The sequence below is a fragment of the Sipha flava genome, unplaced genomic scaffold (assembly GCF_003268045.1).
Source record: "Sipha flava isolate LNK unplaced genomic scaffold, YSA_version1 197_pilon_pilon, whole genome shotgun sequence".
Lineage (NCBI taxonomy): Eukaryota > Metazoa > Arthropoda > Insecta > Hemiptera > Aphididae > Sipha > Sipha flava.
The window spans coordinates 985413-1086515 of NW_020272774.1; the positions used below are offsets into that span (position 1 = coordinate 985413).

At 33.5% G+C, this 101103-nt stretch overlaps 3 protein-coding genes and 1 long non-coding RNA gene across 6 annotated transcripts; 1 reads left to right on the plus strand and 3 right to left on the minus strand.

The window, feature by feature from the left end:
- Positions 1 to 293: 293 nt before the first annotated feature.
- Positions 294 to 30931, minus strand: LOC112681795 (endoglucanase E-4-like). The gene is made up of 9 exons (XM_025552113.1): positions 30692 to 30931; positions 16868 to 17078; positions 11111 to 11206; positions 8649 to 8831; positions 7709 to 7886; positions 7388 to 7550; positions 6837 to 7001; positions 6257 to 6396; positions 294 to 1834 (listed from the first exon to the last, which is right to left on the minus strand). The coding sequence occupies exons 1-9, from the start codon at positions 30704 to 30706 to the stop codon at positions 1534 to 1536; spliced, it is 1452 nt and encodes a 483-aa protein (XP_025407898.1). The 5' UTR covers positions 30707 to 30931; the 3' UTR covers positions 294 to 1533.
- Positions 30932 to 35060: 4129 nt separating this feature from the next.
- On the plus strand, positions 35061 to 39285 carry LOC112681834. The gene is made up of 3 exons (XR_003148432.1): positions 35061 to 35240; positions 38023 to 38121; positions 38482 to 39285. It is a non-coding gene; the product is annotated as an uncharacterized LOC112681834 (long non-coding RNA).
- A 3030-nt stretch (positions 39286 to 42315) lies between these two features.
- Positions 42316 to 51347, minus strand: LOC112681817 (alpha-tocopherol transfer protein-like). Its single transcript, XM_025552132.1, has 7 exons — positions 51218 to 51347; positions 48379 to 48525; positions 46532 to 46691; positions 45104 to 45371; positions 43328 to 43438; positions 43084 to 43186; positions 42316 to 42992 (listed from the first exon to the last, which is right to left on the minus strand). The coding sequence occupies exons 2-7, from the start codon at positions 48515 to 48517 to the stop codon at positions 42841 to 42843; spliced, it is 933 nt and encodes a 310-aa protein (XP_025407917.1). The 5' UTR covers positions 48518 to 48525; positions 51218 to 51347; the 3' UTR covers positions 42316 to 42840.
- Positions 51348 to 72137: 20790 nt separating this feature from the next.
- LOC112681776 (alpha-tocopherol transfer protein-like) lies at positions 72138 to 96228 on the minus strand. Of its 3 annotated transcripts, XM_025552089.1 has the most exons (8): positions 95831 to 96228; positions 92125 to 92295; positions 82078 to 82264; positions 81561 to 81720; positions 79147 to 79402; positions 78389 to 78499; positions 74316 to 74418; positions 72138 to 72855 (listed from the first exon to the last, which is right to left on the minus strand). In XM_025552089.1, exons 3-8 carry the CDS (start codon positions 82208 to 82210, stop codon positions 72701 to 72703), a joined length of 918 nt encoding a protein of 305 aa, XP_025407874.1. In that variant the 5' UTR covers positions 82211 to 82264; positions 92125 to 92295; positions 95831 to 96228; the 3' UTR covers positions 72138 to 72700. The 3 variants fall into 3 exon arrangements, with proteins under 3 accessions (XP_025407874.1, XP_025407876.1, XP_025407873.1); XM_025552091.1 differs by lacking the exons at positions 92125 to 92295; positions 95831 to 96228 and adding an exon at positions 87402 to 87424; XM_025552088.1 differs by lacking the exons at positions 92125 to 92295; positions 95831 to 96228 and adding an exon at positions 88386 to 88474 and having other exon boundaries at positions 72142 to 72855.
- Between the last annotated feature and the right edge of the window lie 4875 nt (positions 96229 to 101103).

Here is a 101103-nt window from a genome sequence, read left to right on the forward strand (position 1 = left end):
TGGGGCAACGTACGTCTAGAGATTGGATAAGGATTTTACTGGATACAGAACAGGGGTTAAAGTCAGTTGAAAATTATGAAAGAAGTTTTGAAAATAGAAAAATAAATAAATGATCGAACCACTTTAAAATAAGTTAGTAAAATACTTACAATACGACAAAAATATGAGAACATTTTGTGGCAGGTTCAAGTCTTTGTTATGCTATTGAATGCAACGAAATCATATTGTCAATATGGATATACATATATAGCCACACGGTAATACTTAAGTGCGAAAAAAACGTAAACCTTGAGTAAATTAAATAAATTACATATATTTTAAAAAATCTAGTTTTACTACATTACGTTGTACACGCAAATAAACATTATTAAATAAAATTATACATAGTAGGTCCGACACGCTGTTTTAAATCACTGAAGACTTGAATGGTTGAAAAATAAACTTTTTTCTCGTAACATTTGTCGTGCACCGTACGCGACGTAACAACGAGTACGGTCCGGAGTCTGAGTACGTAACGCTATTGTCGGTGCTCTTATTTTTTAAACATTTATTTTTAATCCAAAAACTACTAGGACTCGTTTGAATTTTTGTTACGAGACGTCGCTATGCGCCTATTCACATAACGTGCCGACAACATGTACGTAGTGCTGCAACAAGTTATCCCAAAACATTATAAATCAATATCACAATTCGAAATTCCAGAAACTTTAACACTTTATTTCCTCCACGCAGTCTGACAATACAACCCTCCCCTTAACTATCATAGATGAACCTGTAGGTAGGCAGTGCATTGAACGTATCTTCACCCACGTGTGTACTATTATAATTTATAGTATTCGGGAACATTTCCCGCTTTTAGATAACTACCGTAATACACCCTGAAAAACTGATGTCAGTGTTTGGAAAAAAAAATCAAGATAAAGTGAGCAGCTTAAAAATTCTTTAGAGCTTTCATTTTTTTTTATTTTTTCTAAACAGAGTACTGTTCAGGAAGCAGATTCGAGGTTCGCTGTTTGCGTAAAAATAACATAATCGGAAAACGTGACTTGGAACACGATCCATTTTATTCGAACTGTTTATTATTCGGTTACGTTCAATTTCAAAGTACAATCTCCAAGTATACGATGTCGAGTTGAAAGTATTTGAAGACGAAGAAATGATGTTCCGTCGATCGCAAAACCCGAAGGTGCAAGACCACTGGAACGAAAAAAAATTATAAAAAGAAATTATTCCGCACCACTAACGTCACTGATCAATTATAATATAAAGTGATGGAGAGGGGAGGGGAAGGATTCCGAGTCAATCAATCAACGTGGGTCGTGGTTGAGCCGAAGTCACCTTTGATGCGAAAAAATACACATGGGTGGGAGGGGGCAGGGTGATAAATAAAGGAATCGCGTGCCAGCAAGAAGAAAACAATAAGAGGGAGAGGGCGGAAGGGGTGTATAAGTTTTGGAATGTGTTTTTTTTAATATTATATTTTTTTAAGTTTTTTCTTTTTTTCTCTCTTAACGGTGTCCGCCTTGACCGGTGTTAGGCGTTGGTCACGTTCGGCGCGAAAATGTTTGACCAGTTCCAGTTGAACAGGTCCTCCGACCGGTACGATTTCTTCCCGCCGGCCGCGAGTTCCAGCTGCCTGAGCCCCGCCACGGCTGACTGGAAGCCCGCGTTGTAGTCCAACGTCACCTCGTTGTACACGCTCTCCTCCCGCAGGTCCATGTAGTTGTCGTTCTCGTCTGGTCCGCTGACCAGCGCGCCATACAGGATCTGAGGGTTCGGCTTCGGGCTCCGGTACGCCTCCCAGCTGCACGGCGCCGGTCGGTTTGGACAAGAGCTGAAAACCAGAAACGGCGTACGCACGTTTTACAATTGTATTTGTCCGTTCGCGATCGTACAGGGGGATGGACTGGTCGGGTGATCGAACAGAATTCATCGTGCCGCCGATCCAAATCAACAAACCGAACTGTACGCTCGTCAAAAATCATTGATCTAAGTATGATCAACTATCTATTATCAATTATCTGATCGCATTATCTAATCGCTGTTCGTAGCATAACATAAAGTGCACTATGTGTATGTTTAAATGATGCGTTTACCATTAAGTAATGAAAAAAAAAAAATGCCGACCAATATTTTAGCGGGTCCCCGAGATGTATGTATGTAGTAGCTTTTCTTAATCTGGCCCCGAAACATGTTTTTAAACGGAAACACGTAATTTTAGCACCAACGGTTGTCCTGCTATATACTGTTCGTAACGTCCACGTCAACATCCCCACTCCGTAGGTATTTAAGAATTTTTTTTTACGTTTTCTATGCAACCCTTTCACTCGCAGTGTATTTTTTTTTTTTTTGCTGCATCAATATCACACATATTATGCAATCTGTTTAACTAATTACGAGTTAAATCGTGGCATAAAAAAAAATTTCTCGAATACTTTGGGTTGTGAGGAGATACGGCTGGAGATATGAACGATCGAATACAATATTGTAGTGACCAGACAACGACCGAAGCATGGTCGTAATTATAACGGTAGTTTTCACGGGATCTGCGGAGTGTGCAGTTGTAATCCCCACTAGTGCAATCGTACTTAAATGCTATAAAATTAATAAGTATTGAAGCACGTGCCATGGTATATAACTGCGCGTCTGTATGAAGATAACGTGATAAAAGGTATAAGATGAAATTTTATTAAACTTTATAACATTTGTCTAAATATTAAAAGACTGCAAAAAAAAAATTTAAGTTTTTTCTGTTTTTCAAGAACATTAAATATTATTCCCGTGTTACACGTTAACATCTGAAAGATAAATATCATTATTATTCTGTTATCGAAATCGAATCAAAAACGAAATCGTAATCCTATGTTAGTAGCTCTACGATAACAATATACACACGAGTCCGTAGAAATTAATGTAATGTCTATGAATTTTTAAGGTGAAGCAGTTATTATTTAATATATTGTTTATATGTCTGCGAAAATTCGATACTGTGCGAACAAAGTTTGCTGAATAACTTACATATTTAAAGGAAAAATATAATAAAATGTATACATATATTTCGTTTATTTGTGTTCGTAACAAAGTGATAGGCCATTCTAATTTTCAAAAACTAAAATCCTGGTTTACGCCACACAGTGGGACAAATCAAACTTTTAGGCGGTCAAAAATAGTAAATTTCAGTGTCGTAATCAGTGACTATAAACTACTAAAGTTGTTGCCACTTATCTCTCGATACCAAGTATATCGCAACATTCGATAATCATTAACTAATGAGCTGATAAATGTAGCTGTAGTTCATAAAAATTTGTGAATTTCATGCATTCACACCGTGAGCGTGTGTATTATAGATTTTAGTTTTTCGTTAATAAATATTATACAAGTTGTTTTGGAGTTTTGTATATCTAAAATGGATCAACATATAGCACCGAGTAAGTGTATTGATTAGTATTTATACCATAAATTAAAATTTACAAATATGAATATTTATCGTCCAATTAAAGAAATTGTACTTTTTTTATAAAATAATTGAGTAGAAAAATTATTTAGGGGCTCTTAGAGGTAGCAATTGTTATTTGTTTCGTACATAATCATATTTTCTTTATAATACTACATTGAAAAGTTGCTCAAAGTTGCCCCTTTTTGAATTACGATTTAAATTACAATTATTTTTAATTATTTCTTATAGATAAATCTGAAATTGTAAAAAAAGTTAAAAACCGTTGTTTAATTGAAGAATTAAGAAAATCTGGATTTGCTTTACATACAAGTTCTTGTGAGGTCCGAAATACCTTGACCATGTATTTGCATAATAAGCTTGGTGATGAGTGGAATTCTTATGAGGACTTTGAAAAATGCATTAAAGGGAAAATTGAAGGATTTTGTAGTACAGTTAATAAAAAATGGAAAGAATCTAATAGGTGTATGTCAAAATTTTTAATTAAAAATGAAAATTGGCTACAATTAGATTTTAACATTCCATTTATAGCAATAAATGAAATAGACTACCAACCATCAACAAGTCGAGGTAGGCCACGTAAATCTTTTTTTGATTTAAGTGACCGTTCAAAACGTAGGCAAACTGAATATTTAAGGAAGACGACAACAAGTGAGGTATTGATTTGTGCTACGAAAAATACTTTGTACTCTGAAGGGAAACGAGCAGCTGCTGATATGTTAAGCCAAATAACTGAATACTCTCCTCGTAGAGCAATCAAAATTAAAAATATGTATAAAAATAGTTCTAAAACTGTTATGTCATATACCGAAGATGAAGCTCTAGCTTTTATAGTTGACACACGCATGACGAAAAACGCTTATCATATAACTAGACTCGGGGCCAAACAACGTGGAGCTAATATTTATCCTTCATATCATCGTATTCGTTTGGCAAAAGAAAGATGTTACCCCGAAGGTATAGAAATTCGCGAGGAAAAAGCTTCTGTTCCACTTCAATGTTTGTTAGATCATACACTAACTAGATTATTTAAAACTTTTGAATTTGATAGTAATATGAATCTTGATGAAGTGTATACAGACCTTAATTTGTTATGTAAGTGGGGTTGTGATGGAAGTTCTGGTCATAGTGAGTACCATCAAACATTCAACGATCAAAATATAACAGATGCAAGTGTTTTTTTATTTTCTTTGGTCCCATTGCGACTTACGGGAATTACAAAAATTTCAAAAAACAATACAATTTTATGGAAAAATCCAACACCTTCATCTACGCGTTATTGCAGACCAATAAAATTAATGTATAATAAAGAGACTGTAGAAACCACAAAAAATGAGGTGCAAAAAGTGGAGAAAGAAATTGCAGAACTAAAGCCCTTAAAATTAAATATAAATAATAATGTAGTGTCTATTCGTTATACAATGATTATGACGATGATTGATGGCAAAGTAATTAACACTTTAACAGGATCTTCAAGCCAAGTTTGTTTTATTTGTAAATGCAACCCTACAAATATGAACAATTTAGACCATATGCAAAAATTTCAAATCAATGAAGATAATCTTAAGTACGGTTTATCCACATTGCATGCCTGGATCAAATTTTTAGAGTGTATTTTACATATTGCATATAAATTAGAATCAGCCTCTACAACAAAAAGAAAAACTGTTGAACAAAAAATTTTAATTTCAGAAAAAAAGAAAGATATTCAATCTCGTCTTTGGGAAGAATTGGGCTTAAAAGTTGATAGAGTGGTTCAGGGTAAGGGTACATCAAATACGGGGAATGTTGCTCGAAGATTTTTTAAGAACCCAGAAAAAGTGTCAGAGATTACAGGAGTTGATATTTGCCTAATCCATAGATTTTCAATAATATTATCAGTAATTTCTAGTGGTCATGAAATTAATTATGAAAAATTTGATGAATATTCCAAAGAAACAGCTAAACTTTATGTTAAGTTATATAATTGGTACCATATGCCTCCAAGCGTCCATAAAATTTTGATGCATGGCTCTTTAGCGATAAAATATGCCCTTGTTCCCATTGGAGAGTTATCTGATGAAGCGCAAGAGTCACGGAACAAAGACTATATACGATTCCGAGAACACCATTCAAGAAAATCGTCACGTATTAACACAAACACTGATTTATTTAACTTTCTTTTGATAACATCTGACCCGATAATAACAGGATTAAGACCTCCGAGGAAAGTGTCATCAACTAAACTGCCTCCAGACGCAATTCATTTATTGAATATTGAAAACTCCGAAGAAAAAGAGTCGAATGAAGAAGAAGCTGAAAGTAGTAGTGATTAGACTTAATATTTTTAATTTGTTAGTTTATTATGCTATTAAATTGTTTTTTTTAGATTTGTTTTGTATTTTTAAATTAATTCTAATTATATTAAATAGTAAATAAGTAAAAACAAAACAAAATATAATTTTATATTTTTGACCGCCTAAAAGTTTAATTTGTCCCACTGTGCGCCAGTCAAATCGAACAGCTGTTTGTCTAAAGTGGATAACTCAAACGATTAAGGCGATATATAAAAAACAATATATAACTAACTTTTTCTCTCGCTACTAGTAATTTATTTTCTTAAAAATTTTAAATATTATTGACTCGAATCATAAAATATTTTTTTCAAAAAATACTATGAATTGCTTTACAAAACCCCTTGTAAAATCGGACTACTGATCGCAGACACTCCGTTAAACCTCGTTTCGAGAATCGCTTACAGTTTTGAATAGGTATAATTTAATACATAACAATAAACGATAAATGATGTTGAGAAAGATTTACCTTGCTGCATGATGAGGTTGTCGGGGATAGTTTTTTCCGAATCCTATTACGTAGCTCCGCCCTCCGTTTCCCAATGAGTAATGAATCTGTTCCTTAGCGAATTCCCTGTACTGCGTTGACATTATACCGATATCGGCGGCCTGTGAGTAAAATACGAAATGACATTATGTACTGAAACGAATGCTGAAATAAATCGGAATCGGTCGTTTTTACACGCTAAAGAACTTTCGGCTTCATGATCAAGATATCTGCAGTTACCGTTCGATCGGAATCATTTCGATCGTACGATCAATAAATCGATCGGCCCTCGTTCGGACGTATTTACATGGAAATGATGATTTTTTTTTTCAACTATCATTACATCAATTACGTCGACATGGTTGTTTCCACTACTGATTGGTAAATCAGCGTGTAATATTCGTATGGTACCTATTAAGCTGCTCGAACGCTGAACCAGGGGAGTTAGTTCAAAACAAACGACCGTTTCCGATCCTGACAAAATTATTTCAACAACGTTTTTTCGTTGCGGGCGAACGAGAAACACAATATTAAAACCGTGTAACGGACCGGCACAACTTACCCGCAAACACAAGAACGCGATGTTCGCTGCGTGACAAAGCGTACCGGATTTTTCGATGTACAACAGTCCTTTGGGCGTTTTTTTCTGGACGTATAAATTGTAATCGCAAAAGTTTCGAATCGCTTCTGTATACTTCGCCTCGTTGGTCAGTTCGGCCATAAGCATCTATCACAAAACATATCATATGATTGTGGTACGCCAACCAGTTATCGCGTGGACAGGTGCGGGTGAAATAATGGACACGATGGTGCATGGTTCGGCGGTTCAAAAATGTTAAAAATAAAATATGAATTTGGTTTTTGTGTCGATTTTTAAGTATGACAAATATTTTGAATTTTGATTCCTATTAATTTTATCGAGACATTAACGGCGACGCGCGTCTGGTACACGGCATCAGCTACGCGCGAAAGCGACGTTTTATAATCGATTCGACCATTAGACCGTTTTCTCGGTCAACCCTAGGGGCGGACAAAATCACATGGAATCGTCGTCGAATTGTCGCAGACGAGAGAGGACTTTTATAATGTGTATTACCTATTCGAATCACGTACCTGCACACCTGCGGCTTTTTTATTGTAGTAAAACTCATTCGGGCGTTCATTGAGTCCGTACTTTGCGTACATGTGTTCGGCTTCTTCCAAGTACTGAACTTCCTTCGTGGCCTTGTATAGCCACGCGGCAGCCCACGTCAGCTCGTCGCCGTAGTCGGTCGACCTGTAAAACGATGATAAAACATTTCTCATCAAAGGTGCAAGACACCGACGCGCGAATAATGTCATAATCATAATTTTCATTTATCGCGGTTTTGTATGTTGCGATAAACGACAAAAATGATTGAAATGATACGATGTTATTCTCGTCCGTTTCATTACTCGTAATACTGCGACGTTCCTTCGATGGCGTCGTGGTACAGTCCCCTGTACTGGGTACCAAACTTGTACAGCTGCTTGGCGTGACTCAAACAGTCGGCCGAGAAATTTGCGTCCAGGTCGGCGAACACGATGTGCACGGCGGCAAGAGCGGCGGATGTTTCCCCGGCCAAGTCGGAAGCTACACGCAAGCAATAAAACACACACAATACAGGGTTAGCAGTGGTACATTGAAATAAGTACAATGCGCGAAGTCTTGGTGATTCTACACGTGTCATCCGATTTGGGACCGCTGTGCTAACGCGGATTATCGATTGAAAAATTAACCGATCGCGTTCAAACAGCGATCGGACAAGAGTTGAAATCAATCGTCATTTCCATCACATGTATCACATTGGAATAGTTCGCGTTGATTGAGTAATATCCATCAATATTATCGGGTGGCATTGAACTGAACCGTTGCGTTTTACTGAAACACGGGAACGCGGAAATAAAAGTAGTAAGACTGGACGTGGCGAAAAAAAGCCGATTAGCTGCAGACAGTGTTGGTTGCAAGACTTCGCTGTGTGTATAAGTATTTTAAGCTATAATCTATACTACGTGTGTTCGAACAACATTACGCGGTGTTAACGAGCAATAAGTGATTGTTCTACGTCGAAACACGTCACGTGTTCGCCACCCATACGCTCGTACGATCGTTCCTAAGTCTAGTTTTGATTTTCGAATCACAATGAATATCCTACATTGAATCGGATTATCGTGATTTATCCTAGACTTTGGCAGGAATATGCCTCGAAAGTTAATCAAAGTCAAGGTTGGCGAACACTGTAATGCAGTTACAGATGCACGAGCGTGTATGAATGGTCAACAATCACGCGTCTATCGACTATGCAAACAACTAACTGTATCAACGGATTCGTATACCGCTAGCGAATATTTTTACCTGGTCGTTCCTTATCGATTTTGTACGCCGGCCTAGACATATTCATGTCTTCGGGTCGGCCCCAGAAACTTTGGTCCAAGCTGAAGTCACCGACCTGTCCGTAGAACTCGTAGTCACTGACGTGACACTTGATGAAGTATTCGGCCGCCCAGCGGATCGAGCTCAGTGCGTTTTGCCATTCGTCTGCGTGCGGTGAACAAACGTACACGAATTATTATCACAATATTACTGTTATTATATAGTTCTTAAAAGTTCAAAAAAACAATACGTCAATACTATTCACCCATTCTTGTATCCCACCCGACCTAAGGATCTTGCAATTTCTTTTAAATTAAGATCGTAGACCATTAATTATATTTACTTAAAATATATAAGACCGCACGTGCGGTCAATCCCGTAAAACCTCATTATAACGAAATCTTCCAACGGAATCTTTACGGCGGGAAAATTTATTTTGAGTTTCCGCAGTAGGGAGATATAATACATATTTTTTCCAACGGGGCCTCGACTAACCATTATTCACGGCAAGCATTTGAGTGAAATGAACCCCACGATTGTTAAGCGATTTTTAGCCAACGAAAAAACTTACGTCCGATTTCGTTTTGTTTGATTTAATATGTTCGTTCGAAGGTACCGGCCTCGAAAACAATTCAAGGGCGTATTTGAGTGGGAGCGAAGAATGTATTCACCCCCCCCCTACAGCTCGTATTTTTTTTTTTTGAATATAATACATTGATTTATTTAAAAAATGTAATGTATAAATAATTAAGAATATAAATTACTAGTCTATCATTATAATATGTTATTATCAGAGCTCGAGAGTTTTAGCATTTGCTTATTTTTATGGATTGACTCAAAATGTATTAGAGTGCTATAGAAGCATATTTCAAGTTAAAACACGTACAATTATGAAATTTGAAAGTGCCTTTTTTTTGCTTTTTTTCGGCGATTTTTTAAAAAAAATGTTTATTTCAAGTTTTCTGATTATTTTTGCTTATTTGACCAGTTTTTTTTTACGCTTTTATAGCTTTATCCTGCAAAGTCGTTTTTGATAAAATTAAAATTAAAAATAATTCTTATTTTATCTACATTGTTACGTAGTTTATCATTGTCCAAGGTATCGTTGTAGGGTTAACAAAGATATTCCAACGCTGAAAATAGAACTGATTGTTAAACGTCAGAATAATCAGGAACAAAGAAAACAGTTTATATTTTATTTTTCAAAAAAATCCATTAAAATTTTTGAAAGTGAAGATTTATTTTTATTTTGTTTGATTTTTTAGTTAGAATTTATAGTTTTTTTTTTTTTAATATATATTTTTGCTAGATTTTCAATTTTTTAAATGCTTATTTTAGTGCTTATAATGATGTTTTTAAGTGCTTATTTTAATGATTTTAAGTACTATAGGTTCCGAGCCCTGGTTATCATTAATGGCATCTGAACGGTGGGCGTCGTTTCCCTTCAAACGAGGTAACCGTTGAACGGCGGCATACACGTTAACTGCGAGATAATGAAAAAGTTTTGAAAATTGTTAAATATTTTCATTTTTCAATCATAATGGGTTAATATTTTAATTATAAACAATATACATATAATTTTGCAAGTGTTACAACCTAAATTGATGTTTTAAGTATATTTTATCTAAGCTCTATACAGCTGTACTCTATATTTGCAATACTAAAATAGAATTTCTATTAGAATAATATTGATACAACAAATATATTGCTTATTTTACATATCAGACTATCGTGGTTGTAAATAATAGTTATTATTATTATCAATAATTTTAAGTTGTCATCACGGCTGCAGAACTATAGCTGTGGTTGTCATATTATTTTCGAAATAGTCTAATGATAATGGTCGATTAAAATTTACTGCAAATCTTTTCTATTATTAAATAGAATCAATAATACTATTAATATTTGAACAATTTATTATGATTTATAATTAATAACCTAGTATTTACGAATTGTAATAGATGCATACAAATCTGAAAGTTTTAATATCTTACTATAATATAACACACACACAGTAATATTATGAAATGATGTAAATATGTAATATAAATATAGTTCATAAATCATATAATATAATATAGCCTGTGATAGTATAGTACTATAATATAATACACAATTTAAAATCAAAATAATAGAAGATTGTGCACCATAATAATCTGTCGTCGATGGTTACCTCGCTTGAGTAGTTACAAAAAAAACCACTAGATCACGTACCAAATCTAAGCAGATGCTAATAACAGGAACATGAGCTGTAGGTAATGAATTCTAAATTATTTTTAAGTTTATATTGAAGAAAAATTAGTTTCTCCCCCCTATGACCTCGGCTCAAATACGTCCTTGAAACAATTCCGAGGTATCCATAACCATGATTGTATTTGTTGTGTTCTACGTTGTGTTTCGTACGCGTGAAGTTTTTTCGTTTTGCACAAAAACACGATACTTACTAGCTTCCACATACACGTCCTTATAGTTCAAATAACCCCACGCCAAAATGGTCGTAGTGCTCGCCATCGTGAAACCAAATTTCACAAAGTCACCGGCTAGAAAAAAAAAGAAAAAAAAAACATTAAGAATACGCATTAGGCAATGGCGTAGCCAAGAGCTAAGGGACTATAGCCCTACCTCACCGGTCATGTTTATGTGTATGCACCATACTAGTATACTGCTACTTGGTATTTAAGTAATTGAAAACTTTGGCACTAACCAAATGTTAACGAATAACGGGTGTTTGTCTTTATCACTACGATATAGACTCTCGTCTAACATTATAATTTTATGATCAATATAGTTTTTATACTATGTTATTTTGAGGGCGATGCTACAGCCACTGACCATCGTTATTATTATAAATTATATTTTAATAAATATTATTAAAAATATTTTAAAATTCTAAAAATACATTTATAAAATTGGTGAGAAGGGAGGTGACGAGTGAACTCTCAAATCCACTCTTACCTGACCTGTTCAAAAAAGTGTTTAGCCCCTCACATTTAAAAAATACTGGTTATGCCACTAGCATTTGGTACGATACGTACGACACTGTTACCAGAGTTGATTGTACCGTTGGCCGCGTGTAGATTAATCGAATACAAACATCAGAGACAAACACCGGATATACATTTATATTTACATAATGGCAAATAGAGTATGTTAATGTGGTAAAACAGATGAAGTCTAAATAGTTATCCACGTATCCGATATACCTACTTACACGAACCGTTTGTGGCGACACATAGATATGTTTTAACGGGATAATATTGATTTTCGTCGGGAGGGTGTAATAATTATAGGTAGTATTGAGCGTTTATCGGGAAAAAAACCGTTTCGTTTACCGTAGTATCGTAACGTGTAACAATATCACATGTATTCGTTCTACATCGCATTAGCATATACTCGTAATTACCAGTCAAAATACGATATTTTCAAAGCTTTTCGTTTTGAAAAAATTGCATTTTCGGATAACAGTTTTCGTACACACATGACTTTCGAGCACACACGGCCTTCGAAAATCCTAATTAGAATATCATAAAGAAATGTGAGAAATACGTATAGGTACAGAATGGACCATTATGACTAATATATCGAATACCGATCGAAGTGCGCTATCTAATTGCGTCATATTCGTGAACAGGTTTTCTCGTATTCGATGACTTCATAACACGCATAATGCACAAATACAACCGTACGTGTTTATCGCTCGGTCCACGTAAATCTACTAATAGTTTTTCGAGAAAAACAAGAAAAATCGAAGTTGTACGTATTTTTCACCGGATTCTTCGTTCGTGTGTCATATAACCGTAAACTCGTCAGATTTAACACGTTCGTGAAGTTAATTTTTAGAATTTGTTAATCCAAACTTTCACCGTGAAACAAGAAATTTAAAAGTTGGTTCAACTTAACGTAGCCCACCTGTTTCGACCTAGAACTATGAAATTAGTACCAAACGAAAGCTATTGATTAGCAAAAATTTGCAAGTCCGTTTTAAGAATTTGCAAATCATTCAGTTGGCTACTAACTTTTGAAGTTGTGCAGTTGGCGTGATGTTTCGAACTAAAACTCCGAAGTGGATATCAACTAAAACTAATGATTAGCTAACGATTAGTAAGGCAAATGGTTAAAAAAAAACTACAAGAATTTTTGAAAATTTAAAATATTAAAAAGAATGCGGCGGCGGTAGTGCAACGATAACGCGAGAACAATAACGTTGGTGTATGACGTACTACAACATTCATTTGTTCACATCGAATGCTTGACACGTCGAAATCGATGCGCTAACGCAGTGACAGGAATGCGATGTTTTGAACACTATGAACGGGCAACAGAAGATGCCTGACAAGGTGATTGTACAACATAGGGTTGTACGAAGAGTGAAATTATTTTACAAGAACGCGAAACACATTAGAATGTTGTGAAGACTATGGATAATATTTGTGTTCAAAATGTTTTCATGGCTAGAAAATTCGAATTCGTTCGACCGTATTTTGTAACCTAAACATTGTGCGAAACATGACGTGAAAAAGTTACTGGAAATATTCGGGGAAAAAAAAGTATTTGGCCGAACGTAAAATGTAGTAGGATGCCATTAGTCAACGAACTTTAACGTCTTAAAAATAACTGAGAGTGCCGGATCGCGTCCAATAAAAGTAAAACTATTGATCCGTTCTGGGACGTGGCAAGGGTTAAGGCAATGACTCCCGAGTCAACGGGACAACAGATTTGAATGTCACAGTAAAATTAAATTCAAAAACAGTAAACTATATGTAAATATACTAATAAATATCGCTTGATACCACGATTATGACTATGAATCATACTGCCTGCATGACGATTAAATTGTTTTTTTTGCTCGGGTAATACACGCCCGTCACGGTTATTGGTCTCTACACGTATGCCTACGAATCCGCTATCGTGCCTATGGAAGTTTCACATGAAAAACAATGTCAAAGAGCGGACAGAATATTATTATACCTTTTTATACGTACAAACAAGAATGAGGAAAAAATTAGAAAAAAATGCGCGTTAATTGCTAAATGAATTACACGTGCGAAATAAAAATGATAAACGTCTGTCTGGGAACTATGAAACGAATTCGTTACTACAGATTAGAATTGCGAAATGTAAGGAAAAAAAATACCTAAATCAACAACATTTTATCTTTATTCAAAAATAAATCATAAGTATTACGAATGCAAAACACATGTTACAATTTAATACGTTTGTGTATGTTTTTCGAGAAAACGTGATTTACTATTTCATCCACGTTAACTAGCACATTCCGACGGATCGACGTTGAAATGTGCAATACGAGAATATTTCCACGTTGAACTGTTAAACGTATTTTTCATTTCCGATCAAAATCGGTAGTTTATTGACCACGCGTCGAAAACACGCACAACATATTTTGGTCGTATATTTTAGAAACTAAATCCGACGTACGTATAAATAACATATCCGATATGGATGTCGAATTTTCTATTCGCCGTTTGAAATCCTAAACAATTGTTTAACAATCGGCGTTGGAATGGTTCTGGCTCGAGTTGTACACAAAATTGATTAGTACGGTTATAAAATTATCCGATCTAATGTCGATGGGAATTAAAACTCAAGAAATCCGGTACATGACGAATACTATGCGCAGTTAGGGTCCGGAATAAATATACATTTTGATGACAATCAGCCCTTACAAACTCCCTGGATACTTTTTTTAAAATCAGCGTATTTTTATATATTAATGATCATTTATTTTTATATCTTACATAATTATTTAATGTTAAAAAAAGTAATATAATATAAATCTAGAACATACTACATCTGTAAATCTGATTAAGTGATGAAATATAGGGTTTATTATTAGTACTTTAAAAAACACGAAACTCTTAAAAATATATAACAAAATTTAAAAAATAATAATACTACCTAATAGAAAGAAAAGAAAACAATAACTTATTACATTATCAAATGAAAATAATAAATAAATAAAATTTCTCACTTAACACACATATACATGAAACATTTAAATGTGGAATTATATTGTGGACTGAGTATTTCCAAGAAAAACCAATCATAAAATATTTTTTCTTTTTAGACACCACACCGGTAATATTTTTCTGATATATGGTTAAAATTTGATTACAATAAATCTACGAATGACTATCTAAGATATTTGTCGGTAAAACTGACAGTTATATCATAGGCTCTTACCAATCATACATAAATAAATGCAATTTGATTGGTCTCTATTTTAATACATTTATTTAATTATGGTGATTATAATTATAATTTTTTGCACAAAAGCCCGGTCGATTGAATGCTCTAACATTTTCGATTATCTTTTGTTCAACCTTCCAGTGTTTTTTTTTTTTTTTTTTTTATTTAAATTGATTCTTAAAACAATATTTTAATTTATTTCCAGTACTTAAAATACATTATTTTTTGGCAGAACATATTTTAAGTAATTTTCACTAGGTGGCACTTCGATAAAATTGTCTACCATCGCAGTTCATAAACGTGGTGTTCTTCTGCAGAGGAACATACAGAGAAAATCAACTTCTGTCACTACGGTCGTTATGAGAATGTGTTGGTTATTGGCACGATCAGCGACCATTGGGTAGCATTCAATTACCACTGGGGCGCACTAGTGCCACATATTTTGTATGTTAAAATATGCTCTGTTTTTTGGTCCACCTCATTCCATGAAGCCATATTGAAAAATTGACCGAGATATATTTCGAACAGTTTGTAGTGGTTAGGTTTGACGAATATGAAACGTGGCAATATTGGATCATAAAAACGTATTATGTCTTTGAACCAACAGCAATACTACAAGAAACCTTTTTAACGTTCGTATTTCCGTATTCCCTTTAGACAATAATCTGTTGCGATCCAAGTGATACCGCAATACACTAATTTGAGGCTGTGTATAAGTCAAACTAACGATCCTACATTAGGACGCTGCAGGAAACCCGTACCTTCAATCAACTGCAATCAAAGTATTATTAATTTCGGTTATACGGGCTGCAAAAGAAACGATCAAGTGTAAAGAACGAAATCGATCGCTTATTGTTCGATCTCCATTAATAATTATTATAGAAAAAAAAAACTGATTTATTTTCATTATATTTACATGTTTTTCAACTTTTATCATTTGGCTCCATTACAGACTGGGCCTGTGTGTTTGACGCATGTAAAACATCTGGCTATTGCGGCACTGATCGTCCAGAAGGCGTACGCGAGGGTGATTTTAGAGGTTCCCCCCCCCAGATCGTATAAGCATGAAAATGCAAAACCTAAGCCCCCTGCCCACCACCTGAAAATATTTTCTTCGTGCACGCGGGCCGACCGGTTCCGACTGGAAACCGTATACGTCGGTGATCCACGATTGCGCAATTTTTCCTTTTTTTAATCAAACTAATTACACCACGATTGCGCAAAAAAATTGCAACACGATTGCGCCTCGATCCCTTTTTACCTGATAAAATCACAACACCATTGCGCACCAAATTATACGTGTATATACTATGTATAATAATGTATATAGTACATACTTTCTATAATTTGCATATACATGAGCTCAAACTATTAATTCACAAAACGCACTTTTTCAAAATCAAAATGAAAAGTTTATTGAGCTAATGATAGTTATAATAATAATGACTATATCAGACTATATCATCTAATGACTATCAGTATAGAAAAAAAAAATTTTTAGTAAAAAAAATGTCGACTATTGACCATGTCAGTATATACATTTAACATACATGTAATTTAGAAAAAAATGATTTTTAACCAAGCCAACGATGATAATTTGTTGACAGTCCTAAGCCTGTAATAATTGCGAAGGAATATTGTGAATTAATAAGTAATAAGTTTGAGTGCATGTATATGAAAATAATATATGTAGAAAGTATGTACGAATATTGTATACATTGTTTTATGTTGTACATAAATTATTATACATAGTACATATACCTACACAATATTATTTGTTACGCAATGATGCGATTTTATTAGGTAAAAAGGGATCGAGACGCAATTTTTTTAAATTTTTTTTCACAATTGTAATTAGTCGGGTCGAAAAAGAAATGATTGCGCAATCGTGTTGCAGCCCGTATACGTATACCACCGCCGCCGTCGCAAATAACATAACTCAGGACACGTATTCCATTGCGGACACGATTAATCCTTAACTATGTAATCATTACCGTCGTAATATCCTCCGGACAGATCCTCGCCATTTTGGCCTCGGTCCGCGGTCGCGGAGTCGGCACGCCACGGGATGCGGTTGTCGGCGGTTAGGTGGCCCGATCTCTGCGACTCGTAGAACATCAGCGACAATCGTAGTACCTTGTCGTAATCGTAACACCTGGCCGCGACGACCACGAGCAACGTGCCCAGCACTACGCGTTCCACCATCTGCAACACAAAAACGGTACTACAGTCTCAGCACGGGTCCATATATGGACGTTCTACGCAGGCCCGGCTCAAGTGGTATGCGACATAGGCCCACGTCTAGGGCCGCATTTAACATTTTCAAACTATAGGTAATTAAAAAAAAAAAATATTACATTTACTAGTTCCTACTTATATCAAAAAACTGTTTTGTTTCATTTAAATTAGTAGTGGTTTACTTGTCTACAAATGTTTTAATCTAATTAATTGTTAACTTAACATAAATAAATATAACCAACTCGGAGTTAAGTCGGAGTTATTTTTGTATTGTTTATGTAAAAATAATATTTGATGTAATATTTACATGTAAGGGGCCGCAAAACTTAAGTTTGCCTAGGTGTAAGAAAACATTTGGACCGGGTCTGGTTCTACGTTGAAGAACGTCGACATGCACCGATCGTAAGTCGTATGGGTGTTTATTATTTGATAGCCGTTCGTGCGCGTATATCGTATCCATATTCGTATATTATAGGAGAGTTCAATAAGTCTATGGTTTTCTCATTGCACAGTCGGTCGTAAACGACGAGCGCGAAAAAAAACGTTTTTAAAACCATTTTTGTCAACGCTGGATTTCGAGTGTAAGATCTTTGCCGTATTAGTTGTGTTTACAGTCGTATTATTAACAAAAAAAGAAAAGAAAAAAAAACCGATTCCAAGTAATGTCGTTGTATTGACCACACGGCACAATACATAAGCATCAACATTCACCGTAGACATTTAGTTCTGTCGTATTTCGAACTTCGGTACCTTACTGAAAAAAATAATGATGAGGAGGGGGTAAAACCATTCTGAACATAACTTTTGTGGCCCATACACAAAAAAAGTTCTGGACCCGCCACTGCACAGATCCTAGAACGAACGTTGCGAATTACAATAACGATAATAATGTAAACCTATATTATAATAATACAATAGAATACAATGCGTAATAATACATTACAATTACTATGCGCAGGGCCGGATTCAAGTCTTGGAAGGTCAGCGTGCAACTGGTCTAATGGGCGGCACCTTCGGGGACAAACAATTGACAAAACTCTTGCAACACGTATTAAAACAAAATAATAATAGTACGGATGGGTTAAGAGCACGTCCGGCGAACGATTTTTTTAATTCTGTTTTACGTTCGTATCAGCTGTGTTCCCTGGCGCATCGCACCCCTTGCATCACTATTAAATCCGGCACTGCCCATACGAGTCCTATTGGATAATTAACGATTTCGTTCGAATGAATTATTCGGATTCGTATGCACACGAACCGACGATCAACGTTTTACTTGATCGATTGACGGATGATTGATGCACGCGGTGGGTTGGTTGCGCGGCCGAAGAAAACTAAAACGTTTCCAAGCGCGCGACATGATTAATTATCGTGTAATATTCTAATATGTTTATGGTCTCTGACCGTTTCTCGTTCGAAAAAATCGCACCGACGAAAACCGTACGCGTTTAACATGACGTATTGTTATGACGGTCGTATGTTTCGTTTTCCTAGAACTCCGTTTATTGTATTATACACGTGCGCATCGCGATGAAAGGAAATCAAATGTTTTCTCGCACCGTCAGAGTAGGTACTACATTTATTTTTATTATTATTATTTCAGTCTATGTGAAACGGTTTTTTTCTTTATACCGTACACTTTATTGGTCGACGTGCACCGTCACGATACTGTACGGCAGGGGTCGGCAACCCGTGGCCCGCGGGCCGCATGTGGCCCGCGAAGCAATATTTTATGGCCCGTTCAAAGGTAGTTAATTTTTATGTTTTATTTTTGTTCAATAAATTTTTCATACAACTTTCAATACTACTCAATTCTTTTTTCTTTATAAATAAAATTGTTATTGTTATCTAATCGGACTCGAAGATAATGATGGCTGCACTACTCGGTCATAGAATAAATTAAATATATATATATTTAAAAATTAAAATTTTAAATATATTTAATCTATGTAATCTATGGTCATAGTTACTTTGCGTTTGTAGCGAATAGTATTACACCGTGATTACGCCGGTACGTGTGAATACTTGTGTTTGTAATAGTTTCATTTTACAAGTAAATCCAAATATTATGGCGACTAAAAAAAGAAAAATTTGTGATGAACATCGTTTTTTTAATAATTCTTGGGTTGATTTATACTTTTTTGTCGAAAACAAAGGTAAGCCATTATGTTTAATTTGTCAAAAAATTAAATTTTTTCTTAAAAGCAATTATTTCCAGTAACATTCGTATTTTTTACACTTATATTTCTTTGTAAAATAATCAAATATAATAGCAATACAATTATTAGTATCATTATTAGTATCATATGTTAAAATTTTTTTTTAATGTAGCCCTTGATAAACATTTGAAAAAAAAATATGGCCCGCGTGGTTCAAAAGGTGGCCGACCCTTGCTGTAGGGAAACGAGCCACTTTGTATCAACGGTTTTGAATGGATGACGGTCGATTTTTGCGAGTTTAGGTTGAGGGTGCAACTATTTTAACGTTCAGTTCATGTTACTACGGATAATTGATTATTTTTCCAACTTTATTAAGCAAACTGCAAAATAGTTAGAACGAACGGATTAATTTTCGATTTGAACAATGACCATGTTCAACCAAGAACAACTAATGGAGCTGAAGCTTTCCATAGGCATTATAATAACCAATTATATAGCCCTCACCCATATGTATACCAAGTTATTGATGTAATTAAAAACATACAATCAGAAACTGAACTTAAATTAAATTCAATAAAAATAAATGTTAATAACTATCGCCGGAAAGAAGTGCTACAGGCAATCGAATACTCGAAAAATGTATGGACCAAGTATTCAAATAACGAAATAGACCAATTAAATTACTTGGAACAAATGGGTAACCGCTTCCAAGGCAAACCATTGAAGTAATAAATTTTAAAAAATACACAAAAAACACATTAAATAAAAATGACAAAATCGAAAAATTCGAATTATTTGTAACATATACCACACAATATAATACACAGAAAACACATTTTTAACCACACCAGTGAAGTTAAAATATTCACTGACAGTTGTAATTTAAGTAAATGTGCGCAAACTAGGTGCACCCATATAGGCATATACGTATATTAATTTTTCGTATATCGTGTGTCAGTTATCAGTTAACACCACTATTGATAATAGTTCTTATGATTATACATAGACACGAGTGTACGAAATCTGAGCATTTTCACTATATTTTTCGTAACGTGTATTGCGTACTGTACGTATCTTTTAAGTTTTTACCGGAAATATAATAAAAAACACAATAATATTAAAATTAACTTCTAATAAAAATTATTAGATATTTAAAATAAAATGTTTACTTTGGACTTAACCTACTACCTTTTTTCCCGGGACCCAACTTACCTACTGCTTTTATTTTCTTGCGATCTAGAACAAATCGCGGTCGCCGTTTCGCCGTCGCCACTTTGCCGTCACTGTTTCGCCGTAAAACCATTTCGACGTGAGGCCGTTAAAAAAATGTTAATAGTAATAAAATAATTTAAAGATATATTTTGAGCATTATACTTATTATTTACTATACACATTTTCCAACACACAATAATAATAAAAAATATTTATTTTTCATCAATAATATTTCATAATAATAATCTTTTATCGACATCTAAATAGTTTATCATGTTCTGATATCCACAGGTTTAGAAGTGCATAATTTGTGTGTATGAAGTTTATCATAGCTTATACTCGCTTTTAGTGATAAACGAAAAGAGGAACTATTAAGTAATAATAAAATAACAGCCAATAGGTAGTTCTTAGTGAGCTGTATATAATGGAATTTATATTTGCTCGTCACTCGTCAGTACCAAAATAGCAGTCGTAGAAACTATTCGTCGGCGTAATGTTTTTGTAGATAATGGTTTTATGTTTATATTCGATGCGTTTAGTGCAGACGGGAAAAAACGTTTTTGGCGATGTAGAAAAAGAAACGTAAACCTCGAATTCACAAAAATGTAGACGATTTGACCGTGTTAAAACGAATCAATGAGCACTCTCATGACTCAGATGCCGCGGCAGTTGAAGCAGAAGTTGATGTGACTAAAATTAAAATTCGATCTCAAAAAACACTAGAATCTACATCAATAGTATTGAACGAATGTACGACTGGACTTTCACAAGCAGCTAAAGTAAGTGATATAATATTTTTGTGCCAATAAAAAAAAAAAATTTAATATTACTATAATGTTTTTTAGGGTACGCTAACGTCCACCTGTGCATTAAAGGAAAAAATTTGGCGTATACGTCAACAAATTGTAAAAGCTCCCTCTGCACCTAAAGATTTAATTTTTCTAATAATTCCAAAAGCTTATACAATTTATTCACCATATGAAGGTGTGAATGAGAAATTTTTACTCGATGACAGGGGCGTAATTACGGGGGGGGGGATATGGGGGATAGATCCCCTCCATGAGCTGTATTTATACAGTCAACTCGTGGTATAACGAAGTTCGATATAACGAAAACCTCGATATAACGAATAAAACTGTCGGACCCTTGAAAATCTCGTGATATAACGAAAAATTAAATATATTTTGGTCCCCTCGATATAACGAAGATTTTTTGGTCAAAGTTCACGCAATGTAACGAATTTTTACAATTTTGGAGATTGATATTCCACGTCTTACTAGTTTGTTTCGGCTATTATTATGTGATAAGATGTTCATGTATCGTTTATATGATACACGTCTGTTAAATGTAAATTGTATTAAATATAAACATAAATTTGTTGTTATTGACAAAGATTTAGCTACCTGTGGAGTTCTAAATAATGATGAGATTTTGAATATAACTGGTGACGAAGAGCCCCCGTAAGCTCGAATGTAACATAATTAGGTCGCCGCGCCGTCTTAAATTGTTTACAAAGACATGATATTGACGACAGTGTATTTTGTAATATTCTAAATTTGGACAACACTATTAATTGTGTAAGCGCAAATAGATATATAAACACAAAAAAAAACTGATTTTTTTTTTAAAAAAAAAAGAAGTATGTATGTAATAAACAAAAATGTATGAATGTATCTTATAAAATATTTAATAATAATCTAATATTATATGTCGGTATGTTATTATAAAAATCTAATAAAATCTAAATTTTCTTTTAAATATCGTTTAAACAAATTTTGTTGATTTATGCTTTTGATATAATGAATTTCGATATAACGTACTTTTTGCTAGGTCCCTTGAAATTCGTTATATCGCGAGTTGACTGTATATTGTCTTAAACCTACAAATAGCTCAAATATAAACTTATAAATTATTATGAAACTAAAAATAAAACCCGGTTATAAATATTTATCCGTAAATGTCTATGTTTTCTTTATTACATCAAATTGTCAAAATGTTCTTTTAACCAATATTGAAAATAGTAATAATGTTCCTAAGGTTAAAATTTTAAAAAGATTGTGTGCTACACGATGGGTGCAGCATTATGATGCGATAACAGATTTCATTGAACTATTTGCATTCGTAGTTGAACCATAGGTACAGAAAATATTCCTAATTGGAATGATTACACTGCAACGTAAGCTAATATACTATTAAAAAACTATTGATTCAGAATTTCTTGTATCTTTACAAGTTATACAATTAAATATACAAGTAATTAATAAATATAATTAATTTTATTTTATAATAAAATATTTTTCCAATTGATTTTTTCTTTTGGATTACCATTGTGTAAGTTGCTAAAAAAAGAAAAAATTATTTAAGAGAAGCAGTAAGCCTTGCTGAAAATATTATATTTTTATATTTATTTATTTTTTTTATATTTTTTTATTAAAAAATATCAGACTAAATTGTGATACTGAATTTCACAAACATTGCCCCCACAAGTTTGTCATACAAATTAATTTTAATCCCCTCCCATGAAACATTCTCAATTACGCCACTGCTCGATGATAGTAGGTCAAGCCTAGATAGAATTTTAATTTTCGGTAGATTAAAAAGTTTAGATATTTTAGAACGATCAAAAATATGGTTTTGTGACGGAACATTTAAGACTGCACCTCCTCTTTTTGCGCAAGTTTACGTTATATTGGTTAAAGATATTGGAGGTGTACATCCTCTTATCTATGCACTTTTACCAAATAAATAAGCCAAAATATACCAATAACTTTTTCACAGATTAAAATAATTAAAACCCGATTTATATCCTGATTTTATATCATGTGATTTTGAATATACTGCTATAATATCTATGAAAGATGCTTTTCAAAACGCTAAAATGAATGGATGTTTGTATCACCTGATGAAAAATTTCAGATTAAAATTATGTAGTTTAGGTTTGATTTCAAATTACAATAATAATGCAGATTTTGCTCTCTCTGTTAAAATAATAACTGCATAAGCTTTTGTGAAAATTGAAGACATCGATAAAACCGTAGATGAGCTAGCAGAGTATTTACCAAACGAGTTACAAGATCTTTTGGATTGGTTTGAGGATAACTACATAGGCCGCAAAAATAGAACAAAAAATGGACGTAGACCAGCAATTTCCCCCCCACCCATCATTATGGAATGTACACGATCGAGTAATCATTGATCAAGATCGTACAAATAATTATGCCGAAGCTGCCAATCGGAGGTAATTAAAAATAATTAACAATTAGTTACAATCACAAAAAAATATTTTCAATCATAATATTCTTTAGATTAAATACTGAAATGGGTGTTAGCCATCCAACATTGTGGTCGTTTATTTCAAGTCTGCGTAAAATCCAATCTGGCCGTGATACATACTACGTACAGTTGGAAGCAGGGAGAAGTCCACCCAAAAAAATTAAAAAAATATTTAGACGTCGATAAAATATTAATTAAAATTGTGAGTAACTACGAAAACCTTAGTTTAACATCGTATTTGCGAGGAATTTCTCAGAATATATCTTTGAAATAAAATAATGATTATATAGTAAATAATAATAAGTATAATGTTCTTTAAAATTATTTTATTACTATTAAAATTTTTTAACGGCCAAATGGCCTCGCGTCAAAATGGCGACGGCAATTTGTCCGTGTTTGATTTTCCTGGGACCCAATTTACCAACTCCCCTCACAAAAGGGATCTCTCCGTCATAGAGATGTTTTTCTGCACTACACCAGAAAACCAATGGCATCTTTTGGAAGGTGGCAATTGGGACATTTGTCTCATTCTAGTATTTACTTCAATTTATAGCCGGTACATTTAAAAAATATAAGAATTCTTCAACAGACAAGTTTCGTCAAAAAATATAAACTGTAAATGAAAATACTTCCTGAACCCACCTCACCCATAGAATCACCCCTTCGTGAAGCGTTCCAGAAGTTCGGAAGCTTTTCGAACCAGCGAAAATTTAACCATCGAGAAAAATTTCTCTTCGGATAAGGACAATACGTATAAGACAGTGACGATTTCACGAAACGAATTACGTAACATTAATATGCACACTGCGCGCACGAAATGGGACACGTGTTGTTGAAACGATCGTAACGATGGCACGACGATGAATCGATCATTGTTAAGACGCACTAACCGCATTGTACGTGTTCTTCTCATTTTGTTCTGTTTTGTTTCGTGTTGGCCGCGGTCATCTTCGCTGCTCCTTCCTTATGGTCAACCGCAAAATCTAATTTAGCGCACGGAAACAAAAACCGCTTACGATTTGTCCACACCACACTTGTTTTTAAATATCGCGGTAGGTATACGTAGGTATCTACCGTGCAAACTTACAGAAGAAAACAGAATATCGAATCCAATACGCGTGACGGACGGATCGTCGACCCAAGACGACGATCAAAAAAAGGCAATTGATATTGCAAAGGTTTTTCCGTCCGAGCGGCACGTCGATCATCGCAGCCGCATTCCACGGTGCAATGGAAACGTTACTCGCACTTACGTTCGAAAATAAGCATTACGTCGATAGTCACACGGTTGTTCGGTGTTGGGTGGGTCGCAACGATACCGACTAACCGTTATGGATTATTGTTGTTTAATTTTAGAAGTTAATCAATTACGTCCATGAACAATTACCGGAATTCATTATCTCTGTCGAGTAATATTAATGGCACTGGTACTAATAATTGCACTAGGTTTCCAATTAACGCCCACGAGCTGTTCGCATGTTACGTCGTTCTTTGGAACTTTGAAGTTTCCAAGTCAATGCGGAGGACACGTACAGCGGTAATTGTATCAAGCCGGTGACATGAACTATCCGATTAGTGTTACGTAAGGCCAACATGTTAGCGTTCAGATCGCCCGCTTTATGTTTAATAAATGGGATCAATACCGTAATTGAACAATCCGAAGCGTGTTGTTCCGTACTCAGTTTTTGAAATGTCGTCAATATTTGATTTCCACAAAGTAAACAGACCATCGTGTTCTAGTACTGTACTTATTTTTGTATTCAAAAGAGAATTACGATTATTTTTTATTTGCATTCATAAATCTGATAAACCAGCTGTTTCTCAGATCAAAATTGACGAAGTCATTTAAAAATCAAAACTAACGATGAATGACACTATAATACGATCGGATATACTGAAACAATTGATTATCTTATCAATAATACACTGTTTTCTCCGAGTTCGTTTGTCGTTTAATCACAGTAAAGTACGTTCAGTGAAACAACACATTGAATATCAAAAAAACCATTACTGCATTAAAATTTCAGTATTTCTATTTTAATTTTACGCATATACATTGGTTATGTTTACTCGAAATGTTTTATCGTGATTATGTAAAACATGAACCGTCGACAATGAACGGTTGCACTATGCACGTCACTGAAACACAACGGTTAGACGTGTGTTAAAGCGTTGCACATAGTATGTTTATTACAAATTAAATATTTTCCCGCTGTTTTGTTTTTTTCTAGTAAAAAGAATAACAAAACGATTCGAGCAATATTATTGAACATTACATACAATGTCACTTCCAACTCTTCTGTGCGCATAATTATTCGATCGCATAAGCACGTGGTTAACAATTGGAACGCTACATAGATAAACGCATGTTCATAAATTCACATAAATAGCACAAAAAAAACTGTATTTTTAACAAAGTCACGAGTCAACGGTAATAAAAAATATAGTGTGTACGCATAATACAACACTTTTATCATAAAAATCATTAACCTCGAGTCAGCAAACGTAATGTTTTTCGCGCACGCGTTTTTACGTTTATTTGGGGAAAAAAATTACCATTCATAACGATCGAATACCACCGGAGATTTTAGTCTTCATATCCTTATTTTTTGGCTCTCGTTATTGCGTAAAACTTTTAAAAAACAATTTAACGCAAGTGCGTACACCGATAATGTATGCAACAAGACACGTACTTTATAATACGGTTTAAACAAATGTTCAATACATTTCAGACTGTATTTCCATGAAAGCAGCATGAGACGGAATGGACTAGCTATATTCAACCAGCGGCCCTCCAATGATTTGTATGTGGCCCAAACAGAATTCATTGAATTGATAATAAAATATAAATTTCATAACTTATATTATAAATATAAAATAGGTATAAAAAAACAATTAATGTATGTCGCAAATTCAAAAATAAAATATGCAAAGAACGTTTACAGAAATTGGCTTACCGATTCACATCTTAATGACTTTTTAAGAGTAGTATGCAGCACTTACAAACCAGATATACCAAAATATAAGTATTCAAAATAGTGAAAATCGATCTCAATATAAACTTTCACACTAATTTAAAATAAATATATAATTATTTTTTTTATAAAAAATTTTCAAATGTTATACAATATACACAGTGTATAAATTAATTCTTAGTTTTTTTTTTTTTTTAATTTCCGTTCCGTTCATTTCGACTTGCGGTCCGTAAAATATTTTAAAATATTTTATGTGGCCCAAATATAAAAAATGATTGAATATGGCTGGAATAGACGAAGACCTCTAATTGATAACATATTTTATACAATATAATACCAACTGAATTAGTCGACCTCATTTAAAAATATTTCATGCTTTCGGTGTAAAAAAAAAAACACACGTTGATCGTATGTTTTATGATTTTATGATATTAATTCATATATATATATATATATATATATATATTTTAATAAAAATACGTTTATTTTTAGTTAGTGAGTGAAACAAATAATGTATTGGTTTTATTGTGATGTTTATTTTTAATTGTGTGTATATCTGTGCACACGATTTCGACCAAGAGGATGGCTCCAACTACCATTATAAAAAGATTTCTAAACATTTAGTATAAGTTTCCTATATACATATTTTACTAAATACTAAAAAAATAAAGCTTGATTTTCAAAAAAAAAAAAATAATATAACGATAAAAATCTTTAAAATTAATTACAGTTTTTCAACTTAAGGCTTTAAAATTTAAACCCAAATCTTTTGTACATTTTTTTTTATAGCCACAAGAAAAAAATTATCGAAAAGTCGCAAAAATGTTTTGTACGTGTTAAAAAATGAAAAGTTGACCAAATTGAATTTTTCAACAAACTTTCATTAAATGATATTATTTATTTAATTACGGACATTTTATAGTTTTTAACTTTTTTGCTGTTTGTAGTTAATAAAAAAAAATTTTGTTATGTTTCAAAGATTAAACACTTTTTTTTATTTTTGCTCAAGTAAGAATATTTAAAGTTTAACCTACTTTATTAAAAAATTTGGTTTTGTTACTATATCAATCATCATTAGAAATATAAACTGAGCAGGAAGATCTCTTCTTTTACTTAAAAACATTTTTTTCGAAAACAATAGTACATTGAATTTTAGTTTAAAATACCAATACAGCAATACTATTGACCCACCTCTGTATCTCACCCGACCGTAAAGTCTCCCATGATTCGGAGTTTCGTCCTTTATCGCATTTACACTAAATTTTTAGTTGGTAATTTTTAAATTAAACATTTTAAACAAAATAAAATATTTTCTAGGTATCTACCCGAAAAATATATTCGTCCAGTACAGAAAACAAAACTGTTTGGACCTTTAAAAATGCGATTTTCGAAAAACCCTTTCTTATTATACGTGTACACAGTTACGTACATTAAATATATCGTTATATTATATTAATATGATCTAGGACAATAAAATAATAATTACAATGTTTCCCCAAAACTTATAATGAATCCGTGTGGAACTAGTTTACACGGATCAGTAAGTGAATGGTATTTGAATTATGTATACAGATTAAAAATGTGTAAAACAAATGCACGTACGATAGTTTGCGTTATAGTCGTCGTTCATTTTATGACTACATATGTATTATTTCAAACGGATTTTCGATAAATCATTTTTATAGCACTTGTCAACTTAAGTGAATATATGTACGTATGATGCGGTAAAATACATTTAGCAGCTATAGACAATATTATAATTTTATATCGAACGAAACATGATTTATGCCGTCATTCAATCAATCAAATTAGTTTTCGAACGTTACCAATGCGATTTTTTCTCGGAAGAGACATGCGTTATACCAATATATACCTGTACCGGTCTCGATTGTCGATTGTCTGTACATAGAGTTAAGACACAGGTACTGCTTGAAAAACAAAATAGAACGATGTAATTATGATTGGTTCTCTTTGACCTGAGCATACCTTAATTACCTGTTAATGTTTTGATTTATTTATTTTTATAATTATACATAAATTGTTTTTCTTTAAATTCGTTATGATTTTACTCGTTAGTTACCCAATAAGTTAATCGAATAAAATTATTTGACGAACGAATCACCACCGTAACAATGTATCGTTGTGAGAACTATCTATTTGAAAAGCATTCATCGTTATTGTAATTTCGTCATCTTTCACTGTACGATTGATCGAAGTCTAAAGTTTTTCATTGCAACAAGTCTACGATTATAAGTAACAAAACGGATCCTTCCTCCACAACCAATTGTAACTCGATGGGGCGGGCACTTGGTTGAATGCCGCTAATTATTATTGTCAAAACTTCCAAGAAATCAAAAATGCTGTTGCTGAACTCTATGCGACTACTTCAATGTATATTGGAAAAGCTGAAATTCTTTTAGAAAATAATGATTAAAAATGAATTAATATAGATTTCTGTTAATTATTATTTTTTGGTTGATGTCATTACGAAATTAGAAACTCGATACTCAAATTTAGTGGAAAGTTTAAATGTATTTGAGGAAGCGGAAAAAAGACTAAAAAATGTTCAAAGACCAATTGGTGATATTGTAAACGCTAAAGTGAAAAATGTATTAGAAAAAAATTCCGGTCTAGCAGAAATGAAAGCTACTAAAATTATTGTAACTGGAATTTCGTCTGAAGCTTCGTTCAATGTAGAACTTTCTCCTTCAGACATAGTCATCATGAAATATTGTCCAATAACCTCAGTTAAAGTTGAGAGATCTTTTAGTCGATATAAAGCAATTTTAGGGGCAGAATCGGCGATTTTTTGAATTCGAAAATTTAAAAATGCATGTTATTATTAATTTTAATAAAGATAATTAGATAGTTAGATAACATTTATATATTTTTTTATTATATTTCATTTTATTATTAATTATTATTTTTATTTTTTGATAATACAAATTATGAATAAAATTTTAAAATTTAATTTAAAAAAAATTAATAAATAAATCATAATAGTAAAATACATATTTTGAGTTAACATATATCTATGTACATATTTTCGTAGCATAAGTACATATTTTGGTTTTATAAATACATATAAAGCCGAGCCCTAATTATGAGCAATAAAAATTACATTTATTAATTATTTTTTTTTTTTTTACTTTATTTATTTAATGTTACTTAGTGTGGTGACATATTCTTAGATTTCATAACAACTTAATAACCGTATAATTGAATTTGATTATAACATGTTATTAGTACATATATTAACCAAATTCTTTCTTGAAATAAGTACTTTATATGACCATATAATATTTTAAATGGTAAATATTTTGTTTTTAAATCTTTGAAGACACTGTGGTTCGTAAACCATATTAATGGAATTATATCAACATATAAATATGTGCATAAGTATTGGAGTATTATATTTGTTTAAAATAAAATTCTTAGTTATAGCTGAGGTCCTTTGTATTTCAATCCCTCTGTGAGGCATTCCACATCCAGTTCGATCATAAATCTGCGGAGCGGTTGAAAAATGTAATTGTTTTTTTTTTTGTTTCGTAAAGAAATAGCCTAATGCGTGTCGGATGGATATTTGCATAAAATAATAATTATACATTGTGTACGTGTGAATTCCGCAGACAGTGTAATCTATTGAAAGCGAACCCTCCGCGTAGGATATATTTTATGAGCTTTTTCTTATACGCGTACACCACTGGTATGATTTCGATCGCGTCGGAACTTACGCGTAACGTAACCACTTTCGAAGTCGGTAATATTTCGTAAACTTACCGAGCCTCCCTCGTTATTACGGTACCAATTTCGCGTCTGATGACGGTTGACTTTTCTCTCGAACCGGCGACCAACCCTAACCCTTCCTCCACGCTCCAACCCCATCAGCCACCTCGGCGCGACGAAACGTCGTTTCGCGCTGACGATTAAATTATTTAAAATCAACGTGGGCTTGTCTTACCTTTGCCGCGATCATGGTACCCGCGTTTCTGGCTGTTCACACGACGGACAGGAGCCGGCGGCGTGTGCGGAAACGCGGTTTCGAAAACTGAAGAGTCGCACGCAACACACGGTTTTTCGGGACGCGATCGCGGCCGACTGTCGCGCACACGACGAGCGACCGGTGTTTGGGTTTGACGGGGCAGCGGAGCCGATGAGAGACGCGCGCGCGATAGTCGAACGATGTGTAACAAATATCATACGCGCGTTAACACGGGCGGCGGTGGCGCAGGAGGCAAAAAATAACAGATTCGGTGGTGGTGAACGGCGGCGGCGGCGGCGGCGAAACCGTCAAACGAAGCCGACCGCCCCCACCTGCCAGCTACCGACGATCGGATGCAAAACAGCTTCGGCCACGCGCGCACGCGCAATAACCGTCCGGGACCTACGGTCGAACGGTGTGTTGGCACCTGACACGCCGAGATCGAAAAAACCCGACCGTCAACACTCGGTCGGTAAACTACTGCACGGTCGACGTTCGTACCCTGATCTGATGGTCGTTGGATTTCGCAATCACCGATCTCTTTCGGATCGGGATCGAGGTGGAAAAAGTTTTATTTTCGTTTTTTTTTTCTCCTGACAACGCTGTGAATGTATAAAAAATTATTTTCTCGAACGTTTTCATCGCCGACCTTTAGATTTTCATTCACTTGCTGCGGCAACGGATTTCATGTCGATCGGTCAACCCCCTCGATCGGTTTTTCCCGTCCGGTAGGTTTATTCTTGAGTTCAGCAACGTTGTTATGATTACAATAATGTGCTTTTATTTATAAGACGTCATAGCAGGATTTCGAATGAAGGAGTTGGTAACGCATCAATTGGGTATTCGTAAGATTGTTGCGAATGTCCGTCGATATAGTTATCTGGCGAAATCCCTATGAGCTGGACCATCTCTACACTAGGTACTATAGATTTTCCTGTGTATCATAAGTCTTTTACGGAACCCCGAGAGCTCGCCAATACTGTAAAACGTATGGTTTATTTCAGTCAAATGTTAACACCCGATCGTTGGACCGCAACGTTCAACAATGATGGTGCGAATGATATGTGGACACGATATACAAGGACATACTTGATGTTACCAAGAGGTACTCGCGCTTAGATGATGATAAGTCAGCTAATGTTACACTAGTCATGATTGACCTTTAGTATCGTCTTCCCTTGTCGCAAAATATTGCATTCGACATTCGGACCGATTTGTCTGAAACGGAGGAATTTTAGGTTCGCATAAACTAACCGTAATCAGACGGTCGAGAGCATAGTAGTACAGGATAGAGATCTACTAAATTTTCTTAATCTGCCGACCATTCGAAACCATCAACACGTTCCATCGAATCACTATGCATCTGTATTGTAAAACGTCGGTACTAATGTGCACTGTACCCGGTGTAGGATATACTTACGATTTAATAATCGTACGATACGAGAGCATAAATAAAACTGGCGTGCAAAATTTAACTGTAAATTATGCACTGTATAATCTGTAAGGACTACGGATAAACTATTATTCGCTCATAAGCTACGTTTTAAGTAAAAATACTAACGTGACCACAAAATTTCAGGTCGCAGGGGAAATACAGTTCGGGTGCACGAACCATTATATAAAAAAAAAAAAAAAAACACTAGTGTTTGTTGGTTGTGAACGATCGTCCCTCCTTCGATATATGTTACCGCTGGCTGTAATGAAAGCTCTTCACGTATATTTCATACATTTCACACTGTTATTTCGTAGGGAATAACGAGAGAAGACCGATTGGAGAGTAGAGACTACTGTCGAACGAAGCACGTCGGATATAAGAAACGAAAACGATATTTGAGTATTTGCCCTCGGATCCCTTCTATATCCACGATTGAATACGTGTTAGTTCAACGGGTATACCAATGGTAATATTCAGGACTATGACGCTCGGTACGGTAGTTTAAATAACTTGATTTTCCCGTAAATTTGTATTCCACATCTAATTTTATTGAGAAATCGTCAATCCGACGTCATTGTACTTTTTGACATCTCTAGCGTATTTTAAAAATAAATAAATTTCAAAAATCATACAGACCTAAATGTGCAATAGAATACGAAAAGGTACGAAAATATTAATGGTTTCATATATCGTGTACGAAGAAAAAATAACATTGAAAAATGTAAATTTCGCGTAAGAAACAACTAAATAATATTTAGTTGTTACTTACGCGTATATATTATAATCGTTTTTGCAATGGGCTTACCCGGTAATTGAATATTGAAGGAATGTTCATTATTTCAAGCCGATGAGTGAACCGTTCGAGTACTTAGGCCCACCTCTGGCGTTCAGTGGTATAATGTACATACTATGTCATCGAACACAATAATAATGATGTTAGATGGCGTAGATGTAAGTACACACGTGTCGCGTGTTTTGGCATTATGTATAATATTATTACGTATAATTAAAAAAAAAACAGAGACTTAACAACCGTTCAAAAGTCAAAACTAATTTATAAAACACTGATTTAATTGATTTGATCAAAATTTAAAATCTGTCATCTCCTGTACCCCCGGAATAAACGGAATACACATACATCTCACGTATTATCGTTATACCTAAATCTGTTTTCGTGAAATATAACAAGAAATTTGAACCGTATCAGTGTCGGCGTTTTTGCTCATTCGTCGTGATGCACGTGCATATTATGTGCCGTTGTACATATATACTCGTATATATATGTATATTATATACCATCCAACGCGATATCATCACTATAATACAACGTTAGCTACTGGTCAGGCCCGTCGTCGCGGACCGGTTTCCGAAAGCGAGGTGTGAGCTGCCGCCGGTCGAACGGAACTCGTCGTCATCATCCCTCGGGACGATCCGGGTCGAGGAACCGATCGATTTTTTTTATTTTCGACACGAGAAGTCGAGTGAAAAACAATTAAATCGAAACCACTCGACGATAATAATGTTAATTAATCGAAAAAATCCGAGGTAAACGCATTGTGTTGTCGGTGACGGGCGCACGAGAATTCGGATTTGGAATCCGTGCGGTCGCGTCGACAGCGGTGCGCAGAGGACAGAGAGAGTACGGGAGCGAGCGAGAGAGAGTGGTGGTGACGACGACGGACACGACCTGCTACCGCGTGACGATGTCAAAATAATGTTTATCGTTACAAAATGTACTCGCTGTATCGCGCGATTCCCGGGAACACGCGCGAGGAAATCGGTGACCGGCAGCAGCGTAACTTTCACAAACCGAACCGATACGATTGTGTAACACCGCGTATCGACGGTGGCAGTAACATGTCCGCGTGCACCTACCCGTGTGCGAACACGATCGATTTTTACCGTCGGTAACGTCTGGACGTGTTGGTGACCGTACACCGGAGGGCTGCAACGTCCTAACCCTTGTCGAGCGCATTTTGTCACCATACCGATTTCGAAGATCCAAGCCATCGCTGCTCAAGCGTTTTACTAGTGTTCGTGATTTCCGAAACAGTCGAAGAAGAGCCATCACCTCACTACCCGTCCGCGTAACAAATACACTATTATCGCGGTTCTATCAATAACAACTTTGACGTTTTGTGTCACTTCGAGGGTGAATAATACATATTACGCGTATTACGTGTATTGTTTCGAAAACGATGCATTTCCAAGTATGAAAAATATTAACAAAATTTATTTTTCATATAAAATCGTGTAAGCGGTTTACCGACCGTTGCGACTCCCAGGTTGAGAAATTATTATAATATCATAAAACTATACGTATCGAGCGTATTTGTACGATTAAAAAAAAAAAAAAAAAAAAAGGCAACTCGTGTGCTTGCCATTACAACACGTCTGAGAAAATGTTTTCCTTACAATTCGCGAACGTCGTGAAAATATATAGTTTTATTTTATTTACAAACGACTAACGGCAATTTTAGGTTCGGAATTAATAATGTTTAATAAGTTAAATAAGAAAAAAAAATGATCGATTAAATATAAATATTAAAGTTTTTCAGTTTATGATAAGTTAAAGTTATAAATATGTATGTTATACGTCATGGTGAAAGTGAAACAAACGAGAAAAGACAACTCGATAGAAATGGTATTGTACATACCTAATAATAAAAATAATTTATCTTTATTTTATTATTAAAATCAAAATTATTATTTGATTACGAAGTGACCATGTCAATAAGAGTGGATAGACACTTGTAAACGAGAGAGGGGATGATTTCTGGAGAAATGAAAATGGATACGAAGGATTATAATGTTGTAAATGATATAATATGATGCGAGTTCTTCATCAACATATTATTTTTGTATTTACTCGCGAGTTCTTTGCGTGCAGCGAACGTTCTCCTACGCGAACAACAGAACGTGAGTCGCACCGCGTCGTATGTTTTACAAACGTCATCGGTTTCCAATGACGTTATTCAGATTAATTCTACGGTCGAACTACGTCACATGTCTGCCGTGCTTCTTCGAAGATTTACAAACTCATAACAGTATATGTGTCGTGTACATAATATAACTATGCGAAGTGATTTTGTTGTAAGTATACTATGCGGACGAGTGTCTGCATATGGTCATTTTTTTGATTTAGATGGTGATTGAAAGGGTTATGAATATTAACGAAAAACTGAAACGCTCACATTTATATTTTTTACAGAATTTGAAATTAAAATTATTTAAATTAATTGATACCATCTTAGTATACCGTCAATAATTACTTAGTATAATAATAGTAATAGTAATACAATAATTGTCTGATAAAATAATGCCTAAATTAGATCCTGTAAAACGAATCACATTTAATATTTCTCTGTGACGTGAGAGTGTAACTTAGTAGTATATCCTTCAATTTTCAAAATAATGTTTATAGTATACGGCGTATAGGTAGTATACCCTATGGCAGAGATTCTTAAACTGTTATAAACACTGTACCTCTTTTTACCAATAAACTTTTTATGTACCCCTTCTTAGTTAGTAAACTAAAATATATATAAAAAATTTAGAAACACACATAATGCAAAATAAAAAATAAAAAGATTATTACAATGGTTATTTTTACTGATTATATGTATAAATAGTACGGATTATGGTGGAGGGGGTATGGCCCATTCCCCTATAGCTACGACATTGCATAGTTTAGTAAAAAATGCTACAACCGACAGTATATACTTTTATAATGATAACTAACAAACACATCTATTACATTTTATTAAATTGGATTATTAATTATGACATTTGGATGTTTACCACCTTAATTAAATAATAAATTTATAAAATTAAAAGAATAATAATAATGAAATATAAATAGGTGTTTTTGTAAAACGAGAATAGTCATATAAAAAGCTTATAGCATCGTTGAACGTAGGACAAATCAAACAAATGTTGGACAGTCTTGTCCAATGTAGTACGATTGATTTAGCGCTTTTAAAAAACATTTCAACTCCATTTCGTTGTTATAAATTGTCCGCAGTCACGTTATGTAGACTTTGGACAAAATTTACTGTTTAAAGCTGCAGTTACGCATTTTTTATTTTTCCTTTTGCATCGCACACGCGACCAAATTATAATAATACCTTTCTAAGATGAAACCGCTTGGGTTTTTTCCGGTTTAACGGGGTTTTTGTTTTGACGAGGTTAAAAAAAAATAAAGATGATTTATTTTTTTTGCTTCAATATGTATTATGTATGTATATGTTATTATGTAATATATAATATATATATGTTATTATGTATGTATATTTTTGTAAATATGTAAGTATAACTTGCATAAAGTAGAATTAGATAATTAGAAAAAATGGATGTACAATTTATATTTTTTGGAAAAAATTAGTGATTGATTTTGTTTTTTTTATTTTATAAAACGTCGCATTCTACACACTCTTAGGCTCTTATTATCAAATCCAAATGCTGTTAGCCACTGTTTGATACTGTAAAGGAGAATTTTTGTAGTTCCTCGAGGTAGGAAATAGCAATTTTATAGTATTTGATGAGATTTTTTGGTTCTTCATAGTGCAATAATAAATATAATAAATAAATCAGGTAAAAAACCTTACATTATCGAATCAATAGCATAGTTATTGAAATATTAAAAGCCAAAAACCTAATTAGTAAGTTTTTTTTAATAATTAATTTTGAATGAATCATAAATTTAGCTAATAGGTTTTAAGAATATTTGGAAATAAAAAAACCTTGGCATGAATTAATAATTGATTGGAAAACGTTCTTCGCGTAGCTGAAAAGTATTTCATAATCAACAAAAGAACAGAAACGACGAGCAAATGTAGCAAACATGCGAAACGCTGTTTACCGCGACTTATGGAATTAAAAATTAATTTCATCGTCATGTAGGAAAAAGCGGTGGTGATTGAAATTATTTTGTCGACGATTTCGTTATCGAATGGCAAGACGTAACTAGTAAATGTTGGCCGGATAAAAATTCCGAGGACGGTCGTCACGGCGATAACTTTGTTTACGTTACCTCGGCCACGAAAAACGCTTTGCAAACAAACGCGCGAACACGGTGTCACTATCGCACGGTCGGCAAGAGGAGCAGAAGACGTACACTCGAAGACTGAATACGTACGCGCGGAAACGTCCAAATGAACGCTTATCACGTGCGAAAAATGATGCGAGCGGTGCAAAACGGGTTGCTGGACAAGGGCAACCCGACGACCAAGGTGTTCGAATGGGCGGAGAAACGGTGCGGCGTGCGGCGGACGAAGATTTTCGTGTGGCTGGTGATGGCCGTCGTGATGTACCTGTCCACGTCGGGCCCGGGCACCGTGCTGCTCGGCAACCTGGTCGGTTTCCTGTACCCCGCGTGCATGACCGTCATCGCTCTGGTCCGTTCGTCGGGCGGCGGCCCGGAGCCCGAGCCATCCTACTCCGCCGAGCAACAACTACAGCGCGACCGGCTGCGGCACCGCCGGGCGGTCCGGTTGTTCGTGTACTGGTTGGTGTTCGCGGCCGCGTTGGTAGCGCACCAGCTGTTCGGCGGCCTGCTGCGCCTGGTGCCGTTGTACGAGCTGATCCGGGCCACCGTTTTCGTCTGGTGTTACGCGCCGGCATCGATCAACGGCTCCGATTTCGTGTACAAGCTAGTCGTGCGCCGCTACCTAGTCGCCCATCGCCACGTCGTCGGTTCCAGGCCGAAATCGACGAAACGATTGACCGCGAATCGATAATAATACCGGATTCTAAAATAAGCGATCGTGTCGTAATAGCGAAACTGCAGTTTTTCATAATTTTTATTTCGAGTGCTATACGTTTTAATTGATAATTAGTACTTAATAGTATTCTCAATAGTATAAAAATTTAACAGGAAGCCACACCGCCGTATGAAAATGTATCGATTTAATAAAGGAAATTCGAAATTTAGAAGAATTAAAACGAGAACAGTATAATGCTATAGAACAACCAGGTTAGTACAAAGTATGAAAAGTAGTAAAAAATACAAAAACTGTGCTAAAAGATTTCATTCGTTAATTACAAATTATTATACTAATGATAGTAAGAACATTTGTAAATGATATAGCGTATAATTTTACACTAAATACCTAATTGTTTTTTCAAAATTATTATCACTAAATCGTATATTTTCACTCTTCTTTAAAATTCGCCGTTTTTACACTCGCAATTTTGACATTCGCTCTTATTTTTTTCGCTATTTTGGCCGGATACCAATAAAAAAACCTTTGCCATCGAGGTGAATAAGAAAGAAATTACTTTGACCATTGATAGACTTAAACCAGCCTATATAATACTTGACGACTTTCCTAAGGAAACCGTGAAGAATGCTCCAGGATCTGCTCTCGACCCCATTCCAGAAGAAAATCAAAGGACATGTTCCGGCAGAAGAGTTCATTTTCCAGACCCTTTTCAAGCAGGCCCAGTTGGACTCCGTCATTGGTAGGAAAGTAATGTAGCGAAGACGATAACATGCGATAAGCATTCTCGAATTTTTTCGTATGATTAAACACTCATCGAGAACATTCGAGAATCAATACCAAATTAATACCTAAATTTTACCGTTCAAAATTATCAAGAATGATTGAAAACACTCGTGAATGTTATCGTCTCCCTATATACAACGGTAGACTAGCAGTCGTGACCCAGTTAATCTTATCTACTACACCACGCGTGATAGTTGCCGTATGATTGTTTTGTTCTTATAATCTAGTGTGTGTACGATATTCATATTTTCATCACACGTATTTTATTTGTATTTGATGTCTGCATATAAAATAAGTAAGAATAACAACATGTAATGGAAATTTGAATACCGTACACATACTAGATTACAAGAACAAAACAATCATTTTAATTTCAATTTCAATTTTTTATACGGAAACTATCACGCGCAGCGAAGGTAAAATTGACTGGGTCACAATAACGTCTATCGGTATATATATATTTAGGGAGATGATAACTTTCACGAGTGTTTTCAATCATTCTTGATAAATTTGAACGATAAAATGTAAATAATTATTTTGGTATTGATTCTCGAATGTTCTCGTTAAGTTTGATCGTACGAGAAGATTCGACAAAACCTGTCGCATGTTATCGTCGTCGCTACATTATAATTCGTAACCAAAATTATAAGAGAATAATAATTTACATAATTTAACTTATATGGTAGTTGTTTAACTATTAAATTATCTAAAAACTTAAAATTGTAATTATACTACCATGACATAATTTGACCATATTTTAATCATAGATTTTTGTTCGTACTTTTTAAATCCGACTATCACAGGCTTGTAATCAGTTACCCAACTTGTCATGAAGTGAAAAGTGTAAAGAAAAATCGAAAATCTTAATTTTTTTTTAATTAGTTTTATTTCAGAATCTGTAAATATATTATTTTTAAAATAAGTACAAGTGCTGTATAGGTAGAAATAGAATAAAAATAAAATAAAATAAAAAGGGACTGATGACTTGAGCGAAGAATCCATCCAGCAATGGAACTTCTTGACATTGTAAACGGGTTTTATTCAATCAAGAGATCCCGACACTATTTGCATCTTAAACGTCTTCTGGGGTCACCTGGGATCGCAGGTGATATAAGTTTGAGATTAGAGGATTGCGATGGTTGGAGAGATTTAAGTGGAATCGTTTATATAGAGTTTTGGCTACGTGTTGTACTGTTCAAATGGAGAGGTCATTATGGAGTGTATCGTTTGAGATATTAAAGGGGGCTTTGGTAATTTTTCGAAGGCATTTAGATTGGAATGTTTGAATTTGCTTTATATTTGATGGTTTGGCGGAATCTCAAAGTTGTATACCATATGCCCATATGGGTTTCAGTAATGTTTTATATAGAAGTATTTTGTTGCTCAGATTGATGTGTTTAGAAGATAGGAAGAGACGTAGTTGACGGAATCGTTTATTCAGTGCCATACGTTTGGTATGGATGTGGTGGGCTCAGGTCAGTCGACGGTTCAGGTGGAGGCCGAGATATCGGACATTTTATGTGGGTGGGATAAATAGGTTATTGAGGGTTTTGCTAGGGCAGTTTCTTGGTCTTAAGATGAAAATGCAGTGGACGGATTTTGACACGTTTATATTGATTCCCCAATCTTTATACCAGGTTTGGAGTAGATTTAAGTAGAATTGAATGAGGTTGGAGGCTATTTCAGATTCTGAGTTAAGCGCCATAATGGCTTTATCATCGGCAAAATTACCTGTAATCGTATGGTTAGTTTTGGGTTGGTCGGAGGTGTATAGATTGAATAAAAATGGAGCTGCTACAGCACCTTGGAGAACTTCAGCATATATGGGATTTATTTCAGATAAGGCTGAACCAGAACGTACAACAAAGTGTCTGTCTGAAAGATGGATTTCAGTTTGAAAAGGAGGCCTTAGTGTCATACTTTATCAAAGGCCTGTGCCATGTCTAAAAATGCAGTAGTGCATATTAGTTTTTTTCTAGAGAGTATGAGATCTTGTCTACTGGACGGTGGACTTGGTGTATGGTGCTGTGATTTTTATGGAAGCCAAATTGATTGTTTGAAGTATTTGATTCAATAACTGGGATAATACGTTGTAGAATAAGTTTTTTAAACATTTTTGAGAAGAGTAGGAGTAGGCTAATAGGTCTGTAGGAACTAGGAATATCGGGAGGTTTATTTGGTTTATGTATCATCACTATTATAGAGAATTTCCATAGGGTAGGGAAACAAATTAATCTTATCGTGGAGTTGCAGATATGAGTTAATAAAAGTATGGCTTTTTAGGTAATTGAGAGATTACTTCAGCGGTTATTTGGTCAAAGCCTGGGTTTATTTTTTCGAGCAGATTTTTTCTATAGTATATTTGACTTATCTTGACCGTATGTGTTTGGGGGGGAGGGAGGAGATTCATTGGTATGAACAGAGTAAAAAGTGATTTACTTTGTTGATTTGACTGGTGGAGAGAATGTCGGTGTGTGGTTTGAATGTCAAGTGCAGGTGACGGAATATATTGGACTTTTCTAAGTTGTTTATTACCCATGTTCCATTTGCTTTTCTCAAAGGTGGAACTGCAGGTTGACTACGGATTATTTTCCTGGTAGTTTGTCAGAGTGGAAGAGAGAGCTACTAGATATTTTGCGAAGTTTTCATATCTAATTTGGGCCAGGTGTCTGTTGAGTTTATTAGTGAGATTGTTAAAAATACGTCAATCTGATAGGCATCTTGTTCTCTGCCAAGTGACTCGAGCTTTTCGTTTTTCCGCAATTAGCAATCTAGTATAGTGGGAGAGGTTTTTGGTAGTGTTTTTGGGGGTGAAGGGGATGAACAAGATTATGCCTTTTCTTGTATGGATCTGTGAGGAAATTAACTGCTTCGTCAATATCAATGGGAGATTTTAGATTTATGTTGAGGATTATTTTGTTTTCGAGGGATTATATGAAGGTTGTCCAACATTATTATAGAATACCACGAAATAACGTTTCTAATTATATTACGCTAGATCGGTTCATTATCTTGACGCGGCGTGATAGCGGTACGGAATGTTCTCGCACGCACTTGTACGCACATTTCAAAACGTTTTATTGAGATTGCGAAAAAATGTTTATTTTTCACTCTAATATACGATTCTAATTCAAACAATATGTCGCAACGATTATCTCGATTTATATTCTGAAAAAAAACATTCTTTTTTCCACAACATGTACGAGGGATCGATCGAGGTATATTTTAAAAATTGTATTTAGTTAATTAAATATTTAAGTTTGAAATTCTGTATTGTTTTGAATTTTCAACAATATTTATTGCAATTAAAATTACAAAAATTAAAAATGTGGCTCAATCGTTCCCTTGAACATATTACGGAAAATTCATATGTTTTTTCAGAATGAAAATCGTGATGATTGTCGACACGTAGCGTTGGAATTAGAAACGGTAGTTTTTGTTAAAAAAGACGTGATGGTGAGGCCCCTTAAAAAAAAAAGTAACAACAATTAAAAATTGTGTGATCGCGTAATTGCATTACGGTCATTCCGTAGCGTGATATAAGATGATTCATACGAGTATACGTATGTGACATGCATAATAATAATATAAAAATTGTCGATTTACTTTTGCTCATTATTGCATAAGTTGTTACGTGTATAAAAAAATTAAAAAATCACAACTGATGTAAAAAATATTGTTATAAAACTATAGATAACATATTATTTCCTTATATCAAATCGAGTACACAATGATGATAATTAGTTTAAAAATAAGAAATTATAAAAAATAATAACAAAAATGAAATCATGACGTCCATGCTTAACAACAAGAGATAATTGCATTATTTTGTATATCGCCGTACAATAGGTATCAGTTTTTAATATTATGTACATACACCGTAGTATATTAATCATAAAGCGAGAATAAGAAAAACAAACATATTTTTATAGAAGCGCACACGTATATGGATGTAAAATTATACGTCGCACAAATAAAAACAAATGCCAATTCACGTATGAGAATCCACGAAACAGCGCGATAAATGTGCAGTCCAAACTGGCGATATGTGAATGTATACGGAAAAAAATTTAATTAAAAAATACGTGTCTAGGCTACCACCCGGTTTGTGTGAAGTTTTCGCGCGTTTTATTGAACAAATTTAAAATGTGTGTAAGTATATTATCATGCTCGTGCGTGCGATGTGTTCAATCGATAGACAGCTGTTTGAAGGATCCTTCCATTCCGAACAGATCGTCTTGCGTCTTGGGCTTTCCAGGACGCCTGGACTCGTCAGCTTTGATCTTTTCCTGTTCCTGGAACCAATCCTTGTAAGTGACCATTTTCTCGTACCACTGGCCTGCACGTGAAAAAACATACGGTATTATAATAACAATATGATGTATTCGATTGCGGTAGCACTACAGCGTACAACCATCCCCCCCACTTACGGTTAATTTCGGCTATAGGTCCAGCTTTGCCTCCGTACTCTTCCGGAAGCATATCTTTAGGAACAAATTCGTTTAACGAATCCATCGATGAATGCACGTGGATCTACGCAAAAGAAAAATACATTTAATACACGGTCGATCGAACGCGAATGGTGTGAGTACAGTTACATGCTAAGTAATAAATCTAATCCAATAACGGTTAAATTATTGTCTGTAAACGTCGTATTGTATCGAACACACTTACCCTGTTACGAATTTTCTCTTTAAGGAAAGGTTTCACGAAGTTGATTATGGTGTCGACGAGTGGCGACACGTTAATGACGTGAACTTCCTTCAATTTTACCGGGTACGCTTCCTAAAATAAAATAACAACTCGATTATGTGTCGTATGGTCTAGAGTAGTAAGAAAAAAAATCATACGATCAAAATTGTAAAAACTAACTGAACAATTTAATATTAGATTCAATACGTAGGTAATCCATATCAATAATATATAATCAAATGTGTTCGTTTTTTCGGGTTGTTAAATTGTTTTGCCAGAAGTCAACGTTAATCAATAATTACTATTCGATTGTTTCGACGTAGTCACGACTCGCATACAAAATATATTATAAATTAACACACGGATATTTATTAAATAAACACATATGAAGAAAAATTGTTCATAAAAAATTTAACAATACCGGCTTGTATTGTAAAACCATACTAATTTGAGTGTTTTTGTCGTTAATTAAATCCGTTAAATTAACCGTTAGTTAATACGTCGAAAAAAGTAAACTAAAATATTGTTGTAAGCAAATAAACGAGAACGTGAAAAGTTTAGAGATGCTATTATTAATTATTACTATTGGTATTCGAGAAATAAGATACGGTCTTATTAATTATAGAGGCTATTTCAAAGCCGTAATTAGTATATATTATGATACCACGAAAATACAAAACCAAACTACAAGTATGACACGAATTCTTAATGTGTTGTTATCGATGAAATGCGTTCAATCGGAACTAAAAATTATATTCATTAATTGTACGTTAATTGTAACTGAAAAATTATTTAAAAATTTCATTTTGAAATATTAAAACTTTTCACAAAGTCACGCTGTCTAATACTCTAATTAATAACAATAAAAAAATGGAATTAACAATCTCCCTTTATTTCCAGAAACTGCGATGATAATTTCACAGTTTAAACCGTTACTAAATTTTAGTTTTGGAACATTTTGAACCCTTTCTTTTGAATAATTTCAAATTAAAAAACCACACACACATACACATATTTTGTTATCTGTAAACTTTTTAATACTTCGATAATTTGTTATTTCTCGAAATAATTTTCGTCGTTTTAATATCACTAACTTTACTGGCTCGATCGGTGTAACTGTTCAAAAAATATTGAGGCGGGACGTGCAATCAAAATACATTAAAAATCTATATCGCATTGCTCAATGTGTACGGCTGTTGAAGTTTCTAATGAAAACATGACATGTATTTTAACAATATAAAGACGATGTTAAGATGTGACTTTAACTACCTCTCCTCCCTGAAAAAATTTAATAACAATCGTTGTAGACCGCATGATACCGAAGTGTAGAAGATACACGTGGACAAATTCTTGGTCTGCAGTGTCGAAGAATAGAAAAAAATGACTACTATTAAAAACTGACCACCTTTATACTTCCGGTATCACAGCGAGGCGTTTAGTTTATTTTTAAATTTTTTCACTCTCGAAATTTCATTCTTTTATAATCGGACGTTCATTTTGAACACTTGAAACGAAGTATGGGTTAGGAATTAAATTTAGAAAAATAAAAAGACACTTCTCCAGGGTCGAATTCGATTCGTAAAAGTTATCACCTCATGTTACCAACATAAATGTATAACTTCAATAGAACCACCGACGAAAATATCGTTCGAAGGTCGAGCCAATTCGCTAGCCAATGCGAAATGTAAATTTTCGGGAACGAAAAATCGATAAGTATTTTTGAGTTACGCGCTCGGCTTAATGATGTGCACAACGCACCTGTACGCAAATGAGGAACTTTTTGATCAAGGACGGCGTGAACTTGGCAAAGTGATTGGCGAAGTTTTGAGGAGTTGCCACGCTGGCGTCCAAAATATACACGTCTCCGGCCACGCCGACGTTCTCCTCCTTCAACCTTATGTCACCGATCATTAGCACTACTTTCATGCCGTCTGCCACGGTCGCGGCGATGTGCTCCAAATCCACACCGCGCATCATGACCACACGGCGGCCGCTCGGTGTCAGACCTGGAAGTGGCGGCACGTTCCTGTGAAATATAATATTGATAATATTAATAATGTACGCCTGCCGCGACATGTTTAGAATTTTCAGGAATGAGAAGAATATGTGCTTACTAGACGCTCAATTAAATGGAGAGTAGTTGTTAAATAAGAGTCTATCTACATGGTTTTAATTACAACTCGAGTTCAATCAAGGATTAAGTGGAATAAGGATTTAGTATTTTTACTTCCATCATACTCTTTTAAGAGTCTTAAACTTTCATAAAATACAAGATTATGGTTGAAAAATATGTGAAGAACAAAAAGGAACAACAAGGGAATCTAAACCCTCCTAATTCACCCATCCCCTCCGTAAATCACTGCCGTACGCGCAACCGATACGATAACAGTTTCCGGTCGATCTGGAAAGATCGGGAATAATGCACAGAGTTCGTACGCCGAAAAATGAACGTTGGTTTAGAGGGGAAAGGGGGAACGATGATAGTATTATTATAATGTTCATAGTTAAAGTGAGTTACACAACCGAGCGCAGTATTATGTTTATTATTATTATTATTATTATTATTATTATTATATGTATATTAAGAATGGAAATCCAAAACGACGGTGGACAGGTAGGTTGTTGTTTAGAAACAAAATAGATAATCGAACTTCGGTCTAATAGAGGCGTTATGTAAATAACTATTATCGTACATTATGATGTAATGTAATCAGATGGTTGACACGGTTGACGATTTTAAACACAGAAAGTGTTTAATACATGAATAGGAGTTGAAAACAATTTCCACGAACGAGACTAACGCTTATCACGAATATTGAAACGACATGTGAAAATTTACTATGTTACTAAAATCCAACGGACCAAAGCATAGTAAAAAAAAAAATTCATTTAAAATATGAATTTTAATTATCATTTATATACACCAAAATAATAAATTCAACACACACGACAGCACGATACGAATGATATGAAGAAACTGATACAGTTAAATAGTTCGGAACAAACAGCTATGTTTGAAAGCTATACGTAAACATGCATATGACATTTAGACGTTTAAAGTTGTATGATGTAATTTGAAAATATAGTACGGGTTCGATAAAAAAGGCTCGCGGGGGGGCCAGTTGTCCACCCCCAAGCTATAAGAATGTCCGCAACTGGACTGAATATTATGTAAAATATACGTACGCGACTCTCATCACTTCTTTGATTTCCGGCAGCGTTGGGTCCCGGTTGCTGAAAAACTCCGGTACAGCTGCTCTCATCGTGAAGTACATGTCCAACTTCCTCTTAGTCTTTTCCAAAGAGAATTTACATCCCCGCAGGAACGTCATGATGCGAGCGTCATCTGGGAAAACAAATCCAACGATTATATCACATTGTCATCAAATAGTTAGTTATAGTAGGTTTTTTCACCAAAAATTATGGTGTAGATTGACGCGGATAAAAATTCTTTGACATACTGTAAACCCCTGTTGCGTCGGAGCAAACACGGAGTTTTTTTTATAAAATATCCAATTTTAAACCTAAAATCCTCTTTGGATCAATAGCATTTTTTCAGCGTTTTCTGAGAGGAAGGGAAGTGAAAGAACCTTTTAATTTCTAATACGTGTCTTTAACTTCATGGAATCCGATATAAATAAAGTTATTGCAAGTTAAAAAAAAAAAAACATTTTATTTTTACTGAATTAAATTTGGAATCCTGTCTATTACGAGTCACATCATATTAACACTTGTTATATTTTTAATTCGTGTATGAGAAATTCGAGAAACACGTAAGCATTACGTTACTGGAGAAATGAATATTAAGTATAATAATTGCAACAATAATTATTATTACCTATTTTATATTTCACAACTCTCAGACTACATAAACCTGTACGATGTGTGTTGATTAATATTAAAATCATATTATTGTTTTTGCTGTTAATCGTGTTGTTGTTCTCATTAATTATGTAATTGTTGTTATTTTAAACAATTTTAGTTCAATTAAAACCTCTATCATACATAATATATTAGAACAATAGCATTATTATTTGGCTATGCACCTGCTACTTAATGCTATAAAGATCTCAATATTGGAAAGTCTGGAAATCCTAAGTGGTTTTCTATTTGCTTTCGGTTTATATAACTTTTAGCCATCGTAAATGTAGCCTTGACCTAAACTCAAAAAAAAAAACTAAACAAACAATTCTATATAACAAAATATGGCGTTTGATAATAATACTTCAGTGACAGACTAGTATTGTTTAAAAAACTGCAGTTTACCAAAATTAAATACATAATAACTACCTACATACTTTGATGATAACACTTACTAATATTTTAGTCTTCTAACGAACAATTTTATCCACGAGGTACTCATTACATAATTTACCATAAATAACAATTAATAATTCAATGATTTCGTTTCAACCCACTTGAATTGAAAATAAAAATGTAGAACTAAATTACGTGCTTCATACCAAGTTCGAAATTCTACTTAATCCGTTACATATTTGGTGTCACGTAAGTATGAAAGAAATATCTACAAAATGTATTCTAATCAAAATAGTTTTATGTTGTTGTAAAATTTCCGTTGTTCAAGTCGTATTAATCCCGATACATTTTATTTTAGTCATTATTATGACGTAACTAATGTTTTACTGAAACGCATGATCATTACGATCCATTGCATTTATATTTATATAAATCAAAAATATGATTATTGCTAAGTTATTTTATAATAAATAGTCTACTTTCAACGAATGTTCAGGGAGCGATATAATATTATCATTGTTTTCATTCTTATATACGTCCGTGTGAATATATATGGATAAGTACTGCTTCATAAGAAGTGAACACATTACAATATTTAAACCGTGTTAGAATAACGATTAAACATAGACGTTTTTACTATACAATTTGATAAAGGTCATATAAGATAATCATTATATTATGCAAAGGTGTACTAACGGAAAATTGAAAATCGTAATACTAATCGTAACTTTTGGAGTTAACGATTTCGTTATAGTAATATTTTCGTTAGGACTTACCGTGAAACTGAGGTAAGTGCGGTTGCATACGTAACCATTCTTTGATGTGTTCCAGATCCTTGTCCCGAGTGGATACGTCTTCATTCAATTCGGTGCGGATGTGCTGTTGCATCTCCACGGTAGGCTGTACGAGAGTCATCTTGTCGGCTGCAGAAAACCAACGATATTATAATATTGCTTTTCGAGTTTTAATATAATATTGTTAGCATTTAAAACGGTGTACAGCCGCTGTGCAACGTTGTTTGGGTGCGCGTATATATATTCGTAGCGCGCAACGGGATATGAGTGGCTGAAGAGAATGAAAAGAAAATATGTTCGTATAAGAACGGCTTTAAGCAGTGGCTTGATATAACCGCCTATCGAATCGTTTATACGACTTCTAGTGTGTAGTCGAAGAAAGTGAAAGTACACTACGCAGACACATAAGAGTGCGTGAACGCGTGTACTGTGTAGTTGTGTGTTTGTGTGTGTGTGTTTGTGTGTGTGTGGTTATGTGCGCACGACAAAATAATATAATCGTTGCATAACAATATCGAATACGACCGCCGAATGGAAAAGGATTCCTATCCGGACGGTCGCGTTGAGCAACAGTCGCCACTGCTGTTCGGGTGACCTTCGAACGTACCAAATCCGGATGTACAGTTCTCTGTCGGGTAACCTTTTCGTCTGGTCTTCAGTGTTTGTGCGGTTACAAAAAAGTGACAAAGTCAATGTTTGAATGTCGTACAACGATGATATTAACCGACTGACGATGACTCGACGTTGTCCTTCGCACATTGTGGCAGTAATCAACTGATATTTATTTTCTCGCGTAAAAATAGCTTTTATTGAACGCGATTGATTCGAACCTATGTGCTGATTCACGTGTTTACGGGCCACGGCCGGGTCGAAGGACCATCGAGAAATCGAAGAGAGTTTAAGGACGGGTGCATTTGTGCGTGAGTTCAATCGCGTGGTATTCGGTTTGGATCGTTTTGATGGCGGAAATCGTGTCCGTATACTACTTGTGAGTGTTTGATGTGAACGATAAAAAAAATAACGCGAAATAAGAGCCGTGGGAATAATCGTTTCGGTGCGAGGAAAACCAAATCTCTAAAGATTTGCCTATACCAATAAGTATGCGTCGCTTTCTAAGTGCGTTCAAACTTTTGGTCCGCATGTACAGAATGCAGGCGGAAGAGAGATGAGACCCAGTATTATTTTTATCATCACTTATGTACGACGTAATAATCGTAAACCGGAATCAAACGAGCAAAAAACATTGAGTCACATAATACTAACGTACGAGTGTACAGCAATTATTATTGTACACCAAACGGACTAATCCGATCGGTTTTTTTGGAATAAAAATCAACTCGTGTCGTGGGTCTTGGAATTCGTCGTAAAAAAAGACGCGATGTCGATCGAAACAATTACGAGCGTAGTGTACAAACATTCGACAACTGCAGGTGATATACTTCCGCAATAATTAACGTTTAACTTCTTCGATAACTGTTCACCTATAGGACGCGTCTGAATATATCGAAAAATAGAGGGAGTGAGCGAGAGAGAGTAGACGACATTCAGAAAATGATAGTATCAAAATATTATTTTTCCCTCTGTAAAACATTGTTATATTGAGTAACGAAGACGTTATTACATCACACTTGATAATATGATGAAACAATAATACACGTACACGCATTACACTACGTTATTATCTACGTCGAAAGGATCGCGGGTGCGCGTGTATTTTCCAACAAATTAATTTCACGGTACATGATCCCAAAAAACATATAATATTTTTGTAATTTCTTTGTCGACGATATGTTTTGTTTCGATAAAACGTAACGAAACTCGTAACGTTCGATCGTCTGCGCAGACATAATTTTTGTAGAAAACTATGAAAACCATAGTTAACCCGCGTCGGGAGAATGGTCGGAAAAAATAATAATCAACTAACGTGAATACGGTTTTCCAAAGCGAAGCGGTGATATATGCCTATGGAATAACTAAAGAAATGTGGTTCGGTTCAAATTTCGTTTCGAAAAGACTTACGCGCAAATAAAGTTCAAAAATATTAATTGAAAATTAATTAAGTGTTGATGAAATAAAATCAATGTACTAACACAAGAAAAATATTCCCAAACCAAATGACGAAAACTGTGATGATATCACGTACAGGTATAGTCATAGAAACAGTGAATATCGAGATAAGATCAGCAATTAGATTGTCGTCCTCGTCTGATAACAATACAAGTATTATGGTTGCAGAACTCACTTCGTAAGATATGAGGAAATAGTATTTACATATAGTCGACGAGTATGAAAACGTGAAAAAACTATTATGATCACTCTATGAGTCTGATGGTTGAAAAATGAACTCGTGTAGAACCAAAGAATTATGATATTCTTAAAAAATCATAGTCACCCGTAGTGTAATCACGATTGATAATGCGCGGTAGTGGGTGCGGATAAAATAAAACGTTTAGAAAAAAATCCTAAAATTGCATACGCCGCGATCACAAGCAGTACACTCATTATAGGAGGGAGCGAGAAATAGTGAAACAACTGTGTTCTAGCGAATTTTTGTCATAATCGTTATTTAAAACTATGTAAATCGATCGCGTTATCAGATTGGAACGATTAATGCGTGCGCGATTCAGTCGGATTGATTAAGTCCACCGAAATCGATGGAAACGACTTGCTGCCGCGAGACCGGGTCGGGAAACGTGAAGATTGGTTGGCGACGTTGAAACTGACCAGGAGGATACTGCTATAGGGTTTTCGGTGACCGACGGTCAGGTAAAGCGGTGGTTGAGTGGGTACGTTGAAGAACTCCGCGTGGCGAAACACTTACCCGGTTAACGTTTTTCGTCCTTTTTGGCTCCTTGTTTATTTGATTCCGCTGGTCGTTCTACTCGTTCTTCTCCGGCGTTCGTGTCGGGTTCCGGTGCTGGACTGTTGACGGTATGCCGACGCACTCACCACGTGAACGACGCGTCGGCTCGGCGCAATTAACTGCGGTGGACGAGTGGGAAGGGAGCAGGAGACGTGTGGTGGGGTACGAGACGTTGATGTGTGTAATTACTTCACTTTCACTCGCCCCGGAGGCACCGTCGGCGGCGGCGAGCACGTAACGGAATACCGCGGATTCTCCACGTACCCGCTGTGAGCGGATGATGTTCATCGACGGGAATCCGAAAAAACACCGAATCGTCTGTTGGTTTTTTGTGTTGTGCCGGCGGTCGTCCGTTGGCTTCACGAATCGGTCAGGACATTGCGATCCGACCTGGAACGGTTTTCGGTTAGGCCGATAAACGCGTGGCGTTTCGATGCTATCTTACACCCGCAACGAACACTGTCACCGTTTTCCAATTCGGTTGTCGTCGGGGGGATCTAGAGGAGGTTAAGAAGGTCAGCTGACTCGCAGTTAACACTTGTTGACCAAATCGGCCTCTTGAAGAGTTCTTCGATGTTTTTCAGTGTCAACTTTAGGTTGAGAAACTTAACTAAACGAGACTGGGACAAATGCCCTGATTGCCGATTTGTAATCCAGTTTCAGATTCTTGAGATAACCCACGGTTTTCGAACTGCGAATCTCGGTCCAAGGGTGGGGTTTTTTGTTTCCGATTTCGCGCACCTTCGTACTGCCTAGCGATAATATATTATTGTCATCCGTTTGCGTCCCCGTCGCTGTGAGGAACATAAAATGAACGATAACTACGGAGCGAAAGAATCTACCGGAAACATAAAACAACCGTCGTAAACACTGTGATCGCCGAATCGATTACATCAGTTAAGCAATACCGTGTTGCAACGGTTTCGACAACGTTATCGTTAGAAGAGTACATCAGATCGTGTGCAGTTATGTACACATTGTTTTCGTCTGAAAACCAAGATTACGGTGAATAATCATCAAAAATATGTCATGATAACCAACAGACAAAGACGGTTTACAATGTTGCGACGTATAAGGTGCATACGAGTAACTTATATGTGCAACGACTTTTGTGGACTGTATTTAGTCTAAAATAAACACTTTTGTGTGCAGAATCCTTAGCGATAATTTTGCTATCGTCAAATGTCATTGTATTATTTTATTTTTTTGTAAAAAACGCATTTTCCAATTCAAACTGTTACGTTTTATAAAAAACAAAGGTTTAAAAATTATTATTTTTAATTCCTCTAACAGTATTTTATTCGTTTTCATAGTTCACGAGAAAAAACTAATTTTTTCCTCGGAAACGTGCAAATATTTTATACGATTTTCACCTTAACATACCTATAGATAAGTCGTAATAAATAATGTACGACCGAAATTGGCCACTCACGATAAAAATTAATGTACGTGTAATGAATTCGATTAAAAATGTATTGTAACCAAGGCTCAAGATAAAATATAAGAGATTATACAAAATACAAGTGCACGCGCTACTCGACGTATGTTGTATTAACATTCCAAGGTAAATTGGTGAAGCTTCAGCAGTTGTCACTTGGTCATGTGCTAAAAGGAATTTGTGTTTATTTTAAATTAACAAATAAAATATTACGCATGTACGACAGTTAACACGAACCAGGAGAAGTGTATATTTTATTAATTTATTATGTTGAATTGTTCACCGACTGAATGAAAAGTGCCTTATTCGACGCCTATTCCGTTGTCCACGAGTTGTTACGAGTGAAAATAATAATTTAGTAAAATATTAACATCTTTCAATCTTTTAATCCAGGGTCATAATGAAAAATCAAGGTGCTTCCAGTATATTTATATGTATATAGGTATACGTTTTGAACACATAATTTATAGTCGTTTTATTTTTTACTCCATCAGGATTCCCATCGATTTTTTTTTTTTTTTTTTGTACAACGATATCACAATTTCTAATAGATTAATCGTTAAAATTTTAACGTAAATGTTAGGCTTCAACAGCTGTGACCATTATTTTTTTGCATTTCAATACACAGAAACTTTCACGGGCAACTTAATAATTATTAATGTTATATTAATATTTATTTATACCAGTTTACATCTTTTAAATAAGATATATATATATATATATATTAATAACCATTTTATATTGTTGTAGTTTTGAGAAATAAATTATTGAGTAAACCTAATTCCGTGATATTATTCTGCATTCGATTATTTCGTCCAATAAATACTTATTTTATTCATTTACTTATTTTTTATATTTATTTGTTTTTTTAATACGTGTAATCGACTTAATCGATTTCAAACATCTGCAATGTTAATGTTCAAAAAATAACAACTGTAAATAATTAATCAACTGATTTGACCGATCTCTTGCTTAGTTAACCGTTCGAGTGCTATTACATCTTTATAATACGAGAACTGTTTAAAACGTTAGCCGACGTGGTCATAAGTGCACAAAGTGTTCCCGCGGCTTCTTAGGGTTATAGGCAAATTATAATATGACCCCACAGTAACATGTGAATTATGATACACTCAGTTTTACCGAATAAACATGTTAATATTTCGGAAGAAAAGTAAGATTTCTCAAATCGTATGCCAGTCGAAATTTAAAATTTAAACAGGTTCCAGCGTGGCAAATTGGCCGACAATATGCAGATCGGTTAAGCTACTTCTCTGATTTCTTCTACTGATAGTAGGATGGGGTGACCATCCGAGTGCTATCAGCGGTTCGGTGCACTTTTTTTGTTATGGATGCAGGAGCATCCATAACCGTAATTGAACCGAATAGTTGCAAAAATATAACCAGTTAGGATGCGCGGCAATCTCTTGCCAGATACTAGTCGGTTCGACCATTGGTCGCGTTCATATTAAAATTAGGTTAAGTGTTAAATATGCACACTTAAAATCACGCTTTTTAAAACGGCCGCAGTGCAATTAAGATCAAGGGGAGATAGCTAGTGTCGTACGCACTTGATTACGAACATTATCCACATTAAGTAAGCAGTTTAACGGAGGGGAAGGCTTTATAATAATAATTGCAATATTTAATTGTAAATTATATACGTAATTCGTTGCCCACTCCCCCTGCCACTACAAATCTAATTCTTGGATTATGTGTCTAATGATGACCAAAATGATTTATGTTTAACGGCCGGTCGATTTATAATATCAACTTAATCGGATTGATATTCCTAAAATTAATAAAAAAAAAAAAAAAACTATCCGAAAGCCGATACTGAGTGATTGAACGTTTAATATATGCCCCTTAAAACAAATTATGAATCCAGTTCTCAAGTTGAGTTAATGCCGTGGCTCTTATTAAATCAAGTTTACACAAAAAACGTTAATCCGTACAGCGAAAACAAAGATAATTATATTAGTGTATTGTAATTAGTCTACGGTAGTTGATGTTGTGTATGATATGAAAGTAGCTATCGTCTAAAATATTTTTTACTGCCACATAATGGATTCCGATACTACTTAATTATATTATTATTACCCGCGCGCGTGGGCAAATCGACGAGAGGAATGAGTGGGTTCGGTGCGATGTACGTACAAAAGTGTAACGCGTAATATGATTTTACGTTTCGCTTACGCGTCAGTTGTCGTAATAACATAAACTCTTTGTGCGAGTGAAACATATACGTCCACACAATTACCGCATAATTAGGTGCGCGCATTTCCCAAACAGCTAAAACCCACTCGACGCAGGCGAATACGCTAAACGTCGAACGATTCGACTGCAACGCTTTTTTAATTTCCCGTCTCTAAAACGTATTTTAAACGGAAAACTTCTATAATTAAATGTGCAATTACCAAAAGAAATTCTCGACTTGAGCGTAACATTATTTATTATGCTTGTGCGTTGAAACTTAAAAACACATTAACACATCTTAGTATTTAAATTTTCTATTTTGGCTCCGATTTATCAACACTGGCAAATGCGAATATACTACATTAAAAACTCATAATTTGATATTTTCCGATAATCGCTGGTGTAAATTTACTTCCAATAGAGAACGGTAATAAAAGTTAATAACTTTCAAATTACATAAAAAATAATCGTAACTATACGAGTACCAGTAAAATGACAGACGAACCGGACAATATAGCGGGAATACGAGGTGATGCTTTAAAGATGTGTTTTTTGTTATTTTTTATTTGCTGAGTAAATTTAATGAATTATAAACTCAAAACAAATATGGACAAATTGGACACGAGTACAAGAGCAGGGAGTCCTTTCAGTGACTGTTAATAATATAAGCGTGCGCAGATATTAACGGAAGGATAGTCGTACATTAGTACTCTGCATGGTCTGTTATTTTAAGGACTAGACTGGACTTCAAATTTTACCAGGGGACCGAAGTCGGAACGGACCACACTTAAACGTTAATCAAAGACCAAAATTGGACCGTACCGACGGCTTCATATTATTTTTAGACCGGACCGGACCAGTAATTAAATAACATTTAATAAAGTAGACCGTGGACCGGACTATCGGTTCGATCTTAAAACATTTTGAATCGTTTATGGACCGGTCCGTAAGGTTCAGTCTGTATTAGCCTAGACCATATCATATGATGCGTTTAGTATTACACTGGACCGGACTACCCAACTTTATAAATAAATATATACCTAAATTTGGAGGTTTTTTTTTTGTTTTATTTGTTTATATAACAATATCTGTATTTAGATTTTAAGTTCCACGATTGGGACTGGACTAAGACCGACCGGGCTGACTTTCATTTTTTTTTTTTTTTGATACCGGACCGGACTGAAAATAATGCATTTGATCTGAGAACTGGACTAAACTATTCATAAAAAATATTGAACCAAACCAAACCGACGATTCAATAGTTTTTATATGTTAGGACAAGACTGATTAAGACTGGATCATGCAGAGCACTATCATACACAATACATCAACATTTAATAACAAAAACTAATTTGGATGGGGTAACCTCGTTTAACTTAATAATTACATTTTTCCCATGTTCTTACATTTTACCGTTCAAGAACATGTCGGAGTGGTAAAAAATTAATGGTTATTTAATGTCACGATGATATTGAATATATTAACGGTGGGGGGAGGGAAGGTCCACAGAGTAGTCAAATGCCTACCCCGAGTATCCCGTGCGCACGCTTATGGTTAATAGTCAGGGTTTAAGCGATCTCGATACCAGTGCCTTTTTTGTCGATGAAACCTTCGAAACATCGAACGATTCGACTGCGACGCAATTAAAACAATCCCACACCTATTCAATATATAATACGATTGTAACGGACTATAATGCGTGTGAACACGTCGCGACAGTGTCATTAAAACACACTTACAGTTGAGGACGAACAATCATTATGTTTTCGAAACGATTTATTATTGCAATGTTCAAGATTCGGTAAAAGTCACGCGGGTAATATGAGATTGGACAATCATCGCGATGCCTTTTACGTGTCATGACGCACGTAGAAAACGTCGATCGATTACTACGATCATTTTCTCTTTGCCTTTGGACGTTGTGTGCTGCACGGAGACGGTGATTATTAGTGACCACAGTACAATAGTTGTTATACGTACATGTGTTTCGAAATCTCATCCGATGATGAATAATCTTCTGGCGGAAGGGAAGAAAAAGTTATGTATCTCCTTCGAATAACAGTGTATATCAGAAGCACCTACGCGGGTTTTAGAAACAAAAACAGAGTTGGATCGACCCATGCGTCACGACCGTGATTGACGGTCGTTTCCTAAATCGTTTGGACGAAAATGACCGGTGGAAAAACGCGTCTAATTACCACAGCGCAGTCATCGGTTCTCTGTTGCAGACAGACCAGCAACAAACGATTTACGAATACATTATTACGGGCACTTCACAAGTGACGTGAGCCTCTCAAGGTTAACACCAGATTCTGGTAAACAATATTTTTCTTCTGCGATCGCGAGAGTACGTCGCTAAAAATCGTGTCCGAGCAAACACAGCGTTCGTTTGGAATAAAACAAACATGTACTACAATCATGGAAACGATTGTGCAAACATTTTTCGATTACTCATTGTGTTTACTTCCTGGTTGCGAGTTCGAATTTTAACTTACTCATGTATACTACACCTCCGACGACGTAGGGTCCTGAAGTGTTTTCTCTTATTTATAATATTTATTATTGAAACTTCTTTTTTTTTTTTTTTTTTTTTTTGTAATTTTCAACAGCAAAAAGTGTAATGAATCCTGATTTCCAAATTTGCAAATTTTACATTTAATGTACAACGAGAATAATGTTCCAGTTCCAGTATATAACATATTTTTGAAATCCAGTATACCGGTTTTCGAGTTTTTGCGGATTAAAAAATTTCTTGGTCATTAAATTACCTTTTTTACAGAAAATTTATTTTAATAGCAACATAAAAGTAAATATAAATTTATGTATACCGTACACCAATTTTAATTATTTATTTGCCTCGAAATTTAACTGGACTATGTGAAAATGAGTAGAACGAATGAGTTCCAAATGCAGCGCACGTATTAATTACAAATCGAAATAATTAGACCAACAAGAGTAAATAAATAAATTCTACGTAAAAAAAAAAATAGGTACTCAATAATGATTTCGGTAAGAAATGTATTGCTATTCTTGTGTACTAAAACCGAAATCCCAATGCATGCACGATAGAGCGTACATTCAGGTTTTCGAATAGATTCTATTGGTACGTTCGTTTCGTAAATGACGACATCTGTTCTAACCGTTTTGTCACAATTCTTTATCCAAAACACATATTTAGAAGTGAATTTCCCAATAGGAAGAGTAGGTAGTTGCATAGAACGGTAAAATCTAGTGTGTTCTAGTAGTTCTAGTAGTATCTGTGAAAATACACAATTCGTATAAAAAAATTAAAAAATAGAAAAATTCCTTATTTTATATTTACGGAAAAGTATGTATGATATTTACTTAATCGTCCGAACGACGGTTTTAATAATCGTGGTACGTTTCATTAAAATTTGGTGGACGTCCGTTAAAATTTTTCCAAAAGTAGGTGGATAGCTAATAACGAGAATGAAAATCGTCTAAAAATTAAAATGGTTTAATGGTACTACTATTATGTTTAATGGTAGCGGTAAATTTCCAGTGCCCCCGAGGTCGTAAAAAAGTTCGATTCGCCCCCGCGCGCACGTCGCGTTCCGGACCGTACGAGTTTCACAACGAAACATCGACAACCGTCTTGAAACGGGTGTGGGTGATTTGCGGCCCGGCGTGTCGTTTCCGGTGTTGGAGCCGGTGAATTCCGGCCCGATAATATTTTAGCCGTAGGTTAGTTGCAGCCCGACAATATTTTAGCAATAAGTGAGTTGCGGCCCGAATAATTATCATTACCTATGTACTAGTGCTCTGCACGGTCCGGTTTGTATCAGTTCGGTCCGGACCGGACCAAACCATTGTCCGGTCTGGTTCGGTCATATCGTATGAAAATAGGTGAAGGATCTTTTCGGTCCGAATCAATATTTTTTTGAATGATTTTGGTCCGGTCCTGGTTTAAACTATAATAATTTCAGTTCGGTCCGATTTCTAAAATATAATCAGATCGGTCCGGTCCGATCCGGACCGATCGGTCCCGATTTGTTTAAAATATACGGCTCATATTAAGGATTGTTTCAAATCTAATATCTATTGAAAAATGATTTAAAATTATAAAGACATTATTTAAAGAATTAATAACACGAATATTATCATTATAGCCCATGGAAATCAATATTTTACCCCAGCACCGTTGTTTTATATAAATTGTATGTACTATTATGTATATTGTATAAATCTCAAAGCTGTTCATGGTATCTATTGGCTATTAATAATTTATTATCGCACATATTTTCAAGAAAAATTATTATTATTCTCGTTATGGTACGGGTAACATGGAATATTGTGGAAGTGTCACGCCGCGCCGCTCCATCCAAATATATAATTGTAAACAACTGCCAATGAAATACTCGCGCATTATGATCTTGATTTATATTAATTATAGTTTATCTATACATTATTTTGGGGAAATGGTGATTGGAAATGAAATGTGCACTTCTGAAAACGGTAATACTTGGAAAATAGTCTATTAGTCATGCCAGATAGCAAATAGTTCGATATTTCCACGTAAAAATAATTAATACTTAATAATGAGATAAACACGAGTATGTATAGTATAGTATAGTATAGTATATATATATATATATATATATATATATATATACCTAATATACCTATACTAAAATATAAATTTACTATAGTCTATTTTCATGGTGCAATATTTTTTTAGTTAGGATCGTTTGTCCGCTCTATCATATTATGTTATACTTGGGGTCTTGTATGTTAGAAAAAAAAATAGATCCGCGGTCCCGTCAATAAGCTTTTACAGTCCGAAATTTATTAATTCGGACCGGTGGTCCGGTCTCGGTCCACTCTAATAAATTATTTTAAATTTTCAGTCTGGTCCGGTCCCTAAAATTACAGACCGTGCAGAGCACTACTATGTACCTATTGGATAGTAACTATATGTACTATGCGGAGTTGCCTATACATTTAATGATAAACGAATAACAATAAACGAATTGTTCGATACGTATGGCAAGTTATATCTTTATATAATATAATAAAGATAATATAGATCGTTTTATTGTATTATCTGTTGTAATAATATAATATGTATGTATAATAATTTATAATTATTATATATTATTATCATTATTTATTATATTCTAGAAACGCAAAATATTATTATATTTATTAGCTTATTTTTCACACATTTTCTTTTTATTATTATTATTTTAACCAAAACAATAGCTAAAAAATGAAATTACTATACGGTATTATTAATTTACGAATATTTTTTTTTATTTATATTCTTGAAATGACAAATATTAATAATATACGACAATATTAGAAAATATGTAGTATTAATAAATTTATATTGTGATGTTTATACTCGTATACATGTACTATGTATAGAATATATTATATATGTAGTATATAGATTATTGTATGGGTCGCAACTCGTACGCACCTCTCATAAATCCAAGCCGCAACTCATATGTACCTCGGGTCGCAACTCGTACGTTATTTAGAGTTTGGGCCGCAACTCACCAACACCGCTTAAAACGGACTCCGGCGTTGACGGGTTAGCAAACCGCGTTGTTCACTCAGCACACCGTGAAATCCGCTTTGTTCGTATACAGTTAATTATGTCGTCCAATCAGACCGGTACGGACGTCTCATCGCCTTATCAGATCCAAGACGCACAAGAGCAGTGCCGGCAGAAGAGCAGGACAGAAGGGGCAGCTGCCCAGGGCCCAGCGCCTTTCATAGAATTAAACAATTTATAAGCCCACCATATAATACCGTTTTTAAAATTAAATAACAAGTTCCTCCTGCCACGTGAAAATGTACATGGTATTTTAATCTCTTTTTTTTTTTTTTTCATTGAACTTTTAATCTTTGTTAACACAATCTGTTGCAAATGGAACAATAAGTGCAATTAAAGTACATATTTTTTGTCGTGAGTAACAGAGTAAAGAAGCCTCCCGGTGAAAGCTCTTAGGCAGTTTTTTAACAATAGTTTATGTTAGCTAATTAAATAATAATAATAATAATAATAGTGATAAAGAAACAAGCGAAAGGAATAATTATTACAATTGTGGTATTTACAGTTTTTTTTTTTTTATTAAGTTAGTAGGTCCCGACACCACTGCCTTTTTAATCTTTTTTTTTTTTTGAGTTTCCAGGTATATTTTTTGAGGCCAGATCTTTGATTAATGAATTTGTATGGTTTTTTTAAATTTAAGTTGAATCATTTATAGAAGATTTTATTAATATCTTGGACGGGAAGGATGGCAAGATCATTATGTAGGGAATGGTTTGATACGTAATAGGGGGCTTTGGTAATAGCTCGGAGGGTTTTTGATTGGAAACGCTGTATTTTGTTGATGTTAGAGAACTTTGCTGAACCCCAAAGTTGGATTCCATACACCCATATTGGTTTGAGAAAAAGTTTATAGATTAGTAGTTTGGTTGGTAGTTTTACGTGATTAGAAGTTAGAAGAGGACGGAGAAGACGAAAACGATCGTTTAGAGTTAGGATTTTGTTGCGTAGATGTAAGCCCAAGTGTTCTATAATTATCAGGAGTGTTTGCTTGTATTTTATGTGTGTATAAGTGGATTTGCAGATAAAGCCATCAGGTCCAATTGCGTTGGAAATTTCATTTCTGAGGTTGGGGTAATTTATTACTCCTTTCACAAATATTGGCGGAGGTAGTTCATTTTTATTAATTTGAGTAGTTGTGGATTCTATTTCATTATGAAATATATTTATTATGAAATTCTATTTCATTTTATTAGTGGCATCGTGTTCCGATTTATCCGTTTCATTTTCTGATAGTATTGAAAAGCGATTTGGTGAGAAAAATAGTTTTGGTTTCTTATCTTGTTGGCTGGATGGAGTGGTCGGTGTTGTGAGAAGACTGCGTTTTGATTGTTTGTGTTTTTGTGATTGCCATTCGGTGTCTCGTGAAGTAGTTTCATTGGAAGTATCCGCATCGGCTCCCGTTTGTCCGTTTTGGCTGCCTCCTTCCATTTGAAGGTGGCTGTGTCGGCTCCGATCCGATGTCAGTGGTATGGACGTATTGGCTTCCAATCATCTACATTTTATTTCCCATTTATAGGCTGAGGATTGGCTACGGTGAGAAGAAATTCTCTGTAGGCATGGTTAAAAATGTTGTTGGCGTTTAAAATAAAAAAATTGTATGTTAGGTTAAAATTGTGTTCTTTTAAAAAAGAATTTAATAGACTTAAAAAAATTGTGTTGAATTAAATTTTTTTTTTTGAGTTTTAAAAGTAATGTTAATTTAAGTAAGGTAAAAAATTAAAAAACTTGTAGTTTAAACTTGAAGGAAACTTTTTTTTTACGTATTCCGCTCTGATAATTTCTTCTTCTTTAAATTGATCAATACATATCTGAATAATACAACAAATTTTTTGCTGGTTGTTAGTTTTTTTTCTAATATTCGTGCTGTGGAGGTTTATATACGTGTCAGCCTGTATCTGCTTCAAAATGTCCATGAAATTGAAAATGTTAAAATGAGTAGACGAGAACCCAGCATTACATTTTGCGTGGAAAGATTCGCAGCAGTTTGTGGTGCGATCGCCTGTACTTAATATATCAGCCCACATTTCCAGGGGAATAATGATTTTTATTTCATATAACTGTATATATATGCGATTAACTAGCTATCAAAAAATTCGTTATCGAAACCGGACGCAATTCGGCCATTCAACGCCGGCAAGGAATAACGACCCGGAGTCGATATGGACTCATTAACGTCCAGCGGGAGCCGATACGGTATCATCCGTTTCATTATTTATTATACGATTGTTAGATATCTTAGTTGGTGTTACCGTTTTAGTTTATTTGTGGGCTGGTTTGCTGGCATAGTGTGGCTATCTTATTTGAGGTCCAAAGGTCACCGTATTGCCGGTGCTTGAGGATGACAGATAGATAGTGTCAATGTTAATAATAATTTAGCAATTAATTATATTACTTTTTTCCAAGTTGTAGCTAATTTTGGTGATTGATCAATTTGAAGTAATGATATTTAGTTGTATGGAATTTGTTAAAAGAATTTAGTATAAAGTTGAAAAAAAATCCGTTAAGATTCAAAACATAACTCGGAGAATGACGAAATGAACAACGAAATGCGCGTGTCCACTTAATGAGTGTTCGGCGCGAACTATTTTAATCTCTAATTTCAATATTATGTTTAATAGGTAGATGTCATTATTTTAGTATAAATCAGGTTACCAAAACGTTTTTATAACGTTATGAGTATAACTCATATAACGTTATAGTTAAACTATTCAAAAAACGATTGAAATCGATAACGGATAACATATCGGTAAACGATAAACGATTAAAACATAATGGAAATTGTCATGGAAAAATATTTATAACTATCAGTAAAATAAATTTGGAATATGGTTATTTTTGTAAAACTGTTTTTAATTACTAGGTAATCTAAATAAAATAAATGTAAAAAGGATGTTTAAAACAGCAATAAATCTATCAACTAATAATACATAAATAAGCATTACCAATTATAATTTATAAATATGTTTTCTGAAAATACGTCAGATATTTATGGAACCCGTATGGCCTGCCTCATCAAAAATAATTTCAGTGAACACCAATGAAACATTAGTAATAGACCATAAATAAGTTATAAATTGACAATAAATACATATTTAGCGTTGTATGTGCATTTTATTGTTGTTGTACAACAAATATGATTGCTTCATTTATAAGTTATGATTTATAAGAATTACAAAGAGAGAATATCCTTAAAGGTAATATATATAACATAATATTTAAAATATGTATTGTTATTTTACTTAGTATTGATCGCTAAATACTACATCTGAAAACGTTTAAAATTTTACACTAATTTAAATAATGCAAAACGCTAAACGTAAAACGCTAAATTGTTCATAACGTTTTAATTGTCAATAACGGTAAATGGAAAATTTTATAAACGTTTAAATTTGTATAACGTTTAAACGCTTAAATTTAATACCGTTTAAATTATTTATAACGTTAAAAGCTCAATTGCTTATAAAGTTTAAATGTCCCATAACGATAAACAATATATATTATTTTGATTTAAGCCTTGGAAAAAATAGTATAATAATAATAAATTAATAAATAATATATTGTTGACGCTTTGATTATAAAATATAAAATCCATAAAATATTTTTACATAATTTATGTATATTAGAAAAATATGGCATAGGTACGAGTGCTATAGCATTCAATAAAATATATTTGGTTTCACGAAAAAAATGTCTTGGGCCCCGTAATAAAATCTGCCCTGGGCCCTGTAAAACCACCCACCACCGCTGCACAAGACCCCTCCCATCGCTCGTCAGGCTGAGTGTACGAACCGTTAAGTCTTTTTCAGGATTCATCGAGAGCATGTAACTTTAATACCGTTGGATTACGTAAACGAAATATTGCGTGAACGGCGGATTAGTCAACAGTGACATCCCGCGGGTGTACGTGTTACAACGATCAGACGATACGGTCACGATAACGATGTTGTACAATATAAAAAATGATAACGATAACACTATCTCGTTGCGCCGCATTTTTGATGCCGGATAGACGGATTAATAATAATAAAAACTAATCCGTCTTATTGTTGCACGGTATTGTTGTAATAATCGTAATTATACGTCGAAAAGCGAATCCCGTCGGAACGAGCGCGGCAACGTTACGCGGACTGCGCACGCACTACTCTCCGTTGTTTGCTAACCGCGTCTCCCGTTAGGAATTTTCGGAAGCTCTGCAAACGCGTTCAGTGCGTGATTTGTGCAAATTTCCGCAACAGTTTTTGGGAATTCGTGTGACCGCGGATTTCTTGTCAGCCCGAAAAAAACATTGATGGAACTGTTCTGATGCGATTTCAGCCTCGTGGTCAATAATTATATTTTCGTTGTTTTTTTCATGTACCAAAGTTTAGCATACATTTTGTATGCATTTTTACGAGACCATTTCAAAAAAGATTACCCTTTCCGTTCGGCGACTGTTACGATTTCTAAACAATGAAAAACCACCCCAACCCCAGATCGAAATATACGTGCGAACTCGATTTCGTCCCGACTGTGTTCGTAGCTCACACGGCGCGTAAGAGAGCTATGAAGACGGATATTTAGTTTCATGGAGACCGTGGCCCCTGAGCTCATTTTTAATTGTGGCTAATATCGTATCTCTGTGTAATATACTGGTAAGAGTGGATTGAATGTTATATTATATAAAAATTTACCGTGAAACAGACTTGGGTAGTGTTCCGAATACAATATTTGGAATACTGTACTCAGAATACTTTTTAAGTATTTCGAATATTTTTTAAATACTTTTTTTTGAAAGTATTCAATAAAGTATTTTGAATACTTATAACGAGTATTCTGAATACTGTATTTCGAATACCGTTAAATCATCTCTTTTTTAAATGATTTTATTACTTCTCCTTCGTATCTTGTATAAGCTAATATCAGGTATTAATTATTGTTGTAAACCATAAACTATACCTAACAGTTATGTAATATAAAAATACAATAAAATAACATATATTTAACCTACAATTTCAAATATTTCTATTGAGTGGACATTATTATTTTTATAGTATGAAAACTAGAAGTATTTTAAAAGTATTCGAAATATAATTTGTATAAAGTATTTGAATGAATACATATTCGGAATACTATTTTTTGTAAGTATTCGAGTATTTATTTTAAATACTTTTAAAAAGTATTTTACCCAAGTCTACCGTGAAACATTATTTAATTCAAATCGATGGTTGTAAAAATGTAGTTATGCTAAAACAATATACAAAAAAATATAAATAAATGATGCAATACAAATAGTTAATTATATATCAATTATGATTGATTGCTTTTAAGTTGTGATTTTTTTTCCTAATTTTTTCTTATTTTAAATTAAAAATTAAACCTTCGCGGTAAAAAAAATCCTCATTTCGTAGAGAACCTTTCCTTAGCTGGCCCTGAAAATATATTAACACAACGATGCGAACCGTCGACGTACTCGCGCGAGACCATATTCAATATCGTCAACGAAAGAGCCATAATCGAATAAAACTATTCGTATACCACGTCCTTCGAACTAATGAATGGCTGTTATAGTACTTAGCACCAATGTCGTGTTCGTCGTAAGACGCATTCAACGAAAACATATTTTCATCAATTATCGTTCTAAATAACGTCTTGGAAACAGTCGTACACGTATACGGGTAAATCGCATTAGTTTTGATCGGCTAGAATTTATTTTAATTTTTTTTTTTTACCATCGTTATTTAAATGTGGCTATAATAAATAACGCGCATGGGATTTTCTTCTGTGCTCCCGTTCAACAGCCATAGCGTAAACCAGGGAGGGCGCGAGGAGGTGGGCAATAGGGGCAGTTTTCTAGGGCTCCACGCCTTAAATTATAATTAAGGCCCCACGGTTCTCATTTAACTGAACTTAAAATATTTTATTAATATAAATTATAAGACTCAACATTTATTTTGCCCAGGCCTCGCAAACTTTAGCACCATCACTGGCGTAAACAGTACCCGTACGTAAAATAAAGGATGTATAATTTATAATGCTTAAATATTAGCGGTTAGTACAAATTAACACCATGATGATATTCGAATACTGCAACTTTTGGAACGCGTTGACCGAATATGCTACGTTTAATGTTATACATGTATTAATAGTTTATAATAAGCTTTGTTACATTACGAAACGTATATAATGACTTGATAAGAATATATGAATATTGTTCGCATGTACCGGTGAACTACGTCTTAAATTTTATTACAGAAGAAATATGATAAAAGGCTATTGCAAGCCGATTCGGTTTACGGTTCTTGGTTCTCAAAAATATCGCCAACCGCGTCCAAGTGCGTTGGTTATCGGCAGCGGGTTACGATTCGGCCTTCGGATTCTTCGGGAAAAAATGTAAAAAAATTATACCGTTCGAAATAATCGTTAAAAATATTTATTAAGCTTATATATCAATAATAAATCCATACATGTACAGTACTAACGAACGACGAATGATAAAGGTACTGTTTCCGAGGCGCGACCTGTTGCGACGATAAGTGAGAATTCTAACTGTATTTAGAGTCACCCGAGTATTCAAATGCACGGATATACATCGGCATTTTATAACACGCACCTTGTGATCCCGTCTTAGATAAAATCATGGGACCACGTAGTTCATTGCAAATGTAATCGCGATCTCAACATCTCATTAATATGATCTTGTACAGTTTTTTGGGTAATTCGTGTCGTTAGTTGACTAACATATATAATCACACTAATAATACTAAATTTTACACACCCGTCGCTGATCAGGTATATTAATTGAAAATCTAATACATTTTCACACGGTTAAGTCTGATCACTGGGGGTCATGCGAACATTTTTTCCAAAACGTCACGCTTAGTACAAACGAGTAAAATGTACCTCCCTCGATCTCTTACAACGATGTAGATGCATTATCAACCGAATATTAAACCGATTCGGCTTTTACGTCACACTCGTCTAGTGAAAAGTACCAAGTGATTACATTGTGCATTTAACCATAGGAAAATTTCAGACCTTTTCCCTAATAATGATTTAATAATATCGTAGTGAATTCATATTGAAATCATAGTCGAAATCGATTACAATGTTGTATATTAATTAATAAAAGCAGAATCGGTTGATACTCGATTGGTAATTGGTTGACATCTGAGTCTTTGCAATAGAAACAGTGTATTTTATTTGTTTGTTACTTGAAACGAGTGTAACATCCGGGGTGCAAGAATAATTATTATTAGGTTTATTCATGGCGAAATAATTTATTCTTAATTTTGTAATTAATTCATTCGTAACGTTAAACCTAGAAAACAAACTCAGTTATCGGAGAATGATTTTAGCTAATCAAACTTTGAAGAATAAAAAAGTGAATTATTTTCGAAACAAAATCGTTACCGGTCGACCAAGTCTGCTGAATGATTTAGAGATCAGCGGTAAGGTGTTCGCGTTCGGAGCCCACGATATTCAACACACGATCGCGCGTAATTCGTTATTAGGTGTTTTTTAAGATAAATAAAAAAAAATAATAACAATAAGAATAATAAAACACCCAAACGCTAAATGCGAGCGTTTCTCGAGAAACCGCAAGGAAAGAAAAAACTACTAAAAATTAGAAAACATAATCGTAAAACAATAATTATAATTGGTCACACTTGGTGATCTCGTTGCGAGGAGATCTGTTATCTTAACGAGCACACTCCGCCTGAGTACAGTTGAGATGTACGAACGAGCGTTGTACCGTATTTTATATCATTTTCTCGCGGTGGTGACGAAACTCGTGGTCGGAGTGGAACGAGCGCGTTGCAACAGGACGCGAAAACAACGGTGGTGCGGTTACGCGTTCGCAACGCGATGATAACAAACAATTAGACTGTAACAGATGTATAACACGATGGCAGTGATGATTGCGAGAGGATAGTGCAAGTGGGAACCTGCATTAACCGCGACTTAAACTGTACAGCGCGTCAGAGTTGGACGCCAGTAGAATAAACACGTATTTGACTAATTATTTGATCGGAAAAATTATTCGTTGTTCATTTGTGTACGGGTAATTCTAGATTTTTGTGTCCGTTATTCCACGTTTCAAATGATTCGTAGATAACTCCAACTTTGATTGAAAATTTAAATTGCCATGTTTCGTGTTCATCACGTACCAACTGAATACCTGGCTTCGCACGGGATAGTCTTAGCCGGGACATGGTTTTTAGCGGAACTATATAAAACCTAGTTTGGCGTAACCATTGGTAATAAAACAAATAAAATGAAATTACAAATGAATCGCGGTATAGCAGTTATGATCACTCGCTGAATTACGTTCGGGCCTTATCAGGTGTACTCTCTTCCATTTTTTCGCGACAATATCTAGTCCATAGGTTCCCAAAGTATGCGCCGCGATGTCTGTATAAGGGCGCCGCGCCGTTATGAAATACTATCGGGTCCAACATTTTCCTTATGATAAGTCATGCTATGACTTAGAGAAGGGCGCCCTGAAAAAACCTTAAATCAAAAAAGGCGCCGTGAGTCGAAAAACTTTGGGAAGCACTGATCTAGTCTATGGTTTTCTGAGAAAACTTTTCTCTAATATAAATTTGTACCAATTTCATCAAAATCGATTTCCAACGAAACAATTCATAATTAGGCTTACGCATATGATGTTATACACATAGACTATCACTTTCACTTTATAATACGATACGCAGCACTGCAACAATGCTGGTTAAATATTTTATTATTGGCAGGATAATTTACATCATTTTATTCCAAAAAAATAATATAGAGGAGTATGTTATCCAATCTTTTTTTTTTTGAGGAAAAAGGACAGTGGAAAAAAACTGTATCTTATTTTTAGAAGAAAATGGATCCGCCCGGATACTTACAATTACGTTCGTCCATCATGACTTACTAGGCAAAACGTCAACATTAACCCGCAATACACATGTGTATCTTATGTACACTATATATGTGAAAGACGGAAAGCGCAACAAATACAATTATTTATAATTCGCAAAGAAGTTACCTTAGAATTTTTCACGAGTAATTTGTATCCCTCTGGGCAAACATATCAACGTGTCGAAAAAAATCGAACACGACGGGTTTTCGACGGCCAAATTACGTTTATATCTGTATTTCAACAGTTTTCCGCGACGAACACTGATCAGTAGTGATTTTACCAAGCGATTCATGTTGAATCAGCAGTATTATATTTTATAGCAGGGTGGTTCAACCTTTTGTGGTTCTCGGGCCAATTTACACTTTCTTAAACACACTGGAGGCCGTTAAAAGAAAAAAATTTTATTTTGTCGATTTATATTTTATTTTAAAATATTATATTATGCGCAATGGTGCACGAATAAATGGGCTCGACTGGTTATTGATTACTGAATAGGTTTAATTTAGAGAAATAATTAATGCTCGCGATTGTGAATAGAATTCACGCCATCCATCGCGTCTTATCATGGGAACTCACGTCGTATTTCTACGTTTCATAGCGTAAACGCCATAAACTATAAATAAAAAATGTACAATTTATACGATCATATCACGATTTTGTTAAAATATTTTTGTGATTTTCATTTTTAATTAATAAAATAAATAATTAATTTAATTGTAGGGGGGGGGGCAAAAAAAAGGCATCGAGGGCCCTGGGTTGGACCACCATGTTTTATAGTAATGATGACAGTGGCGAAAACGAATGTCGGAGTGCGTATTTTGGTGTCGGTTTTGACGAAATATTGGTCATGAGAACAAAATTAAAAAGCCGAGATTTATTCGATTACTGTACGTTGCAAAAATCAATTGTTTTACAAATGAGTTATGAGTGGGTACGTAAAATGTATAAATTAAAAGAGTTAAGTAAAAAAAAGCATAATTCGTTTAAGATTAAAAATATCGTAAAAACTGATACACAAAAAAAGATCATGTTCTTCTTCCCCTAAAGTTTAACAATCGGTCAATTTACTGCAATCTTTTTTTTTTTTTTGTGGCGGGGAGGATGTTGAAACTCAGACAAATGTGTGATCACTGTACCACTTTATTCCTTAAAAAGTGGGATGGGAGCATATAAAAGAGATAATAAAATAAAATGATTGCTGGAAAGCTTAATCAAAATAATTTGGTGAATATAGACCTATTAACTAATTTATAGATTCATGGTGGCTACGACTAAATGATGAAGACACTTCATAATATAGATAACGAATTTCCATCGTCCAATGTACCGTCTAATTTAGTTCATTGATAATTCGATTAATCTAATACAAAAAATGCATCTGACTGGTAATCAGACTATTCGTATTTTATGAGAAACATCTGAATTCATCAGATTGGTTATCTGATTTATAGATAAATTATTAAATATTATTATTATTATTTTTAAATTATTTTTTTTAGTTGTCAAGGAAAACACGGAATAATAATATTATAGGAACGTATTCCAATTCTGTTAGGTAAGTTGAAACGTTTTGCGTATCAATTAAGATCGAAACATCATGCATAATAGCCACTACAGAGTGACAATTTTTGTAGGCGTATCAATCGGATAGCCTAACCTAAAACGTTACGTTCTTTTTTTTTTTCTTTTTTCTACGTTCTTTTGAGAACGTGATACTCAAAAGTATACCAAGTATTTATTTTTTCGATAACAGATGAATTTTCCTTCTTGCTTTTTTTTTTTTTTGTATCTAAACGATAAACTTTAAAATGTTACAAATGATAAAACGTTCAGTACCCAAAGCCAATAAAAACAGAAAAAATGTAAATTAAAAATTAAAAACGTATGAGCTAATAAAATATGATGAAAAAATATATGTGATTAAATAAAAATACTTGTATTAGAATAAAAATGTATTTAGTACGTATGAAACTAAAAACGATTTAGATTCTAGAATCATTCATTCATAGATTATATTTTGAGTTTTATAAAACGTTTTCTTTATGGTTTTCTCATAACAAAGTCACATACGCACGACGTGATTGTGTGACAATAAGCGCGATGAACAGTTCGACCGGACCGGTTCAGAGTTATCGTCTTGTGGCCATTGATACACAAACGGGTGCGATATGACGTATAACCGCAGTGACGTAGCCGAGGAGGGGAATAAGGGGGCTATAGCCTTGCCACCCCCTAATTGACCGTTTTTATGTGTATGTACTAAACTACTGTACTACTATTTGGTATTTAAAAATTAAAATTGTGGACATAACGGTAGTTGTTTTCCAAGACGAAGAAAATACGGTTACACGTGCATATCTGTTCGGTAATAAAGACCAAACTGGAAATGTCAACAGGTAACCACGATAATCAAGCATATTTAAATACAGGTTTCATCCGCTCGCCGTTTCCCGTAATAGCGGACCGATAATCGTTGTTCCGTACAGATATGTATGCTCGCGCGAAAACTGTTTTATTCAACTCACCACGGACACCGCAACCAGCATGCACACGTCTAGGGTTTTTCGCTCGATTGCAACACTCGTACGCCAAGAACAGTGACAGTTTTCGTATTTTATACACGATCGTACGGTTGATGCGTTTATTGACTAAACATTTTGAATGGAGAAAAAAAAATCACATTTCCGTACAATACAAGAAACCGTCGGGATTTAAAGCATACGGCAATGTCATTGTATCTCGTGAATAAATGTTATAAAATGTAAAAAAAAAATATTAAACATTCAACAACGTCGAACATAATAATTTATTCGCTTATTACAATATATTTTACAGTTATACAATAATAGAGCAATAGTACACGAAGCACGCGAACAATGCAGTACTTAAATTAACACAATAAGAACGTAGTATTAAACCGTACAACGTTTTTCGATGATTAAACAATTTACCAATGAAACCGGCGATCTACTCGACGACGTTGCTGGGTGAAACGTCCAAATCACCAGGGATACTTAATACATAAATCTTGTTAGTATGTATTATATATATAGTTTTATGAGGTGAACAATATTTAAGGTATACAATAAATAGCAGTAGTAATAATTAAAATTAAAATTAATCGATTGCGCGCGCCTCGTCCGAAAACGAAAAACAATTACATAAATAATTTGTACAATTATGAACCATCCAGAAATATCGCAAGTGTGCATAGGAGCACCAGACGTAACTGACGACGTGCGGTTGACATTTCGATTTACACCAATTACTGTATTCCGTACGTTTGTAAAAATATTGAGAAAATTTGATCTTCTGACGACCGCGGGTGACGGCTGCGAGTTCCGTTCAATCGAAATTAAGTCTTTTGAAATTTCCTTCGACGCCTAATATCGACTGGTCGACCGTCTTGGACTGACCGATCCGTTTGCTGGAATTTGCTTTCATCCGTTCCATCTCGACGAACCAATTTTTACGCTTTATTAGTTCTTCATGTAATCGTTCTGCGGACCGAAAAAACCGTATTATTACTTGTCCGCGCGTAAAATAATCACGATCATAACGCTGATTGTGCGCGCGATCATCGATATATAATTCCGGGACCCGTTATGGACTCCGGACGCGTTCGGTTTCGAATTAACGTAATAACTAGAGTTCGGAAGTTATATGAGTTGCATATTGTTTTGTATACTCTCGATTCATAGCAGATCAAGCTAGAAATCAAGCTAGAGTTAAACAATATTGAATTTAAAAATTGAAAATCAATAATGCATATTTTGCATTTTTCGTTAATTTTAGAGAAAAAGTTCATATTTAGACGACTTTCATTGATTTTCGCGTATTTAATATTTTCTAAAAACATTAATTTTTTTCATTCTTAACCAATTTATTTTAAATATTGTTACATAACACAACGCAAATAACGTGAAAAACGTGCATCATATAAAACTCAATATTATTTTTCGTGGTTATTTATTGTTATTTTTTATTGTCTACTATGAATTTAACGAAACTATTGGTGGTTAAATGCAACAACATAACAGACATTAAAACACACATATTTATTTCGTATTTCACTAATAATGAAAATATATTTGTTTAACTATTTTTTTGGTTTAATTAATCTTCAAATACCAACCGGTTATGCACCATATTTTAGTTTTCAATAATACAATTTTTTTTTAAATTTAGGTGTTTAGAATTTACTAATTAGCTTTTAATAAATATATAAATATTTTTTTTTGCATATTTTACATTTTTTTTGTGTATATTTTATCATTTTATCGTGCATATTTTTTCTTATTTGGCTCTAACGCCCCGGAATAGTTATTACTAATAACTATTCCTTGGCGTTTCGAGGACAACGGATGGTTCGAAGTGCATTGCCGATTACTAATCGATGACTTCACCTCGAAACGAATTTTGTGGATTTAAACGCGGACGGGTGTTTACGATTTTTTAAATACCATGGTTGAGAAAAGTTTTCAAGATTTCATTTTTTTTTTCAGTGTAATTCACACGCGGGTTCGCAGTCGGCAACATTGCCTGCTGAAGAATGGAATGTAATAATTTCGTTTTCTTTTTCGCAACCAAAATAAAAACACAATCTTACAAAAATCTATCCGATAAAACATTACCATCCGTGACTGTGTACAGTCCTTAAGAGTTATGTATATTATAATAAGTAGTAATTATGACCGATCCTATAAGAGTTTAAACGAGTTTCCTTGTAAACCACGCATAATATCGGAAAATATTACAAAATTCGGAAATTAATGCTATTTTGAATCGTTGTTATTGTGCGCTTTGATCTGTTATGTTTCACTAAACTTAATAAATTCTCACCACTTAACCGCCCAAGCACTTAGACTACCTAGCGAGATTGCTTAACTAGTGCGGGTGCGCCAGTATACTAATTAACCGTAACTAAATTTTCTAATTTAAGTACACATTTGTATCTTACGGTTAAGTTCTGCCATTGTTCCGGCCTTACCACCCCACTCGTAGGGCAGCATGTCTATTGGGTAATAATCTTGCAGATTTTCCGAAACGGCATTGAATATTATCTATAAAACAGAACATAACAAATGTAAAGTATTCAATTCGTATACGCAGTACAAGGTGCCCTACGAAGATATTTCACTCATTGCGATGTTTTCTGAAAAAATGAAAATATATATTTTTTTTGTATGTAAACTACAAATATTCAGTTTGTTGTTGAGCTTCAAGGTTTGGTAAAAAATGAAATAAAATAACTTTTTGTTATACAGTTTTGAAGAAAGCCATTTTATAGAGTTTATTATTTTAAAAACACTAACTTTCAACGTGTATATTGTTTTGATATTATCTTATCTCTTTTTATGATAATTTTAAAACAATATTAGTATTGTGGTCAAGGCTAGATCAAGGAAAAAAAGAGGGAGGTTATAACTCCGGGTTGCAAGTTAAAAGGGTTCCCAATGTGTTTTATAATCGTTGGCTAACAAATATAAAGTACTATACCGTGTGTTCAATTTTAAAGGTAACAGGAAATATTTCAATCGCAAGACCCTGAATATAATTCGGGATTTTTTTACAGGGTACAGGACTTATAAATACATATTTTTTTGATAAATTCTAATTTTTAACTTTTTTTTATCTGCGCATGCGCAGTAAAATAAAAATTTCTTAAATAGGAACCACCATTTTTAACACTGGATTTAGTTTGCTCTATTTTTTGATCTTAACAGTTTTTTGATATGTTCAAAGTTGAAATTTTTAAGACGGTCGAAAGTTTTAAATTAGGTAATTCATATTTATCGCATATTTCAACGCTTTACGTATCTTAATCAAGCATTTACAAATATTATTATAACAATTTGTTTTTTTTTAAACTACAAGGTGTATTATTATAACATTGAATTTTTAAACAAATATCATAAGATAATAATAATAATTTATTATTCCATAAACTGTTCAAAATTATTGTCATTATTTTCAACATACGCTTCCATTCGTCTAAGTAGTTCTATTTGTGTAGCTGCTATTATTTGATCTTCGGTGAGTTCAATACACGCAATGATTATTTTATTTTTCAAATCATCAACATTAATAAGTGGATTTTCATAAGCTACTGTTTTTAAATATCCGCATAAAAAATAATACAACGGTGTTATATCAGGTGATAAAGCGAGCTATTGTACTGGACCATATGTACCCATCCATTTATTGCTAAAAGTTTGGTTAAGGTATTCTCGAACAATAATTGCATTATGGGCGGGAACATCTTGTTAGAAAATGCTTTGAAATATGCGATAAATACGAATTACCTAATTTAAAACTTTCGACCGTCTTAAAAATGTCAATTTTGAACATTTCAAAACACTGTAAAGATCAAAGTTGCTCAAAAAATAAGAGTAAACTGAATCCAGTGTCAAAAATGGTGGTTCCTATTTAAGAAATTTGTTTTACTGCGCATGCGCAGATAAAAAAAAGTTAAAAATTAGAATTTATCAAAAACATATGTATTTATAAGTCCTGTACCCTGTAAAAAAAACCCGAATTAAATTCAAGGTCTTGCGTTCGAAATATTTCCTGTTACTTTTAAAATTGAACACACGGTATTATCAATTAATTGTGACTATACTACTATATACAAATATGCCATACTTATTTGAATTAATATTTAATAAAAATTACTAAATTTGAATAAAAAATTAAATTGTTTTAAGTATAAAAGGGCATTGCCAAATTGAGTAGTTTTTATTATATTATCACCATAATCCGGCCTTGATTACGGTATTAAACTATAAACTATTTTTCTATTTTAAAAATACGAACACTTATAGTCTACCATATATTTCTATATCTCGTATATACAGGGCTGGGCAGTATCTTAGATACTAGTATTTAAGATACGTATCTGAGATACAATTGTATCTTGTAACTTGTATCGTGGATTTAAATACTTTTTTAACTTGTATTTAGTATCTTTTTATGATTAAAGATACTAGATACAATCTATTGTTATCTAATAATAATTAATAATAATTTAAATTAAAGTTTTTCACGTCGAAGGCATTCACTTGATAAGTGAATAATGTATACAATATTTGCTCATAATAAAGATTATATTACATATAATCTTTATTATGAGCAAATTTTGTAATCAGTTAGTTACATAAATCCAGTTTATCGGCAGAATGTTTTTATTGCGCTAAACATTTATTTTAGAATGTGTGATTATGCGATGATCGGTTCATATTTTCTGTCTACGCGGTATTTATGTAGTGTCATCCGATTTTAAGTATTTATTACTAAAAACATAAATAATAACGTAATTGTTAATATTCCAAAATCCTTAGATGGAACATTATATACAATATTAAATTTTGATGAAATAATAAATGTGAATTGAAAAATGAAATTATTTATTATTATTAATCGAAATTAGTCTCTTTAAATGATAACCAGGAATTTATTTTAAAACATAGGATATAACATATAAAAAACTTTTATTATAATACTACATATAATTTTTTTTTAAATTTAAACATTTAATAGTTAATAAATAAACATTGTAATTTATAAATATATTTATATTCTTTTTTATTGTACCGAATGTAAATTAATAAACATATAAATTAATATTAATAAATGTTAGTTAAAGTATCTTGTATCTTTTATTTATCTCAGCTATATGTATCTTGTATCTAGTATCTTTAAAAATATAGAAGTATCTTGTATTTAGATACCTATTTTTAGGAATCTTGCCCAGCCCTGCATATATATAGTATAATATATTATGGGTAGAGTACGAAAATTGTGTTATGTAGGTACACATCACCCGGGTAATGTGAACACTACCCAGGCCTATTGAATAAAGTAAACATATTTGTAAAACATTTATTTTAAAGGTACATTAACTGGGTAATTTGTACATTATCTACCTTTAAATGGACAAAGTGTTTTTATAAAATAAAATACGATAAAATATGAATTGTAAATAATATTAATAAAAAAGGATAAAATGTAAATTGTACCTACATTATGATAAATCGTGTACATTGATATAGTATAATAATTATAAGCTACAAACGGTGCTATTGGTTTTCGAGTTCACTTGTTCGGTTTATTAATGTTTGATTATTTAGTTTCTTTTTAAAAAAAACTTGTCTTCATAATAAGAGAAATTTTATGAGAGTTTTAATAAATTAATTAATGAAAATAATGAAAATTCAATAAATTTAACAGAATCAAAATATTATAACATACTTTCTGAAATAAGAAACGTGAATAAAAACAAATAAATCATAATGAAACATTTATAAATATTTTAATGTGAAATAGCTAATGCACAATTTCTTTTCGGTGGTCAAAATTTAAAAAATGTTTATGTGAAAATAATCGTTTAATAAATAAATGTACGAGTAATTTTAATCTGGGGTGATATTTTGCAACTCAAAATGTCACCCGAATCTAAACTGTTCTAATAAATAACTATATTTCATTTTTAAAATTTTTTTATATATAAAATAATAACTTAATAATACATAATTTAGGTACTTCATCATTTTTTTTTTTTCGAATTAATCTCATAGCACACTGGATAATGTATACATTATACTATATATACGAATAAAGTGTATTTTAGCCGGGTAATGTGTAAACTAACAATTTTCGAACTTTACCCATAACATATATATAAAATAGAATATGATCATTTTTATTATATCAGGAGACAATCATCGCAATGGGTACATCCATAGGCGCAACTAAAGCCCAAATATTGGTGGATGTTGAAACTGCTGAAAATAAAATTGATGGTATTTCACTGTAACTATTATAAATTGATCTAAAGAAAAACTCCAGATGTGTTTAATTTTAACTCAGGGCTACTAAAGACCATTTTCCGCCCCTAGTTGAACCTATGGGTAATATCAGTTTTAGGTGCGACACCCGTATGTAGATAATACCTGTATATACATTTCCATAACCAAATACAGCTGTGCATAGTATACCTTCTGCAATATAATATAGTATTGCGCGTTTACTCACCCTGTCTCTGAATTTTTGCGGGAAAAAGTTTTTGATGAAATTAAGCGTGGTTTCGGCCATCTGTGATATATTTACGAAATGAACTTTCTTGATCCTAACCGGTTTCGCGTCCTGAAATCCAATAGCATCGCTTTAAATCGAAAATATTATACGTGACCAGTGGCACCCGGCAAGCTCGGCACAATATGCGGACCACTGATTACCATAACATCTCGTAGATTGAACTCGAATATAATAACAAAAAAAATGAAAAAGTGGGACCATCGTGCATCGCGTTTGATTCACGTTTCACTGAAAGGTAACAAATAACTTGACAAAAAAATAGTCTTCACGCGTAACGATACGGTTAACTTCAAGTTTTTAGACATCGTTTTGGTTTTTTATTTAAAAAAGAAAAGTTTCTCACGAACGAAACACTTTGTACCTATATGAAAATTTTACGTAATTTTAAGAAGAATATCATTAATATCTTCGGGTGTACGGTGTACAGTTGAAAATTAAGAAGTGTGTGCCGTTAACTTAACGCCTATAAAGTATTTTGTGACGAAATAAAAGTGTCGAGATTTTTCCACGATGTGTCGGAATCTTTCGTCCGCGGTTCTGATTATTAAGACATAAATATTGCACATAAGTAAAAATGTATATAACCCAGGTTAATATGGTTTTTTTCTTAAAAAAAATTGTTTAATTTAAAATTTTTTTTTTCGTGCACGTTCGTCTATTTATTTTACGATCGATCGGTCGTAATGTATTGTTACCAAGCTTATTTTGAGGACTTTCTTCATAAAGTTCATGTTGAAATGCGCCCATTGAGCCATCGTGTCCATGTTTGTCAAGTCGAATATCCATACGTTACCCAGCGTCAACTCGTCCTCGTCGAATAACAAGTTCCACATCATTTCGTTGCGTTTCAACTGATTATCGGGACAGAACGCTTTCGCGTCCGTCGTCGCCATCCGATAACACAGCACTCGGTTCAAGTCCGGAGTGAGTTTAGGCAACGGGAACATATATCTGCAATGAATTATTCACGTACTAAAAGTTATTGAAATAGCTACGATCGCCTTTCCCCCTGTCCTGCCCTCCCTGCAATTATAGTTTATTTTATTTTTTATACAGCCAACCAGCGCTACTGCAATATAGTTACGTAACGTTTTATTACCATAATGACACGTTTTCGTAACGAAATACGAACATATGAACTCCGCTATATAATATAATAATATATAATAATATATTATAATCGATTATAAATCGCTAATAATCGATTTATTTTCCCTGACACGGTGTGCGGTGTGATCAATCATTTTCAAATGATACATAAATATAATTCGGCCGGCAGACCTTGTAACCACCAAATGAACATTCGATGGAACCTATAGGCCACTTTTCAAACGTTTAAATCTTTCGATTTGCGGCCATGTAATCGTTCGTTGTACAACTTTTACTTATTTATGCATAACACCTATTTGTAACATTAGATAAGGAGTTTGCCGACTTAATTAAAGTTATTTAATCCTCTAAATTCTACGGTTGTAAACAATGGTTTTCAATTATATTGGACGAATAACGTTGCGTTCATTTCAGACGTGGTTTTTTTTCTTCAAAATATTAAATTTATTTGAATTTACCCATTTTTTTTCCGTGTTTTATTCATTTTTCTAAACATAACCTTTGACTTTCTTAAGACAGCACAACGTGAAATGTGAAATTTTCTATTCGTTTTTATGCTTACGAATGAGATGTAAAGTACATTTTTTATTTGGCAAATATTTTTTTTTTTTTTTAAATAAATAATATAATTTAGATTAATGAGTTATTTAATTGTTTTTTAAGTAGAAAAAAATGTAATTAATCAAAGTTGATATTACTGTATTTTAATCGATATTGGGTTAAAAAGCTTATGATTTACGAGTTAAAGTGACTTAGAAAACTTGTTGGTCAATTAGAACTTGCTACCACCAAATGAAAGATATTAAATAATATCAGTTATATTTCACAAAAACTACCGCATTCAATCTCGAGCTATATTGTGTAAAGCTCAGCAATTATGATTGTTTGGATAAAGTACAATTTATTTTTAAATTAATTATCTGTACTTGTATAACTATGTATACGATTTTCTACTTGTTGCATATTAACCGAGTAGATCGAGAGAATATAAATGTAGTTGTAAAAATATTTATGTATAAATTCATATTTTCGGATGCTTGGTAACTAAGTAAATATTTTGTAAACATTTGAGTAGCTTCTAATTTTTTCGATTTTTTCGAACAAAAATTATCTACGTTAACTAAATAACATTTACGAACAAATATGCTGCTATCATATACATAATTAGTTTATTTGTTTTTATAGAAGAAAATATATTTTATTTTGTCAAATATTATTATGGTTTAACTATTTAGTATTAATATACAATGATGTACATTTAAAGTAATATTTTGAATATGTTACAGTGTTAAATATATATTATAAAAAAAAAAAAAACCTGTTTGTATTTATAATTTTTGTTATACTTAATTATAAAATTTGCGGTATAAACAAAAAATAAAATAATATGAAATTAATTCCTTTTTTGTCATATTTAAAATTTATTTTTCAAAAAAACATTCTCTAATACAAACAACACATATATACGATTGGCTCAAAAAAAAAGTAATTAAAATAATTCGAAATTACAATTTGGAGTGGGAGAGTTAAATGAACTCGGTAATAGTAAGTAAATACAGGAATCTATTAATATATTTCCAGTCCGGTTATCCGGGTTCCGTGTACCCGTTCATGACCGTGACCTCTAATTAGAATATAAGACACGTTCGCGTGAGTTCGATGAACCGGAATGAAAATATTTTGCTATTGCGAAAAAGCCGTACTGCAGATATCACGCGTCAAGTTTGCAAAAACTCATTGATTGCGCTTAACTTTGTTTTTCTCAGATTCGAAATCGAAAATACACCGAGGTCAATTATAACGTATTTGGGTCGTCGCTTATGGCGACCAATTTTTCTTATTGCAATTAACTCGTCATAACGCGACGCCGATGATATGCAAATAAGATTACTCGAATAGTCGTTGCGTGACGTTAAATAAGCCATGGTATTAATCTATGTCGTAAGTGGGGAACCTATATCGTAAAAGTTGTTAAGACTTTCAACATTTCTATACTTACACCGATTCCACATGTTTTCGGAAAACGTCTGTGGTCGGATCTAGATCTCCGTATATTTGCGGGAACGTTTCTTTGACGGTGTAGAAATTATCAATCACGAGTTTTACCTTTTCCGTGCGGTATTTCAAGCTGAACAAAATTTGTTTGATAAACTTTTCACCTGAAAATACAATAAAATTTATGGAATAATAAACTATAATCCAGCACAATACGCACGCGTATCGAGGCGTTGCGTTAGAAACTATTAAGATATATACATAAGATCTAACTCATAGACTCTTAATCTTATTTCCGGGTCCTTCAGACCTTACGAGATCGACGCATCAACTGTATACAGCATAAGTCGATGGTACGCGGCATACGGGGTATGAACAACCGAATATTCCGAAACATTAAACTACGATTCAACACATTTAAAAGATTCGAAAACGGTAACGGAAATATTATGAACAAAACGCGGTTTTTTTTTTTTTGTTAATTCGTTCCGTTCGATGAAACGGAATGATAAATCACTCACTAGGTTTGGGCAGATGCGGTTGCTTGTCCAGCCAATGTCTTACAATGGCCAAGTCCTGGTCGATCTCGGCCTGGGACCTTGGACAGGAGTTCCGAATGGCTTTCAGCTGAGCATCGGTGAGTGGCACGATCATTGCAGCTCGTCGAATTCACCGAACGCACAACGGTGTACACCTAAATAGTCTACCCTGCGGATCAAAACACCGATTTATTAAACTCCTGAACGTGAAAATTCAACACGCGTTTGAATGCATTGGGGAGGTTCGATGCCTTAGCATCACGTCGACAACGCTATCAGTAATTAGTTAGTTTTAAGTCTACTTCACTATCATTGCGAATATTTACATATTACAGCACTGCGTCTACGTTCGTTATTTTCTTTCTTTTTTTCGCAATTCTACACGGTATTGCATGGCATACGAGTACACCTGTTGCGCGGACCGCAAGATTTCTCGCGGTTAGTGGCAATCGTTATTTACAGTACTCGCACGCACTCGGGTTGTTGGTTATTTTTTCATCAACAGCGCATGGAAACTCCCGGGGTTCACGATTCTAACTCATCCGTCCTTGGCGGATTTCACACGGACTTCTCGCACGATTATCTGGAGTACGATTTTATATCGTAATACTCTTGAAAAACGATTCCGATCGCAGGTTTATAACGTTTATGACAATACGAATGAAGTCGAACTCGAGCAACGCGGCGATTTGCAACGCGGCAATATTGCGGGTAGTATGATACTGAAATGGATTCGCACTCAGCTATTTTTATTTGGCCGACGCTCTGAAGCGCTAATAGCAAATTTCCAACGTCGTTGTCTCTGTCGACCGTGTATTTTGCGCGAGATTGGCACTTTGGACGGGAAACTAACAAAACATATGCTAACGAATAGGTTCGCATGAAATAATATTGCAAACAATTCCATAGTTAAATCGTTTGTATGATATAACGCGTCAAAAAAAAAATGATTTTTTTCCTTTTTATCGCACCCGATTCGTGTGGTCGAGTAATGAACCGTTTGCTTATCATTTTTCACCTTATACGAGCGATCGACTTGCGCAACCGAAACGTTAAGAAAATCGGATAATCTATTCGGTTTAAGTTTTCAATCGACGGTTACTTGTATGTGATTGTCGCAATAATACCGTAATGTATTGGCAAAGCTGTTTGATAATATAAAAATAACGATTTTTTGTAAGTCAGTGAGCACTGGGTTTGTTCGAAAATCATCTAATCATGCGACGGATAAAATCTTATTGGTTAGCTCTCGGTGTAATTCATAACGACCATTTATCATAATTGACTCATGGATGTAAAACCGTCGTAGAAAGTTTTTGCCGCTATTGCTTCGTCTAAAATTTTGCTTAAACCAATCCAAAAACAATGCTTTCCGGAGTACTACGTGATCTGTCCATTCGATTTTATCAAAAATATATCAACATTAAAATTCAATCGATAACAATTAACGTCGTCGACTTGTCGTTAGTATTTGTCGTTTACTTCAAACAATTGTTATTCGCAAACGTCCATTTGCGATTTTTATTATTCCCTGACAACAATAACATTCGATTAATTATCACAGTTTTCATGCGTACCGCATACGGTCTTTCTCCATATCATACGTGTAATACATGCATCGTTACGCGCTCATAAACAAATTAATTGTGTGTTTGATTACAATAATATTATCGTTTACATTCGATTGAAAAGGAAAACATCATGTCCGTTTATTTGCCATAGTTAACATTATAATAGTTTAAGCGTACAACCGTACGAGTCGCGTACGATTCAATGTTAGCACCTCGTTAATTTTAAGCCACAGTTTTTATTTACACACAAATAACTCGTTGACCGGTACACAAAAATCTTACGTGTCTTCACTATTAAAAATTGATTGCGTGAGAAATAATCGTAAAGAATACATTCTCCATTGGTTTCAGTTGTACGGTTTCGGTTAGCTCATTAAAAATTTCGAATGGAATTTTTAAAACGTTCCATCAAACATTTTGGTCAGTTAATTATTTCCGTCGAAAATTTATGGTTCGTATTTTTATTTTTTATTTTACATTTACCCCGACTGATTAACAACAGTACAAATCCAGTATGCAGGTAAATTGAATCTTAAATGTAATAATAATAATAATTTTTATTCAAATTTAAATGATGAAATAAGCAAAACCACAATGTTACAAGGTAATTATAACATAACATAACATATACAATATAAATATTAATAACAAAAAAAAAATAATGACAGAATGACAAACAATAATAATAGTTTAAATGTTAGTCCTTTCTGTCTTGGTTACAACTTGAAATTGAAATTTTAAATAAAGTCGAGAAGAAAAAGCTAATGTTGAGGATCATATTGCAAAGAGACAATGCTCTTGGAAATGAAGAGTAAGTTTGATAGTTAGTGCTATAAGATTGAATACAAAAAAAAGAAATTAAACGGCTGCTATAAGAAGGAACATTAAAAGAGAAAGAAAATTAATTTATGTACTTATACTAAAAATATATTTGAGTTTATAACGTAACAGTAGGATTTGGACTTACAAACTTGATCAAATTAAATTGTAATTATGATTTTTTATAAATATATTAAGTTTATATAGAATACATTACATTTTAAGGAAGTGATTCTTAGCACGTTCGATACTATCAACACCCAATTTGGTGGAAAGGCATGATGCCTTATAATAATTAAAATATATTTAAAAACAAACTTAATGCGTCACATGAATAATCGAAAATTTTTAAATTCAGATTAATAGCGTTTTACAAATCCTAATACTCTTAGAGCTAAATGATTTAGACCATCTAGCCATACAAAAGTAAAATACAATCAATTAAATACACGACTTCACTTACTATGATCAATCTTAAAACAAAAATTAGTCTTAAAAACAATATTCAAAACTGTCATTAAACCCATATAGTCTTATGGTATCTAAATTTGAGGTCCTGCTAGGCCCTAAACTATTCACCCAATCTAAGTTTACCGAGCCATCTCTTTACGGATCATTACAAATGCTTCATGGTTGATAAAAAATGAATGAAACAAGAAATGTTTGAAATGTTTTTTGATCTTCTACACAAAGACTTAAAAATACTAACAGTAAATGGACTTTCCAAAAACCATTATAAAAGATTCCACTCCAATTTAAATGTCCACATAATTCTTCACATAAATAATATGCATATACATATTATGCAATATTATTATTTATTCTCTCAACACATCAACCGACGTCTCGAAAAATATTAGTTAAGAGACATATTACTTTAATTAAAAAGAAAAAAAATTATTATTAATAATTACTTTAATAAAAATAAATAATAAATAATAATAAGATTCTGAGGTTCTGTCAGTAGACGGCTCACTCTTCGTATAATTCTTGTTTAAATTTTCTTTGATATTTTTTTACTCTATCACAAGTATTTAATGTTATTATAAAGAGATTGTATATACTTTTTATTAAATCAGAAAAAATAATAATTATGTAAATCTTATAGGTGATCGCGACCAATAAAAACTTATAGAGTAACATTTAGAAGTATAAGAACTCATGTCCCATTTTTTATACCAGTTAATATATAATATTGAATACATATACTATATGTGTAGAAAACATAATATCGAAAATATAGTAAACAAATGTCGAAATTCATAAACGATGACATTATTAGCCTTGACTTAATTTGAACTGTATGATTTAATATTTACCGGTTTAGTATCCGTAGGAGACTATAATTTTCAGAACAAACAGTTTATTACGATATTTACATAAAATTTTTAATTTTAGTTAATTGGAAAAACATAAATAAAATTGAAAATGTTCGATTCCGAACACAGTATTCGATTTATCGCATTCGATTTTAGACTCAGTTCGCATAAAAAGGTTAAAAGTTTTCAATTGAAATCCAAATCAACCAAATTCGTAGAAAATTGAGAACAGTTTAATTCCAATCACGTATTTACCGGTTGGAGTTTAGTAAGTTCCCACACGAAAAAAAATTATACCGAACACAAGCTTCCTTTTAATTTAATCTATATTAGGTATGGTATAAAATAAATAATAATAATAGAAAAAATCAAATTTTATTTGATTAAACACTTCACGATATAGTCGTACTGTGTTATTATTTTTATGTTTAGTTAAGAAACAAAATCGAAGGTACTTGTAAATCATCCCTCAATAATTTATTTGAAGCTAAACGAAAAATATACCAATATGTAGGTATTTTCCCACGTGATGATAAAATTTAATGCATTATATTCTATCTAGAATTATCTTTATTACATATTGGCATATAGTATGGACAGTTCATTTTATTGATTACAGTACTTGTCCATTACTAACAGAGTTAACATTTAAACAGTTTATATAAAAAATTTTCAATTTATAAAAATGCACGTAATTATTTCTTACATGTTTAGTGAAAAGAAAAAAACTCTTTTAGTCCATAATAATTATACATTTTATAAGAAACACACCGCTACAACAAATATATGTACGTGGATGTGTATAAACAATAAGTGTCGTGCTACATATTACACCGATAGTGAACAATTAGTTGAAAATAAAAATAAGTGTTTTGTACATACCCATGAGGAACTGCTTTAAATTGGCAAAAAAATAAATAATTCTTGTAAAAGACAGGCGTTGTTGAAAAACCATCAAAAATGATCAGACGAGAACTTACACAACATAAAAATGAAGGTAATTTGTTAATGTCTGATATAAAGCTAATTTATGGAAATGTACAAAATGCTATAGCCAGTTGTTATCCTAAAATATCAAATTTAAGAAAAGAAGTTCATAATACTTTGAGTTTAATTAATGTAAAAACGAATAGAAGTTAAAATTTTATTTTTGAAACTGACGATTTGAATGAGATTATTATATTTTCATGTGATACTAATATTGAATTTTTGAAAAAACTGGAAATAATTTACATGGATGGCACTTTTAATTATTGTGATAAAAATTTCACTCAACTATATACAGTTCATGGATTAAAAAATAATATTTATATTTCATTAATGTTTAGCTTTTTACCGGATAAAACATTGAAAACATATATTGGATTATTAAAAAAAATTAATGCAGTTGGAATAAACCTAAATAAATTTGTTTTAGACTTAGAGATATCAATGCACCAAGCAATAAATATTATATTTTCAATAACACATATATGGGGATGTCGTTTCCATTTGAGCCAAGCTTGGTACCATAAAATTCAAAGCTTAGGGTTTGCACAAGAATTTAATTTTGCAAATGATGAATTAGAAAAGTGGCTGGTTCATATATTTGGTTTACCGTTTCTTAATCCAATAGAAGTTTTGAGATTGTTTTATGGCTGAAAAACCAGAAAATAATAAAATAAATGAATTTGGCGATTATTAAGTGACTAATTACATCGAAAATACGAGTACGTTCCCCCCTAGTATTTGGGCTAGTGCTAGTTCTGATACAAGCCTTACTACAAACGCTTGTGAAAGTTTCCATTCTGAATTCAATTCAAATTTTTATCATCATCATCCTAATATATTTAAAATAATATAAGTTTAAAAAATGTTTCAAAATAATATATATATAAATAAGAACATCGGATTTCAATAGACCTAAAAAAAGAAGTAAAAAAAAAAAAAGAAGAAAAACAAAAGTTTATCAAAAATAAAATATCGGATTATAACTTAACAATAATTACACAGTATGACTATGTAAATTGTTTGAGCTTTCGCAATAGGCCAAATAAAATTTGATTTTTTCTATTATTATTATTTTATACCTATAAAAATAATATGTGAACCATACATACACGTTGTATTATTAATTTTTATTATATATTATATGGAAACAAAACAAATTTTAACCACACCAACTACATGTAATTTTTCAGTCCTATGTCTGAATAAAGTTGGAAGGAAGTTTGTATTCGGTATAATTTTTTTTCGTGTGGGAACTTATGTACGGGTGCAATTTATTTCGTATGGAAACTTACGTATGCATATCTAGGGATAATTTTTACCTGCCATATCTCGTGTGAGAACTTACATTCATCCTACCGATTACACGATTTTCCGTATTTACTATTAGATAATAATATTCTTAACGGTCGAGCGATTTCCACGCGTGGAATTCGAACAGAGAAAAACCAAAAAGTATCAAGACGGGCAATCGTCGGAATATGTATGCAAACGTATATGAACGTCGTGCAAGATGTTTTTGCGTTGAAAAATCGTAAAAAGAAAAATTAAAAAAAAAAAAAACGACCGCAAAAATAGTTGACAAAGTACTGACCTGTGAAATTTTTTCCCGAAGTGCACTCGGTGGACGGTTGTCTGAGGTACGGCTGATAGAGCAGGACTGGCACTGGCATCGTGACTGAGAGTGTCCAGCTGAAGCTGACCTCTCCCGTTCCAGTGCTACTGACCGGTTCGGACGGGCGAGTTGCTGTTTTAACAGTGCTCGCGGTGGTATTGCAGACGGCGATGAGCAGTGACCCGCTGAGTCGCGACGAGTCAACGTGTTATTGTTGTTGTTTCGCGGACGACGGTTAGAAATTAATACGGCAAAGCTGTCCAGTGAAATGATAAACAATAGAAAAAAAAAAAAAAACAATAATACGTATCTAAACGAGTACGTATATCAAATACCCGCTCATTGACCGATCGTCTCTAAAACGACAGAGCGTACGAACATGAAATTCGACGTAGTGTTCCACGTACAGTCTGGATGTGCGATAAGATAGAATTTTCCAAAATTCAATTCCTACGGGGGTAAAACTTAAAGCGGTAGTTATAAAAAACATTGCGCAGCCGGAAACGCCAAAAATACGACAACGGAATTCGGTGAGTATTATTATTATTTTTTTTTTTTTATATCATGTAGAAACACCGAGGAAAATGATTTTTACGCCGCGCTTTAAAAACGAAAAAATGTATTAACTTGAAATCTGACTGAATGTCTTTCTGATACTTTGCATGTGCAACAAGATGGGATTTTAAAAACGATTGGCACCGGCGAAGACGGCTCCGTGATGGATAACCGGGTACGACTCAGCGTACAACCAAAATTACAACCGATTTGCTTGAAATTTCCTTTAATTTTTTTTATAACCAGTGGCGTAGCAAGGTCATGGTGAACTGTGCCTACGCTAGAGGCGCAAAATCGTGCATAATTCGTATTTTTATTTTACCTTAAAAATAAAAATTTTCCGTTATAATTTTTGAAATATTTAGATTTTGTCTAATTGTACATTTAATGATGAAATTATGAAAATAGCACAAGAAAATTCATGTAGGAAAAAATATCAATGAATTCGTCATTTTTAAAACGAAAATAGCAAATTTTCAAAGATAAAAATGTACACTGTAGGTAAGTAACTTAAAATTTAAATTGTATTAATAAAAAAAATTCATTAAAAAGGTTAAAAGCTAGGAAATATATAATAATATCAAATTTTCAATTGGATAAAAGGCGTTTTCTTATAAGTTTGCCAACGGTGATAGTGTAAATATGTAGAAAACAAGAAAATAAAACCATTTTATAATAATAATTATTAACGAAGATTGAACAGTAATTGATTGATTTTGTTTTGTACACATTATCGTAAACCAACGTTTTTTTTAAGGCCTGTGCAATCGAAATTCAAAATAGTTTGGTCACAATTGATTATAGCGTTGACTCCTAAAATCGCACACTTTTGATAAAATACAGAACAAAACTTCACATTTTTGCTTGGTTAAAACCGCAACATTTTTAAAATTGTTGTATGCAAAAATCGTACACTTTTAATTTCAACCCCAAAAAAGTTATACTTATATAGGTTAGATATACTTAATAATTTATAATTGATTCTAACAAAAAAATATGCATATTCAAGTAATATTACAACAATTACTATTCTAAAATGTAAAAAAATATACTATATACTATAAAAATAGACTATATATGCATAAACAAGAGACAAGACCGATGAAGTAAAAACGAGTAGTGACTGAAGTATTAAAACGTGTTAGCATAATTATTGCAGTATATCTTATAATTTTTTCTAATCAGTTAGTTAACACTAACAATATTGTGCGGTTTTACCTCTATAAGTTTGGGGTATTTTGTTGTACAATGACCGATTAAGTATGCGGCTTTTGTTAATCGACCTTTTTCGTGTCAAAATCAAAAGTGTGCGGTTTTCAGATGCAACCGATTAAAGGTACGGTCTCCCCGCAGAGTCCAGATGCGGGGGGGAGGTATTAATTTTATTTTCACACTGACCTAAGTTAGTGTAGTTGCGGCACTGGATGCTAGGCTTTAAATAGTGCAAGCTTATTACTTATAACAGATTATTATCCGTTAAAAACTACGAGTATATCCCAGTCAAGGCCGTTTCGTGTGAAGCCGAATTATTTGACCAGTTAATAATAATAACGATACGAGAATCGAGGAACCCTTGACAGGGCATGGTTAGTACACGCGTTCGTCGACAACATCGACCCGGGTACCGGTCGTGTTTCGGCATCTCGCGGCGGAACGCATGTAGGGTTCGCGTACGCGTTTTCCCAAACCCTTATAAGAATCCGGATGAAATAACACGTTTCCCCACCTTCTGCTCGTTTCTCCCTGGACGCCACTAGTGAAAACATCGATCCAAAAAGAGATCGATGAAAAAATATCGATTCACTTTATATGCGGGGTTTTTTTTTTTTAAATCAATAAAGATGACACTCACTGTAGATTTCCCTGAAATCTAGATGAAAAGTAGATAAAAATACACAAAATGTGTAGTAACTTTTAGTGATTTTTGAAAATGAAGTGATTCAAAATCGGATTGAAAGTTCGTGGTAAGAACAAAATTTGTTCTTACCATTTAATGAAAGCGCCAGCATTGCGAAAAAATCGGAAATTGAATCAACAATCAATAATGAATCGATTCGTATAAAATATCTTATCGACGATTCGAATCGATTCACACAGAAATTTAGATTAACAATTCGAATCGATCGTCACAAAAATTAATCGATCTTTTAAAAGATTGGTTCGAAAAATCTGATCGTCGCATGAAAAATATCGATTCAAATTGCTCAACGCTAGACACACTTCCGTTTAGTACTGTTTTACATCAGAACGACTATTGTGTAAACGATATCTTGTTTACGGCAATCAAGAGCAAAAGCATAATAAACATTTCATAAATTTCGTTGTTGTGTAAACGGAAAACGTCCGTCGGTCTTTCGTTGTAGGAAACCGCAATTGTAACCGACTGTTGTAGTCGTCTGAACGATAAGAATAAAATACCAGCAATGAGCAAGGCACGGAGCTGTATACACATCTAGTCGGCACGTGTTGGATTGTCGATTGTAGTCAAATAAATTACGTGCGTGTTTAATTTATTCACGTAGTTTTCACGTAGTTTTCACGCAGTTTTTCAAATCAACTATTTAAATATCGACGTAGTGGAAATTGTCCTAGAGATTCTTACAAGTTATTAGAATCTCTAGGTTGTTTTATACTATAACATAAATTATAATTAATAGTAAATAACTAATAAATATAATTGTTTATATTATAAAGTCAATTATATGTATAGGTTATAACATTGGTGTACGGCCGACTCATTTTACGGAAGACAAAACTCAACCTTGCACCGACCTCGTTTCTATTTACATTGATTGGATGGACCCGATGCAACTTGTTTTTACTTCTTTCTATTAAACGTCTACACTAAGGGCGTACCCAAGAGGGAGAGTTTCGGGTCCGGATCCTTCTTATTGAAATGTCTACATACTCAACGATTTAATAGTAAATAATATAATAATAGTATATAGTGTATTTTAATTTCACATTATCGGATAAAATAAAACATTTTGGACCCCCCCCCCCCCCATAAAGAATTTCTGGATACGCTCCTGGTCCACGCAATACTAGATACGCTAATTGATTATTGCGCTCTGTTTACAAAATTCAAATGTCGGCTCTCAATTTTAAGGCTCTTACCGTGCAACGAAAAAAAATGTGTTTATGTGAAAAACATGAAACATACTTGTCTTGCGGTGTCGGAGTCAGCTAAGTGTCTTTCACACGATAGTTCAGTTCGAGTGTGAAACGGCCCTCACTCGTCCCAAACCGGTCGTGTTCGTGTCGTCGTCGTCGTCTTATAGATGACCAGCGGCTCGACCGATCGATCGATTTTCGTCGGTCGCCGCCAGGTAGTCTGAAATCCAATTTACCTTACATGAATATCGACCACTCTTAATAATGTTTGTGCGCCTATATGTAAAATAAATATTAGGGACGGGCATGAAATCCCAAATGATATTTGAAATTTCAAATCCGGATTTGTATTAAATTCTTATCCGGATTTACGAGTTTCTTTTTATGTGATTTAAAATAATTATTTTTAAATTCTAATAAAACAAATTATTTTATGTAATTAAAATTGAACAACAAATCAACAAATCAAAAATATGTTTTATGAATTGAAATATAATTATCATAACAGTTTTCATAGTTCATTATTAGTTACCAAAACGAGTTATCAAACGATTGAGTTTATTTTATGCCTCTACGACTTACAATGATATCATGGCTGTAAACCCAATTAACTAATATTTACGTGCATACCTTAATTAAATTTATGAGAACACAAAAATGAGTCATCAAACAACAAAATCGAATAATCCATGTCATCCAGATATGCTCACTACAAATGTTAATAGCTGTGGGATGAATCCAAGTTAAAAGCTTATTCGAAAAGCTAAACGCTGGAGATTTCCGTTCAAACGTGTGTCTCTTAATGGGAGTCCTTAGGAAGTTGATATTTTTCTTTTAATAAGTTATAAACACTACGTGGTATCTTCAATTCATATTACGCGTTCTAAATTTCGAAATGCACGGCACACGTCGTAGCGATTCCAAACAAATGTGGTTTGTTGTGGTTGCTGCAACGCGTACATCAGGGGTGGCTAACAGGTCAATCGTGACATGATTTCCAGTCGATCGTGATTCATTTTCAATTATTTTTATATTTTTGTTCAATCCATGAGTATTAAAATTAAATAAATAACAATTAATTAAGGCAATATATAGTAAGAGATAACTATGAAAAACGAAATTATACATTGAAATCGAGTATGAATCGAGAATTCGTATGAATTAATGACATCTACAATAAAATGCGTGTTATGTAAAACTGTGAAACTAAAATTATTATTACTTATTAATATTTTAAATAGAATAAATAAAGGAAGTGTATGTGCATGCAACATACATAAAAAATATATTTTAACACAGTGTCAACCATTTTTATTTTATTTTTGGTCGATCGTGACGCCTAGAAAAATTCAAGTCACAATTCTTTAAAAGTTGGCCACCTCTGTCATTATCATGATATCGGGTTATTATTGTTACGATTATTGTATCGCGAAACGGTTAAACGTGTTTCGTATTATTTGTTAAGACGTATCGTGGCGGTCGATTCCAGTGTGTCACGTCGGATACTGTTGGCTGTTGTTGCGTAAAAATAGAGCCTACTTATGTTGGTTCGCGTACACAATACGTATTATTATTGAATCACGGAAAAACTGTGAGCGAAACAATGACAACAAAACGTTTATGTTCGAGCAACAACCATCCGATGTTGACCAAACAAACCTCAAAAGCGGCGAACGATTTCCACGCGTTTTACCAATCATCCGACCACGTGAAATCCATAAGTAAATGTAGGCTCAGGGAATTCTAGAATTCGCATTTTTTTTTATTTTTCAAAAGAATCATAAAATAGCAGAATCAGACGGAAGTACTGTTCGTGGTGCCAGAAATCTAAATCCTAAATGTTATTATTTTGCATATATTTGCATACTTCGCAGTTTTTAATTTTTAGAGCATATTTTAGCGGTACGCAGTGGCTTATTCTTCAATTTTTTGTAGGGAAGGGGTTTTAAATTTTTCTAGAAAAATAATTGATTTTATAATATAAAAAATACACATGAATTAATAATTATATTATTCTATTTTTGTTATTATAAATACAAATTAAGTGTTATTAATAACAGCATAATATTAATTAATAATTTTTTTCTCTGTACCTTCCTGTCAAGTTAGTCAACTTTTGAACCTTATTTATACGCCACTGATAGTGCGTTTCTTTTAAGTGCCATAAAAGGTCATATTATATTATACTTATGCAGTTATTGTGCGTCACGTATTTATACAAGCCACGATTTTATACGAGTTTTTCGATTTAAATTTTTCATATTAATACGCATTGCCAATAGAAATGTATCTATATACCTATAAATGTAGCTATTCGATTCATTAAGTGTTATAGAAAATAAATAAATATAAATTAGTACACTTGAAAAGAAGCTTAATAATGGTTTAAACAAAAATTCTGGTTTAAAAATTGTGTATAAAATTTCTAAAATCTTAAAAGGTGATTTTTACGAAATGAAATCATAAGAAAATTTCTTAAAGTATAGTGCAATTTTCAAGGTAAAAAATGAGTGAAAAATTTAAATAATTTACATTTACTGTAAACTCATTGTTCTATTTTGTATTTCAAGTCCCCAAATAGGTAATGATTTTTATATATAACTCTCAAATCAATGAAAACACAAAATGGTTACCATTGACAAAATAAAATTATTAAAATTAAGGTATACTAAATTATTAGTAAAATATAGTAAATTAAGGTAAATTTATCAGTAAAACAAAAAAAAGTTAAAACATATTTTAACGCATAGTTGGTTCTTTTTAGAGCTAGAATTTCTTAAGCATAGTGTAATTACGAGTAGTAATATGCAACAAACTACTGTTTAAAAACATTCAACTAGTGACCATCAAATCAGGTTGAATTATTTGCATTAAACAGACTTTATCAATGCACAGTCATAAATACTTCTTATGTAATTAATTATGAAATCGCTAAACCTCTTTTTATATTATTACGCTATTTTCACGTGAATATTTTTGTTACTATTTATTTAACGACGGTTTTACACAGTGCATTTTTGTTGGGATCTCAACTACAATAAATCCATATGAAACTAAACGTCGTTCTAATCGGTTATTCGTCATTATGTAAAAGCATTTCTTTACAAAACATCGACTTTTATTTCCGTACCAAGGGTTTTAATGCTACGGAGATTTTTTTGTTAAAAAACAATAGCGTTCACAAAACCTCAACCCACCGATCGGTTTCTCAAATCAGTCATTTCAAAAAAAATGTTTATTGTCAATAATATCATTAGCATCTTGCTTTTTGTTAATGAGAAAGAAAAGTCGCTTAAGAGAATATGATTATTGTGGTGTTTGTGAGGACAGTGGTGCCGAACAAAATATCAAATGGTCTGGGCAATAGTCACCTAAATTACAACCCACCCCACACAAGGACAAACTTTAAGGGATTGGGAATTCGACTCCTCCTAAAAATTGTTAACCTATTTTAGCGTTTATGTACTTAAACGTCTCAAACGGTAATTTTAAAACTGGCAGTATTATGATTTATAATTAATTAGATCAATTCACTTATCACTCGTGTACAAATCCACCACGGCACCTCCCCCCTCTAAAAGTATGGTCTGGTCAAGACCAGACTTGAACTCCGAGTTTTGGCGCTGAGTAAGTTAATGTGACGTAGGTCTGTTCACCATCATCCTTGTTTAACGGAGGATGGTCGTTATTACAAATGTCCGAGAGCAGAGCAATGTGACCGGATGGTCTTTGAGACTAAATAGAGCAGCACTTACTTGATTTGTGGTGGATTTTCAGACGTAAACGAGCCGGATGGTCCGGAAAATCACGTGAGGTCGAAACGATGTTGAAAATAGATGCAGGATTTGATAAACAGATACCGGGCACTTTTCGGTACTCGCGAAGTGTACTAGGTACTGCGGTCACGTTGAACATGAACAACGAAACCGGCTGGGCACGCACTGACGACGGAGCTTTTTTATTTTGGTTATGAACGGTAACGAACGAGTTAGTCAGCGCGCGTGCAATCACGATTTTTGACGAACAGCGTCTTTACGGGATTTCTGCACGTGTTATGCAGCAGAGCATTGTTAATTCCACCAAAGGCTTGCGCGCACGACGACGATGGCGTACCATTAGATGGTATATTTATTGTTCGAGTGCGCGTGCCGAAAAAGCCGTCACTTATCCGTTTCTAAAACGTAACATGGCAGTCAAATAATACACGTCATTATACGATTTCGTTCGAAACTTTAATACGTAACGAAATTTTAATTTTTTTTTTTTAAAAGAATTTGTTATGGTAAATTTGTTACATTTCGATAAACATACGTGCGCCAACAGCACATAACGCTAACCCGAACCATAATTAGTAAATATGTGATGAATTATAAATCGGCTCGGTAATTAGGTGTTGTGTAGATTTATTTTACACACTGATGTACAGTTTAAACATCAAGACAACAAATGTTGTCATTTAAAAAATATGAATTTTTATATATTTTTTCCTAATCGGTTAACGGGATCGAACGTGAATTGTAAACAATTTACGCAAAACATGTCAAAACTTGTCTGACATCCGTTGTGCACAACAATAACAGATTCTTGTAAATCATAGTCTGAAGTTCAAATTAATTAACTGTGTATTAAAAAAATCCAAAATTCAAAAGAGTAAATAAAATAAAATAATTATCTAGGGGTTTTATTATACACAATAACTCTGTGATTCGTTTTAACCATCAACAATGACAAAAGGGGAAATCGAAGATGAACACAGAACATTTAGGATCATAAGCATTGTTGAACTGGTAACCCGATGAGTCGAGTAAACTATAGTTTCTGTAGAAAAAAAAAAAAAAAACCAAGAATTATAAAAAAAACTGTTTTTCGTACAATAGTAAAAAAATTTTATACAGAAAGTTTTGTTGAAAAACGAAGAAAAATAATGAAATTCCGCGGTATAAATTTGGAAAAAATCGAAACTTAGTAATATGTTGAAATTTATAATTTAAACAGCTCATAAATGTACAGTGTTATGCTATACCTTTGAAGGAATTAAATTCATCGTTGATTTTGTGCTATCGATATTTTTTGTTTGAGACCAATTACCTCTATGGTTATGCGGTGCAATCGTGACGCTTTTTTCATCGCATAGTAATGCACTACAAACACGATTCCAGCAGCGCTACATCATAATACGATATGAGACGTTCCGTCGCAGTCAAGGTTGACGAAAAAATCCGCGCGATAGGCGTGTAAAAAAAAGTCGGCGTTTGGAGCTGAAAGAAAATTGTACAAACTTCGACGATCAGCTGTAGTAGTGTTATTATCGTTAACGTTCACAAGGTGTAATTGGGCGGAGAGAGAGAAAGAAACCTCCAGGACGAACGATTAAAGCACACGCACCGATGTCCACTACACTGTCTGCGCTGAATTCTAAACGACGTTCGAAGGTCAACCGTCAAACGTGTGTACGCACTCGGCGAGTAAAACTGTTTTTTTTTTTTTCAATTCGACTAAACCAACAATAATGTAATAAATTACGCGTCTGGTTAAATGTCTATCAAACCCGTTTTTGATTTTTTTTTATAAAATATGCAGTCCAATCGTGACCAAAAAGCTACTCGTGAAGTCAGTCAACACTCCGAAACGTTAATGCTCAACAGCAGTCGACTACGGGTCCAGAATGTGTCACGACGATTTCCGTGAGTCGATGGTTAAGGCACAGAGCACTTGTCAATTAAACCGAAAACTGTTAGAAATGGCATTCGCGACTCCGCAGGTTGTGTAAAAATGTTATTTTTAGAAAAAATACCGACAAAACAGTAGTGTTTGACGTTATAAAAATGTTGTGCATTGGATTGATTTACACTCTTTTCATAAAATACCATATAGGTGTGTCAGAGAGGGGGGTAGAAGGGGAGGAGGAACATATTTTTATTGCTTAGGTACGGATTTCGCGAAATTCCCAAAACCGTGAATAATAGATAATATTATAAAATATCATAAAAAAACTCGAACATCAATCGACGTCATCGCGAATCTTCTTCGTGTAAGATGTAAGTAATTTATAATATTATGTATACTGGAATGCAACACTTAGATTCCAAATTTAACTTTTTTAAATTAATGAAATTGTATTATGATATATTAGAACTATTATTGTGATACTGCATTATATGCGTTAAATATTTTCAAACGTGTGTTGATGCTTTCAAATATTGTGCAACAAACGGATTCCTGTTCACGGCCAACGTGCAAACGAGGTACATTTGAGCGCTACTGAGGAATATGCTACACATAAAATACATAATATCATTTCCTCCGTCTACTCCAACGACGGATTCGGTGAAAAATAAACCTAATACAATACCTAATACAATGGAGATAATTATTAAACCATCTAACGCCGCTCGCTGGCAACGAAGCAATATAGTAATAATTGTTTCTATATATGTATCCAAAGAGCCACAGTTAGATTATAAAATACATTTTTCAATTTCAAAATTTTGATAGCATTAAGAAAATCCCAAGGCGAGAGTGTTTTTTTTTTTTTTTAAAGGCTGAGGCGACGAGCCCTACAGGAGGTATGGGCCCCGGGGATCTATCCCTCTCTGCTCCATCCCATCATCTACCATGCGTGTATCTCACCCGATATATGATTTATAATGGTGTCGATAAAAAATTATTTAAAACATGTTCATTAATACACCGTTACGTTTGAATATTTAAATCTCACGACCGTAAACGTGACGAAAACGGTTTGTAATGAGGATTTGACCCCGAAATGTTTAACGCAAAAATATTTATACTCGTATAACTTATACTCAATTACTAAACATCAGGGCTATGAATTTCATGCACCAAAAAAGTAAATAACATGAGAAACTCATATATATATGCCCTTATCGGTTAAATATGCAAAATTATGCAAAATAAGATTCGTATTTAATTTATGAACAATGCAAAACAAATTTTGATCAAATCCATTTTCTTATACGATGTAGCAAAAAAAAAAAACATACTTATACGTGAAATTCACAGCTGTGTTAATCATTATTTATGGATTGAAAACGTTATTTTTAGCATATATTATATTTATATTATTATTATATTATATTATATTTATTAACAATGACTACTACCAGTGAGCGAGTAGAGAAGATAGATTATTCGAATACAATTTTATTTAGATTATAATTTAGATAATATTTTATTTGAATAAATAATTATTCAAATGATTTTTTCATAATTATTCGAATAATTTTCGTTTATTTTGTGTGGGTAAACATAGTGTTCTTAATTTAAAACAGGCTCATATTATAATTTATAAACAACTAGCTGAATTACCCGGTTTCGCTCGTGTGTAGTTATTGCTTTTTCTAAATTAAATTCTTAAATCAGATGTTTATTATTTACCTTCTTTCTTTTTTTCGTCCCCTAGTAACATTCTTTAAATAAACGACGTGAATTTTCAAATGAAAATAATAGCACGTAGGTTGTACAGTTACTGTTATAATAGGTGATTAAGAGCCGGCCCTTGTGCGCTTCGCAGCACCAAAACAAAAATGCAATAAAAGTCATATAATTTTTCCTAGAATATCATTTATTTTTTTCCAAATTCTTTATTATCAATCCAACACATTTGCGTAAACAATATTCTTTGTTTGTCCATTTGAGGCATACACAACTAAACAATTTGGAGTGCTAACTTTTGAACAGGACACGTATAGTTGCCCGTGCGAAAATGTCAGATATTTTTGCGATTGGAGCAGCCGTTTTCGAGATATAAATGTTTTTTCATTTTTCATACATTTTGTTGTTATTTTTGACCATGTCGCCAGATGTGCAATTAAGAGGCTATAACTCCGGAACCACTTATCAAACAGCGTACAAACTTCACAGAAGCTATCTACATATCAATCTTAATATGCCTTGAAATTTTTTTTCAAATCAAAATCGGTTTGGTGGATCTTTTTATAGAATTTATTCAAAATGTATACTTATTTATATATATATATGTATATAGATAGATTGACATTGTATTTTAAGTTACACGATTTACATTTTATTTTACTAGGAAAAATTTAAAAATATTATATATAAAACAAATATATATCTATAGAAGAAAGTGAAGAATAAGATGTATTTTTTAAATAATAATTTTATAATATTGTAATATGAATAATTTTTTATTCGAATAATTATCTACATAACATTTTGGCCAACTCTGGAAGAGAGGTAAAAAATAATTATTTTTATAGTTTAATTTGGTAGTTTTTTATGAATACCGATCACACTGTGTTACCAATTAAATTAGGTAGTTTTATTTTTGACCAACCCAGTCTAAAGAAAAATACTACGATCCCACCCATAACTAACCCGCAATATTTATAACAAGGCACGGCCCAAATGAAGCTGACCCGGCCCGTGCACATTTCTAGTACGTACTAACTAGTGTTATCATAAGTAAAGAAATAGATATTTAGTGTGTTACGTTAAAACTTAAAAATAAATTTGGATTACCTTACCATTTTGTATGCAAGACGCAACATGACACCATTAATTAAATTGTATACGGACATAGGTACACATACGCACATATTACATACTATACAGTATATTATATCATAGATGTATTTAAAATAAATTGCTGCAGATTTTATAATGTTACATTTTTTCTTAACGCAGTTTAGAATATCGATTTTTAGAAAAAAGTTAATTTTTCAGCAGGTTAACCATTTCTCGTGGTATAGGTGTACAGGTTATGATTTACGGTCATATATCTTATTCCTATTATTTACTATTTTTTCAGATCCGTACGAACTGTAAATTGAAAACTATCGGTTTATTCGAAAGAAACAAAAATAATTATTTGTAATTCTTTTTTTCTCTACCGGTTTCACAACAAATCTAAAACACGAAAGTCGTATTTTTTTTTTTTAAACATGTTTCAAAAACGTAAATATTTAACGATCTAACGGTTAATTGATTCCAATATAATCTTGCACATTTACGGAAATTGTCTCGATAATAAATCAAAACTTAT

Bases quoted from the DNA above. Each gene is read 5' to 3' on its own strand.
- LOC112681795 (XM_025552113.1), bottom strand. The intron at 11,207-16,867 runs GTAATGATTACA...TTTTTTTTCTAG, and splicing joins GTCCGGAGGATATTACGACG to CCGGTGACTTTGTGAAATTT. The intron at 7,002-7,387 runs GTACGTGATTCG...GTTTTGTGATAG, and splicing joins AAAAAGCCGCAGGTGTGCAG to ATGCTTATGGCCGAACTGAC.
- LOC112681817 (XM_025552132.1), bottom strand. From the start codon at position 48,517: ATGACTCTCGTACAGCCTACCGTGGAGATGCAACAGCACATCCGCACC. The intron at 43,187-43,327 runs GTAAGTGTGTTC...TCTTTTGCGTAG, and splicing joins AAGAGAAAATTCGTAACAGG to ATCCACGTGCATTCATCGAT. The intron at 42,993-43,083 runs GTAAGTGGGGGG...TTTCACGTGCAG, and splicing joins ACCTATAGCCGAAATTAACC to GCCAGTGGTACGAGAAAATG.
- LOC112681776 (XM_025552089.1), bottom strand. From the start codon at position 82,210: ATGATCGTGCCACTCACCGATGCTCAGCTGAAAGCCATTCGGAACTCC. The intron at 81,721-82,077 runs GTGAGTGATTTA...TTGTATTTTCAG, and splicing joins ACCGCATCTGCCCAAACCTA to GTGAAAAGTTTATCAAACAA. The intron at 78,500-79,146 runs GTAACAATACAT...ATTGGATTTCAG, and splicing joins AAGTCCTCAAAATAAGCTTG to GACGCGAAACCGGTTAGGAT.